We start from the raw sequence: 144,179 nt of genomic DNA, 5'->3' as shown, positions 1-144,179 counted from the left end.
TAGATTACTAATGACAAGGCATCATGTTAACTCAGAACTACCTGAAGCTTTCTGCATTCACAGAGGAGAGAGATACCAAAAAAGTAAGCTGACTGTTTTAGGACATCTTAGACTGACATTTCTCAATTTAAAATCTTCACAAAAGAACAAAACTGAAAGGTAAGCACAGTTAGAAAATAAGGGAATTACACAGCAGCTATGTGAAATGGACATTCTGCTTCTCCCGCATAAACATATGTAATAGCTGTCAACAGTTTATTTCAGGAGGTCTTTGTGTTACCATTATAACAACATGCAGCCCAGCAATGGAGGTTTGTTTCTCCAGATGTGTGTGGGTGCTCTTTTATACAAAAGTGTGATACAGCACCCAGTACAATGAAAAATATTAGTATTAGAAGTTTGATGTCTTTGAAGGTTTCTCTCTCCCTCTCTCTCTCTCTACTGTATCTCTCTCTCTCTCTCTCGAAATTTTGCCGCAGGGCTCACCCAGTACAATGACAAATATTAACAAAATGCATGAGGGTCTTTAGCTTTGTAAATTGATACACAAAATGGAAAGAGACACAGACAGAATATGAAGAAAAGGTAATGGAAAAAAAAGGGACACATTTGACTATAATCTCTCTTTTTGGCAGAGGGGTTGTTCACTATTTAATAACACAGTTGCTTTAAAATTCACAAAATAGCTATTTTTTTTTCCCAATACTTGTGCATTCACAATCTCCTGTGTGTAAACATATGTAAATACACTATTTTATTATTCATAGCAGTAGAATCTGGCCTGCCAAGCATAAACTGTTAGAAATAAAAGTAGGCTGTGCAATCACCTGCCTTAGCGTCATATTCTGCATTAGGCTCACACATGACATTCTTTAATTATTTTTTCCATAAGCAGTCATTCACAAACAAAACAATGAGAAGCTCAGTCATAAATATCAAAATATCTATGTGGCAGCGGGGGCGTGGTCAAGCGCCCGTCCGGGAGAGAAAAGCGGTAAGGGCACTCACACCTGGGCTAAATTATGTCTAACACCTGTCTCTAATTGCAGTAGAGCGAGGAGAGCGGATAAAAAGCCAGCAGCCGCAGAGCAGGGGGAGAGAGAGCTCGACACCAAGCCCAGCGAAACGAACTGTGCAATATTATTGTGTGAAAGTGGAAAAACGATTAAAAAAAGCCTTACTTTTGATGCTGTTTCCTGTCCCTTCCTTAGTGGAAAGCCGTACACTGGTGCCGAAACCCGGGAAGATTATTAGGAACACCTGTCTTCCAAAGGATGGAACAGAATCGCCCCGTAGAGTCCTCCCAGCTGGCGGAAGTCCTCCAGTCCCTCGCTACACTCCATCAGAGCCACCAACAATCCCTGCTTGAGCTCCGGCAAGACCAGGATCGTCGCTTCTTCGAAATCATGCGGGCTCAAGCAGAGGACCGGCACGCCATCCGGAGCCTCCTCAGCCAGGAGGCCGCTCCAGCCGCAGCCGCACCCCGGACACCACGCCACATTGCCCCCACCCGCGTTACAGAAGATGGGGCCGGCAGATGACCCAGAAGCGTTCATCGACTTGTTTGAACGAACGGCGGAAATTTGGGGGTGGCCCCAAGACCAGTGGGCAGCCCGTCTAGTCCCTCTCCTGTCCGGGGAAGCACAACTCGCGGCGCAACAGCTGCCGGCAACAAGCCTCCTGGCTTACCCCGATCTGAGGAAAGCCATCTTGCAACGGGTTGGTCGGAGCCCGGAAGAAAGTCGCCAGCTCTTCCGGGCCTTGAAGCTCGATAAATCCGACCGCCCGTTTGCGTTCGCCCAGCGGCTCCGTGATGCCTGTCAGAGGTGGCTGCTCGCGCGGGACCGCGACGTCGAGGAGCTAGTCGACCAGGTGGTACTGGAGCAGTTTGTCCAGCGCTTGCCCCGAAGACGGCCGAGTGGGTCCAGTGCCACCGCCCGGCGCCGCTGGAGGAAGCCGTCCGACTCGCGGAGGACCACATGGCGGCGATTCCCAGGGCGGATGAGCCCTCTCTCTCTGTCTCCCCTTCCCCTGTGTCTTCCCCTGTTTTTTTCCCTCCCCTCTTCCCTCTCGCTCTGCTCTCTCCCCAGGGTCCGTTCCTGCCCCGCAGGCGCTGAGCGCTTGTGAGACCAGCTTCCCGGCCTTGGGAACACCCACCTAGCCCTTCCCCGCCCTTCAGCCGCTCTCCTCCTCAGGTGGGGGCACCCGCCAGCACGGGTGCGGCCGCAGCGCCTGGGCCGGTCTGCTGGAGGTGCGGAGACCCGGACCACTTCCGGGATCAGTGTCCGCTGATGGAAATAGGGGCAGTGGTGCGGGTCTCTGATGTTCCGCAGGCTGCCCCCGATCGGGCTGGAGCGCACGGATTCGGTAAGAATCCAGGGGTACGTACCAAGCTTTGTTGGATACCGGCTGTAACCAGACCACCATCCACCAACGCTTGGTTCAACCCGGGGCTCTGGGCTCAGCTAAACTGGTGAGGGTGAGGTGTGTGCATGGGGATATTCACAAGTATCCCGTGGTGACTCTGGCGATCAAATTCGGGAGAAAAACATAGTGTGGAGGCAGCGGTTAGTTCCCGCCTCACCCATCCGCTAATTTTGGGTACGGATTGGCCGAATTTTAGAAAGTTATTGGAGGGAGTTTGTGCGGATGGGTCCTGCGTGAAAGTGAAGGGGTGTGTGATGTGCGATGCTTTGGCGGGGGAGGCGGAGCCAGGGCCGTCCTCTGCTGCTCTGAGTGACGTGGGAAGGGGCGAGGTGGACGCTCCTCCTCTCCGGAATTCTCGGAGGGGACTTCCCTTGGAGCAGTCGCGGGATGAAACCCTTAAGCACGCCTTTGACCAAGTGAGAGTAATCGATGGTCAACATCTCCGACCGGGTGTCGCCGTTTCATATCCGTATTTTTCGCTTATTAAAGATCGGTTATACAGGGTGACGCAGGACACCCAAACAAAGGAGGAAGTAACACAATTATTGATTCCACGGAGCCGCCGGGAAATGGTTTTCCAGGCGGCTCACTATAATCCCATGGCCGGTCACCTAGGGGAACGGAAAACACTTCTCCGTCTAATAGCCCGTTTCTGTTGGCCGGGCATTGGCGGTGACGTCCGCAGGTGGTGTGCGGCGTGCCGTGAATGTCAGCTGGTAAACCCACCGGCCACCCCAAAAGCGCCGTTGCGCCCTCTACCATTAATCGAGGTCCCCTTCGAAAGAATTGGAATGGACCTCGCCGGGCCATTAGAACGGTCAGCACGCGGACATCGCTTCGTGTTAGTCCTGGTGGATTACGCGACGCGATATCCGGAAGCAGTGCCTCTGAGCAACATCTCCGCACGTAGTGTTGCAGGGGCACTCTTCAAGATAATCTCCCGGTGGGGATTCGAAAGAAATCCTCACCGATCAAGGCACGACTTTTATGTCACGGACACTTCGCGAACTTTACGAGCTCTTGGGCATCAAATCGATTCAGCACTAGCGTTTACCATCCTCAGACAGATGGCCTAGTGGAACGATTTAATAAAACGCTCAAGAACATGATTCAGTAAATTGCGTACACGATGACGCTTAGAAATTGGGATAAGTGGCTAGACCCCTGTTGTTTGCAGTACGAGAGGTCCCGCAAGCCTCCACCGGGTTCTCCCCGTTTGAGCTGCTGTACGGGCGACGCCCCGCGGTGTCCTTGACGTCATCCGCGGCGTGGGAGGAGGACCTTCTAATAGTAAAAATGAAATTCAGTTCGTTCTCGATCTTAGAGCAAAACTCCACACACTGGGGCTGACTAACACAGGAGAATTTGCTCCAAGCTCAAGAACGCCAACGCCGGCTGTATAACAGGGGTGCTCGGCTACGGGAATTTGCACCGGAGACAAGGTACTCGTGATTACTCCCAACATCGAGCTCTAAATTACTCGCCAAGTGGCAAGGACCCTTTGAGGTCACACGACGCAGTGGGGATCTCGATTATGAGGTTAAACGTACCGATAGAGGGGCGCGTCAAATTTATCACCTCAACCTCCTGAAATTATGGAGGGAGGAGGCGGCCTCTGTGACGTTGGCCACGGTAGTTCCGAGAGGGCGGAGCTCGGACCGGAGATAAACAAAAACTACAATCCCAACACTCCGGTTACTTGTGGGGACCAACTCTGCCGCGGCAGCTCACAGAGGTTTCTGAATTACAGGAGGAATTTGCGGACGTATTTTCCCTCTACCGGGCCGTACAAACCTCATACAGCACCACATCGAGACCGAGCCGGGCGCGGTGGTGCGTTGTCGCCTCTATCGCTATCCGAACATAAAAAGAAAATCGTACGGGAAGAATTAGATGCGATGCTTGATATGGGCGTAATAGAGGAATCCCACAGTGATTGGTCCAGCCCGGTTGTTCTTGTTCCCAAGAGTGATGGGTCTGTTCGATTCTGTGTGGATTACAGAAAAGTCAACGCGGTGTCTAAATTTGACGCGTACCCAATGCCCCGGGTTGATGAACTGCTCGATCGGTTAGGTACTGCTCGATTTTATTCGACCTTGGATTTAACAAAGGGTTATTGGCAGATCCCCTTGACACCAATGTCCCGTGAGAAAACAGCCTTCACCACGCCGTTTGGATTACACCAATTTGTGACGCTTCCTTTCGGTTTGTTTGGGGCACCAGCCACGTTTCAGCGACTCATGGATCGGATCCTCAGACCGCACACCGCGTACGCCGCTGCCTATTTAGATGACATTATCATTTATAGCAATGATTGGCAGCGGCACATGCAACATCTGAGGGCCGTCCTGAGATCGCTGCGGCGGGCGGGCTCACAGCAAACCCCAAGAAGTGCGCGGTTGGGCGTGTGGAGGTACGGTATCTGGGGTTCCACTTGGGTCATGGCCAGGTGCGTCCCCAAATTGATAAGACCGCGGCGATTGCGACTTGCCCTAGACCTAAGACCAAAAAGGGGTGAGGCAGTTCCTGGGGCTGGCTGGCTATTACAGAAGATTTGTGCCTAATTATTCGGACGTCACCAGCCCGCTGACTGACCTCACTAAAAAGGGGGCTCCAGATCCGGTCCAATGGTCAGAGCAGTGCCAACAGGCGTTTACGCAGATCAAAGCTGCACTTTGTGGGGGGCCGCTTTTGCATGCACCTGACTTCTCTCTCCTTTTGTATTGCAGACGGACGCTTCAGACAGAGGGCTGGGGGCCGTACTCTCGCAGCTGGTGGAGGGAGAGGAGCCCGGTGCTGTACATTAGCCAAAGCTCTCCTTAAGGGAGACTAAGTACAGCACCGTGGAGAAGGAGTGTCTGGCCATCAAATGGGCGGTCCTCACCCTCCGGTACTACCTGCTGGGGCGGGCCTTCACCCTCTGCTCGGATCATGCCCCACTGCAGTGGCTCCACCGCATGAAAGATACTAACGCCCGGATCACCCGTTGGTATCTGGCCCTCCAGCCTTTTAAGTTCAAGGTGGTCCACAGACCGGGGTGCAGATGGCTGCCGCCGACTTCCTCTCCAGAAATGGGGGAGTGGTAGGCAGGTCGGATGACGCCCGGCCTGAGTCGGGCGGTGGGGGTATGTGGCAGCGGGGCGTGGTCAAGCGCCCGTCCGAGAGAAAAGCGGTAAGGCGCTCACACCTGGGCTAAATTATGTCTAACACCTGTCTCTAATTGCAGTAGAGCGAGGAGAGCGGATAAAAAGCCAGCAGCCGCAGAGCAGGGGGAGAGAGAGCCCGACACCAAGCCCAGCGAAACGAACTGTGCAATATTATTGTGTGAAAGTGGAAAAACGATTAAAAAAAGCCTTACTTTTGATGCTGTTTCCTGTCCCTTCCTTAGTGGAAAGCCGTACAATCTACTTTCTAGAAATTTAAAAGGCATCACTTATGTTGTAAGAGAGGGGGTGTATTTTGGGGTGGAAAATGTCTCCTTTTATCGTAGAATTGCAAAATTTAAGTCAGCAATGTTGTACCATTTGTTATGACTTGGACCTATTGAAAACAGGAAACCCACTAAAAACACATTGCATCAATGTGTATATTAAAGCTTTGTATTCTGCAAACCCCTCTCTGCCAATTTTTTTTATTATAAAACAAAATACAATAATGAATAACAAATGAATGAATTAATGAGTCCTTTTGATCACCTGCGAAATCTTAGATTTGGGTTGCCTTCCAGCTCCCTGTTAAACACCAAGTGACACAGCAAGGTCCCTATATACAGTATATATACACTCACCTAAAGGATTATTAGGAACACCATACTAATACTGTGTTTGACCCCCTTTCGCCTTCAGAACTGCCTTAATTCTACGTGGCATTGATTCAACAAGGTGCTGATAGCATTCTTTAGAAATGTTGGCCCATATTGATAGGATAGCATCTTGCAGTTGATGGAGATTTGTGGGATGCACATCCAGGGCACAACGCTCCCGTTCCACCACATCCCAAAGATGCTCTATTGGGTTGAGATCTGGTGACTGTGGGGGCCATTTTAGTACAGTGAACTCATTGTCATGTTCAAGAAACCAATTTGAAATGATTCGAGCTTTGTGACATGGTGCATTATCCTGCTGGAAGTAGCCATCAGAGGATGGGTACATGGTGGCCATAAAGGGATGGACATGGTCAGAAACAATGCTCAGGTAGGCCGTGGCATTTAAACGATGCCCAATTGGCACTAAGGGGCCTAAAGTGTGCCAAGAAAACATCCCCCACACCATTACACCACCACCACCAGCCTGCACAGTGGTAACAAGGCATGATGGATCCATGTTCTCATTCTGTTTACGCCAAATTCTGACTCTACCATCTGAATGTCTCAACAGAAATCGAGACTCATCAGACCAGGCAACATTTTTCCAGTCTTCAACTGTCCAATTTTGGTGAGCTCTTGCAAATTGTAGCCTCTTTTTCCTATTTGTAGTGGAGATGACATCTGCCTCAAGGTTGTGCGTGTTGTGGCTTCACAAATGCTTTGCTGCATACCTCTGTTGTAACGAGTGGTTATTTCAGGCAAAGTTGCTCTTCTATCAGCTTGAATCAGTCGGCCCATTCTCCTCTGACCTCTAGCATCAACAAGGCATTTTCGCCCACAGGACTGCCGCATACTGGATGTTTTTCCCTTTTCACACCATTCTTTGTAAACCCTAGAAATGGTTGTGCGTGAAAATCCCAGTAACTGAGCAGATTGTGAAATACTCAGACCGGCCCGTCTGGCACCAACAACCATGCCATGCTCAAAATTGCTTAAATCACCTTTCTTTCCCATTCTGACATTCAGTTTGGAGTTCAGGAGATTGTCTTGACCAGGACCACACCCTAAATGCATTGAAGCAACTGCCATGTGATTGGTTGCTTAGATAATTGCATTAATGAGAAATTGAACAGGTGTTCCTAATAATCCTTTAGGTGAGTGTGTGTATATATATATATATATATATATATATATATATATATATATATATATACATACAAGGTCATGTAACTCCTGAGATGATTTATTTATCCATAATATTATTAGACCCCATGATACGAGTGTTTTATGATGATTTCTCAAGTCTGCCTTGTGCTGGTTACACTGGAGGGTTTTAATGGGGTTATTTATAGTATTATGGAACAGAAAGTGATGGCCATCAGCACAGGTAGGACCTGCCACCACGCCACTTCCAAGTGTGGCATGACAACCCATATGACGTATTGGCAACATGTTACCTCCCCCCTGTCTGGGCAAGATGTGGTTTCCGCAGAGTCTTCCCCTGAGAGAATAGGAATGGAAAAGATCACCTTCCCCGATGCATTTCATAGCGTTAAGATAGCCCCAGCCACTTGAAACATATAGAGAGAAATATAGCCTTAGGGGTACTGGGAATCTAAGGTCTGTATATGACACCTTTTCCTGGGGATGTTGGGGAGGGTTACATGCGGCCGATACAGTTGCTTCTAGCACGTAGTAGCTTGCTTGCACCTGTGTCAGCAGTTCACGTGACACGGTCTGGTGCATGGCATTTTTAAATGGGACCACTTGTTTCACTACATTCAGGGAACGGAGGTTACAACTGTAACCATGACGTTTTCTTTTATTTATTTATTTATTTTGTATATAGACAGTAGCGAGACACATAATAGAGAGGGAACCTTCGGATTAGAGGATTACAACCTGTTTCTGATTTATTTTATTTACAGTAAACAGGAGAGAGAGAGAGAGCATAGAGAGGGAATGGTGTTGGGAATCAGGACTCGTTGCAGGCATGATTCAAACCTGTGTCACCTAAATAAGCATCACAGCTAAATGCATTTCCAGTGTGTGCCAACCACTGCTCCAAAACTCCAAACTCAACCCTTTCTTATTCTGCACTAAGTCTCAATGATCTGAACCAGAGCAATACCCTGATACCACACGTTTGGTCTATTCCATAGACATAATCCATAGACAAAGAGCCTAATGCAGTTAACGGTACTACAGATGAGAATGAGAAGAAAAAGTGCACACAAAATGAAAGCGAGAGATACAGGAAAATTAAAGAATATATTATATTATTTGTATTCTTTTTTTTTGCATGGAAACTGTCCGAAAAGCGACATCCATTTTTTAGCACAGACATCCCTTGAATATCTCTGCGCACTCTGAAGCCTCTAATAAAACAGTTTATATTGCTTCCCCTGTGTCTTACACAGGAAGGATCTAAAAAAATTCAACCCACCAAAAAAACTACAGAAAGTTTAAAAAAAGCAATAAAATATACAGAGAGAGAGGGTCAGAGCATACCTTGTGTAAATATTTGAGTCTCTGTAAATCTAGGACAGTCATTTTGTCAGAGAAATGATTTAGTGCTTCCTGTGATAAGCCTTACGCCTCACCTCTTTCTGCTCTCTTGAAGGGACCATACACCTCTACATCTAAACAAGAATAAAATACTCGAATGACCTTTTGCTAGTGTCATGCACTGAAGAGCAAAGACATCATTTAGAATTTGTCTGCAATTTCAAACACCACTCAGTAACACATTTTTCACAGTCAAGAATTCAGGAAGTTTTTTTTTCCTAAAGACTTTTATTGTTCAGGAAGTGTTTAATCTAGACATTATTAGAAGGGAAACTCTCAGTGGAAAAACTGTTTAATTTAACTCAGAGAGACAATTTGATTCAAAAAGCTGGCAAGATTAAAGACTATTTAAGTATGACTGCCTGAAACTTTTGGTGATTTTATTATTCCGTTTTGATTTATAAAATGCTTTTAAATATCCTGTCCTTGAAAAAGGGAAATACGATAGTACACTTATGATGAAATGCATTTAGTGGGTTATCTGATTCCAGGCACGTCAAACCAAAATAAAACCAATGTCCAGTGGACAAATAAATGGTCCAGACAATTAATTAATGTAAAAGTTTCTCTTAAGAATTACAACTAGATGTCAGAAGGTTGCCGGTTTTTCCAAAGCTTTTTGAGTGACTGACCTATGATCATTTGGAAATATTAGAATGAATAAGATGACTGACAAATGGAGACACAGACATAAAAAGTGGAAAGATAAAGACAGAGAGAAGAGCGGGATGACAAAAGGGAGAAGAAGTGATCTGGACTGATAGGGAGAGATAGGGAAAGAGAGAGCGACTCCTCTAGGCCACCTGCTGTCCCTTAGTGAGCCCTGCGGCAAAATATCTGTAACACGCTTGAGAGAGAGAGATACAGTAGAGAGAGGGAGAGAGAAACCTTCAAAGACATCAAACTTCTCTCATCATCGCATACACGTGCACAAACATGCATATATGAGTGTTTGATGGCTTAGAGAGTCTTATGTAAGCTGCATCAATGAATTAATATTTATGCTTTGTTTTGAGAGAACAGTATTTATTTATTCATTTGACAGTGGGCCGTGGTTATGAATCTGTATGAAGAGACATGTTACATCATCCAGACTACCTAAATTTAGAAGGCTGACACATTTTTTTGCAAAACTTGTAGATTTAAAGTTGAGAAGTTGTACAGTAAATATTTTTACTTCTGAGTTGAAATGTACACTCACAACCCTGATGTGAAAAGTAAAATACAAATCTGAAGTTGAATGTTGCAATCTACACTCTACAAATCTACAAGCTCTCAAATGTTTCTACTTTTTTATCTTTATAAATACCTATGAAAATGGGGTGGCATGTCTATGGTATAATATAGTTTAGTGATTCTATGAGACCAGGTTTGTTTCTGTTTGTCTTTAAGAACGTTTTGTCCAATGATTAAATGTTGACTAGATTTTAATAAAATGGTCTGAAATTTACTAGCTAAGATTTTTTTTTTCAAAAATCGAATAAAACACCATATGTACTGTAAGACTAGCACTATTGCCTTCGATACAAACTGCCGCATACACACACACACACACACACACACACGTTTTGTTTGATATAATTTTGGGGACTTTCCATAGACTTCTATGAATTTTATACAGATTTAATGATAATTTCTATCCCCTAACTCTACCCCTAAACCTAACCCTTACAGTTAACTTTTTGCATTTTTACATGTTGCAAACATACATAATTTAGTATGTTTACTGAGCCATTTCCCTCATGGGGACTGCTGGGCCGTCCCCACAATGTAGGTGATCTCAGGTTTCACTATCCTTGTGGGTACATTTGGTCCCTAAAATGGAGGTTAAACCTGTACACACACACACACACACGTTGGGTTTCCATGTTTTATGGGGACTTTCCATAGACATAATGGTTTTTATACTGTACAAAATTTATATTCTATCCCCTACTCCTAAACCTAACCCTCACAGAAAACTTTCTGCATTTTTTAATTAAAAAAAAAAACATAATTTAGTATGATTTATAAGCTGTTTTCCTCATGGGGACCGACAAATTGTCCCCAAAATGTCAAATATTTGGGTTTTATGATCGTTAAGGGGACATTTGGTCCTCACAAGGTGATAAATGTATGCTCTCTCTCTCTCTCTCTCTCTCTCTCTCTCTCTCTCTCTCTCTCACACACACACACACACACACACACACACACACACTAAGATTATGTCACAGTTCATTGAATGCCAGCAGCTGGAGAACTCAAGAATACATTGCCATGGTTACACAACCTTACTTAAAAATGGTTTGAGAGCCAGGTAGAGAGCTCTCATATACATATATTATGAGTATTAATGCATACAAGCAAAGACCCTGATCCTCCTTTTGGATCTTTCTAGCAGAGATGTATAGATCCCCATGAGGATTCCAATATGTGTTATTATGAACTGCATCAGTTGTACCATTCATTTTCTGTGTTGTCTGCATTTCCTCTGATGTGGTCATGTGCTCTGTATGCTAAAGGACTGAGAACATCCTTTGTTTATAGATTATGATTTACAAATAAACAATATGCACATAATGACCCTTATTACGGTAATACACAGTCACTCCTGTCGTTGCATGGTTGTTTTTCTTGCTTGAGTATTTTCCCACTGTGCAAGCTGTTGTGCAACAATTAGAAAACAATCAAACCCCCCCTTTAGGAAGCCACACCCACAACTATGAAAATTACGTGCATTTTGTGATCAGTAACAGCGATTCATTGCTGCTGTAACTGTATTATGTGTAAGATGTTAAATAATTGATGAAGGAGAGTTGAAATTACCTTCTCGTACTGTAAGCATTGGTGAGTCAGTCATTTTAAATTTTATTTCACTACAAATTTTACATGCTGTAAAATTTTACTTGTAATGTATTCTGTTAGATATCTCAAGGTCAGTAACGTAATCTAAATACTTTGTATAACTTCCCCAGCACACATTTTTCACTTGTTTTGACTGTTAACAGGTTAATTACAAGTGAAAAATAATATACCAGAGATGTCAAACAAAATACCTGTCTTACGCAGTTGCAGAGCGGAGGGCGGGCTGGGTGGTGATTCTAGTCCCTTATCAGGCTAATCAAGCCTCCGAGAGGGATACAGGCCGACTGCGGAAGATGGTGCGGGAGAGAGAGTTTGTTTACAGGCATGTCCGTCATGTGTGTTTGTATCTTTTGTTTAAGTTTTTCATTAAAACTATTATTTATATTATCAAGCCGGTTCTCACCTCCTCCTTGCCCATCTAAATCCCGTTACAAAGATAAAGTAAATGTATTTTATTTTAAGGATTTTTAGAGCTTTTTTTTTTTTTTACCAGAAAACAATACAAAAAATCTCTGCAAGAATACGATTTTTGCTGTACAGTACATATTTGTCCTATTATCAAAGGTCAAACTAGAGGGGAAAAAACAGATGTGTGGATTTTCTTAATATAATTTTTTTTATTGTGCCTGATAACAGGTGAATTTATAAGGGATATGAACATAATTTTGGCTTATCATAAAGCTAAATGTTCACATGGCAATTTACACAAGATTAACTATTTCTGCTGAACAGTATGAATACAACACATTCATACAGCAGTTTCACTGCTGTGCAAACACTCCTCGGATTGCATCATTTATATGTATAAATGTTTTCCAATTGAATAGATTCAATATTTAATGAAACAAATGACAATAAAATACAAAGTAATCTCTTCAGTAATCAAAATACTTTTTGAATGTAACTGTATTCTGATTACCAGCTATTTAAAATGTAACTGTAGTGGAATACAGTTACTAATATATAAATACATAATCCTGTTACATGTATTCTGTTACTCCCCAACCCTGCCCGCCCCTCACTCACTTCATTGGTTGAGCCATTGTTGCTGTGTCGGGTTGGTTGGTATGCTCAAACAAATAGAGTATTGTTTTGATAACACCACAGAGCCACAATGTTTACACTTTTGGGGAATAATCAGTACAGTACACAAATGCTGTCTTATAGTTGTCTCAACATATTAAGATGGGATCATAGAAAGAACTTTGAATGCCTAGGTAAATAATCTTGTCCTTGTTCATGTTCCAAGTTAAGCTCCAAGCACTTAAGTGTATCTATGTGGTAATACATGGGCATGAACATGGCAGAAGATGAAAGTATGTTTGCTTGTGTGTATATGCATGATTGTGTGTGTGTGTGTGTGTGTGTGTGTGTGTGTGTGTGTGTGTGTGTGTGTGTGTGTGTGTGTGTGTGTGTGTGCAGGTGGGCGGGTGGGTAGATGGGTGAGTGGTTGTTGACAGTTTGTCAGTAATGGACCAGAATTGAAAGCGTAGCTGAGGAATCAGTGGACGCCTGAGGGAATGCCGGGAATAAACCGCCATCAGTGACGCACTTTCTTACGCATCACAAAGACACAGAGGGAGGGAAATGTGTGTGTGTGTGTGTGTGTGTGGGGATGAATGAAATGGGCAAACTGTAGGGATGATATAAGAGAGGCAAGGATGGAAATGTCAAGTAAAGGAGAGATGTGGGTATGAGAGACATGGGAAGGAATGAATGGATGGATAGATTTACAGAGAGATAGGCAGAGGTTTCTCTCTCTCCAGAGCATGAGGTACACTCTGATAAGATCAATTATTGACCATACATCAGGCTTTTAGCTGTCAGATGCAAACTTTGCCCAGTGCACTCTAAAAGAGACCGAGAGAGGGTAAAAAAACAAAAAACAAAAGAGGAATCACAGTCATCTTGTGCTATTTTCTTCCATTAATGGATATGAGGAATGAGTACTTAGACTAAATTCATAGAGTTCAGTTAAGGGCCTTATACCCCACTAACATCTTACATCACCGAGCTAGATGACACACGCAGTCTTCAGTCTAATCAAGTCCAAATTTTACACAATCATCCACCAGCCTTTTCTAAATATTCTTATACCCTGCTATCGGTCTCACACTGAGAAACCAGAAATGACTAGTAATGCCTAAGGCACAAAACACATCTGAGTTTGACTGGACTGACAATGCACAATTATTGACGCAGAGCTTAATAGACTCACCTGAGTACCAGTGATATCTCTTCGTCTTCTCCTCTATTGTTGCCCTTCTCATCCCTCTCTATAATAGTTTAAAAGGCTTTTTACACACAATTAAATTAATCACATAAACTACTGCTCTGTCTGCCCCGAATCAAGCACTTTATCTTAGCAGAACCATTAAAATATATCAGAGACCTCCCTCAAACTTTTTCATATATAACATCTATTTAAAAAAGACATTTTAATCTTCATCTTATGGATGTCTGGTGTCAGAAATTCTCAGCTGTAAATCAGAAAAACCAAAGAAAGATGTCTTGAAGAGAAGAACAATCTCTCCTCACTTCGGTGTCCCTCAGGGGTAAACACGAGCTATGCGTGTGCTATAGTGTTTCATTATTCCCACAATGCAGAGCTATCTGGTCTTTTCAGGTATGCAGATCTATGCTGGTACTGTCAAAATAGAGATAGAATAGAATAGAATGGCTACAAAAATATGCACGGATGAGAGCGAGGTCATACAAAGAATTTGTGCCATTCATATTTAGCTTAAGACAAGAGTAAAATTCTCACCATTTATAATGTCATTAAAAGAACATTTGGAAGTTTAAATGACTAATGCACAGACCAAATGTAGCTAAACAACATAAAATATTTGTTCATAGAAAATATTCATAAAACTAATCACATTAAGCATTTTAAAGAAATAATTAGTCATTTGTAATGGATTCATTTTGAGTAATTTACCTGACACTTTTATGGAGCAGGTGATGCCAGTTTGTCCAGATAATGCATTATGAACATGAATCACATCAATGTCTAAGACTTTACAGTAAGATTTTATTCATTAATATTAGTAAATGTATTAGGTATCATGAACTTACAATGTTAGTATTAATTTACAGCATTTATAAGTATTAATTAATTTCTGAAAATACAAATCACTCATTGATAGTTCATGTTAGTTCATAATGCATTAAATAATGTTAACATAAAAAAATATTTAGTATGTTATGTTGATATTAACATTAACCAAGATTAACAAAGGCTGCAAATGTATTCAGTGTTTTTCATGTTAACTTATGTAGTTAATTAATGTTAGCAAATTGTAATTGTATTAATTAATGTTAATGTTAGCAAATTGTAAAGTGTTACCCAATTCTCCAGATTATTATTAGTTTTCTCTTCTTATTTATTATAACAATTTAACAGTTATGGACAATCAGTACTATCTGGGCATAAAGTGACTGAAGGGAACGTGCATTTGGAATGCCACAGCTAGAAATAAGAGGTGTCACAGTTGTTCAAGGGTAGATGTAAGATAAGAAGTTGCATATTTGAATTCTGGAGTTGTTTAGAAGCTTCCACCTGGCCTATTGAGCGATAAGAAACTGTTCCTCACCAAGCAACTGATAATGATGCTTGACTGGAGATGACGAATATTTCAGTGCCACACCATTTCACAACTTTTAAGACCATAAAGTTACAGTATTAATCTCATATCAAACAACATTACAATATAACTGTCTGGAATAAATAAATAGCCTACACAAATTCAGATGACTTCGGCATTCATAGCATACACACAATAAAACGTATATTTACAATGCAGGACACTTATTCCCTCTTTAATCTAACTCACATCAACATTGTACCCTGTTATCTCTCTACTGGCATGTTTGTGTTTGTGTGTGTGTATGGGCATGTTTATGTGGTTTACAATGGCAATTTTTTTAGGTTACAACTGGTAATTACAAGGGTATAAATGTGGTTTATGAGGACATTTCTAGTGTCCCCATAATTTAAATGGCTTAAAAAACACATTAAATGATGTTTTATTGAAATATATAAATGCAGAATATTTTTGTGAGGGTTAGGTTTAGGGGTTGTGTTAGGTTTAGGGGATAGAATATTTAGTTTGTACAGTATAAAAATCATTATGTCTATGGAAAGTCCTCATAATGATAGGTAGACCAACATGTGTGTGTGTGTGTGTGTGTGTGTGTGTGTGTGTGTGTGTGTGTGTGTGTGTGTGTGTGTGTGTGTGTGTGTGTGTGTGTGTGTGTGTGCATCCACGGCCAGACAGAGCACATAAATCCTGTGGGCTATCTGGAGCAACTGACCCTTTTACACATTCTGGCTTAGTGTTTCAGAGTCAAACTGTGAGGAACATTGTGACCTTAAGGAGGTTATAAAACTACCAATGCATATTTAATAAGTCCGTTGGTTGTGTCTCTGTTTGTGAATGTACCAAAATTCAATCTATATAATAAAACTGGCTATATACTTGGGCAACATTTTTTCAAAATTTTTGTCCTTACTAATAAAGTGAAACATGATGAAAACGGGTCATTTTCAGGTTTAACCCTAGTTCAAAATGCTCATAGATCATATAATACCTTCATAAAAACAACTGCGTATGTGAGATGTCCTTACTGATATAATGAATTGTGTTCATGTCTAGTTTTGCCTAGATTATTCAGCTTAATAAACATACAAATTAATCAAGAAAGTTTGTGTGATTGTTAGGGGCAGGGGTAGTGTATAGAAGAAATCATGAACTCAGTATAAAACAACAGAAGACAATGGTAAGTTTTCTGAGGATAGAAGAACAAATAAGTGTGTGTTGCCTTATAGTGTTCCATTCTTGACTACATGTCCTGCTGGTTAGCACAAGCAACCCCAGCTGAGGTCAATATAGAAGTGTATCAAGACACCAGGGCCAACATCAGGTTTTATGGAAAACATTTTCCAAATTGGGCCCTCCCATCCCAAACTGTGTGGAGTGCTTATACGTGCTCATTGCCAACCTGGATACAAAAAACTAATATTCTAATAAAGAACATTGTCTTGCTCTTTAAGATTTTAAATTTTTTTGTACTAAATAATTGCAAAAAATATATGTTTTTTTTTAAAGAATGTTGTTTCTAGAGTAGCAAAGTCACTATATAAACTCAATATCTCACTGGAAACAAATCTAAAATGTCAATTAAATAATTGTATCCAATGAATGTGAAGAAAGCTGGGAAGGCTGTCGTCAAGGGGCTGTGTTAAATGTCAATCAAACTATGCATACGTGGGTCAAGTGCAGGTGGACCTGTCACCGTATTTGCTGCCTAATAGGTATGTAACGTATGATAACCATCACAAATATTACCATGTTATTTTGGTTTCACTGTATATAGGTGCATTGATAATATTAAAAGCAGTTCAAAATTTGGTTATAAAATAGGCTATTTCTGATAAACACACAGATTAATATTTCGGTTATAACCAATTTTTGAACTTTATTTTGGATTTCTTCAAATTTAATCCTTTAAATTTTGATCTTGAACATCAGGACACTCTTTTAATCTGACAAGATAAAAAAAGAAAAAGAAACGTGTAGTAGTCAGATGATTATAACAAAAAATATTTTGTTATTGTTATTTTATTATTTATTAAATTGAATTGTAATCATTTGTAATGATTATTGTCCAGGTTACACTTCAAATATGCATTTGCATGCATTCAGTAATTTGTTGCATTTGTGATTTAGTTACAATACCTACTGAAAATATATTATTCATGTGCAGTTTATTTATTGCCATTTTGTCCAATACTGACAATTTCTGCCACAGTTTCACTGTCAATTTCTTGCATGAATATTGTCAATGTGAATTTCCTGAACACCAAAAGCCATGCATTTTGTAAACCCTATTTATCACAATGTTTTACAAATGAAACATATTATTAGCATTATTAGCATCAAACACATCTTTAAATCCATTTGCTGCATTTGTGAATGTGACAGAAAGCATAAAGATAACTTTAGCCTAACATTTTATTTTATTATCAGTCTGACAGTGCTGATAAAAACTACAGCACAAACCAAACCTTCAGAGGACTATTTCTGTTCTATACAAACATGCACACACTCACACACCTACTAGAGGCCAAGCAGGGGTATTATGAACCTATGTTTTTTAGGGGACACTAATGGCGGTCCTGCCTTTGTTTGTGCAATAAGTGAGATAGGATACGGTAAAAGAAAAAAACATATATATGTATATTTTATAACACTTGTAATACTTCCCTATTTAAGTCAATCACTTTGACCCTGCGTCAGTAGCTGATGCTATGGAAGCCCCTTTCAGGAGTAGCCTACCGATCTCTGAAACCCTATAAAATCGTGGAAATTATATTTTGGCAGGTGACGCTTGTTGCTTCGCCCCTGTGCACGCATATATGGCACAACGCCACATCATCACAATTTTCCTCATCGTCTCTTGTTCTCTGTAACCCAAATCAATGGTTATCCTTGTTTGGATCTGCACCCTTTCAGGAGAGTGAATTATCTTTCTTCTCCCTGTGTGTTACATCGGAGAGCGTATCCTTTGAACGCTTCCATATTTGATATTGATTGTATTGTGTTGCTTTGTGTCTGTGTTCCTTTTTAGTGAAAAGAAACTAAAAGAGTTTTTTGCTTGCTGACATCTTTTTAAAGACTGTGTTTTGCAAATGTTTCCACAAGCAATATATCCCTCTGTTTGATGGGCAGACTGATTGTTGAGTCTGATTGTGTTTACTGTTCAATGCATGCAAATGAAGACACTTCCCTCTCCTTCTGCGGCTCCAGAGGGATCACACAAGGGAGGTGTGCGAGAATGAGATATAGATTGTGGAGATTTTTGGAGGATTTGTCACTGGCCCAAGCCTTGAGTCCCTCCTTTCATCCATATAAAGCGCTGTTTACTGCCTGGGGTGAGCCCATACTGATACAGCACTCGCTGAGATTGACTGCCTTCACTGTGAGCACATTAAACTCAAGATGCTTTGCTCTCGGCTCATTTGGTTCTGAAGGCCGAAGCCTATCCCTTTCCTCCTGACATATTCCTTCTGCAGCAAACAAGGACAGGATATAGAGAACTGAGAGTTTGAGGATGATTTACTGCCAGCTTGAACCTTGTGTCTTTTCTCTTCTTCATTTTCCAATTCCGCTATAACAATCTGCACCCCACTTGAAATGCATGATCCGACCACATTCGTCAGAGATTATAATGAGGGGGATGCAAAACATTTGGAGGAAAGGGGACCGGTGTCAGCTTTCCCAGAAAGCAGGCCAAGAGCAAGTGTTTTGAGTGTCATGTGCTAGCAATTAAACACAATTAATCTCTGTAAGCGCTGTGTCAATGTGGATTCCATTTTGTAAGACAAGTATGGGGTCAGGTGAGGCTCTTACTATAATCTTTCCACCACAAGCATGAAACGGGACAAAGTAGCCTCTGAGATTTTCTCTGGCGCTACTGCCTTTGTTGTCTTTTTAAACATGCCACACCACAAATTGCCACTCCGTCTCAATTGGCAGCTCTATGGACAGCCCGGTGTCTCTGGTTAAATATGTCAGGAAATTTGCTTCTTGCTTTCCCTGATGTTCCAGCCAGGAACAAGAGTGTGACATCTCAAACAAGATGGTTTTGCCGTTTTTACTATTGCTGACGGCATTCCAGAAGACTGCCATGTCAAAACACAGAGATTTTAGATGCCTTCATGTTGAATAACATCCCTCTCACTTTACCTGCTGTCACAAGCCTGGCATGAATTTGCGGCATGATTTGGGTCACTTCGTTGCCTGTATTGCTATTGTAAGCGACGTGCCAGAAGACTTCCATGTCGCAACACAACTTATGCATTGTTTTTCCCCACCCTTTTCAGGACCTGGGCAGAGAAAAACACCTGTGTCCCCAATGCAGCCCTTTTGCTTTCCCCGCTGTCGCGAGCCAGGACCAGGTTGGCTGCATGACCCAGGTCACCTTCAGTGCCTGTTTGACTGTTGTTGGCATCGTGTCAGAACACTGCTATGTCGCAACATGGATATTAAAGGCATACACAGTGCTTTCTTTAGGCCTCAAGATGGCCCGGTAAAGTGTCCCTCTCGCTTTCCTGCCATCAATTGAGCCGGAAACAAGAACACGGTCACAGTGTGTTGCAGTTGGCTCCATGTCATGATTGTCATGTTCCAACAAAGTTTTGTGCTTGGAGGTACAATATCTCCAAAGATGTGATAGATACTATTTTCTGCTAGCACCAAGAAAGATTGTGGGTTGTGACCTATACTAGACATCAGAGGCTGGAATCGGACTCTCAGGAAGTCTCTGTTCAAGATCATTACACAGAGAAATATTTTTTCTCACGTCCATCCTTTGGACTGGTTTGAGTCAATTGATCTGAAAGAGGAATTCTTTCTTGTGCAGACAGCCCCACGTCACAGGCCATTCTTGAGATTCACTTTGAGGGGACTGCATAACAGTTCAATGTCCTGCCTTTTGACTTGTCCCTGGCTCACAGCACATGTATGAAATGTGTCGCTGTGGCACTCTCTCTGCTGAGACTGAGCAGTGTCTGTGTATTACCTTGACAATAGGTTTCTTTTAGAACTATCCGAGGAACAAGCATGCAAGCACAGGTGTCTGCTGCTTACACATCTGGAGCATTTGGGCCTCAAATTAAATTTGGCAAAAAGTTTGGTCTTGGACGTTTTAGCTCACAAATGGCCAGCAAAACACAAATATACATTCACTACCATCTGCTTGCTATATAAAGTGCTGTCCAATGTTCAGGAAGACAGGGAAACTGTGTTGCTGGTTGTGCCACAGTGGCCCAACTGTATTTGATTCCTGGAGCTGAAAGAGATATTGGATGCTCTCCCATGGGAAATTGCTGTGAGGAACGATCTGCTCTTGCAAGCCAGAGACAAGATCTATCATCCCCTGCAGGCACAACAGTGTTGTCACAGCCGGTACTCAACACATTACTACAGGCTAGGGCCACCTCAATGAGGTGCCTATATGCCTAAAAAAAAGCAACTTTTTGCTGACCTGTGTTCTTCCCATGATGTTGGCTCAATGTGTTGTCCTGTGCAGATGATATTCTAATACTTGCAAGAGTGCTTGGATGCAGGACTTACTCCACCTATGATTTAAGCATACATCACTGCCATAGCGGCCAGCCAGGACCCTTTGTGTGGTTTTTCTGTGAGCAAACACCCTTTGGGCTGCATTTCCCAAAAGCATTGCAAGCTTAAGTTGATCACAGAGACCACTGGTGCTAATGGTTTCTATGATCTAATTAGGCTTATGATACTTTTGAGAAGTGCAGCCCTGGTCAGTACATTTTTGCATGGTGTGAGAAGGCTAAGACCCTATCGTCCTACTACCGTCCTGGTCAGGGACTTAGCGCTGGATATTAAATGTGCACATGAGTTCCCTGTTTGAGCCATTAGAGGTGGTAAGCTTACGCATATTCTCTTTGAAGACTACTACTCTGTTTGGAATCAGTCTAACATGTTGGGGGTCTTCAAGCCTTTTTGGTCAAAGGCTCTTATTTAGAGATGGGACCTGGCCTATCAAAAGTCATTATTAGCCCAGAGAGGTTTATGTGCCCAAAGTGCTGGCCACCCCCTTTAGGGCTCAGGTTGTTACTCTGCAATAGTTCTCACCTCCTCCTTTTGAGTCAAATGAGGCTAAGAGACTGCAGATGCTTTACCCTGTGAGGGCATTAAGTAAATACATTGACAGAATGAGTCAATTCAGGCTGTCTGAACAGCTCTTTGTATGCTTTTGAGGCTATTCAAAGGGTTTGGCTGTCTCCAAGCAAAGAATTTACCACAGGATTGTGGAGGCCATTGGGCTCGCTAATGTGTCGCAAGGCATACAGTGTCGCATTGGTGTTAGGGCTCATTCTACCAGGAACATGGCCTCCTTCTGGGCATGGGCAGTAGTTTGAATTTCGGTTCAAGTTTAGAAGAACTTTTGACCTACTATCACTAAATTCACCGTGAGATCAGTCTAGCCAGTGATCACCATGCACTTTTATTGCATGGACAAGAGCAGTCTTGACATTTTAATAAAAAACACATTTTGTGTTTCATATGGAAATTAATGAGTTTTAAATGGCAGTTTTAGTCAAACTATCCTTTAAAGCAAATGCACCACAGAAGGTGCGACTTGCTGTGTCTGATTTAGACGTGGTATTTGTATTTATGTTTTTTTTATTTTTGCTATAGTGTTTTAGACAAAAGCTTAAAAAAACTTGTGCAACTAAATTATCTTTGTTATTAAGTTAAAATGTATTATTTTGTTTTCGGGAATTTGCGCTCAAGATCATCTTTGATTATGAAAGGGTATGATGCTTCTGATGGCATGAGTCAGGCATGTTTTTACTGGTCAGAAACTAAATTCCAGTAATTTGTATATATGGTGTACATGTTTATGTGTCTTTTTAGCATTATTGTATGATAATAGACTGTGTCTAGACTCTGTGTACATGACTGTAATTGGTATTCTCTTGATGACTGCTAAACCTTGCTGTCAGCTTGTCACCAATTAAGGCCATCATTATTCAAGTAAGACAACTAACAACCCCACAAACTCTCACTTTGCATAGCGCTGTGCTAATACTGAATGCCACACAGCCCAGTGGACTGAAACAGAGGCTCAATAAACCAGATCCCATGGAAACAATGCCATGCTAGCAGGGATATTGCTGTTCATATCTGTCTTTTATTAGTTGTAATGCTGGCTGCCTGTCGTCACTGAGCCTACTGTAGCCATGTGTTTAACGATACACAGTAGGGCAGGCTGTGGTAAATGCCACAGACTTATATGTTAATACAAGACAAAAGTTTAATGAGGCATACAGGTCATTACTGATCATTCAATGTTAAGTTACATTGTTGTGCAGTGCAGTGGGAACAGTATATATGAGTTATCCCTGAGGTGAAATGCCATTGTAACAGTTTGATTAGAGAGTGATTCAGAGCACTGATGCTAGAGGGGAGACTCCCAGCTCCTTTTCTCATAGTGAAAGTGGCAGTAGGTTATTGAAAATGTGTCAGGCTGTTCTCTCTGTACATGATGGTAATCTAATACACACTTTTGTCTTTTCATGTAGACCTTTACATCATAGGCATGTGAGTGACTGATGGTAGGAGACAGAAGCCACATTCACACATGAAACCCATTAATTTGAAGTACCATGTCTACAATTCAATTCTGCTACGTCAGACACATACATGCTTAAACAGTTATCTTACGGCTCTGATCACTCATTGCACCAATATGCCAGTTTATAAGAAAGGTTATAGCTTCTTATGATGGCAAATTGCTGGTGCTGATTTGCTATCAATTCAACAGCAAGTCCTGTTCACACATGATCTATAAATGGACAAATGAAGTTTCATTTATGGAAAAGGCTGTACTTGTAACGGTTACCTTGTCTTGTTTTTTCCGTTGCCCTTTGTTTTTCATTTTTGTCACTTTTGTAGTTCCTTAGTTTTCACTTTTGGCACCCTTGTAGCTCCTTAGTCTTGTTTTCCCTCGTGTTCACTGTTCATTGTTTTCACCTGCCCTTGTTAATTTGCCTTTGGTTTCTGTTAATCATCTTGTCATCTAGTTTGTGTTCTGTTTGTTCATTGGCCCCTTTGTCCCATGTTTTTGTATTTATATCCTTGTTTTTGGTTCAGTCCTTGTCTGTCGTTGAATGTTGTTGTTAGCCTGGAATGTTTCCCCTGCCCGTGGTTTTCCTCAGTCTTGTGTTTATTTCCCCATTGAGGGTTTTTCCTTTGTTCCCGTATTTTCCGTGTACCTGCCTTGTTTGTTTTGTTATCAATAAAAGTTGAACTGCATTTGGAACCGCATATCCTCGTCTGCCTTCGCTGCCTCATTCATAACAGTACGTATGTGTGAATGTGACTAGACAAAGAGAAACAGAAAGGGCTGTATCAGTCCTGTTTACAAATTTCAGATTTTCAGTATAGTTTGTTTGTTAACTGTTGTTCCTCCCAAGTATATAGTGAAATTAAACATTGTTTCTTTCCATCTCTCATTATTTTAATTATCCATTCTTTAAGCCCTCAAGTTATAGTTTTTACCATTTTGGTCTGTCCTATCCATTATGACTAGGGTTTTCAACTTCATAAAAGCACTGCAATGGGTTTGTCGACTGATACAGTATATAGTATATTTAAAAATGGATTTAAATTGATCTTTATTTAAAATCCACATACGAGCCATTATATTGTCTTTGTTTAATTGTGTTGATTCTATAGAATGTAAAACCATTATTAAACTATTGTAAATGTCCATCTAACTAGCAAAGTGTGTAAAAGTAGTTGAGAAGCTAGATTAGTACTTTTTTGCCATATTTGCTTTTGTTATTAATTAAGTGTTCCTAAGAAAAATTAAGCATTTTATAACAGGGGGTCTAACCTAGGTTTTCAACCCCAGCTCTTTGGTATAATGACAGATGATTGAAACTCAAAGCCAGTTCTCTCTCTCTCTCTCTCTCTCAGTATTGAAAATTTTTATGCAACACTACACAAATGACATTTCAATCATTGATCAATGCCCTTTCCCACAGATAAGACCAGTAATTGTCTGGAAAATGTATTATTTTTGAAATAAATATTAAAGACTTAGCCTCATGTTATCTGACACTTTCAATTTTGAATCCCACTGAGGACACATGCTCCCTGCCCCGTTGTGCACTGCTCTGGCCATGTTTGTGTTAAAAGGGGAATAATGACAGCATGGTCCCTAGAGACCCATCACTGCTGTCAGTGGAGAGCAACAGGAAATGCTCTGGCTTTAGACCTACCAATGGAGCCTTTCAGAGTGAACAGAGCCACACTGTTGGTAAAGAAGACTGAAAGTGATCCATGCACAAATCTACACACGCACACACTCAAACAAACATTAAGTATTTGCTTCAACCACCTTGCATGTTCACGACAGCTTAATGAGGCTAGATTTATGAGTATAGTTTAAGGGAAGGAGCTCACATATTTCAACAAGTTTATTTGGTCCAAGTGGGGAAGGTCTGCAGAATGATAGATTTTCCATAGACTTCAATGAAAACTCGCATGGACAAGAAGAGAATATAAATCTGATCCAAGATCATTATACCCCTCAAGTCCAGTATAGTCTAACTACAGGAAAATCACTCCACTAGTTTAACTGTACAATCTAACTAAAAGAAAACACTACTCCAGTCTACCTGTGCATGCTCTTGTCTAGTTTCACTGTACAAGCTAAAACTACAAGTAAAGCACTCATTTATTCTCCTGATACAAGCTATAGGTTTTGTCAGTATGAATCTTGAGGTAATAATACAAGTAAAACATTTAGCACTTTGCATACTGGTATACACTGATGAGCCAAAATATTATGAACACCTGTTGATCCTCTGCGTGCCACCAAAACAGCATGGACTCTACAAGACCCCTGAAGGTGTTCTGTGGCATCTGGCAACAAGACATTACTTAGCAGATCCTTCAAGTCATGTAAGTTGCGAGGTGGAGCCGCTGTGGATCGGACTTGTTGGTCCAGCACAAAACACAGACACCCAATCAGATTGAGATCTGTGGAATATGGAGACCAGGAAAACACTTTGAATAATTCATTATGTTCCTCAAACCATTCCCGAACAATGTGTGCACTGTTGCATTATCCTGCTGAAAAAGGCCACTGTTATCGGAATACCATTGCCATGAAGGGGTGTACCTGGGCTGCAATGATGTTTAGGTAGGTGGCCCGTGTCAAATTGACGTCCACATGAATAGCTGGACCCAGAGTCTCCTAGAAGAAGATTGCACAAGCATCAAACTCCCTCCACCAGCTTGTCACAAGGTGTGATGCACTGTGTGACAAGCCTTGTCGTTCAAGATATACTGTCCCAGTCATCTGGCCATAATAATCTGGCCCTTATCAAAGTCGCTCAGGTCTTTACTCCTGCCAAGTTCTCCTACTGATTATTGCTTACCATCTAATCTACCTAGACCTTGACATGTGACCTTGTTAGGAGCTGGTCAATGCTATTCGTTTCACCTGTGGGTGGTCATAGTTTTTGGCTCATCAGTGTTTATTCACACAGGTAAGACATAATTATTGCAAAGGTGTACAAATAAGGCTTTTGTTTTTTGTTAAAATATGTGCCACTGTCTAAAACAATGTTGTTTTTAACTATTTGAAACATTATAAAGATACTTTATTAGAATGCTAATTAGAATTAGTACCAGATAATGCCACTCTATGGTACGGTTCTTCACATAATGTTCCATGTCTTCCGCACTGTCTGACTTCCTGCCCCCACCCCTCGTAAGAAGGTGAAAGACAAAGCGCCCTGCAGGAGTAGCAACCATCGATAGCCTGTGGGGAAACAGGTATTAGCACACTGTGGCAGAGAGTGGGGGGATAAAATAAAGGTAAGAGGAGGAACAGTAAGGAATTGTAAGATTGAGCATATTTTTAAACATACAACACATTCATAGGGTGAGTAAATAATGACAGAATTTTCATTTTTCGGTGAACTATCCCTTTAAATGTTGCACTAGTTTCCTTAACTCTGCAATGTGTAAAAATGACAATAATGCTGAATTTGAAACTGCGTAAATAAACTGTTAATTCTGTATTTTGTTTCTCATGAAAGTTAGTTTGACATTTGCATGGACTAACTTTAGTTGCCTCAGTAACAGCGATTTTATGAAATCACCAAGCGCTTAAATGCCCACTGCATACTCTCAGACATGTCTATTTTGCTCTGCCTCACACCAACTATGATGACTCATGCAGCCACATAAAAAAAACTAATGCTTTGACACCAAACCTTTGCTCGCAATCATTTTGCCGTGAATCATGTAAAAATTGCGGAGCACTTAGGGGGTCTTTAAAATAGCTCTGAATGAGAGGGGGCAGGACACAAACACTTAACAAGTGGATGATGAGCTCTGAAATCACTCAGCCTTTCCTCTTGTGATTAGTGGCTAATTAGCAATAATATATTGCAGTGTGCTAAACTACTTTACGGGCACAGAGTAATGAGTCCTCTTGTACCGTATGCTAATTTAATCTCTATCAATTATGGAGTTATGAAACCCTTGAAAATACGGTGCTAAGTTAACATGATCACAGCCTCGTTTTCATTCTCGTAAAAGATTAAGGATGGCGTTTCTGTGAATAAGGTTCATATGGAAAAAGGTTTGGAAACCACCTTCTAATTAACAGGATTGGCTATTCCAATAATTCAAGACAACCCTTAATGAGAAGGGGTCCTGGGGCATGCTTCCCTGTGACTTTGTAATATACAGTATAAAGTGTCACTGATTAATTGCCCTCTGCTTCTTTATCTGTCTGAGTTTGTATTTACATTGGGAAATATTGTAAGTTTCATTTATCCTAATGCTATAATAATAACAACACTGCATCATTAACATCTATAGGCCAATACCCTGTCAGCCATAAACACATTCTTGTACTACATTTAGATTGCCCAAGCTTTTATGATCAAAAGTGCATAATAACAGTTCAAATGAATGCACAGATACACAGAAATTCATATTCATAGCATACTCTCAAATAATTGTACACTGTGTATAAGGTCAATTTCAGAAAATTACAATTCTATAATTTCTATGGATGCCTTAACATCTCAACAGAACACACGACTTGTATTACTCATGCTATATAGCTAAATTATATTGGCACATGTACATGGAGGCTTTAAGACGTTCTGAAAAGTTGCTTTTGAAATGTGTAGGCCTACTGTTAAAGGCACTGTACAAATAAAAATGACTTGACTTGATCAATGGTCTTTTCAATAGTGTTTGTTTGCCTTGTATTTTATTTCTTTAATGACATCTTTTCCTGATCAACTGTTCCGCTTCTCCCTCTTCTTACTGGACTACCCTGTGGCTACATTCACCTCGGATCTGATATAGAAAGAACATGCCCAATGCATATACACTTAAGATGTACACTTTCTACAGTAAAAGTGTAAAAATATTCTAAATAAAAATTAAAGTGTTTGGCATCACGTCTACCTGAGGATGTTCACATTGAAAGCTACATAAACAGCAGTACAGTGGTATCTAAAATAGATTCGGGTGACCGTCAACCAAAGGCGCAATGCGGTGTGATGCAACGCAAAGGACGCTTCCAGTGCGAACAAACTTGTTGATTGTAATGAGAGCTATTTCGTTAAAATACAGTGAAAAGTGTTTACTCTAACTTTTATGTTTTATTGATAGTTGTGGGACTGAATTGAAGTAGTTAACTAGTTATAGTTTAGCTGAAGTGTTGTTAGTTAGATTACAGTACTATCATACCTTATTTTTTTACGATCCCTGGGCAGCACTTCTTTTCATCTTGTCGTCTCTCAAAAAAAGATTTTTGCTGCTTGTTCAATTTACCAAATTAAGATAAACTAAAGCAACACAATTCTAGAAAAAATTTTCACAACTTGATTTCATTGCTATGTATCTATTTCAATTTGTAAAATGGAAGTTTACTTAATCCATTTGACTTGGGACTATATTAATTCTTTTTGTCATGTTAATGTAGCACTGATGAAAATGGGCAGGTGATTTCCATTTTCCAGCATGCTTTGCATGTTTTGCATGAGACTGGATATGGAGAGTAAATGTTAAAAATTAAGTCTTATTTTATGTGTTTCTGTACAAGGTGAACATAAAGGGCGATATCAGTGTTACTGTTTTCTTATTTTGAGATTTAGAAGAGTTTCTAATATGTTGCTATGATATGCTAATAAACGACTCCATATTAATTCTAACAAGCATTTATTAAGCATGCTTATTGTAAAGCAGTCAGTGGAAAGGAGGAGGCGAGAACCGGCTTGACGATACAAATAATAGTTTTATTTCAAACTCAAACAAAAGACAAACACACACATGACAGACATGTCCGTAAACTATCTCTCTTTCCCTCACAATCCTCCGCAGTCGACCTTTATCCCTCTCGAAGGCTTGATTAGCCTGATAAGGGACCGGGTGTATATGATCACGACCCGGCCCCGCCCTCCACCCTGCCACACTAACATTCACTTTCACTAGTTAGTACATTAAGAAATAAAAGAGATTTATTTGAGATATAGTGACACATCAAATGTAGTTGGGTTTACCAAATTACTAGATTATTTCTATACAAATATTTTGTGTTGAAATTACAATAATTTTAAGTTAAGAAAACTACATTCAAACACATGGAACCACTGTCCTTGATTGAATCAAGTTCAGTCAAAGAGCAATTTTTTTTTGAGTGTGTGCAGTGAAACAGCAGTAATGATGCATGTTGTTAGAGGAGATTGCGTGACACTAGCTGGGCATTACCAACTGGTACAACGGAGGGGGGACTTCAATTTTTGTTTGATTATGACAGACGCACAGTCACGCCATTGCCTTAGACTCCATTACTATATGGAGTCTAAGGCAATGATTAAAAATATTTAAACAAGGACCGACGCATGATTTGGGGAAAATTCACCACCTTCGAAGCATTCTATTCCAATGGGTATAGTGCTCGGGTGTCATACATTTGACCATGTAGTGTAACTACACAGTTCCTTTAACTAATGCTCACATACTTTTAGTAAAACATAAGACTATTCTCTGGAATCTAAGGAACCTCCTTCTCAACATAAATTTACTGTAAAGGGGATGTCAAAACACAGACTAAATCTCTTAGATCTAGTTTTCTCTACCCATCTCTCTGCAGATCTCTCTACAGAAGTTTATGATGTGACTCAGGCACAAAATCGTCAAGGTCAAGGGTCAAGTGCATGTTAACAAGATGACAGTATGCAGAAACATACCCTCTGTCTGCAATGAGGAAAATTCCTGAACTCTGACCCTGACTTTGTGCCATGCTGTGGTTGGCTTGCCTTGTTATCCGATCCAACAGTGCCACATATGCATTCAAACACACTACATATTGATATGCACATTTTCTTATAAAATCTAGCAGAATATTTTTTAATTGCCTTTTAACATGCCATACTACTTGCAAATCTCCATTTGCACTTTTCTTTCTGTTTATGCGTGACGAGATTTCCAAAACCTCCAGACAGAGGGAAACGTGAGAATGCCAACTGAGGAGTCTAGGTCCAAATCCCTGGATTAAGTAGGAACCATTGCTAAGCAACAATGGCCATGTTAGATGACTCATTATGGCTGAGGGTCTGCTTGTGTATGTGGTCTGTGTATCAATTGAGACTTTGTGTACGTGTGTATAGACACAATGTGTAACATGCACAAATGCATATCCGTCAAATGTGGTATTGACTTTTTGAAAAGCAAAGTCTTATTTAGATGATTGGACTGATTACTTTAATATCAAAATTTGTATATTTGTTTATCTATGAGGATATTGCTGAACTTCACCTAACACACAGATGAATGCTAAGTTCTTTCTAAATTAGTTTTGTATAGATTTATGATATATTTCTCAGACAAATAGATTTGTTGATCTCACTTCCATTATCGTGCAATTCTTGTTGAAATTACTGAAATAGATTCCCGATTTCACATCCACTAAAGTTCAATTCTGCTGTAAAATGAAGCACTGCTACATTTTCACAAAAATACGTTCATGACTAGTCTCTTCTTTGGAGCTGAAATATATCAGTAGAACGTGGAAGCACAAATGTCAGCATGCTAATGGCACATAAAATCTGTAGGTGTCAATTACAAAAAGATTTATGTGTGAATGTAAAAATGTGTATTTGGGGTTTTTAGAGAGTAAAACAATACTTGAGCCACTTTATATAAGGTGTCTTTAAGTACGATGTACCAAATTTAAAATACATTCAATACAATGTTCTTACTGTTTAACTACATGTTCTGCAAAATTCTCACAAGATTCACATTTGCAGCTACTGAGGTTGAGGTACAGGTAGGTTTAGGGGTAGGGTTGGGGTTTAGATTAGGGTTAGGGTTTTGGGTAAGATTTGGGGTAGGGTTAGGTTTAGGATTAGGAGTAAGGAAAGGATTAGGAGTAAGGAGTAAAATGCAGGAACTTTAAATGTAAGTAAAATGCAACATGTATGTACATAGTAAGTACATTGTATCAAATGAAGTATATTGTAGTTAAAGACACCTAATATAATGTGGGTCATCACAGTGTACAATATAATGTATTCTTTTTATAATAATTAAAATAATATTGCACTCTAATCTCTGTCTTGGATAGTATTTTTCTGATGCAACTGAAACTTTGTAATGCAGCACATTTCGTTCTGTCTCCTTAAGATGAATCGCTTATGCTGTATTCTTCCTTATTTTGTAAGTCGTTTTGGACAAAAGTGAATATATGTAAATGTAAATATATGGGCTTGTAATTGTGATATAATTATTTTTATCACATACAGTATAGCCTCCAAAGTGTTTTATATATCTCAGACATAAAGTTTGACAACAACACGGGTGCAAGATATGCTAAGTATGAACCTGCTGCCACTTATTTCTCTGTTTTAATCATCCAATCACAGTGCATGTCTCATGTGCATCAGTGACATCACAGCTCTTTAATCTTCAAAGAAAGTTTTGACACAAAGTCCTTCTCTTTTTGACTTTTGAGATATACACACATATGCACAAATTCAAACACATAGACACAAACAGTGCTGCACTGTTATGTAACCTACAGAGGAAAGGTTGCACCATCATGGTGAACAATAAGCCCTTGATCAGCAGGAGAGCAGTTAAAGATCTCTCAATGGACATGCAGATAATCAGTGAGAGGAAGCCAAGAGCCCAAAGTGGGTGGTTTACCATATTAAGAAGGTGACTCTGTTAATGAGGTGTCTGGATCCAGTCCTATCAGAGTGAAAAGTTTGCTTTCAATTTAGGATACTAATGGGGCTTTTCCACTGCACGGTACAACTCGACCAGTTGACCAGCTACTGGAAAGCTTGCTTCTAAAACAGCCAGGTTAATTTAAATGTTACACTTGTGTAAAATCACCATGCAACAATTGCTTTATGCAGCACAATGAGCTAGTAGCTAACAGCTAGCGGTTGTTATTGTTTTGGTGTTTGTGTCATGTTTAAGATGATGTCACGACAGTGGAGGCAGCGCAACTATGACGATCAGCCTATAATCCCACCCACATTGAGGCGGTGCTAAACTGCAATGGAAACGCAAGCATTCATTATAAAATGCTCAGTCTGACAACCAATTCACGTAGTAACAATAGAATGATCACTTATTCTCTCAATGAATGTCAGAAGTGTAACAAACATAAAAAAAATTGTCTGAATGATCGCTTTGACATTGATTCTTTCTGTTGTTGAATGTATTGAATGATTGAAACAATAGTTGCATTCACACATACAGCCTTTTCCAGATAACTACTTTCAATTTCCAGATTAGAAGACATGTGTGAACAAAACCCTTTTGAAAATTCTGGTAAATTTTGCTTTGGCAATTTTCCCTAATGCGAAGTTGTATCAATACCAAAAAATTTCCTTATTTGCGAACTGCACATTTGGTGCATTTACCAGTAAAGGCAACCCAACGATTGTGCTGTAATTTACCAGGCTGCATGATGTTATATGGATTCCAAGCCACGAAGGAACCCAACATCATTTTTGTAAATCTACACAAACTGTAGCTGTTCCAGACTTATCAGAATGATGGAAACCAAACTGAAATTCCATGGCAAAAAAAGAAACCAGCAGCAACAACAACATCCAAATGCTTTAAACCATTTACAACCACCCTCATTCAAGAACACAAGAATGGACGAATTTCTGACATCACTGTTTGGCCATTCGGAGTGTTGAGGTAAATATGAATCAGACTGGATACCCATGAGACTTTAGGAAATACGTCAGAAGAACCAGAGCTGATGGTTTGATATCTGGGTATGTCATTATTTGAGGTAGAGATTGCAAGTGCATAGGAGATGATTCAGCCAATAGGAGGTTGGAACAGTCCCACATGGGACAGAGAGAGAGAGAGAGAGAGAGAGAGAGAGAGAGAGATGTGTGTGTTACTAAATGGGAAAAAGCTTTTAGTAGACATAACTACAAGACCTCTCTTGATGCATTTCCTGTTTTCTTGTTGTGTGGATGTGCTTATAAATAACCAGATAAGACTCTCTCAGTTTCGCACAAGCTTTCCTTTAAGCTCTTTTGCTGATATCAAATTATCAGATAAATATGATACCGATTTGTGACTTATACGTGTAGTACTAGAATCAAATATTGCTTCTCAACACTTGTACTACTTCACATCGTCTATAATCTGAAAATTCATCAAACATTGCCTATGCCATTCAGCTGTCTGTAGTCTCAATCTATGATTTACCTTTCTGTCACAATAACACTCACAACCTATTCTGATTTTTTCACCAATGTCTGCAGGCTTACAAAAGTGGTTGTAAACCCAATACGTATCTGATATCTGATGGCCAAGGGGAAGCGCATGTGACCGCAATACCCCATCCCTACCTGGACCAATCAGCACTACATTTTACTTGTCTTCACTCACCCTGCATGGTAATCAATCTGACGTGTGACACAACTATTCAAGAAAATATGAGACCCCTTAAGATATTTAAAAGCAATGACATGCAAAATAATGCAAATTTGGTGGCTAAGCACTATGAGAAGTACAACTAAAAGCTAACGGACGACACAAGATGACTAGAGTGCTGTCAGCCTGCTCTTTCTTGGCTGGGTATTAATGTAAACCTAGTTGATTATGTCTAAATGTAAATAGGCAGGACAAAAAATTGGATGTGTCAAAATATACGATCTGTGTATTAGGCCTTGTAGTGTAAAATGTGACCTTGGAGACTCACAGAGTAAAAGAGGGGAAGCTTGAAATGGAAAGATAGAGAAAAAGGTGACTGGAGGCAATAACATGTTTTTTGAAGTTATTGTTTGTATTTATAGCCACAGACAACAACTATGTGCTCATTAAAAGGGGATAAAGTGGTGAACAGTATGGACATTTGGGGCCGGCGCCAATGGAGAGACACACAAAAGGGGATGATCAACATTTTCAAACATTTTCAACTGTGCAGTCAAGATCTAACATACACTCAGACATCTCTCAGGGGTTCAGGAGGTTAAGGTTAATGTTGAGGGTCACATATGTGGACTGACCCTACTTTCTGACAGCTTTGAAGACACATCATACATCAAGCAGAATCCTTTTTCAGACAAGATCCATCTTTTTAGTGTGCTTGTGCGTGATAGAGAGTTTCTCACAGCATGTAGACACCACTCAGAGGCTAAGCCTTATCTTGGTATATATACAATACATAAACACAGACTTGTTCTTTTGAAAAATTATTTTTACGTGGCTCGTTGTTCATATCACAGAAGGTTCCTGGTGAAATAAACACCAGGGGCCTGGTGTAGTAATGATGTGTGCTTGGGACATTGCATATGCACATTTCAATGCCCATTTTGTGCATATGCATTTATAAAAAACATATTTATCGTAAATATGTGTGCACCGTCCGCACACTCTTGACTGTTTTTGAGATGGCGACTCCAACTGGTCAAGTGATGAACTGAAAATACTGATTATAAATGCATTTAATTTAATAACCCACACATAGAATAAAATGTATAGAGTTATGCACTCAAATCAGAAGTAGCTGTTATGCAGCTGGTTGGGGGATGGCAGGTTCGTGATTGGGTGGGCCAGGCCCCCCAGTGGAGCCGGGCCTGATGGATGTGGTGCTATTGGAAGACTGTCCAGTGGGCACCATTCGGAGTGAAAGTAGCCCACTTTTACTGTCTACTATTGTTTCTCGTGCAGTTAACGCGGTATTTTCACGTGTCTGGATGGCAACATGCATATGGTAATTTTATGTAGATGAGTTTTATGCATAGTAAAAACAGGTATTACAAGCTCCATATATGGTTATTTTGTGACAGGGTGAGACAGGGTGGGGAATAAATAACGTGCTTGAACACACAATCTTCCGCTAAATTATATTTATAAAGGAAAACCTGTGCAGCTTCTGGCATATGTATGGTTTTATAAGCCTAAAAAGTTTTGTGCACTTTGAGAATTTAATCTTTGACAACGTACATGAGGACCCCAGAGGCACTACAACAATGACTTTTATTCACTTTCACACAAATAACAACTAAAATGGCAGATTAACTGTTCATACACACAGACGTTTTGCCATGTTCCTGACACAGTGCTGTCTTATGACTTTAAAATTGTTCACTGTAATGCATGAAACGTAAGGCAATGCATTTTAACGTTGCAATACATAATCAACTACATTTACAGTACAAGCTTATTCGAACAACACCAAGGTGTGCGTATAGACCAAGTGCAATGTGAAAGACCAGTGTAAGAGTCTAGATGAGTACGCAAGTCGACATGACCTGAAAGTGTCGTGGAAACCCCATAAAATGAGAGTAGGGACAGGACGATATGGTTATCTCACAATTCAGTTTGATACACGATATGAGGTTCATAATTTGATATAACCTTATTCTAAATAATACTTTCTAAAACTTTCTAAGGAAAGTTTTATTTTTTTTAGCAAAATACACATAATAATTTCTCATCAAAATAAAGTTCTATAATGTACAATAGTTCTGGTTCAGCATCAACGAGAATCTCTCTGTTTCTTTAGCGTATCCATGCTGTGTGAGATTACATATTTATTTTTACTTTTTAATCTTTCTTTAAAGAACAGAAAGTATATTAAGAGGAGTTGCCTCATCTTTGATAGACACACATTACACAGAGGAAACTATTTGTTTTTATCTCAAGCACTTTTCATTAAAACAAGGTGATTTTCCAGGTATTCTAGTACTTCAATTTATAAAAGCTAAATTCAAGCACTTTAAGCATATCAAGGACCTTGTTTGAACCCTGTAAACAGTGTAGAAAAAGCGCAGAAGTGGTAAAATCAAGCGATATAGAGATTATGATGTTTGACAGGTCATTTTATTTATGATTACATGGACAGAAAACAAAGTTGCAAATTTCAAAATATTTAGTTATGCCACGATAAGGTTCATAATCTTTTTGGTTCTCGATATATCGGAATTCGACATATTGTCCCATACCTAGTAGGAGGTAGGTTTTGTTGATTTAAAACTCGATCGAGCCTTAAAAATTGTATTTGTTCGGAAAATAATTAAATTTTATAAAAGAAATATCAGTTTCTGGATAAGAGTTCAAGAATTAAAGCCACTTTTTGGTGAATAAACTGAATCAGAGCAAATCAGTCACCTTCTCTCTGCAAGCCCTGCACTTTCTTTCTCTCTCTCTGCATCTCTGCTTTATCTGTTTCCTGGATGTCTGTGTTCCTCTCTTTATTCAGCTCTTTTTTCTTTTATTCCACTTGTACACATTCCTGATAAGTTTCCCTTTTATCTCTTATAGTCTTATCCTCTCTCACAACTTTTTCAACAATGTCTTATTCCCTACCTTCTGTTACCTTTTTTCCTCCCTTGCTAAAGGAAGAAAAATATGAGTTATTTTAGTTGCAGTGTGTAAGTGTGTGTGCATGTTTTACGTAATGTTGCTGAGGAAAAATGTTTCTGTCTGTCAGAGTTGTCTCAAGAGACACATCCAAAATGCCACTAGCTCCCCTCACTGTTCCCTTCGGTGTCTCTTCAGTATTCTTCAGTCCCTGACATTTACACTACATACTAGAGCCTTTACCACACCTCACATGGGACACACACACAGAAAAAAGGGAGAAGGTGAGGACTGAGGAGATGGAATCAGGTAAAAGAAGCAAACATCAGAGAATAAAAGATGCTTCCAAAAAAGCAGGCAGCAGAGGAGAGGAAACCTAAATAAAGAAAACACACATTCAACTGATCAAAAAAGAAGTAAAACCAGGATGGAAAGAAAAATGTATGTAGGGGCAGAAAAGAGGAGTTATAGAAAACCATCCCTTCTCCCCCATGGGCTCTCACTCGCTCTCTTTGATTCATCCATTACAAACATCACAACAAAAATAGTATAATTTATGCTGTGCCATCATCCTAAGGAAATACATAAAACTAAAGAGCACCTTTGTGAGTAACAGAAAATATATAAAGACAGATTTAGTTACAGATCTAATGAAAAGTCAAACAATTCTTAGATCAGTTACACTGCACCCCCACGCATATATACATACTTGATGAGCGAGTTCTCTATAAGCAGATCTTATATGATCTATTTGGTAGATGGAAGGTCAAAGCCTGCTGCTGTGCATATTATTCTGCTTTAGGCAATCATGCCTATCAGTCCCAAAGGCTCCTTTAAAATAGATATGTATTTAAGAGACCAACACAAAAAGCATGATAGAGGAGGAGAAATAGAGAAGATGAGCAGTGACTTCTCAGTATGAAACATGGTCTCATATTGTGAAAGTACTATAACTATTAGTTACAAAGTGAACATCATTGAGCTGCACCATCAGGAAAGCCAGTTTTAGCTTTTACTTAGGTCAGTCTTACTCAGTGAACTCATCACTCCATAAATATTTATTAATTTATGGAACTATTAGTACAGCGTTTCCCATCCTTCAGTGTTATGGGCTCAGCCCCATCATAAGGCTACACAATGTGTGCATTTGTTTGTGTGTTTGTTCATCTTTATTGATTTGGTGAGATAAAATTATGAAAAACAAAATCTATACAGTATTTAATTGATTGAACAGTCTATGAGAGTGTTCTGCAGACAGCTTTGCATTTTTCCTAGTGTTATGCTAATAATAGCATGCTAGCTTCCTCCATATGCATCAATGTTCAAATGCTCAGTATAGTTAAAGCCTTCTGTTTTTTATCTTAAAGCAGCTTGTTCTCCGTTTCAAATTTGCACTTCTTAAGGAAGAGCAGAAGAGTGTACAGAACAAGCAAGAGAAAAAGGTAAAGAGAGTGAGAGAGAGAGATAATTAAATGTAGCTATTTCATCATTAAACCTCTTGTAGACATTTTGGTTATAATGATGAACTGGGAAGTGGGAAGCAAAATGGAAATGGTTGGTAGCTGGCTTCCAACATGTCTGATTAATAGTACAAGGCATGTACTATATTATACCTAATACAAATATTCCAAGCTGTCTAGCATACAAGCACAATTTAATATAGCATTAGTTAATCTACCCTTTACAAATGTAAAAGACCTGACTGTGAAGGTAAGTCTCTCAGTGTAATCATAAACATATGCTGGAACATGTGTGTTTGTGTCTATCAGCTTTACAAATAGGGTTGTAAACTTTTAGCATGTAAAAATATGGTTGAACATGGAGCAAAAATATTGTAATACCATGGCACTTTACATGTTTTCATGTAGGTACTATTTTGCTACTCGTTGTAAATGAATGTAAAATATCTTTACCTATAGTACAGAGTTGTTCACATGATGCACACACAGGTGTTGAAGACCTTCATTGCTGACAAATGATACAATGCATGTGCATGTTTTGTTTCAACAGACTGTAGGTAAATATCCACTTAATAGAGCACTCTTTTCGATCTTTGTGTTCTAAAGTGTCTCGTTACTTATTTAGTGATCACCACTCCAAACGATTCAGAGCATCAGTAAACTGGCCGAATGATTCGTACTGATTAGCGAACCGATATAGAGCCTTTGGCCAATTCATTTAAAAGAACCGATTCAAAGAATACTTAATTTGCAAATCGGATTTCCCTAGTTCTGTTTCTAAACAATCGACAGAAAATCCCTATGCCCTACTCACTCTGAAGGACAGCTCTTGATTTAGGCACTCTGTATTTACATTTATGCATTTGGCAGACGCTTTTATCCAAAGCTACTTACAGTGCACTCATTACAGGGACAATTCCCCCGGAGTAACCTGGAGTTAATTGTCTTGCTCAAGGATACAATGGTGTTGGCAGTGGGAATCGAACCAGCGACCTTCTGATTAACAGTTATGTGCTCTATCCCACTACGCCACCACCACTCACTGCCGAATGGGCCGCGATAAGCAAAAATGAGCTGCCGCGTTATACAGCACGGACCACAAAACGCCACTGCGATATGCCGAAAAGGATAGTGAACACCCCGCTTGACAGTTGGGCCAGTTGACATGTAAAATCCCGGGCCGATTTCTCTTCCCAGTCCAGCCCTGATTGTCAGGGAAAGTTAGCTTTTGTCTTCACTTGTCATTAGTAATTTTTTTTGTCATTGCTTTCTGGAGTACCACTGGTTTGGTTTTATTCAATATTATCATGTTATTTGCCTCACAGTGAAAACCTAACATATTAACCTAATGTACAAAAGAACAAATCGTGTCCTGGATTGATTCAATATGGGACACAGCATTTCACATTTCAGTATGAAACTGCCCCGTGTTATAATGATAGCAACCTTAAACTATTTAGAAAATAGAGTTTATGTACTATCTGTTTATGTAGTAACAGTCATGTTAATACTAGTGAATTTGTTTATAAGCATTACTCAGAAGGTTTGCACCTGTAAAATTATGTTGATGTAGTTTTTTTCCTCTTAGTCAGAGAGCTGTCTACATGCATACCTGCTCCACCTCAACACCTGTTTCTGTTTGTCTCAATCAGAAGTGCTCACACTCCACCCTGTCAGTGCAGAGGTTGATTTTAAAGAGACTTTTAACAAAGGAACATTAAAGCAACAAACATAGGATGATTATTAACCTTTACAAATTGCTCTCTCTCTCTCTTCATACAAAAGAAGTTCTAGCGAAATATCCATTGTTCAAAACAAATAGAATGAAAAGACTTTCTAATGGCTGCTTGTGCTATTCTACTCTCCTTCCCTCAACTATCTCTCTCTCTCTCTCTCTCTCTCTCTCTCTCTCACTCACACACAAATATCTCACAAATATCTAGTTTGAGTATTTCATGAATAATGTATTTAATCAATGCATTGTCCATGCATGGTGCTGCTCAGTGTTAAATTGCAGAATGCTAGATTGAAAATTATTTGTCTCAAAGAAGGTTAAGAACCAGCTGTGTGGTGCAGATGAAACATTCGAGTACAAGTTTCTGGGCTAGCATCAAAATCTCTGCCCTTGCATCTAATCTCTGTAAAAATATCCCAGAGCAATGTTTTAAACTGGAAAGCTCTTAAGTTTAACCTAAACATGCCTTATCTGTCTCTCTTCACTAAGAGACTTTTGAACCTACAGCATGTTGTTTGCATACAAAACCATTGTAGATTACTGTCAAATTAGCAGGTACACTGACTTTGCAAAGCTGACTCAAAGTGCTGTTGAGAGAGCTCTGACTTAAACATCACTCTTCATGTGGAGAAATTAGTATTAATTAAAAAAATTACAGCTACAATATGCTGGACAGCTTAAGATCCGAAAAAGGGAGAGAGATTACAGATAAAGGGAGAGAAACAGTTAGCTAGGTTTGAAAATTGTATATGTTGAATCATCTCAAACATAAATATATACACTCACTGAGCAATTTCTTAGAAATACCTGAACACTATTAATGAGATTATCTAATCAGCCAATCGTGTGGCAGCAGTGCAATGCATAAAATCAGGTCAGGAGCTTCAGTTAATGTTCACATCAACCATCAGAATGGGGAAAAATGTGATCTCAGTGATTTCGACTCTGGAATGATTGTTGGTGCCAGACAGGCTGGTTTGAGTATTTCTGTAACTGCTGATCTCCTGGGATTTTCACACTCAACAGCCTCTAGAATTTACTATGAATGGTGCTAAAAACAAAAAACATCCAGTGAGTGGCAGTTCTGTGGATGGAAACACCTTGTTGATAAGAGAGGTCAACAGAGAATGGCAAGACTGGTTCGAGCTGACAGAAAGGCTACGGTAAGTCAGATAACCCCTCTGTACAATTGTAGTGAGCAGAATAGCATAATCTGTATGATATTCTCTCATGGGAATTATTTGTGTCTGTTTTGTGTGTTCTGATGAGTCTGGTTCACATGCTGTTGTGAAAGATGTACAATGTGAGTTGGGAGGGAGGGTGGGTGTCTGTTTGTTTATGAAACTGATGGCAACTGGCTCATCCCTCACTGCAAGTCTCTGAGCAATGCCGGTAATTACCCAGCATTCCAGAGTGATTGCGCTCTCTAAATTGCTTACTGAATAAGATGCTCATTTACAACTCACACAAGACATTCTGGGTATTTATTATGAATGTGTGTGTTAGTGTGTGTGTGTGTGTGTGTGAGTGTTATAGAACATGATTGGCTGTGTATACTAAATAAAGATCTTAATCATATGTGTAATTAATCAGCCTGGCTGAGTTTAGATTTGGAAATGCAGAAATTATATTACCACTGTATATAGTATATAGGCTACACACTCACACAGTTGATGCACATCATTAAAGTGCATGAGACTGTGCTCACTGTCATGGCACACCAGTTTTATAGCATATCTCAAATGGAAGTGATGCAACACATTCTTATATTATGATATTAAGAGTGATCATGTTCACCCAAAAATGAAAATTCTGTCTTCATTTACCCTCATGCCATCCCAGACTCATATGACTTTTTTCTTCTGCAGGACACAAAAGAAGATATTTAAATAAATATCTGTTTTGTCCTTTTAAAGTCAATGGTCTTCTAAACAGTCAAGCTCCAAAAAGACATAGAGGCAGCATAAAAGTAATCCATCCTTGAATGTGCATAGAAGTTCTAGGCAGAAGTGAAGATTTATAGTGAATGAGGATTGAAATTTTGTCTCTCACCCAGAACTATTATGCTGCTTCAGAAGACATTGATTAAACCAATCAAGTCGTATGAATTTCTCTATGGCCTTGTAGGAGCTTTACATTTTTGAACCCATAGAGTTGCATTATATGGACAAAAACAGCTGAGATATTCTTCAAAATATCTTTTGTGTTCCACAGAAGACAGGAAGTCAAACAAGTTTGAGATGGCATAAAGGTGTGCAAATGACATCATAATTTTCATTTTGGGGTGAACTATTCCTTTAAACACATGCCTGCCAATGTTGTTTTGTTAGGACACTCAAAGACAACGATACATTTTGAAAGTGCCACTGAGCGACAGCGTTTTCACTCTTCAGTGATATCAACCAGCAAATGGCTTACTTATAGTTGGCTGTACACATTAAGCTGGGAATTGAAAAAAAAACAAATTTAGCTCATCACAAACAACTCCAAACAAATCCTACAAGAGTGAGCAAGAAACTAGTACAGTGAAATGTCCTCATCATTTTCTCCTCCATAAATCAATCAATGTCTGATAAGCTGAAAAAAAACTTTTCTGATTATCTTATTCAATTTTCTTAACTGTTTGTTTGTTGCTGTGCCCCTCATGTTTCATCTAGCAGTGTAGCGCAGGAGATATATGTTGAGATACCTCAGCTGATGGTTAGAGACAGTCGCCACACTCCACTGCTGAAATGGGTTATTTTAATGGGGACTATTTCACATCTGCCACAGAGCCGTTCATCACACATCAGCTGGGAATTACACTGCAAAGAGATCCTTTTCTCTCAATTTCACTCACACCTTCCCTCTCTCTCTCTCTCTCTCCCCAACTCTCCCTTTGTAGGCACAAGATGAAATTGGAATTCAGAAAGAGTTTTATCGCCATGACAATAAGCATATTGAACCCTTGCTGCATTCAGTTTCAGTCTGAGTAGGAAAAACATTTCCTCTCTCGTATTCACCTGCCTGAATGTATTCACTCCTTGCTTTTATATGGCAGCTCCCTTAAGCTGGTGCTTGAGAAAAATTCTCAGAGGGGTAGATGAGAGAGAAGCAGAAAAAGAGAGAAGAGCGGGGGAGTGTGAGCAGTGCGGGGGAGTGTGGGCTTCTCTGTGTCGCGTTCAGAGAAGGCAGTAACCCCTTTGTCATTTTTAATTAAAGCTCATTTAGCATATGGCTAATGAGGAATAGTTTTAATCAGTGGGGCTGTGAAAATAACAAAGGGAAAGAATTAAATTTATTCAATAGATGATTTAAGCTCTCCTGCAGTCTAATTGCTCTAGTGAGTTCTGTAGTTCCAAATATCAAAAGTTTCCTAAGGACACGGGGGAATGTGTATAAAATAAGGCTATTCTTGGATATATATGGAACCCTATCCATAATTTCATTTCTATCAGGAAGACTCGCAGACTTGAGTGAAATTGAAGATGACATTTATTTGATGAATATAAAACAGAAAAGTAATGTCTCTCTTTGGCGTAGGCCCCGTCTGGTGGTCCAAAGTTGTAGTACTCGGAACCGTCATATCCTGCCGGAGATAGGAGGCAGGGGTGAGGTGCCTACCCCCAAAAGAGAGAGAATGTAGAATACTACCCCAAATCGGGTACGAGCCAGGTCTTGTGTTCATTCTTTGCAATAGAAAAAGTCGTGCAATAGGGAAAGCCACATTGTTTTCTTCTTCTTCCCCCCCTTCTCCTTGAGTTTGATTTTGTCCTTGTGCGTTTTCTCTTTTTCTCCTTGAGTTTGATTTTGTCCTTGTGCGTTTTCTCTTTTTCTCCTTGAGTTTGATTTTGTCCTTGTGCGTCGAGGGCCCCTGGTTGTGTAGAATCTTTGCCAAAGACAAACAATGTGGTACGCGGCCCTAAGTTAGGCCGGCGTTGCTGTGCAGTGTCTTTGTTGAAAGATAAACAACATTTGATTATGAAAACCCTCAGACGAGGGAAAAGTTGTTTGAGCTATCTATGCCGAAAGGTGAACAACATGTGTAAAGCCATACGATTATGGTGACGTTGCGTGCAATCCCTTCGTTGAAATGTCTGTGTGCACAATAATTTCGTTCTCAGCTTATGCCGAGTTTACACTACACGATTATAAGGCTGATTTTCACTCAGCGACAGTTTTGTGCAGATTGTCGACAAAAGCCTGAAATCGTACGCAAATCACTCCTGTGAGCAACGATCACAATGTATGAACATCAAAGACACGATTTGATCTAGAAATCACGCAATGTGAAATATGTTTTGACTGAATACAACTGCAGCGTTGACCTTCAGCCAATGAGAGAGCCAGATGTACCAGCAACAGAACATCAACTAGCATGGCTGCAGTATCAAGAAAGTCTCATTGGACAAAAGAAATGGAGGAAAAATGTATGGAACATTGGCAGGAGCACTAGCGCCTATATGATGTTTCATCTGAACTGTACCACAACTGGGTGGAAAAAGAGAAGATTTTGAGAGAAATTGCCTTTTCTCTTAGACAGTCAGGTAAGCAAATAGGTAGATTATTCAGTAGGAGGTACTTTTTAATATTGTAACCAATAAAATATCTGATTAATAACATACACATCATATTCTGAAATGCATAACATATGATCATACATTTGTTTTCGTATCTTGTATCAATTCTCGCGTGTACTCTGTTGTGAAATGTAATTTGGAGTCCAGGCAGAGTCATCGTGGATTCGTCAATAGTGAAATGTCTTGTAATGTGTTCACCCATGTTGCCGATTCGTTGTGTAATTTGAAAATGCTACAACTTCCATGACAAGACAGACAGTTGTGTAATATGAACGGTACCACGATCCGACGTCTTTGAAAGTTGTGTAGTGTGTAGGAGGCATTAGTTTATCACATAAACTGACAATCTTTTGTAGAACTTGGTTTATGTGTCTCACAGTGCCTTGAGGCCAACCTCTGGAAGACAACATGGCTTCAATGACGTCACTCCTGTTTTTTGTAAAGAGCCGCTTTAGCAGGTTTGCTTCCTCGTTTCACTGCATTCACACTAGGCTTTGAGCACGTGCATTTTTTTTCAGACAACAGAACGGACTAGAATATAAGTCACATGGGAGAACTTTTGGTTTTAATAAATAATACATCACAAATAACTAATTATATAATATTTAAAATGTCAAAATATATTGTCTACTTATTTTTGTTCAACAATAAATCACACAGCTTTGAAATATGTATTCTTTGCAATGAGTCAAGATGTCAATTGTGACATTTCAATCTTCTATTGGTTATGGGTCTTCTCGTCATATGGATTCCCAGGTCAGTATTCGCCAAACGTACAACAAAGTACATATATTCTTCGTATGAGCTTGCATTTCCAATCTCCTGCATTTGGATGCTTATAATTGGGAGTAAATGGAGTAAATAAGTGTAGTGTATTTTTGATCTTGCTGTATTTTTAGCATCTCGTGCTATCAGTGCAGTATTTAAGGCAACGTGTCAAAGACCCAGTACCGCCGTTCCCTACACGCATACTAGACAGTCTGCATACGGCACCAACTCCCTAGGGGGGCACTATTTTACCCTAGTAGGGCACCTGTAAGTCCACTGGCTGCCCTTACTCGCACATTATACGTTATTCAAGGACCCGAAAGCAGTTGCTTAACACAGACGATCGCTTCACACTCATATCATGTGAACCCTGTCCACCTTGAACTCTGACATCAATTTGGTCAGCGGTGGCCCTGCAAAGACCTTTAACCTTTTAAAACACATCTCAAGACACTTGCGTTTTGTTTCATGCGTTGTGCTGCATATAGCTTTTTTAAAACAAGAATGTGTTCTGTGTGACTGGCCCCACATCTTTATCTGCATTCTCCTCTGTTTTTCCCTCATTCTCATGCAGTCTGTTCTATTATGTGGTTGCGCTTGGCTGCAGACTGAGCTGTGATTGTCTCTGTGGTGTGCTGCTAGTGTAGCGAAAGCAGGTATTACCCTAACATAGTGCTGTCAGGAAAAAAAAATCTACACATATTAAGTAGAGAGTAGAAAAAGGAAAGAGAAACCTGCCAGCCCAGAAAATGGATTTTTGAAAGGGCAGATGCACACTGCTGTACTGAGTTACATGACAAACCATGTCATTTAAATTTCTCCCTCAGCTCTGTGCTCACTACACTTCAGTACAAGTAATTTAATAAAGGAAATCAGGTGTTGTCATGATTATATTTGTGAAGTGAAAAATTATTTAAAAATGCTCTTCCATTTTCATGGATATGAATCGGCTTATTTGTATAAACAAATACACATAATCTATACAACTCTTATTGTGTAAAGGTGGATGACACTGTGAGTCTGGAACTCAAATGCTGTGTCATAACTGCAGATAACATGAAACAGAGATCGTATTATGTGTGTACTGTATGTGCGGCGCTGTCTTTGTTACTTTGTGTATTTGTGTACCTTTGTTTCTGTGTGCCTGTGCAAGGGGAGACTGAGACGTCACTCATGACACTCATCACATTGTCCCTTTAATGAAGGTTTCGTTTGAACTTTTAACACTTTTCAATTAAATTTTCAATTAAAAGTTATCAGTACCATGCAATATACTTATTTCATAATGTATGAGAAGCAAATGCTATTCTATGAAAAGCATAATTTTGGTAACGCTTTAGATTACAGCTCGCAATTTACAACGTGAGTACACCGAATACCTTTTTGTAATAGTGTACCTATAAATTACTTCCGTGTAGGTATAAGGGAACAATATGCAAAGTTTAGGGAATATAGGGGTAACAACCTGGAAAATTACAAATAATTTATACTGTAAGTATTTTATAACTATGGTGTAACTGTTCTAATATTACGTGGTATGTATAACCAACAATGCTAAACAACAATCTTATGTTTGAAAGCTGATTTCAGAAGAACATTTGCAATAATACATAGGTATTATATTATAATGTATATATATATATATATATATATATATATATATATATATATATATATATTAGCGTAGGTATTTTCTTTAACCACAGGGGACATATTTTATTATTACAGGACACATTATGGACATTATTGAACAACAAAACTTGAAATCTAGGGAAATTATTTTATTTAGAATTTTCAGTGTAGGCTACTTACCTTATGAAAATGTATTGCATACTGTCCATCTCAGCTGCAAGTCATGCCAGCATAGCCCCCCAACAACAACATAAATCTAGGCAACTAGGGGAAAACAAGGCAAACTAAATTTGAACTATTGCAAATCATTTTTCTGTACTGTGTACTTACACTATTAATACAAAAAGGTACACTGTAAATTGCAGGCTGTAATCTAAAGCATTACTTAATATTATTTTAAACACTTTACCTTTTCAGTGTACAGTGCTTGTTTTTATCTCATATTGTATTCTTTTGAATGTATAACACTTAAGTGTTTTGAAAAAATCATTATAGTACATTTTTGTTTTAAATATATATATATATATATATATATATATATATATATATATATATATATACTGTATATACAAATATAATGCTTATAATAGCAATCTTTTGTTAGACTGCTGCATACTGAAAGTGCAAAACACACCCACCCACCAAAGTGAGTAGTATAATCCATTAAGCACATCATAGCTGGTTCTTAGTAAGATCTCTTCATATAGAGAATGTATCATTGTGATGCAAAGCTACAATTCTGAGAAGAGATTGCATATGTTTGGTTGCAGCACTTTCATTTATTTCTTAAGTTATTTTTATTCCTCAGAGAATTTAAGCATTTAGTTTGTATATTTTTATAGTCTGTATTTAAAGTATTAGTTTAAAAGTTTCATAAATGTGGTGTAGTTAAATAAAAAATTCAGTTTTAATGTTTTTTAATTTATAAACAAAAAAAAATTAAATTTATAAAAGCAGTGCTATGTTTTTGAAGTGTGATTGTCTAAATGAAAAATGTTTAAAATATATTTTGTCTGGCACAGAAATTATTATTTATTTTTTATACTCTTTTTCTGTTTTACCGTTCAGGTTGCAGTTTTAGCAAGTAAACAACTTCAAACAGCTCTCTCTCTCTCTTCACATTCACAGAAAACGATCAAATGACAATGAACATTCTCATCATCATTGCTTGCTGCCTCCATCCCTCTCTCACTCTCATTCCCTACCTCTCTGAGATTGCAAACTAAAAGTCCCTGAGAGAAAGAGAAGAACAGGAGGTGTCCTGAATATTTATGAATAGCAATATTTTCTAAACTCTGAATACATACTCTGAATGCCAAACTTTGTATGGTTAAGGAAACTGTATTCAGACAGGTGCATTAAAAGTGCAGAACACTGTAGTATGTGCATGCATGTAATTTACTTTACACGTGCAACCTTTGGGTTTTGAGTGACGTTACAGACTAATGGGCCATATTCTGCTGTATGTGCAACCTATGGGCTGTAATTCTCTTTGTATGTACAGTATGTGTACATTTTTGTAGTTCATTGTGAGAAAGTAAATTGTTGGAATAATTCTGGATTATAGAAAACTTGCATTCAGACAACTACATGCAACACAAATACATACAGAAAAAACATCCTTTTCTATAAACTTTTCACAGCAAGCAGATGTTAATATCAATGCAAAGAAACGGCACACTAATGCACTAAACAAACGTCTGAAGCCACATTTAATATCTGGGATTTAAAGTTGAATATAAACCTGGAACTAAACAGAAAGTTTTAGGGTTTACAAAAAATGTAAAACAAAAAAAATTTATGACATCAAATGAATCTAAAGATTTATGATTCTGCACTATTTTCTCATCACTAATCTATAAATAGATTTGTGACATTGAGTATTTTTGTTCATAAACGGTCAGATTTCCTTGATTGTAAATTCATTTAGATGTTTCAGTTCAATTGTCACAACATAATGTCACGATTCCCTTGTTGTCTGCCCTGTGTTTCACTTGTCTTTGTCTAAAACTACACTTCCCACAATTCCCGGCCCACATCACTGCCAGCTTTCATCATTGTTTTCACCTGTTTGTCATTTGATCCTCATTACCTTGTGTATTTAAATCCTGTTTGTTTTCCTTTCCCCTGTCGATCGTTGTTTGTGCATGTCATGATAGTCTGTATGTTTAAAAACTGCCCGTACTCTCCTTTGATGGTTTTTCATGTTTATGTTGTGTTTTCCCCTCATGGTTGTTTTGTTTGTTCCTGGTGTTATTTTATTTTAGTTATCCTGTTCACCCTTTTTGCTCATCTCATTAAAAAGAACTGCACGTAGATCCTCACTCCTCGTCTGCCTCTCTCTGCCAAACGTAACAGAACGATCGACCACCTATGGATCTAGCGGTTCTTCAGGCAAACTGCCGCCTCCTGAATTTGAGGCAAGGAAGCCGCCCGGTGGAGGACCATGTTAGAGACTTCGTGGACCTAGCGAAGGCCACTGACTTCCCTGAATCCTCCCTGGTGGTGTTCTTCCGAGATAACCTGACCGGTTCGCTCAAGGAGCGGTCGCCACCGGCGACGCGCGGCTGGACGCTACCGTGATTTTGTGGAGGAGACGCTGCTGGCATGCGGCTCGCCATTCACTGTGGATGTTGTGGAGGAGGATCCTGCCTCCTCCCACAGTGGTGACCCTCCAGTCGTCCATGGCTAGTCCTGTTTCGCCTGCCCCACCTGCCAGCAAGCCAACCCCCACACCTGCCTTGATTAACGAGCCAGCGCTGCCAACTTCGTCCGCTCGGAGGAGGAGGAGAGAAAAAAGGCTTCCACTTCCCAGCTCACGGCAGCCACGGTCAGCGAGCCAGCGTCTACGCCAGTCACGGTCAGCGAGCCAGCGCCCACGCCTGCCATGGTCTGCAAGCCAGCGCCCACCCCTGTCACGGTCTGCGAGCCAGCGCCCATGCCTGCCACTGTCTGTGAGCCTGAGCCAGCGCCCCTCGAGCCTTCCAAGGCTCTGCCTCTCGAGCCTCCCGAGTCTTCCAGGGCTCCTCCACCCGAGCCTTCCAGGGCTCCGCCTCTCAAGTCTCTTGAGTCTTCCAGGGCTCCTCCTCCCGAGCCTCCCAGGGCTCCGCCTCTCAAGTCTCTCGAGTCTTCCAGGGCTCCTCCTCCTGAGCCTCCCAGGGCTCCGCCTCTCAAGTCTCTCGAGCCTCCCAGGGCTCTTCCTCTCGAGCCTCCCAGGGCTCCTCCTCTCAAGTCTCTCGAGCCTCCCAGGGCTCCTCCTCTCGAGCCTCCCGAGCCTTCTAGGGCTCCGCCTCTCGAGCCTCCCAGGGCTCTGCCTCTCGAGCCTCCCAGGGCTCCGCCTCTCGAGCCTCCCAGGGCCACGCCTCTCAAGCCTCTCGAGCCTTCCAGGGCCCCGCCTCTCGGGCCTCTCGAGCCTTCCAGGGCCCCGCCTCTCGAGCCTTCCAGGGCCCCGCCTCTCGAGCCTTCCAGGGCTCCGCCTCTGCCTCTCGAGCCTCCCAGGGCTCCACCTCCCGAGCCTCCCTCAGCTCCACCTCCTGAGCCTCCAGAGCTTTCCATGGTTCTGCCTCCCACAGCTCCGCCTCCTGAGGCCCCTGGGCCTCCCGAGCCTCCCTCAGCTCTGCCTCCTGAGCCTCCAGAGCCTACCTCAGCTCCGCCTCCTGAACCTGTCCCTGTCCTGTGGCCGCCTCCTGAACCTGTTCCTGTCTGGTGGCTGCCTCCCAGGCCTCCTGAACCTGTCCCTGCCCTGTGGCCGCCTACCAGGCCTCCTAAACCTATCCCTGTCATGTGGCCGCCTCCCAGGCCTCCTGAACCTGTCCCTGTCCTGTGGCCGCCTCCCAGGCCTCCTGAACCTGTCCCTGCCCCTTGGACTGCCTTTTTGCCCTCTGTGCCCCCTTGGACTGCCTTCTTGCCCTCTGTGCCCCCTGGACTTCCTGTCTTCCCCATGTGCTCCCCTTGGACTGCCTTCTTGCCCTCTGTGCCCCCTTGGACTGCCTGTCTGCCCCTTGTGCCCCCTTGGTCTGTCTGTTTGCCCCTTGTGTACCTTCTTTTGTCTGCTAGCCCCCCTTCACTCCTTGGAGGATTTAGTTTTTTTTTTTTTTTTTGGATCGTCTGGAATCCGATCCTTTTGAGTCTAAACACATAGACTCTGCTTTATTATGCCACTCAGGTGTTTCTTATTGTTGCCTACTTCCACTGTTTTTACATCATACACTGGCTGTGTCTCGTTTGGAAATGCAACCTCCTCCAGAGGTTGCATTTGTCAGCCACATACTTCATCGAGCCTAGTGTCCATTTGGTCGAACCACTTCCACTTTCTTCTGTTTAAACAACTCTGGCTGTTGTGGTCCTTGATGGTTCTGTAGTTACTTAACATAATTTTTTTTACTTTTCCCTACATTATTGGTAGGTCCGGTGGTAGCCATGTGCGGCCAACAGCTGAGACACTTCCTGAAATACTTTTTTGTTTTGCATCGTATTGTTCGGCGCTAACGAGAGGAACGTCTGCACCTCATTTATTGACCACAGTGTGGGTTTGCGCACAGCCATTTATTTTTGCAATTCGTAAGTCGCGTTAACAAACGATACTGCTATCGCTGTTGCTAAATTTAAAACTAGCGGTTTGATGTCCCATGTCGCAAATCCAGTGACACAAATAGTCGCGATTCTCTCAGACCAATCAGTGATCTGCATGGTTTTGATATCACATTAAGTATCGGCTTGGCTCGCTTGGAACCTCGACCGAGGTGATGCTAAAAAAAATCACCAGGTACCAGGTACTAACCCCCAAAAAGTGAGCAGAGATTATATTATATTAGATTGAACTTTATTGTCATTGTGCAGAGTACAAGTACAAAGACAACGAAATGCAGTTTGCATCCAACCAGAAGTGCAAAAAAAGCAGAAAGGTGCAATGTGATATTCAAGTGTAGACAGGTGGTGCAAAGGCAGGACAATAAATATATTGCAGTGCTATAAGAGAAGAATAAATATGGCTATGTAATATGAACAGTGAAGAGAGTGAACAAAGTCGAGTCGAGTCAAGTGGAAACCCTCATTAGTCTCTTTGTCTGTCAGAATAATCACGTAAATAAGGACACGTGAACACGAACACTGGTGCGAAGTATCAAATACACAGAATGTATGAGACCTAACTGCACGTCAATATGAAGAAAGCCAAATCCCGGACATTTACAGCCAATTTTTAAATCCCGGCCTGATGATTTTTTCCGGTGTAAAAAAGAGGACATGTCCAGGAAAAAGAGGACCTATGGTCACCCTACTTATACTGCATCAACATAGCTTTTTAAGTGGCAATATTTAATTTTACTACAGTACTCGGTTCTCACCGATCATGCTAGGCCGGGCACGCGGGTAATCAATCCCTGGTTATTCTCCCATTCGGGAGTCAGGCTCCAATATTCATGCAAAACATCATGCAAGTACTTCAATATATGGGGTCTGATTACATCCATTAAGACGCTGCTTCTCACGTTCTGTCAGCACTCCTATCGCATGTTAAATCACGGAGAGTTTCTTGACTTCTACTGTATGTCTACATCCCCGTTTCTCTTAAAGGGGAAGTATAATCCATAGCCGTAGGCCTTCTGACACCTATTGGTAGGCATTGCTAAGTACATTCCTATATCATTAAAGCACAATGCATTTGCTGCTCAAATATAATACATAAACCAAACAAGGAGGTACCAGTTCCTATTTACAGTTATGCTACATGTTCTGTTTTATTAGAGTCATTATAACATCTTTCAGTGTAGAGATTTGAAATATTATGGGTTACTGTAACCTTTGAATTATTTTAATAAGTAATAGGACTTGAAGCTTCCCAACAATGGGGCTTTATCGCAAACGTTTGAAATTACAAGGCATCTTAGCTCAAGTTTCCTCATGTATAAAAATTGTTTTCATCTGCTGATCAACAAAAAATCCTATTAATGGCCCACCACTTTAGCTAACAACATTATAATTGAAGTTACATATGCAATTTGGTCATATTGCTCCATTCAATATATGCTTGTGGTCGGGGCAGTAACATTTAGTAGCAGGTAAGTATTTGTATTGCTTATTGGGATTAAGTCTGTGCTGGATTAACGCTACTTTTGAAGCATACAGAATATTTAATCGATTGAAGCTTCACACATCATAGATTATGCATAGGTGTTGTTGGTTTGATGCAGGCTTCAACAGAAGCTTCTGTGTCTAACATCAAATCATTATTTGCAATTAAATATTTGCCTTTTGATCTGCATTTTATGGCATTCACCAGTCCTTGACCTTTTAGTCGTCTAAGATTTCAAAAAGTAAGAACATTTCAAATGGTAAGAAACATTTAAAGGAATTTTCCATGTCTTAATTAATTATGGATATGCACTGGCCTATTGTTTACTTTTCATAATATATTTTAGTAATTTCCTGGAACTAACTTGTTTCCCCTGCTTCTGGTACAGCATTCTATATTACAGTGCATATGTTATTTCCATTTGTTTCTCTGGTAATTGCATCCATGCTCGCCCTTTTTGCAAGGGCCATATGCAATGCAATCATACAGCTTGTTGTTTATGCTTCACCGCAACCGCGGTGTAGGATTATCCATGAACAAAGCCATCAAATGAACAGAACAACACATTCCACAGATCAGAGAGATCACCCACCGAGCCATTAGAGAGCAATAAAAACTCATCCATGACACATAAATTGCTGAAGGAGGCCATCTCTCCCATGTCTACTTAATCTCAAATTAGGGTTTGTAATGACAGAGCTGACCAATAAAGAAGATCCTTCTTTGTTTTTTAAACTTAAACCCTCAGTAAGACCAAATGGCCAATTAACACCTTGTGACCTTAAATGTATAAATCCGAGGCCATATCAGTAAACGGAGACTCGTGAAGAAAGTCCCAAGGCCCGAAATCAACATAAACCTAAAACAGGGACTTCTGTTTCTCACCCTCTGCACATTCCAAGGACATTCTCTCTTAGCTCAGCAGAGACCGCATTAAACAGAATGTGCACCATCTAGCCTTGCTATATAATTCTGAAAATGACTCTATGGCCTGTGATCAATTTTATAATTTAGGAATGAGTGATTATAGCCTGATGTGTAGTGATTTTAAATCACTTCTAACTAACAAATCGATGATTATAATCTTTAATCTTGTGCGATAACTTCAAGGTTCAACTGGATATTATACCCCGACAATCAGGTTGCTCATAACGTGTAATGTTTTATCCATATTGTAAAACTAATTAATTAACCAGTATGATTTTGAACCAGGGATTTTTATGGTTTATTACTTACATGTATAATATTCATGAAAGAATGTCATATTTAGTATGCAAATGCTTGCTTTTTTATGTAGAGAATGTTGATGACAACAAATGTCATGTCTCTTGTATCATTTTCAAGATATAAAAGTTCATTATTGAACATGCACTATTTTTGAGTGGGAGTTTGTAAGAATCCTCCACAAAGGATAATAAATCATCTTTTGAAAAGGACAACCCAGTCGACCATGTGACTCTGGAAAGTCACTTCTGATTGGCTCAGGACACCTTTGGAGTGCGGCCAATTTCAGTTCAAAACTGTCCTACCCATGGAAGGTCCATCTCTCTCTCTCTCTCACTCTCTTCTTCTGCTGAACTTCTCTCTCGCAATGCTCTATTCGGAACCGTCGCTTGCTGCTACCAGATCCTCCGTGCCATGTAGAGTCCAAGGAATACTCAGGACACACAAAATCCCGATGAAGCCTCTCACTCTGTGCTCTATGGTTCACACACCCAATGGGATTTATAGAAATTGTGAGCAGATACAACATTTGCATCGTTGCATTAGTATTTATACTATTGCAATTTTATTCAGACAAATAATCTTGTTATTTTTCATTTATTAATGGTTGTCGAACGTATCTAATTCCATTATACAATTCTTTACATAATAAAGTAGAATAAGGACAGATTAATTTAATCCCTAGCTCACACATACTGTTCCTACATATAATGGTGGAGGCACGTGGGCACTTTAATTCGTACTGTGTACATTTATACTACAAAATTTCCTACATATGATTGTGGAAATATGCGGGCACTTTAATCCGTACTGTGTACATTTATACTACAAAATTTCCTACATATAATTGTGGAAATACGTGGGCACTTTAATCCGTACTGTGTACATTTATACTACAAAATTTCCTACAGTGGTGCTCCTTCCATTTTTTTAATAATTCTCCTAAGCAATGCAAATGTGCTGTCCAGGTGCAGAAAATTTGGCGTGTTTTCTGCTATCGGCTCAGTCTATCTCCTAAGCAGCACAAATGTGTTGTCCAGGTGCTGCAACTGCGTCATGTCTTTGGGTCATGCTTCGAAGCATTCCATGACATCACAGACATATTTGATAAAGCATTTATTCTCCCTTCACGTGGTAAAGCATTGTTTATCTTTGCAGGGGTACTGCACAAACAATGCTCAACCTTAACACAATACTCACCCTTATCATAGGGCTCAAACGCAAAATGTTGTTTCCTTGCAATGGTATGCACAAGCAACGTTGCCATAATCGTAGGGCTCGAATGCAAAACGTTGTTTGCTTCTGCAGGGGTATTGCATAAACAACATCGCCCTTATCGTAGGGCTCAACACAAAAGTTGTTTGTATATTTTGCAGTGGTATTACTTACAATATGCCTGCATTTTTTGCAAGTGTTCAATCATAAAGCATGGGCTCACTCACAAGCATTGTTTACCCTTTGGCAAAGATATTGCACAAACAAGGCTCACCCATTTAGCAGGGGATAATAATGAATTATTATAAACTAGCCTACCTTTCTGCAGGGTATGGCACAATAGTGTTTTTTTTAAACATTCATATACAGGCTTATGTTTGCATCATTTATTTTTCCTCTTTTTCAGATTTGTCTCCCACCCTCGGAAGACCTGGTCGTTATCCTGAATCCATTGGTATTATATTTTCTTTGTGGGGGCATAGGTTTTAATTTAGATTATTTTCCTTTTGGGGTAAGCTCCATTCGCTGCCGTCATTGCTTCCGGCAGGATCCGACTGTTCAAGCAAGTATCAGAGCACTGAACCATAGGACGGGGCTTACGCCAAATGATATAAGCATTTCTGCGTTCTATTAATTCCAATGGTCCTGAGTCTTTCTAATATAACTCTTTATCCTACTGAGAAAATTCTCCTTATGATATACAGGGACATCTGAGTGTTATGTCCGATTTAACTTTTTTATCATAACTATCATCTTTTTCTTGAGGATAGTGTGTTTTAAAGAAATATTCCAGGTTCAAAACAAGTTAAGCTCATGTTGATTACAACAAAAAAATATTTCAACTCATCTATCCTTTTCTTTAAAAAATAAAATAAATAATATATATAACATTCTCATCACTCATTCATAACAATATTTCCAGCATCTCAAAACAAGCCAATTTTACCACCATGACACATAAGGAAAGCCTTTGGGCAAATTGACTGACTGGGTTAGTAATCAGTGAAATGAGGCAGGGATTTTGACAGACAGGCATGGCTGAAATGTTGGAACTGCCTTGGAGAGGTCAGACCAGATATTGACTGGCCACCTGTTTAAAGCACAACCCCATCACAGAAAAACCCAAACAGTCTGCTGATTTCTGGGTGAAGTGTTTGACGGACTTGCAAATTAAAGTGCAGCCCTGTCAGGAATGTGAGGAACAAGAACTGTTACTATAGGCCTGTTAGCTTTTTAGGCTGCAGTACTCCTCATAAGGCTAAATGTATTTGCTTAGGTTGTTCTATTTTTTTTCCACCTTTCTTAATGCTGGAGGCAAAGAGGGCCAATTCTCTACTTGAGTATCCACTTTATTTTGCCAATGTAAAAGTAAGCAAGTGGCTTCATTTCCGGCAAATGTGACAAAGTTCCGCTCTCATTGACCGCAATGTAAAAAACTAGAAGGATAATAAAACCAGAATTTAGTGATATGGGCTTATAAACTATCACACAACCTGATGCAGAGCAGAGTAATATGCCAATGCCAGTTCACTGGTTGTCCTTCATTGGACCAATTTTGGTAGGTACTAACCACTGCACCCCACAAGACCTGCCGTTTTGGAAATCCTCTGACCCAGTCCTCTAGCCATAACAATTTGGCCCTTGTCAAAGTCGCTCAGATTCTTACTCTTGCCCATTAATCCAGATACCACATGAAATTCAAGAACTGATTGTTCACTTGCTGCCTAATGAGATTGTAATGAGATTTACTTCACCTGTCAGTAGTTTTAATGTTGTGGCTGATCAGTGTATATATATATATATATATATATATATATATATATATATATATATATAAAATGTATGTAGGCCTTCGAAATGGAACCAATTTTCCTAGTTACACCTGGACACAGTTTTTCTTGGTTGTTGGCAGATAGGATATTCCAAGCCTCTTAGAGAATTCGTCACAGATCTTCTATCTATTAAAGCTGTCTCAATTGCTTCTGTCTCTTCATGTAATCCCAGACATACTAGATGATATTTTGAAGAACAGACGAAAGAAAAGCTGTCAGTGTGCATGTCTGATTTGCTGTGTATTCAGAGTGTCATTGGCATTTAAATTAAATAAATGAATTACCCACATTTGGCGGGTGGCGTGAACTAATTTCATACCCTGAATGTAACCCTGTCAGTGATAACATAAAGCACAAATACAAGTTGGAACACACATATGATGAGTCCTTACTATTGTATTTCTATATACATCCCCAATTCCAAAAAAGTTGGGATATTATGAAAAATGCTAATAAATACAAAATTGAGTGATTTGTAAAGGATATTCACCCTTTGCTATATTGAATGCTCTACAACTACACATTATATGATGTTTTACCTTGTCAATAAAATAGTTTTTATGTACAGTCATTTCAAATCAGATGATTGCAACACGCTCCAAAAAAGTTGAGCCATGGCAGTTTAAGACTAACAACATGACATAACAATTTGACAAGTTAAAATAACAAGGCGATATGAAACGGGAGATGTTAAACTGTTGAGGCAATCATGTCATAGTATATAGGGAGCCTCCATAAACAGCCTAGACCTTCAAGAGCAAGGATCAATCGAGACTTGTCAATTTTCCAACAGATGCTTTGGCAAATAATCCATTACGTTGAGAACAATGTTCCCCCAAAGACAAATTGGAAGGATTTTGGGCATTACAACATCTACAGTGCACAATATAGTTAAAAGATTCAAGGAATCTGGTCAAATCTCAGTTCTTAAAGGGCAAGACGAACACCACTTCTGAATGCACGTGATCTCTGATACCTCAGACGTCACTGTCTTAAAAAACAGCATTCATCTGTAATGGATATCATGAACATGGGCTTGGGATAACTTTAGTAAACCTTTGTTTTTCAACATTATTCACCGCTGTATCCACAGATGCAAGTTAAAACTTTATTATGCAAAGCAGAAGCCCTGCATCAACACTGTCCAGAAGCACTGCCGACTTCTCTGGGCTCAGTTTCATCTGAGATGGAAAGTAGGACAGTGGAAATGTGTTTTTTTTTCATCTGAAGAGTCCAAAATTCAAATAGCTTTTGAAAAACACAGCCGTCATGTTATCTGGACCAAAGAGGGAAAGGGCCATCCAAGCTGTTCTCATTGTCAGGTCCATAAGCCAGTGTCTGTATGGGCCAGGGGCATGTCAGTGCCCATGGAATGGTATCTTGCATATCTGTGAGAACACCACGAATGCCAACAGATATGGGCGGCTGATATCAGTTGGTAGAGCAGGTCAGCCACTAATCACAGGGTTGATGGTTCGAATCCCGGCCCACACGACTCCACATGCCGAAGTGTCCTTGGGCAAGACACTGAACCCCAAGTTGCTCCCAATGGCAGGCAAGCACCTTGCATGGCAGCTCTGCCGCCATTGGTGCTGCCATTGGTGTTTGAATGTGTGTGTGAATCGGTGAATGAGTCACAGTGTAAAGCGCTTTGAATACCATTAATGTTAAAAAGGTGATATATAAGTGCAGACCATTTACCATATGTACAAACATTGGAGCAACATATACTGCCATCCAGCACTGTCTTTTCCAGGGACGTCCAGCAGAACAACTTCAAACCACATATTGCCCAGATTACAGAGAATGTGGGTGCTAGATTGACCTGCCTGCAGTCCTGACATGTCTCTAATTGAGAATGTGTATATGTGGCACATTATAAAGCACACCATACAGCAATGAAGACCCCGTACAGTTGTGCAGCTAAGTCCTACATAATGGATGAATGAAATCCCAATTTTAAACTTAACAAACTTGTGTCTTCAGTGCCCAAATGCCTAATAAGTTTTATTAGAAAATAACTCGATTGTCTCAACGTATCAGCGTGTTTCAATCATCTGATTTGAAATTACTGTACATAAAAAACAATTACATTTACAATTGTCTGCACTTATATGGTCTGCACTTATATGGTCTGCACTTATATAGCGCCTTTTTAACCTTAATGGCATATAATGTGTAGTTGTAGTGGTTTCAATATAGTAAAGGGTGAATATCATTTAGAAATCACTCCTTTTTGTTTTTATTGGCATATTTCATACTGTTCCAACTTTTTTGGAATTGGGGCTGTAATATTAAAATGGCTGGTAAAATTGGGTATTCACCCGCCACTGTGGCTCGTAGCCAAAAAACGTTAATGTCATACCCTGGTTGCATTACATAAATCCATTCGTCTTCATTTTCTGCTCTCTGCCGTGCTACATTGATACCTGTCTATGTGGAAACACTTCACTGATTTTAAAAACCGAACAAGCAAGGCACAACTGCCCAACTCACACACGTTCTTGTTCTTTTGTTAAACATTTTTTTTTATTCTTTCTGTGTTCTACTTTCCTCATGCCACACTATTTTTCTCCATCACTCATATTTGCTTTTTCCTGTCTTTTGTATAAATTGCCTTTTTTTCAGAATCCCCCAGCGGTCCATATCTCTTTTAATGTTTGCTTTCCATTTTCCACTTTTGCTCTAATTTCTCACTCTCGAGTTCTCTTTATCCATTTTCCTTCTCTCACTTTTCATAAAACCTCCATCTGCTGTCTCTTTCTTGATTTGTGTCTTTACTCATGCTGTCATATGCTGAAGTGTGTATATGAATCACATATTCAGGTTTATGGCTGTAGCTCAGTCTGAGCACAGTTCACTGAGAGCAGAAACATTGATTAGCCAGAGCCTCTTGCTCTCTCTCTCACCCTCTCTCTCTCTCTCTCTACTCTAGGCAAACAAATAAACATCTCAGTCATTACTTTCTCTCTTTCTTCTGCTAATGTGTTATTGAATATGTCATTATTAGTTCACATTCATTTCTTCTGAAAAATGAGAATTTATTATTTTCTCTAGTTGTCTCCTCTGCTGTCCCTACTGAAAAGACCAGCATGAATTTCCATTTTGGTCCAGGCTGGTTAATGTTGGTCAGTGCTGGTTTGCTAGTCTAGCTAACCAGCATACAGTAGCTTAATTTAGTTGGTGTTGCTAATGTCGAAATGGCAACTCTCATTGAAAATTAATGACTTCCGGTCGCTTCATCACTGCAAGAGAAAGAGAGGTCAAAGATGAGAAAAAATGTGTAATAAGAATTGAGAAATATATGCATATGCAATCATTCCTCATTGCATCACAAAATGCATCAGGGCCATTCTTGTGCGTGCTCTAAGAATGTGAATCTATTTGTAAGCGTGTGTGTTTGATTCAGTATGAGTGGTTGAAGCCCACACACCATTACTCTAAGAGGTGAGAGCAAAGAGCCATGAACCTCCACTCTGACTCATATGCCACTTCTCATTAAACCTAGTCACACAAACACAGACAGGAAGATAGTCTCAAACATTTTTCCTTTCAAATGAAGGTAGATAATGGGTATTTTCCAATATCTTGTGTGCTCTCTCTCTGTTTACTATCTAGATTGCTGTATTCCAAGGTATCTATGGCATTCTGAGGTGGAACCTAGTAAGTGACCATTTTGGAAAGTTATTACACAGGCAGCAACTTCACATACCACACAAATAGTACTTTGGAATGTTGCAATGCAATTTGACTTTAGCATGATGCTAAGCTAATGATCATCTTTCTGGAGCCAGCATGATGCCCTAATAAATATACACATTCTTAGCACACACATATGTGGCATGGGGGGTGTGTTCATGTGTCGGTCTCAAATTCACCTTGTGTCAGCAACCTATGCAAATGTACAGTGGTGCCAAAAACCCGGGTTTGGAAGAAAGCGCCGCTATGGAGTCTTCACCGCTGGCCGAAGTCATCAACGCCCTCACCAGCATCCAGCAGACACAACACCATGCCCTCTTGGAGGTTCGCCAGGAGCAAGAACAACGCTTCCAAGCCTTGCTCCAGGCACAAGCCGAGGACCGGCAAACGCTGCGGAGCCTGATCGCTGGAGAGGGGGCTGGTGCTGCGTCCTCCTCGGTTCCCACCCTACCGCTTGCCCTCGCGAAAATGGGGCCAAGCGATGATCCGGAGGCCTTCCTCGACCTGTTCGAGAAAAAGGCGGAGGTATGGAGGTGGCCTCCTGAGCAGTGGGCGGCCCGCCTATTGCCCCTACTTTCCGGGGAGGCGCAGCTGGCGGCGCAACAACTTCCTGCCGCCAGCCTCCTGGACTATAGTCTCCTAAAGAAAGCCATCCAGCAACGGGTCGGTCGCACCCCGGAGCAGAGCCGACAGCTATTCCGCTCATTAAGCTTCGGGAAGGACGGCCTCCCGTTCACGTTTGCGCAACAGCTCTGTGACGCTTGCCGGAAATGGCTGATGGTGGGGGGATCCCACGACGTCGTGGAAGTGGTCGATATGGTCGTACTGGAACAGTTCGTCTCACAGCTCCCCCGAGGCATGTCGGAGTGGGTCCAGTGCCACCGCCCGGTGTCGTTGGATGGAGCCGTCCAGCTGGCAGAGGACTACATGGCGGCGTTCCCAGGAGATGGCGAGGCAGTATCCTCTCTCTCTCTCTCTCTCTCCACCCCCTGTGCCTGCTGTTCCCTCCCCTTCTCCCCGTTCCCCTCACTCCCGCCCAGTTCCGGCTCCTCGTAGGTGGGGAGGCCCACCCAGACCCCGACCCCGGTCCAGAGGACCCTTCCTCTTTTCTGCCCCTTCAAACCCCCCTGTCTCTCTCCGTTATTCTACCCAGGTTGGCGAGGCTGCCCCCACGAGTGCGGAAGGAAGACCTGGGCCGGTCTGTTGGAGCTGCGGGGAAGCCGGACATAGCCAGGAGCGGTGTCCGGTGATGGAGGTGGGGACACTGGTTCGGATCCCCGACGCTCCGCAGGCCGCCCCCGATCGGGCAGGGATGTATCGCATACCGGTAAGGGTGAAGGGGGATACACATCAAGCTTTGGTGGATACAGATTGTTCTCAAACCTCAATCCATCAATGCTTGGTGCAAGGCGGGGCATTGGATAAAGATAAATTGGTGAGGGTGAGGTGTGTGCATGGGGACATTCACAAATACCCAGTGGTTACCGTGGAGATACGATTCAGGGGAAAAAGGCATAGAATCGAGGCTGCGGTTAATTTCCGCCTCACCCATCCACTAATCTTGGGAACCAATTGGCCCGGCTTTAAAAATTTACTGAGGGTAATGTGTGTGGATGGGTCCTGCAGAGTGACGGCGGGGGGTGTGGTGTGTGATACTATGGCTGGGGAAGCGATGCCGGGCCCGTCAACGTCGGCTCTGCGTAAAGATGACGCAGATAGAGGTGTTTCCTTCCCTGAGGGGGACTTCCCTCTGGAGCAGTCGCGTGACGAGTCCCTTAGGCATGCCTTCGACCAAGTGAAAGTAATTGATGGTCAACAGCTCCAGTCTGGTGTTGCACTCACATACCCGTACTTTGCTATTATTAAAGAGCGGTTGTATCGAGTGACGCAGGACACTCAAACCAAAGAGGTTACAACACAGCTATTAGTACCGAAGAGCCGTTGGGAAACACTCTTCCAGGCGGCTCACTATAATCCAATGGCCGGCCACTTAGGTCACGAAAAGTCTGTGAAACGTATAATGGCCCGTTTCTTTAGGCCGGTCATTCACGGGGATGTTCGCAAGTGGTGTGCGGCGTGCCGGGAATGTCAGTTGGTGAACCCACCGGCCACCCCAAAAGCGCCATTGCACCCGCTGCCGTTGACCGAGATCCCCTTCGACAGAATTGGAATGGATCTCGTCGGGCCATTAGAAAATACTGCACGCGGGCATCGCTTTGTATTAGTTCTGGTGGACTATGCAACGCGATATCCGGAAGCAGTGCCTCTACGCAACATCTCAGCACGCAGTGTTGCGGAGGCACTCTTCAGAATTATCTCCCGAGTGGGGATTCCAAAGGAAATCCTCACAGATCAAGGCACAACATTTATGTCACGTACACTTCGCGAACTATATGAATTATTAGGCATTAAGTCGATTCGTACCAGCGTCTACCACCCGCAGACCGATGGACTGGTGGAACGATTTAATAAAACCTTGAAAAACATGATTCGTAAGTTCGTACACGAAGATGCTAAAAACTGGGATAAGTGGCTCGAACCCCTGCTGTTTGCAGTACGAGAGGTCCCACAAGCCTCCACCGGCTTTTCTCCGTTTGAACTACTGTATGGGCACCAGCCACGGGGCGTGCTCGACGTCATATGGGAAGCTTGGGAGGAGGGACCTTCGGATAGCAAAAACCAAATTCAATACGTTCTTGACCTTCGAGCAAAACTCCACATTTTGGGACAGGTAACACAGGAGAATTTGCTCCAAGTGCAAGAACGCCAACGCCGACTGTATGACAGGGGCACTCGGCTAAGGGAATTTTCACAGGGAGATAAAGTACTTGTTTTACTGCCCACCTCGAGCTCCAAATTACTCGCCAAGTGGCAAGGACCCTTCGAGGTCACGCGACGAGTTGGAGATCTCGATTATGAGGTTAAGCGGACAGATAGGAGAGGGGCACATCAAACGTACCACCTCAACCTCCTCAAACCATGGAGGGAGGCGGTACCTGTAGCCTTGGCGACGGCGGTTCCGGAAAAGGCGGAGCTCGGACCGGAGATATCGCTCAAAGCAAATTAATTTACCCCGGTCCCTTGCGGAGACCACCTCTCGCTGTCGCAGCTGACAGATGTTGCGAGACTGCAAGCGGAGTTCGCAGACGTGTTTTCTCTCCTGCCCAGTTGCACGAACCTCATAGAACACCATATCGAGACCACCCCAGGCGTGGTGGTTCGTAGCCGGCCCTATCGCCTACCGGAGCACAAGAAAAAGGTCATTAGGGAGGAATTAGAGGCAATGCTCGACATGGGCGTAATACAAGAGTCGCACAGTGATTGGGCCAGTCTGGTAGTCCTGGTACCGAAGAGCGATGGCTCGGTCCATTTCTGTGTTGACTATCGGAAAGTGAACGCGGTGTCCAAATTTGACGCATATCCAATGCCGCGTATTGACGAGTTACTCGATCGGTTGGGCGCGGCTCAATTTTACTCGACACTGGACTTAACGAAGGGGTATTGGCAGATCCCTTTAACTCCAATGTCCCGAGAAAAAAACGCTTTTTCAACACCGTTCGGATTACACCAATTTGTAACACTTCCGTTCGGCTTGTTTGGGGCCCCGGCCATGTTTCAGCGCCTTATGGATAAGATCCTCAGACCGCACACGGCATATGCCGCCGCATATCTAGATGACATTATAATTTACAGTAATGGCTGGCGGCGGCATATGCAACATCTGAGGGCTGTCCTGAGAGCGCTGAGGTGGGCGGGACTCACGGCAAACCCGGGGAAGTGTGCAATTGGACGGGTGGAAGTATCTGGGGTTCCACTTGGGTCACGGGCAGGTGCGTCCACAGGTTGACAAAACCGCAGCGATCGCAGCCTGCCCGGCACCCAAGACCAAAAAGGGGGTAAGGCAGTTTCTGGGGCTGGCTGGCTACTACCGAAGGTTTGTGCCTAGTTATGCTGATGTCACCAGCCCACTGACTGACCTTACTAAAAAGGGGGCTCCCGATCCGGTCCAGTGGACAGAGTCGTGCCAACAGGCCTTCCTTAAGGTAAAATCTGCACTGTGTGGGGGGCCGCTTTTACATGCACCTGATTTCTCTCTCCCCTTTATTTTGCAGACTGATGCATCTGACAGGGGGCTGGGTGCAGTGCTCTCGCAGGTGGTCGGAAGGGAGGAACGACTGGTACTGTTTATTAGTCGCAAGCTCTCCTTCAGGGAGACGAAATATAGCACCATCGAAAAGGAGTGTCTTGCGATTAAGTGGGCGGTTCTGACGCTCCGTTACTACCTGCTGGGGCGGGCCTTCGCCCTCTGTTCTGATCTCGCCCCTCTGCAGTGGCTCCACCGCATGAAGGATACTAACGCGCGGATCACCCGTTGGTATCTGGCTCTTCAGCCCTTTAAGTTCAAGGTGGTCCACAGGCCGGGGGCGCAGATGGTTGTGGCTGACTTTCTCTCCAGAAATGGGGGGGGAGTGGGCAGGCCGGATGTTGCCCCGGCCTGAGTCAGCGGTGGGGGCATGTGGCATGGGGGGTGTGTTCATGTGTCGGACTGCGGGAGAGAGAGCGGTAAGGCTTGTCACCTGGTTTGTAATTACCTCTAACACCTGTGTCTTGTTATAGTGATACGGAGAGAGACATTTAAGGAACGCCAAATGTCGAGAGAGGGGGAGAGAGAGTGCGTGAAGCACAACAGATACAGTGGAAGCCTGTGCCCGGCTAAGGGAAATATAATTGTAACGACGGTTTTGTCGTGTGTGTGCGTGTGAAAGTACATTATTAAAAGTACTAAACTGAACCTACCTCTTGGTCTCCTGACTCCTTCATCAATCCAACCAATCAGTCTACAACATATTTTTGGTAAAATAATATTTTTTAATTTATCAGATAGTTCTCACAAAAATGCCATGCCATCCTAGATGTGTATCACATTATTTCTTCAGCAGAACACAAACAAAGATTTTTAGAAGAATATCTCAACTGTAATCCATGTATTTAGAAGCAATATGATAGGTGTGGGTGAGAAACAAATCAATATTTAAGACCATTTTTACCATATCTCCACATTCACTTTCAAAATGTGAAAGTATGTGTAAATGAAAGAAGAGATTGATAGTAAAAAAGGATTGATTTGTTTCTCACCCACACCTATTATATCACTTGTGAAGACATAGATTAAACCACTGTATTATGATTAATTTTGTGTGGCGTTTATTTGATTTTTGATGCTTCAAATATCTAGTCACCATTTACTTGCATTGGCATGATAGGGTAAGTAAATGATGAGAGGATTTTCATTTTTGGGTGAACTGTCCCTTTAAATTCAGCTATTTGTAGTTTTTAGTATTTGATTAAATTTATTTATTGAAAATTTCTCTGGCTTTGGCACATTGGATTTAGTTTTGACTTATTTTTTAACTGCGACTTGTACGTCATATTCCATGCTTTTTGAAGGCCAATAATATAGCACAAATGCAAGCTGTATGCCCACAAAGATATTTGTGTACGCTCACCTAAAATGTGTAGAGATACGTATCAAAGCCCTCCAGAATAGCGAGCTGGCTTTTGATGCTTTGGTAATGTTGAGTGAATTGTAATTTTTTGTGTGTGTGTTCTTTCTAAAAAAGTAAAAGAAAAGAAAAAGGCACGGAGTGGCAGGAATCTAATTTTTATTTGTATATTGCTTTTCACAATACACATAATTTCACAGCAGCTTTACAGAAAATTACAGTTTATTGTTTATAATGATTTAAAGTCCTCATTAAGCAGTTTCGTTAAAAAGTGTCATTGAAAATCATGCCTTTTAAACTATGCCCCCAGTGAGAAAGCAAGAGGCAACTGTGGCAGGAACCCAAAACATCATAAGATGTTAGTTAGGGGAGAAAAAATCTTTGAGAGTAACCAGGCTCAGCTGTGGGAGCCAGTTCCCCTTTGGAACGGAGCACTGAATTGAAGGCACAACTTAGCTGTCTGACTCAGCTAAACCACCAATCAAAACATTTGTTTCAGCCGAGAGGGTATATTTGCTCATCAGTCATACTTTCCGTTTCAGTAGGAGGCGGGATATTTCTATTGTGAATGCATACAATATTTTAATAGCTGTATTTGAAAGCAAAAATAGAGTCATCGTTATTTTCGCTGTAATTAATTAACTGTAATTAACTTCTCTGCAAAACATGAACATATTTGTGCATTCAAATACAGATATTAAATTATATGTTGACTGCAACCTTTCTAGTTTTTAATGCTCTTCGTAGATGCTGGCCAAGTTCACTTGAGTTGTCCTGTATTTACATCAAATGTCTTTTTTTATCTGCCTTTAACTTCTGTCATTGGGGCCTTTATCAAATCATTTCAAATGCACTACTAAACACAGATAATCACATTATTGTACATAAATATAACAAATATCCATTAATTCTAATAGTTGTATAATGTTTTTTTACATCATTTTCATTTTTGAGCGAACTATTCCTTTAAAATGCTGCCTCCATTGGCAGTTCACTAGGTTGTGGATCAGATTATATATCTTCTCACATGTTATTGAATTATTACCTCAGTGAAGAGTGTCTGGAATAAATATGCATCTTAAGCTCTCCATCGGCAGTCCGCAGTGCTAGCAGATGTCCTGTATTACAAACTCCTAACCATCATACCAAGGGTACATCATTAATATCATTATATATGGCTGCCTAGAGCTGCAAGAGACTCTATAAAAAGCCTGGATAAATGTGTTCACTTAATAATAGAATAATTACAGCTTCTTCACAGTACAGTGTATAATGTGCAGTACATTAAACACAGGCCATGTACTGCAGAGATGTGTGGGTGTGGGGAGTACTTACAGGAGCACATGTCTGCATACGTGAGGCTGAATCTTTTGATGCTGGTTGAGGGACGTCAGCTCTGTGATAATGTGAGGGGGATAGGAAGGGTTCCCTGCCCTGATTACATCAGTTAACACCTCCGCACACCACCAAATGTGTGTGAAAACCACATTTCAGCTTGTCAGTCTCCATGACAGTCTGTGTGAATGTGTATATGGGGGTTGGAGTGAATGAAAGAGACTTTCATAGAGGGAAAGAAAGAAAGAGAGAGATATTAGATACCTCACTACTTACTTTTAAAGAGCAGTCACACTAAGCTTTGAACATGCAAAACATTTTTGGCAAAGCAACAGACCTGGATATGATGCCAAATGGGAGGGTGTGTCGTTTTAGTAAACCACACTTCCCAAATAATCCATAATATAATATTAAAAATGTTAGAAAATATTGTCTACTCACTTTCCAGCAACAATAAAAACATGCAGCTTTGAAATACGTATCCTTTGAATTGAGCCAAGGGGTCAGCGTGTGACATTTCCCTTTTCTCTTGTTTGTGCGTCCTCTCTTCATCCAGACTCATAGTTCAGAGTTCACCAAACTGAACTTTGGAACACAGCCTCATACGAAACATCTACCTATTATCTTAAGTTACTGCTCCAGTGTTCTAATGTGTTTAAATGGTAGTGAATAGAGTGTGGAGTGTAATGTGACCTCCCCTTTAGGCAGCAGCCTAAAGGTCATGGAACCTCAAAAGTGACTGATTTAGAACACTTAACAAAGGCAGCAACAACATGCGCCATAAAAATAGCGAACCTCAGGTGAAGTGCACAGAAGACTTGACTCACAATTGATTTCAACATAGACGACACAAAAGGAACAATACTCTAATAGAGCAATAATCTGATAACAATATATAAATAGAAATTGCACTCATATTTTATCAATGCTTTTCATTATTAAATTAATTAATTTAAAGTACATTTATATTCAACATTTCTCTTGCTTCGTCCTCCATCTTGGATAACATTTTTCAAAGAGCTTGTCACAATTCTTTTCACAGAGCTTATCACAATTCTTGGATTTGTACATGTGATGGTGCCTTATTTAGTTTAAAGAAAGTATCTTAGGAGACTGGATAATTTAATTGGAAATTGAGTGTGCCTATGATGCCTTAAAATTCTGCCTACATTCGATAGGCAGCTCACTAGGTTTTGGAATAGAGCAATAGAACAGTCAAGAACAGTCTGGATGTAAAAATGTCAAACTACTTATTTATTTGTACATATCTGGATATTTTCCAATACAATGTATTGTATGTATTGTTTCTATACTAATCAACAACTTAAAATTAATAGTTTTATATATTTCTATAGTTTTTAATAAGATTTCTCAATGATTCATGGGATTTTAGTCTATTCCCTCCTTAAACTACATTAAGTACACAGTCTTGAATGTTTGTCTTTATGTCCTTTATTTTTTTTTAATTGAAATTCACATTAGAACTGGTTGGTTTGGTGCATGGCTTAGAATTCTTTTATGAAGGATTTTATTTAATTCCTATGGGGGGAAAACATTTACGAGAAAACATTCCTGGAACCAAGACAGCTGAAAAAGTGTCTGGTTACTGATTTGCTCTATCGTTCCAGCTTTTGAATTCCCATTAACATCTGTTCCATTTCCATAAGGCACCTCTGGTACCCCGTGGTCAGTCTTACTGTTATAGCTTTTCTGCTTAGTTGATGGACTGCTAGATTGTTGAATGCATGGCCATGCACCATCTGATGGATTGTGGTGTACTGTGTTCCCTTGGGCTTTAAGACAGCACAGACTTTCCCTTTTCTTCAATCTGAATGCTGAAGTTCCAATAGGACTAGAAGCTGATTGGTGGAGGTGGAAATTGATATGATTTTTGATTGGATGTTCTTGAAGCATGAAAAGATACAGTTGCGTAAAAGGTTGTGTTCATTGTTCTGGAAACTTCTTAGGACAAAGATCATGGAAAGTCTTGGGTTATGCTGAGGTAACAGGCTTATTATCTTAAAATGATTCTAGCAAGACCCATTTGAAAATTCAAGCAGAGCATAACCTACTCCCAGTCAAAGCAGAGTAGTTCCCATTCCTCCTGTTTCATGAGAAGTTTTCTCTCAAACATACAAACAAAGAGACAAACCCACATTTTGATGCTATATTTCTCCATTTCATGAGTGGCTTGTCTCACGGCCATGCAGTTTGTTCGATGACCTTCTTCCCAAAGTCTTTCTTTTGCATATTCATATGCACAACGTCATTAGGATTGCAACTATGAAATATGTATGCTGTATAAAGCGCAATGGCTGCCCTTTCACATCTAGAGTCGCTGGGGAGGGAGGTGAGGGAGAGTATTGTTGAAAAATCTGGAGACAATTTATAAGGCATTTATGTCAGAATCTTGTGGGACAGCCAAATAGTTCCAGACTTCGTAATAGAAAAAGTGGTAGAGAAGGAGGGTGGGTAGTTAAGGGCAGACTGCACTCTCTCTGTCCCTGGTAAGAATTTAAAAAGAAGTTCCAAACTTGAACTTGGACTGAATTTGACTGAAATAGCATTCGATCTAGCCAGATCTATTTAGAGTTTGATATGAATCATATTTGGAATCTGATCTTCGTCCAACCCGTTCAAACTGATTAGTGGATACCAACTTCCTTCAAATGTAGTGATATAGACATTGATCTAAATCAAATCTGTTTATATTGGCACAGATAATAATTAGAAAAGGACTCTCTTAAAGGGATAGTTCACCCAAAAAATGAAAAATCTCTCATCATTTACGGAACCTCATGCCATCCCAAACTAAGATTTTTAGAAGAATATCTCAACTCTGTGGTTCCATATAATGCAAGTGAATGGTGGCCAGAACTTTAAAGGTCCAGAAAGCACACAAAGGCAGCATAAAAGTAATCCACATGACTCTAGTGGTTAAATTAATGTCATCATAAGTGATATAATAGGTGTGGATGAGAAACAGATCAATATTTAACTCCTTTTTTATCAATTCTCCTCCTTAATAAGTTGTGATATGCACAAAGAATGTGAATCGCCAAAAACAAAAGAAGAAGAATGTGAATTAGGAAAATTGATTTAAAAAAAGGACTTAAATATTGATGTTTCTCACCTAAACCTATCATATAAATTCTGAAGATATGGTTTTAACCCCTGGAGTTTTATGGATTACGTTTATGCTGCCCAAATGTGGTTTGACCTTCAAAGTTCTGGCCATCATTCATTTGCATTGTATGGACCTAGAGAGTTGAGATATTTTTCTAAAAATCTTAATCTGTGTTCAGCAGAATAAAGAAATCGGTGATGGCTTGAGGGTGAGTAAATTATGAGAGAATGTTAACTCACCCTCATATTATTCCAGGCCTGTGTGGCTTTCCATGGAACTCAACAGTAGAAATGTTGTATCATTTACTTGCCGCTCTTGCCCTTAAAATTCCAATGAATAGAAGATTGCAAACTTTTTAAAGCTAAAGCCACAGAATAAAAAAGGATGTAGAAGAGAATGAAGAGAGGGTTAGGAAAATAAAGAGATTGTCAGTGAGTAAAACATATAAAGAACAACAGAATTAATGCGTGAGAGATAAAAGTGGGATAAAATTAAATGAGTGAATTAAAACTAGCAAAGGCTTGGGTGGTTTACGAGGACATTTTTTTAGGTTACAAACTGGTAATTACAAGGGTATTATGCTATAAATGTGGTTGTTTCAAGTGTCCCCATAATTCAAATCAGTTTCTAAACAATGTTTTTGGAAAATGTAAAAATGCAGAAAGTTTTTTGTGAGGATAGGTTTATCTATTGTTCATATAGTATAAAAATCATTATGTCTCTGGAGACTCATAATGATAGCCGCGCCACATGTGTGTGCGTGTGTGTGCATGCGCGCGTGTGAGTGATTCTCTACGTGGGGGGGGGGACCAAAATGCATCATGGGAAGTGGGGTGCTTTTCATTAAGCTACCACATAAAGTCACCTTAATTGTGTGTGAATATGTGTGTGTGTCCTACAGTTAAAATCAGCTGTATAATATTTCACCATCAGAATATACTAATACATACAGTCAGGCACACAGCAATGCATGACCAGGTTGGTGTCAATAACACACCCATGCATGAAAACGCACAGCTGGTGTCAATAACCACAGCATCACATAATGCTTTGAGAGTTAGAGGATAAACTGATACTCAGAAGTCTTATCTAACTGCTTTTGTTGATTTAGAATCAGACAGTGTAGTTTACCACTAAAGAACACAGAAAACCTTCATCGGTTTATCCTTAAAAGCGGATTCAATGACAGACACACACACACATATTTTAATGGGATATAATAACATACAAAGCATGAGGGTGAAGTGGGTCTGGATTTACTGTCAAACGTGTGTGTGTATGTGTGTGTGTGTGTGTGTGTGTGTGTGTGTGTGTGTGTTTGTTGATGCAGGATTAGGCATTGGCATGTTGTAATAAACTGGGTTTCTGTGGCAGTCATTTCCATCTTGCACTCACTTATGATCTAATAACCCAATAATTTCCATTTTCAGACAAATACAAAACAAAAACAGTCACATTTACACACCATGAAATAAGCACTCTGTTTGAGCAAAATACAAATGAGGTGTACATACAAGCTAAATCAAAATAATGACAAAACACAGAATTAAATTTTATAATGAACAGATATAAGTACTAACTTTATAAGGTATTATTTCACATTAATCACACCAGACAGCTCTGTACAACCTTTTTTTTTTTTACATCTAGTCAGTCATATCTTCCAGTACAATTGTCAATGTTGATTTATTGCTTGCTTTTTCTAAAACCTCTTGTACTTTTCTGTAGCACCTATTATTAGAATCAGCTGTTTCCATTTTATTTTAGTGCATTATTTGGTGTATGTGGAATAACCACAATCCTTCCCATCCTTTGATTCTCCCTCTGCTTTCTCTGGTGACAAAGAGCATAAAATAAATAAACAAGCAAACAAAAATGTACATTAGAATTTACAGTTTAAGCAAACATTTAGCAACACATATCTTCAAATATTTTCAACACAAACATGTCCATCTTTGAAACTTGAAACCATAACATGTAATTGCATAAGAAAGTGCAGTGTGTATTTCTGGCAACTATAAACATTGCACTGTGATTTTATGATGTTCTAGAATTAATGTAAGTCTGTATCGGAACTTGCAATGGCTAAGGAAGAGCTTTCCTTCTCTACTATTGAATCCCACCAAATACTGTATACCAGAGATTGTAGCTAGAAGTGTATTGTGAAGACTTCATTAAGTAAGTGAACCTGAAACTGGGTTTGAATTTTTAGGACACCAGGTAACATGATGGACTGTCCCAGCTAAACCGGGACATGCACAGAGACACACTCACAGAGAAATCGTATTGATTTGTACAAGTTGGCAATGAGTTGGCTTAATCATGTGAGATCGTACGAGTTGGGTTATATAAATTCATATGGCTTTTGCAACAGCCAATCAGGCGACCTGTCCATTGTCTTCTTTTAAAACGCAACAATTGTTTTCTTCAGTCATACAAAACATACTCTTTACAATTCAAATCATACTTACAGACTCTACTCTATGGTTAAGTTTAGATATGGAGTTCAGTTTATGGCATAAAATTAATAAGCATGTGCACAAAGTATGACACATGGAACTTTTGCTTACTTCAGCTTTACACATACGGGTACATCTCATTTGTAATAATTCATTCGAAAAAACGTTTGAGCCAACGTTTACAAATTCGTATGACTTCTCTTGAGATCGGGTTGGGACATCTGGTCACCTAGCAGTTGTACAGTGATGCTATTGGTATGATGTGATTATTCAAAATGTAACCAGCATGCCAGTGATTGAACAACATTTTTTTCACTTGTGAACTCCCTTATGATTCAGACATCTGTAAGCATCAAAATATTCACATGACACAAAAATAAAAATGACCTATATAAAGTTTAGGAACAAACAACTGATTCATGTTTATTCATTTGTTACATGTCTGAATCAGTTGTTGAGTGTTTGATGATCTATATACCTGCAGTTCAGGCTGATCTGTTACACTAATAGCATTGTCTCTGGGAACAGTGAGCTGATTTCAGATTAATTTGACTTGTTTACAGCACTCAGTATTTAGCAAAGTCATTGGAGAGCTGAAAGCTGGTTTCATGTTGGAAGATTAGCAGAGCTGGCTAAAAACAAACATTGTTAGCACTGAGCTTCTTTCAAAGAGAAAAATTTCCATTGGAAATTCTTGAGGGTCTTAACAAACACATCTCAACTGTATAATTTAATGATATGTTTACTAATTTACTGTTTTTTTAAAGGACATTAAGAGTGTGCTTGGCATTAGCATTTCTTCTGATGCTAACTTTTCCATCAGAAAAGGTAGAAATGAGGTTTAGAAATGTTTATGAAATGAGGTTTACTATTTGCATCTTGCAAACTACTGCTTTTCATCATTTTGATTGCCTCTGTAAACCAATATTTGAGGTCAAACTAAAGTGGAAAAAAGTTTGGTTTTGGAGATAAAGTGCTGCGCAAGTTCTTCCAGCATCCCTCCATAAACCCAATGCCCCCTCTACTTGTATTCATTTTCATTATGTATTATATATAATCTTTATTTATGAAGCAAATGATTCAGGTCGGAATTAAGAGATTGACTCGATTCTCATGCACTCTACCTCATTCAAGGATTATATGAAAATGTGAACTCAGAAGAATTTCAAAGAATTACAGTTATAGGAATCTACTGTTCAACCTACTGTTGACCATACCGGACCATCAAACTAGTGAAACAGGGGGTGCATGAATATTTGCAAAGTAAATGAACAAGACATGTGATTAAGAAACATTGGTGACTATTATTTTGAAATTCTCCACCATCAAATGGTTCCTATGGTGCACACACTCAAGGAAATATGCAATGCACATGGACCTGATCATTAACGTACGCATCGCAATGACGGTGCAAACTAAAAACATAATTTTACATATTAAATGAGCTCTGAATAATCACAAAAAGACAAATAACTGAAAGTTACAATAAATAAAATAAAAGCAGTGTATCCAAAATCAGCAAGAAGTAAAGCTAGCAGTACACACTAATCTGCATATTTTATTCAGAATGCAAAGCTGGGATTACTGGGAACTGCAGCGAGGCATTTATACCAGTATTATTAGACACAGATCACACACCTTGCTGACTAATGCACATGCCTGACAGAAACGCAGGAAATGAGCTATGAAAAATATTGATTTGTGGCTTTTTGAGTCTTTGAGGCTTATTTTGTCTAAAGGATAACAGATCAGTGCTTGTCAAATTATTAAGGCTTTTTATTAAGAATAATCTGCTTGGGAAGGACACTGTTGATATAAAGATGCAAAAAACCCACATAGAGTGAACATATGAATAAAAAAAGCGATGTTCAGGTTCATTTGTCAACTGAATGATTCTGTAAATCAAGTTGTTGTGGTGCTGGTGAATGTTAGGTACAGTGCCACACGCTGCATGTCTCAGTTTTGGGAACACTGGTATAAGTGTCTTTTAAAAACGAGTTATTTGTAACTTTTTGTTGTGTATTTGTATTTGTATTTGTATTATTGTTTTTATTTTATTTGTATGAATGGACCATGAGTCTGAATAAAAGGATAAATAAATAAATAAATAAATAAATAAATAAATAAAAAATATGAGCAATAAAACTGGAAAATAACCAAAACATCCTATCTGCAAAGATTTCTGCTCTCTAAGTGGCATTTGTTTATTCTTTACATTTGTTTACAAAAAATATATTTTGAAGTGTACATACTGTAATTATGCATTATACATTTATTTATACACAATACATTTGGTTAATTTCTACATAGAATAGAATTGTTTTTACATAAAACATTTTATAAGTTAACATTAGTTAATACAATATTAACTAACATGTACAAACAATAAACAATTGTATTTTTATAAATTTAATTTAGCCAAGATTGATAAATGCTGGAAAATGTATTACACATTGTTATGATATCTAATGCAAACATTGTTGTAAAATGTAACCCAGTAAGTATCATAGTTGTATTTTCCATTACCTCATATTAATTGAGACACTAGTTTATTTCTACTTCTAGAAAAAAGTTTTAAGGTGATAAAATATTCCCTTATGCATGCATGTACATTTTAACCTAACATCTTCATTTTGAGTCAAAAAGCTATGGGATATTTATTTGTCATCTACCGAGCTATACATAATATTGCTTCTTTTTTAGTGCTTTCTATTTAAAAAAAAAATAATCAGTTTTATGGATGTTTTAAAGTTATGACAATTTTCATGATTTTCATATTTTCATGAGTTCGCCTAGTGCCCCACAAATCCATGGGCCAGCCCTGCTTGAAACCTTTATGATGCATTATGATGACTTCATGACACACTCTTGTTGGTTGAGAAAGACCAAAACATGTGGCAACACAACTTGCAGTGTCCCCATAATTCAAATGGCTTATACATGTGCGTGTGAGACCAATCATTGCAAGGAACCGACACAAAGTTCTGATTCAAAACTGCCATTAGTAAACACCGGGTACAAGGCATGGTGTAGTGGCATAGCCTGCGTTCGGCTAAGGAATGTCGCCTTGTCGTACCAAAACAAAGAGGCACCAAAACACTTTCCCGGACTTTCAGTTTCATCATACCACAGTGGTGGAATGACCTTCCCAATTCAATCCGGGAAGCTAACTCACTCTCTATCTTCAAAAAAAGGCTAAAAACACATCTTTTCCAAAAGCACTTAACCGGTCACTAAAAAAAATAAAAAAATAAAAATATATATATATTTTTCTTTATTTACATTTCTTGTTGCAATTAAATCTGTTTTGTATACTATTCTGATGATAGTGAAACTTTGTAGTATGGCACATTTCGTGCACTGTCTCGCTTATGTTTTCCTCTTTTGTAAGTTGCTTTGGATAAAAGCGTCTGCCAAATGAATAAATGTAATGTAAAATGTAAAAATGTAATGCACAGCTTTTGTCAAAGCTATGCCACTACCTTGTCAAAAATATAGCTTCGCTACTGAAATGCTACTTGATTTAAAAACGAATGAAGCTACCATCTAGCTATTCAGAAATGTAGTTAAGCTAATAGCTTCACTATTTGTAGTGAAGCTACTCCCATCACTGCCCCCCTCCCTATCAGGTGTTTTTGGATGGGTGTTGGCTTCTGGATAGTGAAAATAGACATCAGTGGAGGATTTATGGTTCTTAGGGCACTTTGTTCAGGGCTATGTACAGGGATTTTACAAGGGCATGTCATAGCTTGCAAGAAGCAAGTGAATATTTTCCTGTTGGTACAACTGTTTTGGCATGTGGTCGAGTCTATGTTTGTGTGTACACACATACACGCATAATTGTTTCCATATTGACTGAAATTCCTTTAAAAATGCATTGTGTGTTAATAGACTGTAGCACTTAAGTAAAGTAAAGTGACTGCTGTTCTCCTCACTGCCATTCTCTCTGTGTGTGTATGTGTGTGTGTGTGTGTGTGTGTGTGCAAACCAGTACCTGGCCCTGCCAGAGCAGGTTGGGGCAGTTCTTGTATTTACCTGACTACTGCTTTAGCTCTGCCTCTTTTCTGTCATTTCCTGTATCAGGTTTGTGTGTTTGTGCATCAGGAGCTGGCATCCCAGAGCATGTAGGGATTGCCGGGGGGGCCTCTGGACTAAAATATTCACTTGGCGACTACCAGGACAACTCTAACTCCTAACTGGACCCTCCTTAATAGCACACATCAAGCAATTTTTAACAAGTGGCCCCTGGGACAAAGTCCTCTTTCTTTTACTTTCTCTCACTTTCCCTCCCTCTTCCCATCTCATTTTTCATCTGCCGTAGCTGTTGGATTACCTGTACAGGTAAGTGAGAGGAATTAACTAGTCTGAGAATATTTACTGAAACAACTTTCACCTCAGTAGGAAAATACTGACCTTTGTTTGATAGCCCTTTTACTTGTTGACTCAGCACAGCTGTGGATAAATGTTATTTGTGTAGACAGCAACATGAGCTCTTTTCAGTAATAATGCCAGTGAAAATGTGTGTGTTTGCACACATGGATACACGTGCGTGTATAACTGGTGGTGTATCTGTTCAGATATTTACAGCATAAACAGTGAAAGCACAGATTAATCTATGTCATCATTAGATGTTACCAGTTTTGGCCATTACTGTCTGTTTAGCTGGAAAACCCAACAGCCAGTCACCTGTCAGTGTGCAGAATTGTGTGTGTGTGTGTGTGTGTGTGTGTGTGTGTGTGTGTGTGTGTGTATGTGTGCGCTTGCGTGCGTGCGGGTATTATGCTATAAATGTGTTTTATCAGGACATTTCTAGTGTCCCCATAATTCAAATAACTTAAAAACATATTAAACAATGTTTAATTGAAAATGTAAAAATGCAGAAAGTTTTTTGTGAGGGTTAGGTTTAGGGGTAGGGTTAGGGGATAGAATCTATAGTTCGTACAGTATACAAATCATTATGTCTATAGAGGGTCCCCATAAGGATAGCCACACTAACGTGTGTGTGTGTGTGTGTGCTGTATTTGCTGTTATCTCATATCTTTATTGAATTGTGCCGCATATTTGGCATGTCTTATTGTTATCAGTGAATCTATCAGTGATATGACTTTATTGAGAGTGTCAAACATAATGAGTCTTTACAACATGCCAGTTATCAAAAGAAGAGAAGTTTTAATATAATGAAATGATGTAACAAATAGATGATCTGATTCACTAGAACACCTGTGTGAACTTGTAGGGAGCTGACATTTTACCTCATAACAGATGCCACTTGATTGTATAATTGTTATGTATGAAATTCATACATTTTAAGTGTGGTTTAAGTGTTCAGTTGTGTCCAAATACATGTTTGGACCATTGTATGTCATTTAGATGTAGAATCAGTGGAATAAATAGATGACAAAAAGAGAGGGAGTAAGAGAGGGTGATGGAGAGCCTGAAGGAACAGGGAATACAAAGGGGTTGAGGAGGAAGACGTTGCAGAGAAAAATAATGTAAATAAGAGGTGGTAAGTGGTAAGGAGAGGGGTTGGTAGAGAAAAAGGGCAAAATATGTGTGTAGGGTGGTGCTATATACATTTACATATGAGCACTTATGTAATTCTCTACATGCTATACTGGAGACTCATGTAAAGTTGTGATGTGCAGTTCAGTTTCCTTCTACAACATAGCAGAAATATACTGCCTCATTTCACACATTGGTGTTTGTCTAAAAGTCTCTTAAGAGATACAATATACACTATGTTTCAATGTTTGTTATTATTGGCCCTTTTTTTTGTCTGAAATTATCTCACGCTCTGAAATGCACAAAACAACCTCGCACACTTTCACTCCTGTCATATCTTTGTGTTTTTCTTGTGTGTAACTATGCTCATTAATAACCATAGTTTCCATTGTATAGTCATTATATGTGCATTAATCATAAGCATTAATCATTATTGTAGGGCATTATTAATTAGCTATAGGACTCAACAGTTGAATAGTTTAAACAAAAGCGAACCCCAAGGCTTCTTGTTAGGTCCGATTCTTTGTTCTAATGTCACGCTGTAAACAGTGGGCATCCAGAGACTCAGGAATGCTGTGGAACATACTACTAAAACATGTCTGAACAAAGTCAAAGACAGATCCACAGCAGGACTGAGAGCGAAAGATCCACCCTGGGCTTTTTTCTCCAACTGTTGTCTTTTTAAAGAAAGCCTTAATTTTTTTCGAAAAACACCGGTGGTATATGGAGGCCCAAACCTGCAAAATAATAAATAAATAAATGTAATAATAAAAAAATAAATAAAGGAATAAATGTCTTGATAAAACAAATATATATTTTGTTTTTAATTAAATGTATTCCTGAATTTATTATTGTATGACTTTATTCCTTTATTATTTTCTATATTTATTTGTAACTTTTGTTTTATTTTATTTATTTATTTTGCATTGTTTTTTAGTTTTTTATTTATGTGTTCATTTATTTTTATATATTTATTTTTTCCCACATATATTTATTTCCGTATTTATATATTCCCATGTATATTTATTTATTTATACATGTATTTATTTGTACTTTTCTGTGTGCAACATGGAAATGAGGGAGACAGTCCTTGTGTAGCTGACAGTCCAGTGCATTTGAGAGCTCAATAGAACTTATCGAAAGCAAATAAGGGCGTCCCACCTTAGCACCCTCTGACTCGCACAGATTTAGAATATGCAGGGAAACGTTTTGCACAGAGTTTAACAATCCTGGGGTGCGTTTCCCGTACAACGACGTAACTTGCTGCTCCACTACCGTAGTACGATGCACTGTTGAAGAAATCAACTTGCTAGTCACGACTGTTTCCCGAAACCGTATTGTCGCAAATTGGTTGTTCAACCACGTTGGTTAATGATGTCACACATGTGGTGGAGTAAAAACTACTTTTAATGAATCTGTTTGCGATCGAATTAATGCTAGATGTTTTGCTATAAATTACGGATATGTCATATGAGGACTCTCTCATATTTTTCTCAGTTATTTGCTTTATTTCCAGATTCAATCATAGGCTCGTTCTTACGCACTAGAGCACGTTCACACATGCGCACTCTTCAAAAACGGTGCTTTAAATCTATTGACAAACTAAAAGACATAAAGTACATTTGTATGTCTTCTAAATAAAATATACTGATTGTACTGAATGTCATCTTGCTTATTTGGCTCAAGATAATAATTTATTAAGCCCACATGTTATAATAACAAGAAACTCTGCTTCTAACCACAGGTCGAGAGCTGTCGTTCCAACCACACAACTCTGCGATGCTGTTTGCGAATGTTCGTTGGAACGATGGTTCCGGGAAACACCGACTCGTTGAACTACGATGATAACGACGGAACTTGCGACCATAGTTGGCTAACGATGCTTTTGGGAAACACACCCCAGGATGTGCTTTGACATTCATACCGGCCTACAGCTCTCCTAAACCATCATTAAGCACCTCTACTCTAAATGAAACAGTCATTTGATGTGTGGTTATCGACTTCATTCGGCTTACATATACATACATACATAAACGATCAGGAAAATTAAGCATGGTTGTATCTTTTACAATTAAAAATAATAACAACAGAAAACAATATTATGGATTTGCGGACATCAAAATATGAAGTTATATACACAGAAAAAAAATCATAAGGTAAAATCATTTCATTTATGAAACTTGCTCATTTTGTGGTTTTGTTGAAGAAACAGCTCCCCATTTATTTTGTGATTGTAGTATAACCAATAAATCTTGGATTGACTTACGTTCTTATGTTTTTAGCCCCACAAATAGCTATAGTTTACACGATATGGCTATGACCTAACGTCACATCAAAACATGTCAAGAGTAATCAGCACATGCTTCAATCTACAATAAGCCAATAGTAAGCAGGACCAGCCCACATAATTATCATACAAGAGACAGAAATGTAAGAATAAATATAAAAATAAATACATTTGGGATTTAAATATGGAAATAAATACATGTGGGAATAAACAAATATAAAATTAAATGAATGCATAAATAAATAATAATACAAAAATTGAAAAATGAAAGAATATTTTTTTTTTAAGAATACAAATAAAAAGAGAAAATTATAAAATAAAGGAAAAAAGTCTACAAAACAAAATTTCATGTATAACTTTCATTAAAAACGAATTATATTTGTTTTATCAAGAAATGCATTCCTTTATTTATTTTCATATTATTACATTTATTTATTTATGTATTTATTTATTATTTTTGCAGGTTTTGTCCTCCATAGTGGTACCTCAAGACAGAAATATCTTATATAATTACTGAATATAGTTACTTACTCTAACGTATAAATCAGAACTTGAATAATGATTGTTTTTGTTTGTTTTAAGTAATACAGAAATGGTGTCAGAACAATATACCAAGGAGGTCAATACCTGAAGAAAACTAACCATTAGCATTCCCACCTCAATGGCAGTTCCACCCTTTGTTGCAGACAGTTAATGTATAAAAGTATATGTCCATTTCACGCTGAAACTCAGTCACTGGCAAAACAATGTTATTTTGTCAGAATACACAGTTACTTTTGAATGGCTCTCAATGGAAAAATAACTTTTTGCATCTACTAGCAGAGACAAACTTCCCATGCTAACCGGCCAAACTGTGACCCATTGGTATATACACGTGTGGAATTTGCTTGGATGTTAGATGCCAGGTACTAGTTATCACAGTGACACTGTGGAAAAATAATTAAATACAGGAACAACAAAATGTGCTCACAGTTTAAGTGTTGTAAGGTGTAAATGCGGTTGAATCCTAAACATCTACCTGTAGTTTGAGAGCAAAAAGAGGGAGAAATAGATATATTGTGTTTGAGTTTGCATTAATTTCTTCATTATTGCATTGCTGTGCACTTTGTTTGATGGGAAAGATATAAAAGTGCTGACCCATACACACACACAGAAGACAATTTTTAACCGAAGCTGTTAAAGAAGGGGCTGATTAGGCAGAGAGTTATACCATTATAAAACTGTTAACACACACTACATTCCATTACTTATACACATGCAAAGTCAATAAAGCCATTTATTTTCAGTATTTCTTATTATGTCATTAAACATTGATTCCAATTGATCTGAGATCAAAAAAGCTGAACTCTGTGCATGGTGTGTGTGTGCGCGATTGTGTGAAGCTTTCCTTTGATTGTGCAGTTGAATTTCATTAACACTTTCTATGATTAAGGCCCCAGAATACTCACTGGGAAGTTCTTCTTTGTTCTTCGCTCAGTGCCAGAAAGAAGTTTGAAACACCTGAGCAACAGTATACTGTTTGCGTACATTCGGACACACCGCATGGGAAGGCTTATAGAGGAGCATTTAAATAGACTTCATGTAAAACATCGACTAATACAACATTAAAATGTGTTATCAATGGGTTCATGCCTCATTCTTTGAGTAGAATTCACATGAGATCAGTAAAAAAAGTTGTTATAACCTCTTGATGATGATTTAAAGTAATATATATGCACTAAATTATTATATATTACTATATTATATGCACCAGTTACACTCTGTTATTGTAATTTATGATGACACTGATACTACAGCAAATAGGTAGAATACAGAAAAAAGAATGATAAGAGTCAAAACTCATTATGTGAATGGCTTTGTGCTGCAGATGACACATGAATGAAGCAGCATATCAAACAACAGAGTGAATGTGAATTTAAGAGTATTTAAGTATATTTAATTTATTTTATAGACTAATTAATAAAAAAATCGCATGACATATTCTTGAAAAAAATGTTTACGCGAACGATCATACAGAGGTGGGCAAGTCTGCACAAGCTTGCTTACTCTGCATGGTGGTGTGTTCCTGGTGACTGAGCACCAGGTCACACCAGTGGCAGTAAGAAGGTGGTCAGCTAGTGTTACTGAAATTTTGTGCTGGTGAACTGTTACAAACCAATGAAATTAACTAAAAAACATCATTGTTTTGGCCAGATTTTGTTCAAAATTATGTCACACCCATTTATTTTTTAATTTCTTATTAAGTATACCGGAGCTATTAGCACATACTTACCACCATTTTCCTCTGGGCTAATGGTTACTTAACAAGCAATATTATCTCCCCAGTGAGAGTATGAGGAAAAGAGAGAGAGAGAGAGAGAGAGAGAGAGAGAGAGAGAGAGAGAGAGAGAGAGAGAGAGAGAGAGAGATAGTTGAGGGAAGAAGAGTAAAATGGCACAAGCAGCCATTAGAGAGTCCTGTCATTCTGTTTGTTTTGAACAATGGATTTTTCGCTAGAACTGCATATGGGAAGACAAAAGAAAATGGAATATTTAAATTAAATGAGAGCCTCGGGGTAAAAGTGTTTGTGTGTGTGTGTGTGTGTGTTTGTGTGTGTGTTTGTGTGGAAAAACATGTCCCCACAAGGATAGTAAAACCTGAGATCACCTACCTTAATGGCTTATTAAACATACAAAACAATGTTGTTTTTTCTTTAGTTAAAAATGCAAAATGGTTTCTGTGAGGGTTAGGTTTAGGGTTGGGGATAGAAATTATCGTTAGATCTGCATAAAATCCATAAAATGCATGAAAGTCTATGGAAAGTCCACACAATGATATAAATAAAGTGGTGTGTGTGTGTCGTGTGTGTGTGTGTGTGTGTGTATGTGTGTGTGTGTGTGTGTGTGTGTGTGTGTGTGTGTGTGTGTGTGTGTGCAGGCTCTTCAAACTCAGCTCAGATTACAAATTGGGGGTCAGTAAAACTATTCTTATTAATTCACCGTCAATACACTGTGATTCAAGGGTTCTCTATTTAAATTAACAACAAAAATGGAGGTCTTATTTAAACACAATACACAGAAATGGATAGAGACAGTGTGTACATATTGTGTGTTCAGTGGTTTTGAAAGTGATTGTCCTTGGTGAGAAAACGCAGAGAGATGTTTATGGCTGTAATAACACAATGCTCCCATTGTGTCTGTACACGCTCATACTCGCATGTCATTTTTCTATGTGTAATACAACAGGTGTGGTGATTCACTCTGGTCTTATGTAAGAGCACCATGACCAATGGACTTCATTGACTAGATAAACTTTAAGCTTGTCTATAAGGAGTGCACATTAACTCAGCCACTCATAATTACACAATCACATTTCTTTTTTCTGTAATTTGACTTATTTTGCTTTTATACCAAGATATATATGATATTAGATAAAAGATGTCTTATCCCATAACCCTCAACCCACAATGCCTTTTGTTTTTTTACATTTTCATTAATAGATTATTCAATATGTTTATTAAATTTACATTATATCATGGGGCTGTTGGCTAGTCCATACAATGCAGGTGATTTCAGGCTTTACCAGTCCCAACTTTGATGTCACACACATTTTACTTGACTATATGTGACCATCTATGTGGACTTCTAGTTGTTTTTATATAAAGCTAATTATAAATATTACAGACTAACCCTAACCATACCCCTAAAAGAAAACTCAAAAGAAAAGAGAGCCTTGAATGAAGCCAAGCAGAATCGTCTGACTGAGGTTGTTATAGACAAAACTTCATAGTTTAATTTTCTGAAGAAAATGTAAATGTTGCTTGCCGTGGCAAAACTCGGTACCACAATGTCCCACCAAGGGCTTCAGGACAATGCACCAAGTCAAAGGAGCCCACCCCCATTTGCCTATATGTTGTTCTGGAGCTGAGATATTGCAGTGCCCCCCTGGGCTGCCAAGGTTGTCATTTGTTCCATTAAGTGCCTTAGTACAACGTTCTGAGTCATATGAGTCCACCACCATGTCTCTACAATGTTCTGGTGCTGAGATATGATGTTTTGGGTTGTTGCTAGGGTAGTACTTGGTAGTTGCTAGGGTGTTGTGGGTTGTAACTAGCTAGAGTGTCACTAAACTTGCCTTACTGCCCCAAGTATAAAGATGCCACCCTACTTGTCTATGATTTTCTGCTCCAGAAAAATAAGCCCTCTGATCCTTTTTCAATGTTAAGACTATGGGCTTTTTCATCCGCTGGGGAATATAATTTATTTATTTATACACACAAAATGATTGCATGTATTTTAATTATACATAAACAGCTACTGATCCCCAACCTGAGCCTCTGAAAAACTTCTAGAAAAATACTAAATAGATGTTGTTAGGATAGGATGTTGTCTGTGACCATGCTAAAAAAAATTCCACAGAATGGTAGGATCAAATTCCAATCTGCCACTATATTAAACGACTGATCTATTTTTTTTCTCTCCAACTGTCTTTATTGAAACTCAATGTTATGTGAATATGTTTTCAGTGGAATTTAAAAAGCGTTTTGAATCAGTCTGATTCATCCTTCTGCTAACTCTTTCTAAAAATAGAATAAAAGTAATGATTAATGGGCATAAAATAAAAATGTCCACTGCCATCATTTTTCTAAACTGTGTATGTGTCTTTGTGTGTGTGCGGCTCGCCTTTCCAGTGAACACAGTAAACAAGATTATGATGTGAACACACCTATTGGCCATAAATGACTCTCATATCCTTTTCTTTTTTGTGTGCTCCTCCCATGCAGGTGGATGGTTTAAAACGCTACCTGATCCAACAAAGCCCTCCAACCACAAAGAATCACCACCTCTGTAGTTGCACTACAACCATCTTCACCATATCTTCATTTAACAATGAGTGATCAGGAAGAGCCGGGCACCGTGGCATTGCCCGTTTGTGGTGCCACAGGAGGCACTCCTACCTCACCTCCTTCTGACCTATGTCACATCTGTGGACAGCGGCACCTACAAGAGGAGAACCATGAATACACCTATAAGGATGAGGTGGATGATGACCTCATGTGCCACATCTGCCTTCAGCCATTGATCCAACCCCTAGACACACCCTGCGGACACACCTACTGCCAAGAGTGTCTGACAAACTTCCTACTGGAGAGTGACTTCTGCCCTGTGGACCGCATCCCACTGATGCTGCAGACCTGCCGTAAGTCCAGTCTACTGGTCCACAAACTGTTGGACAAGCTGACGGTGTCCTGCCCATTTACTGAGCACTGCACTGAAGAGCTTTCCCGTGGAGAACTGGAGGGACACATCAGGAGCAGGTGAAGAAATCACTCTCAAAGCTGTCTTTGATGTCAAATATCTTAACAAGATTTGAGCTTCTGTTAATGACATTTGGGCTGGTATCAAATAAGTTTAGAGGATAACCGCTTGAGACGCATAATATGATTTAGCCAAGTATAAAATATTCTTGGATCAGCCTCCTGTGTTGGTCATGGAACAACATTCCATGCTGAAAAGATCAGCTTAGGCCAGCATTAATTACCAGTCTGTTTTTATGCTGGTTAGTGCTGCATTGGTACAGGTCTAGCAGGTGGACCACCATCACCATGCTTTTAACCATCAAAACTTGGCTGGTGGATGTGGTTCTCCAAGGATGTCTTGCTGGTTAATGTAGTTAACAAGTCTAGTGGGGACACCAGTACACTATCATCCCATATTGGGGTTCAGAATCCACAGCACAATATATGCTGGTGACAAGCAATTTTCCCTAAACCAATTGTAACCTACTCCTACAATCAGTGGGAAATAATAAGTTGATAAAATTGTTGTTCAAACCTCTAAGCCCAGCTCTAAGCCTATCCCTAACATCAACCAAACCCTAAAATCTGATTGGTTGATAGGAATGTTGTTTTCAGGACCGACAAATAGGTTGATTCAGATCACACTACGCAGCTTGCCGCACAATAATGTAACAGTTGCCAGAGGACTGTACCAGAGTCACCTAATGTTTTCCAGACAATGGATTTGATTTGAATAACATTTTCAGTAAATAGTGATCTTCAGACCCTGTTGAAAAGGCCACCATAGCTGGTGACCAGATATTGGGTTTTGGATTCTCATTCTACAAAATGAGATGCTGGTGTGCTGGTTGCCCCACCAAGCTTTTTTAACTCTGTTAACCAGCTAGATCAACAAGCTTAATCAGCTAAGTTTTACTTGTAAACACCCTGGTACAGCACAGTTTAAGATATTGAATTGAATAAGCAAGTTTGATTTGTCTGCTTGCATAGTAAATGTTTAATATAACTGTTATACTGATAAATTGAATACAGACTTCGGTATCTCATTGGCATTCATAAGACGCTCTTTATTCATTGTCATTCATAAAAGACTCTTGTCATTTATTCTCCACAAAAGAAGACATGTGTCAAGCACATTTATTGCTGTGTGTACTTGTTTGTTTGTTTATTTCAGAATATTCTTGTTCTTCGCTCCTCAGAGGTGGAAACCTCAAAGTGACCTCTATTTAACAAATAAAGATATCTTCCACCTCAGTGCCTTTGGGGACAATATGCTAACTAATGCTTTTCATTGGACCACTCTCTCACTCTTTCCATTTTCAGGATGGTAGAGTCTCTCTCGTTTCAATGGACTGTGTCTGAGTCATTAGCGTGCCACAGGCCTGAGGGCCTCAGTTGAAATTAATTGCATTTTGTAACTTGCTTTAATGGAAAGTTTCCCTCTCATTTAAAATTCCACTTATGGAAACATAATCAACTTGCCCTTTTCTACACTCAACCAAAAAAAAACACACTTGCTTCTTTCCATTCTATTCCTCCTTTCCCCTCCCATATCACTTCTTTCTCCTTTTAAAGCTGGGCTCTTGGGTTGTCAGTTCATCTTCATTTGTCTTTCTCTTCCGCTCCCTTCTTTCTCCAATGTGGTTTGGAATCTGGTTGTTGTAGTTGGTCCAGGACTTTAAAGTGGGACATCGTTCAGAATGGGATGGGAATTAAGAGGAACAAGCACTTATGAGGACTAGCCAAAGACTCTATCTATGTAAGAATGGCCTAATTTGCTTGTTTTTTCTTTTTTTGAGGACTGTTTGCTTGTGTCATCTGACTTTTTACTACATACAAAGTTCCACTTGAATTCATGCATATTAATTTCATAACTAAAAAGCATCTTTCAGGGCCAGCTGCTACTGATTTTGTTTGTTTCACAGCATTTGTGGTCATGTGATGTAAAAGCGTGAGGTTTCCTTCATTCTGGTGACTCATAACAGTGTGTTGAGAGGATCTAGTGTGTTTAGTAAGCTTTTGATGGTTGCTTGTGGATGCTTTGATGTTTTATAGTTCTGCTTGATATTTGTGTGTGCTTTGGAGCTATTTGTGACTTAGTTTTATATAATATGTAGAGGTTTGTGTCTTGCTTGTTGTCTGTGCCAGATTACATTTATGTTTGCATTCAAGCATGTCAAGATGCACTTTGTCAGTGTATGATTGTGTTTGCATGTTTTTGGTGGTGCATGGACTTTCCTGGAATCATTGTTTAAATAAGGGTGGAGAGGAGACTGTATTGCCTCAGGCTGTTCTTGGGTTCTCTTACAAGCACATTCAGTATTTATGGTAAAACGCTCTTTATTGTCGCTAGATCATATTGTTTGATTGAATTGCTGTAAAATTTGGGGCCTATGAACCATTTTTGTTTGATTATGTAATCATGTAATTTATTATCTGTTTTGAGAATGATTGGAATATTTAGTAGGAACAATAATAAGACTGTAGCTGGGAAGTAGAGTGTGGTTGTTCAAAAAGGATTATCTTTACTAAGTTAATATCCATCCATCCATCCATCCCATCAACCAACTCACCATCCATCCATACCACCAACCAACTTATAATTTATCCCACCAACCAACTAACCTTTTATCCTGTCAACCAACTCGTCATCCATCCATACATCCATCCATACATCCATCTATCCATCCATCCATTGTCTACCCCCCACCCAAGCACACACATAAACACACTCACACCCCTCTTTATGACTGAATGAACTGTTAATCTGCCAAGGGGGTGGTCTTCAACACATGCTCTACCTTGAGGCATAAGGACAACGATAGATGGACCATCCAAGCCTGTATCTCCCCCTATCTCCAGTCTCTGATGGTTTGCCCCAGCTCTCTCTCTCTCTCTCTCTCTTTCTGTAGAGCATGCTGCAGTATAAGTCAGTGGCTGTGTTGCTGTACTCACATATATTCTCCCTCTATCTATCTCTCCCTCACATTCACAGCAGCGTGTGGGATCGTGAGCGTAAATCCTCTTACACTTGGATGATGCCCAGAACAGATTAGACGGCAACGCAACCATTGCATCCGACCAGTGTGCCAGTGAATGCTGCTCTCTGTCTCCTCTCCTCCCTCTACCTCACCCCTCTCATTTCTTCTCCGCCTTGGCTGCCGTCACTCCAGTGCACCTGCCTCCTCTTCTTCTAGAGTCTTTCTTCATCCTGCGCTCTGCTCTCCTCTGTTGGCAGCGCTCCCAGTCCTACCTCTCTACACTATCTCTGCTGCTGCTGTTCTTTCTGTCTACTGCTGAGATGACCGGGCTAAAAGACTGAGGGAGGCATAAACAGAAAGACAACAAAAGAAAGGAAAGGAAAGTGGAGGGACAGAGGAACAAGAAGAAGAGGAAGAATCGATTCTATACTTGAAGATAAGGAGGAAGGGGGGTCAGTACGGTCTAGAAGTGGAGGAGGAAAGGACAAAGAGGAAGGGGATAGGGAAAAACTGCATTCAGAACAGAGAAAGAGAGTGAAATCAAAAGAAAGAGAGAAGGAACAGGAGGAGCCCTGGAGAGAGGGGGTCATGAAGGCCCTGCTACTGTTGGTTCTCCCCTGGCTAAGTCCAGCAAACTACACTGACAATGTGGGCAACCTGCACATCCTCTACTCAGAACTGTGAGTAACACACACATCAGCTCACTACAGTATGAGTGTGTGTTTGTCCTATGTGAGTTAGAACCATATGTACAATCTGATCTCCTAGTTCTATCCAGGACAGTCGCACTGTACACCATCCCGTCCAGCACTGCAATGTGTGCAGCTGGTTGGTTGTGTGTGTGTGGCGGGTTTGGGTGGTTTACGAGGACATAGTTTTTGGTTACAAACTGGTAATTACAAGGGTATTATGCTATAAATGTGGACATTTCTATTGTCTCAATAATTCAAATAGTTTAAATGTCCTGCATTAATCCCGTATTATGCATCTTAATCCCATATTTTTTTTTCTTTATCTAAACATAGCTGTGTTTGATTGTGCATGCAAAACTGTAGCCATTTGTGTGTATGTTTTTGTTTTTTAGAAGTTTCTAGATGTATTATCGCTGTCTAGTGTATTATTTTGGAAGGAAAGATGCTTTCACCACTGTTCTTTTTAGTGGTTGTGAAGCTTTAGACATAGGATAGGTGGTTATGGATGTGTTGTATAATAAAGCAGGTTTTGTTTTGATGCGACCAAGCAGTGAGGGACACTGCAGCATGGCTGAGACGACCTAGTGTGTGTGTGTGTGTGTGTGTGTGCATGTTTATGTGGTTTACGAGGACATTTTTTTAGGTTACAAACTGGTAATTACAAGGGTATTATACTATAAATGTGGTTTATGACAAAATTTCATTTTTATTGAAATGCCTAAAGTTTTTTGTGAGGGTTAGGTTTAGGGGTTGTGTTAGGTTTAGGGGATAGAATCTATAGTTTATGCAGTATAAAAATCATTATGTCTATAGAAAGTCCTCATAATGATAGGTAGACCAACATGTGTGTGTGCGTGCACGCGTGCAGGTGTGTTTTCGCAGCAAATATTCAGAGAAAACTGGAATTTGTGTAATTTTGTATTTTGTTTCTTATCATCACATGTTATATAGCTATGGAATTTTCTCTATCATTGCACACTTATTTCACACTTGCCAAAAGGACTGAATGGACAGAAACATACACACACACACACACACACACACACAGACACACACATCTTTATTGCTGCTAGCCACACCATTCAGAAAATCAAAGCACAGAAACTCAAACATTAACACATATACATGCACTCTTATCAATCGCAGAGCTTCATGCTACAGTGTTCAATCTATACTTCTTTGGTCGAAATCACAACATACTCTTTAAAAGAGAAATATACACTCTTATTTAGCAAAAAACACATTGAACTTCTCACATGCTCACTTTATTGTGCATTGCACTGATTAGAAGAGCCTTCTGCACTCATTGTGAATCTGCTGCACGTGTGTTTGGGTGGAAGCTAGTTATATTGATCCTGGGTCCTTTGGCTGAAACACCATTGTGCCTTGTAAGTGTGAGTGTGTGAAAGCCTGAGCATAGTACAACAGACTACATCAAAAATTCCTTCTCTTCTTAGAGTCCAAACTATACACACACAACACAAACACACACATATATTAGTGTAGACAGAATGGAATTGGAGGATTGGAGAGGAAAAAGACAGTGAGGTGTTTTCAGATGTGAAAAACGAGGGATGAATGGTGAGGAGACAGGGAAAGATAAGGTAATTTCCTGGACCATCTGTCCATGTGTTTGTTTGGCTGTGATCTCAGAAGATGAGGTCTTTCTCTCGCCTTTTGCCCTCTGTGTATGTGGGTCACTATGTGAGCCATGTTGTGTGATTTTTGTCCATGTGTTTGTGTATCTGTGTGCAATCGGTAGCCATTCCATCTCTGATGCATTGAAAAAGAGAAAAAGAGAGGGAATGGATAGGAAAGTCTGCTTTTTAGTTGGCTGGCAGAAGAATGGTAGCATGGTCATTCATCTTCATCCTGTGTAATGACAGAAACCTTCTATTCTTATCTCTCCCTCACACTCACAGGCTTTTTTGTTTTTTGACCAGTTGTCTGTTGCTTTGCCCAGAATGTCTCTCTTAATTTTTATATATATCAGTTTCTATTCTCTGTCTCTGTCTCTCTGTCACAAGCAGTGGTCTTCCTTGTTCTCTGCAGTGCAAGGTTGGACATTCACAGGGGGATTCAGCCCCTCATCTTTGAGCTTTACATGTTTAATTTCAGTTTAATTAAAGCAATAAATAGTCTTTTTAAAATGTCATGGAAAGGCTTTATTCCGACTGAAGTACCAGATCGATTTTTGCGAAATGAACAAACAGACTTAGATATTGCGGTTGTACAATAGCTCGGCTTCGTTGTGTTTACACGTTAATCGGAACACAATCAGTCTCTGTGTTTTGTGCATGCTCCAAAAGGTGCCGTGAGGCGTGTATTTAACCTGAATGTAGAACGCAACACAAAGCAGAGAAGAAGAACAGTCATTCAAATGGGATAAATCAGCCTCCAAAGGGCACTTAGAAAGGAAATGATAGTCATGCAGCGAGATCACGATATTCATGCTGTGGATGGTAAAGTCTGTGATGGGAATAGGGCATAGGGATGATCACTTCTGAATGGAACGCACTCCATATTTAGTGAATTTTAAAAATTATAATTTTTGGATAGATCAGCAGTCTATAAGCCATTCACACCTGTGACACATTGATGTGCCTCTAATTATTATTCTCTATTCTGCCCATTGGCTAATCCTCTTATCTGTCTGCCTAACACTCATATCACCCAACACCCATCTTCGCAGTAGCATCCAATATCTATCTTTAAAAACAAGAATAAAAAACTTTTTCAGTATCTTACATGCACTAAGATCACAAATTTCATCATAAAAATCAATAAAAGAGGGTAACAGGTGCATACCATGGCCAAGGTTAACATGCTAGCATTAGTACCAAGAATGCAGAATGTAAACATTACAAATGACACATTATACTGCATTTTACGTTCAGTAATCATCAAGTAGATATAACAGCTTCTTTTTTTAATGGATATTAAATTCATAGAATGAGGCAGAAAGCATGATATATATTAAATATAAAGCCTGAAGCAAATTACAGGTCCAGGGACAACAAGTGACACACAGACAACAAACCTAAAAAAAATACCAATGATCACTGGAAAAATATAGACAATCCAAATGTTTCTTAAACGTCTATTTATTCACAACATCTTTCCTCAGTCTAAACGTTATTATTCCTCTTTACACTGAGTTTAAAAGGATAATAGCCTAATGAAAGAGAAGAAAAGCAGAGCTCTGATAGTTAAAGTATCCAGGAGCAAATTGCGTCGTATTCTGCCTTCAGACATTACCATAGCACAACATACACCTAATCTGCACCAAAGCAGCCAATAAAGAATTTAATGCACACGACTGTAAAGTTCTCCATGTTGTTGTGTCGTTTGTGTCTCGCTGTTGAGAAGCTAGTTAGCTCAATTCTTCGCCACACTACTTTGACACAAAAGGGCAACTAGCACTGCCAGCACTGATCTCCCAATTGATTATTCTTAGCTGAGGCTGCCTGTTCTCCCTTTAAATACAGTATGTACACACATGCACTTACAAATGCCCCTGGAGTTGGAATCACTTGGTTGGATGCCATTTGACATGATTAGCTTACTGGTCAACACCTCAACCTGTCTGAAAGAGAAAAGTCTGTTTGTTTATGTCTGCTTCAATCAAAGAAGTGATCTTGTTCTCTTTCTCTCATGCTTTATCATTCCCTTTCTTTCTTATGCTTTGGGATGGTTAGTAAGACTTTGACTTAAACACTAATTCTATCCTTGCACTGTTGCAGATTTTCTCATACAGGGTCAAAATACCTGATAAACATTATTGCTAAAACTGCAGGTAGTTTAAATTCAGCCAACTTCACTCGCTACCTATCAGATAACATTTGCTACTCTACCCCTTCAAAAGTGTTTTCCCTTAAATGCTTTTATGCAGTGATGTGTAGATGTATCTTGTGCTTTACAAGTGTGTGCAGGTATGTGGAGATTTGCCTTTGCATGTTTGCGTGCTGTTGGATAGGTCTGTACATGCTTCATCAGGTGGTATGTCAGGAAAATACACTCCATTTCCACATGCAGGGTGAAGCGCTGTTTAACTCTATTAAACATCTCACCCTGACTTTTTAGTGTGTGTGATTGTTAAGAGGTTAAATTATGTTCTCAAAACTCATTAGACTTAATGTGACATGTTTATTTGTGGGCATGTTATGCTGTAGCATAGTCAAAGTACTGACTCGTTTGAAAATGAAAATGAAGGACAGCTTGTTGAATTCTTTGTGTTCTGAATCATGTGAATATTAATGAGTGATGCTGGAAGGTTGATCGCCGTCAGCTCTAGAGGATTATGATTTGTTTACTTCTGTCAGGTTCATATTCTATTTTTAACAATGCATTTGTGTATATTTGTGTGCAGAGGATGCCTCTGGTAAGACAGCAGCATGTCATCATCAGTGTGACGTATACATAGTGAGAAAACAGGGCTATTGTTGAGGGCCTGCGTGTTGCCGTGGTGACCTTATTTTCACGCATAGTGAGCGGATGACCGATGAACCTGCACATCAGTGGTTTGTCCTGCGGCATTCACTGGTTCATTCAGTGACCGCATAACCCATCTACTCATCTATGCCAAGGCACACAAATACAACACGCTGCACAGAGAGAAGCATTGTCATTGGAAGTGAAAAAATTCAGAAATAATAAAAATTCAACCTTCATGTTGTTCCAAACTCGTACGGCTTTCTTTTTTCCATATAACACAAAATGAGCTCTTTATAGCACAATATCCAAGCTGTGCTTTTACATACATTGAAAGTAAATGGTGACTACAGCTGCCAAGCAAGGATTTCAGAGAATTTCAGAGAACTTAAATTAAGTCTGTTCCTTACACAAAGCTATCATATGGCTTCAGAAAACTCTGAATACAGTGCACGAGTGATATGGACTACATTTATAATGATTTTAAAGTGCTTTTTTGTCCTTTCTGGACTTGATAGCACCTGGTCCCCATCCACTATCATTGTATGGAAGAGAGTAGTATGAACATTCTTCAAAACTTCTCCTTTTGTGCTCCATAGAATAAAGAAAGTCCTATGGGTTTGTAATGACACAAGGGTGACGAAACGACTACAGAAAATAAAGTTTTGGGAAAACTAACCCTTTAATATCAGCTCTCACATGCGTACACATTTAACTGGTGCAAGACTGCAAAATCAAAGTTGTTTTCAGACAAATGAAAAGAATTAACAAAATTTGACTGCCACATTTTAATATCATCTCTCACATGTGTACACATTTAACTGGTGCAAGACCGCAAAATCAAAGTTGTTTTCAGACAAATGAAAAGAATTAACAAAATTTGACTGCCTCCTCTGTAGAGCCAGATGCCGCCTCTTAGCATTTTCCCCAGAGAGCAAGAGTTCAACAGATCGTTGTACACTCCCACCTAATGCCCGTTTCATATCGTAAGCATGATTGGCGCGTGAGCAGAACATATTTTTTATTTTTCCCCTTTTTCAGGCCAATTTGGAATGCCCAATTCCCAATGCACTCTAACTCCTTGTGGTGGTGTAGTGACTCACTTCAATCCGGGTGGCGGTCTCAGTTGACTCCGCGTCTGAGATTGTCATCCTGCACATCTTATCCCGTGGCTTGTTGAGCACGTTACTGCGGAGACATAGTGCTTGTGGAGACTTTTTATGTACTATTAAACATAGAACAAGTCTATTGCCTTCAGCAATACCCGATCACAGCTGAGTTTGCTTTAACTTGTAAACACAAGCACGTGACAGACCATGATGTCGGTAAATTCAGAACTTACCTCATTTGTGTTCAACAATGTACGAGACAAGACTGATTGTGGAGGTGGAGAAGCACAAAGTGCTCTATTGTTTACCTTTTACATGTAAATGTGGTCCTCCTACTCAAGCAAATATGATTTCATGACGATCAAGTGTGTAATACTTATCAATGACCCACTCCAGAAAACCATTTTATAAATTGTGGACTTTATTAGAATAAATACTCACCATAACATAGAAATCACAGTATTTTTCTGTATAGAGCCGCTGCTGTGATGCTATAAAAATGGTTCCAGTGTGAAAGCCCTGTCGAGTCTGCAGCTGCAGTTATGCTGTAGTTGAGCTGACGCTATGCTCATGTCTCGCTCAAGCTTGCGATGTGAAACGGGTGTAAGAATCAGTACTGCAGTTGCGCTGCAGTTGCTCTGTGTCCTCTTCTTCCTCATCAGGTTAATGATGATGAGGAGCTGGGAGTGCAAAAACAGTGTTGCTAATTTGACACTTCAGCTACATCTGAAAAAGAAAGTTGGCAGAGTCCTTTTCCCTGCTCAGCACCTGAGCTCATGACCGGATCTGCTCCTGGGCTGGATGCTCAATTGCTGCTGTGCACACTGAAAGAGTTTTTCTTTCCTGAATGGCCAAGAACAATATGTGCTGTCTTCAAATTCACATACTTTCAGAGTGCTGTATGTGCTGAATTCTGCCTTCACGTCCATCGGAATTATCGTAAATACGAGTTTCCATCTTGGAAGTATGACCCCCCCCCAAGTCCTAATTATGACAGGAAACTCTAAGATACATTTTTAGGGATGCACCAATATTGGAATCAAGTCCGATACTGTGCTCATATACTTGTACTCATACTCGTAAAAATGCTCAGATTTCGAAAACCAATACCATCCGACATGCGAATGTCATTATGTAAACATTCAGTGCACAGATTAAAATCACGTCATGTCCTAGTGAGATTATTTAACACTAAAAGCTGTGATATAATTAGATAAAAAGATTGTTTGCACGTGCAGCGTTTTATATGTGAATGCTTGTGAATATGTGGAGCCGGTGTTGTGCAGGCATAGAGACACAAACTACTCATACCTTTAAGAGATCCTTGGCTCATACACGGAAAACACTATTTTGAGCATCGCAAACTCTGTTTGTAGCAGATGTCAGCAGGCAGAGCATTAATTGACTTTTTAGCATGAATCATATACAGACTACATATTTATTTATTTATATAGTAGCCTTTTGCGGTTTAATAATTACTGTGATTCACGTAGCGACTGGTTTTTCCAGATTGGGAATCTGCCATCATTATATCAGAGCTCCTTGGTCTATCAACACAGAAAAACCTAAAAATAAAATCTCAATTTAAATGAAAAAAGTATGACAGAAATAGATCACTACTGTATAGTTATTTATTATTCACTGTTCTACTACTACGTCTAATAATAATAATACATCAATAGTAACTGCATTATATTTAAGCAATATCTCATATCTGTGATGCTCTATTATGCAGCACTTTATTTGACAAAAATAACTCCAATGTTGAATTTAGCATTTTGCTGTAAGGTTCTGTATTAAATCACTTCATTTGATAAAAAAAGAATAAAATTTCATGTTGAAAATGAATTGTTATACTTTCATTTGATTAAAGTTTTAATCAATGTATTTATTTAAATACAGTTCTGATGATAAAATGTAAATAAACTGCTGATATTGAGTACACTGAGATATTGAGATATTGAGGCAAGTACTAAAAAAAAAGTAGCGGTACTCGTACTGGTTCTCAAAAAAATGGTATCGGAACATCCCTATAAATTTTATACCCAAGGTTTTTGAGTTGGGAGGAGGCATATATTTTCAACATGGCAGAGGAGAGAGCAGTTTCTGTGGTAAATGATATAGTAAATGTAATACAGTTTAAAATAACCATGCAATTAAAATGTAGTAAGTTTTTCTAAATGCAGTTACCTTGTTATGTTTTGCCCTTATGGTAATATACTGTACTTTTACGTAGACAATAACTATTTGATGAATATTGTAAATTTTCTGCATAGAAATAATAAATCAAATAGCATGTATTTTACCAAAATTCCATTATCGCCAGTTGGCTGACTAACATTACAATGTCAAAATAAGAGTTACCCCAAAAAAAATTAGTCGGAGCATTACTTCTCAAATCCTTTACTATAGGTATGCCAATGTGTTGCATAAATACATTCCCAGACATACTACATCGGCCATGTTGGCATTGTCCTTTGATCTGTTTTCTATTCGACCAATTACATAATAACAATGTCTCCAAAAATAAGCAAAATTAAACCACGAGGAACAACATTCTTGGTACCTATAGTGCACTTACACTTAAAAAGACCAACCCTTTTCACAGTTCTCCAGCCTTTCTATTTTTTCAACTTTTTGAATGTGATAGCTCCTCTGCTCTGTGGCCTTAAGGGATAGCTAAGTGTCCACTGGTTTCAGAATCTCCGTAGATTCAATATGTCATCTTAGTATTGCTAGCCTACTGTATCATGATACTGAATGTAGGAACCTAGTTGAGAGTATAGGGTTTTAGCCCTCTAATGACCAAATTGCTAAAAGAAGCAGCACCATTTGATAATGTGACTCATCTTGGCCAATATCATTTTTTTAATATAGGAGTTTTTGGTTAAAGTGTCACTTAATTTTTATTCCTGATAATTTTAATGATTTCATATGGAATATTAGGACATTATACTCATTTGACATTTTACATACTGTGTAGCAGGGAAGTAAGCATATTTAGACATAGGAATAGAGGTTGGAAGTAAAGCTGAATTGTGAATAAACAGGAGATTACAATTCACACGAAGAAACACACATAAGCCAAAAGTGACCTGCAGCTTTAAAGCATCATTTGCACTCTTTGGGTACATAGACTTATGTCTATTTTAAAACCCTCACTCATGAACACACTCATACACCAGCAGAAGTGCACACCACCACACACACCTGACACACATTCACTGGGGAACAAAGTTGGGGTGTCAGTGTTATCCTTTGCTAGTTTTGACTGAATGTGTGCATGCAAAGAGCACACTCTCAACCCGTGTTTGAATATGCCTACTTCCAGGGTATGAAATTTACTTTGTTGCCCACTTGCAGTTAGCCCACTTCCATTGTTAACAGATTTACTTGCACTGAGCCTCATGACGTACTTCCACTTTAAAATAAATGTGTTTATATGTGTTTACAATGTGCAATAGTTGTGTGAGGGATGAGTGAGAGACCTGATTACCTGTATTTGACCTGTATTTGTTTCATTGTTAAGTATAAGAATATATGTTCAAATTTTAATGCAATTAGAAGAGTCTGGGACATTTAACCAAAGTAAAGTCTTTTGCAGTCATTCTATAGTGGAATGTATCATTGAAGCTCAACAGGTATGAAATATAATCAATGATTAAAAATGCATTAATGAGATGGCCAGACTGCTGCAGGTTATGTCTGTTTGATTTATTATTCAGGAGCTGAGTGTAGCTATATTTGGAAAGGAAAAAATTAATTTAGAGACAAATTTCAGCAAATTATAAATGACAAAAACAAGATTTATTGTTTTAATCAACTGACAGTCCTAAAAGGTACACATAGAAGTAATCTGCATTTCCATGAATAAACCTCTACATGTAGGTGTGTGAACACTGTAACTGGAACTAGCTGGTGCTAATTTCATACCCTGCCCTTCCCTGCTTCACAGTATCCAAAAAGCATCATGTCAAATGAGTAGGATGTCCGAAAACTCCTTATAGTAGAAGTCATAGGACAATGAACATAAATCGGAATGCCAACATAGTTGATGCAGTACAGTACAGTGATTCTCAACCTATTTTGAAGCCAAGGCCCCCAATGTCCAGGACATCTCTCTATCTATTGGTGGACTGACAATTTTTTTTTAAATATTAGTGAATTGTGGATTGTGAAAAAAATATAAAATAAAATGATGTGATTAATCGCATAACGTTGCATATCAGAAATATTATACCAGTTTACATGTTCTAATCTAGGCCTTATTTTAATATACATTAAATATTATTTTAATAAATAATATTTTTTAATATTTAAAATAGTCTTTCAGCTCACTTGAAGAATTTTAGAAATGATTTACACATGTTTATGCTACACATCTGCAAACCTACAGAACGTACTTCATCAATTGTGAAGAAGTAAGTTCTTTATAGAATTCAGTACAAACTCTGAAAGTACGAGAATTACGATGCAATCTCAGTCTCTACGTTTCTTTTTTTTTCTTTTCATAAAATGCATGCTCTGTGCACACCAGAGATTGGGTCAGGTGTATCTTACGATTCAGACTGAGCACAGGTCTCAGTATAAACTGCTCAGAACACAACACAATCCAGCACTACTGTATATCTCCTCTGCCTTACACACATTATAGAACGTGAGATATAAAGTCAATGGGGGGAGGGGTGTAGAGGGATGCAGAGGGATGAACATAAATCTGCTGCTGTCTTCATCCTGCTATTCCAATCAGAGAGAAGAAGAGAGAGATGGGAGGGGGAGGGGGAGGGAGGAGTGTTAAATTTACTGTATAGAAAGAAGGTATAGAAAAGACAGGATGAGAAGGGGACACACCACAGCAAATAAACAAAGTAAGAGAGAGAGTGAGAGAGAGACAGAAAAAGAGAGACGATGGAGAGATAGGGAGGTCTCCATAACTGCCCTTGCAGGCTTCTGGTGTGATGTCATTGGTTTGCTGAGTGGGTCACATGATACAGTTAGGACATGGGGAGAGGGAACCTGTTCACAGTGTGTGTTGATGTGTGTTTAGTATCCAAACAAGTGATTTCAGTGTTCACATAAATGGGCTTAAATGAGCGTTTTTTTGGGGGGTTTGGCAGATGATATTTGCACCCTGCTGCAAATAAAGTTAGTTGCTATTTACACCTCAGTGCGAATATTATTTGCACCCCAACACTGGTACAAATAATGGTAGATGCTTTTTGAACCCCGGTGGAAATAGTAGCAGATTATATTTGCACCCCTAATTAAACACTAACAGTTTAAGGGCATCACTGCAGCATCTGTAATGTGTTTATTTAGAGTCCCGCAAACACATAACATTAAACCCTAAACCTTACCCTAACCTTCCTTTACAAAAATGAACAAAGGTTTTACTACAGTATCTATGGTATCAATAAAATTTAATAAAATCATAAAATCAAAATCTTGAATTACACTGTAATGTAGACTAAGAGTGAAGATTTATAGACAGGTTTAATTGTCAGAGGGTTAAAGCCACTGAGTTCACAAAAGGATAAAAGAAAAAAAAACAGGTTGTGTACTTTGAGACATTCGAAGGGATTTAAAAATGCTTTTCAATAATGAGTATTCCAGCAGTTCATTCGTCTCCCTGTCTCTCCCCTCTTCTGGTCTCGAGAGTTTCCATGAGTGTGTAATCCCCCAGACCATGAATTACTTGACAAGAGTTCTTCACCACTCCAAAAGATCCCAAGAAAAAGATTTGTGTCTCCTTCTCCCTCCTCCTTCCAGTCTTTTGCGTCTAGAGATTATTACTTTTCTTAATCCAGCCATATCTTCCTTCTGCTGTACTGATGCTCTGATCTTCAGGCCCATCAGAGATTAAGTAAAGATAAGAAGGGAAGACACCTCCTTTGATAAACCTCACAAAGACTGATTAAACTGTATATATGTCTATGTGGATCTGTGTGAGCATGGCTCTCAAGTTAAGTATGCCAGAGTAATTAGAGATCAGACAGACCCAATACCATCACTTTCCCATGCGCCAGCTGAGTAATTGGGATAAGTGAGAATGCTAATGTATAGCTTTCTCTATGTATTGCAGTATACACTTCATCTATCACATCCACTATGTCAAATGCAAGCTGGGTGCAGGGACACATGCAATATCCAACAGTCTGAGATTTCAGAAGTCAATCGGAACTGAATGTGCTGTAGATTTGTCAGGAAAGGATTTTGTGCTGGTGCAGCGTTGCGTTGCAATGCTGTCTGTCAGACAACAACACTCTATACCTGGAAAAACCTCTACCTCTATACACTGCTGCAGTGAACGTGTTTGTGTGTGTGTGTGTGTGTGTGTGTGTGGTGTAGATACTTAAAAGAGCACCGATTGCATGCGTTGATGGCGTGATTTAGTATCTCTCTTGCTCCTTCTCCAGGGCTCCAACAATTAGCTTTGATGATGGCATTTCAGTTCTCCTCTCCTCTGTGGCATGTTTGTATGTGGCAGTCGAACACTGAGCTCTGATTATCCTGCTTCTTGGGTCTGGATTAGCAGGCAAGCTGTAGAGGAAGCCAAGGGGGAAGGGAAGGAGTACTACACATTTTTATGTCCCTTAAAATATAACAGACGTGAATAAGTATGAATGAATTAGAGCAATGATTCTCAAACTGTGATATGCGGAGTGCCCTCAGGTGGTATGCAGCACTACCCAAGATATTAACATTAAAACAATAAAAATATAAATTTTATTCAAATGTTTTACATGTTTTATTTCTAATGGATTACATTAGTGTTGCAATCGGGATTACCGACCAGGCCAATAGGGCCAGTGCCCAGGGGCCCTTGATTGCCTGGGGGGGACCCTGGGCTTTAAGTCACACTATCCAGTTTGGCGATCCCCCCTCGAAAATCCATCAACCTTTGGAGGGGGGCCCTTGGAGATAATTGGCCCCAGGGCCTTTGCAAGTCATAATCTGTCCATGGTTACAATTGTAATATATTTTTAAGATTCTTTTTATTTTTTTTATTTTTTTACATCGGCAGTACAAGATGTGAATATGTAGGAACTAACGTTCTCGTTGCGCACGGCTGCTCTGATATCTCTGTGCACACACCACAATATGCAGAAAACAGAACAGCAAGTACTGATGCGAAAGAGGCAAGATATAATTCCGTTTATTTTACACATTCCCAGACTTCCTTGAAGTCTTTCATCTTAAATAGTGCTTTTGACTCAAAAACACTGGGTTGTATTTGGCTGTAATTTGTTTTTGATTTCACTGGAAGATTGCTCGGATGAGGGACAGAGAAATTGTGCGCAAGTCAGCGCTATGTGAGAACATTGCTGCTATGTCACCTATGGCCGAGTCCTCCTATGACTAGAAGAAAGAAAATACGTAGTTTGACCAGTTTTAAAGTTAACGACTGGTAAGGGCATGGTTCAGAGTAAAATGAGCTTACTGCAGCCGCTGTTTTCATAGATCACAGGCACAATATCACATATTTTTATGGGTGATGCTAGCTGTATAATTTTAGGGTGGCTGAGATGAAAAACAGGGTCTAGTAATGCCTAAGCTCCAAATTTCTATATAGGCCCTATATATATTAGTTTGTATGAACTGGATTGCAAAACTTCTAAATGTTAATATTGTATGTTTGATTTTAGATTCACACTCTTGCTGAATGTGTAAACTACAGGAATATTGATGTTAATCAAATATGGCATTGTGTAAGTTGCTCACAATGCTCACAAAACATTGTGTAAGTTGGTACTTGAATGTTCTGATTTGATCGAAGTTGGTTCTTGGCCTAAAATTTTGAGAAGCACTGGATTAGTGTATTTAGCATGACATGCTTTTTAAAGTATCCAGAGTGTTGTGTATAGATGCAGGACTCGAGCAGAGATGGGATGGAAAGGGATGGCACCCCCCTTGATGCAAGAAATACAAAAAAGCCTCCTCCTTGTAAAACCACCATCCCCCCTTACCATCCCCTTTAGATTAATTGTATCATGTATAACTTAGAACTAATCATGCAAGTAAAATATTAACTTTTCTATGACAAGAAAGTGTTTGATAAAAAACAGACTTTAAATAACAGTGATTTTCCGGTCAGAATTACATTTCAACATGTATAAGTTTGTCAGATGTCTATAGGTTAAAACCCTCCCCATTGTACAGTTTGTATATATGCTGCCAGGGTGACGCTTTAGTCCTGCAATCTGGCAACCTTGAGCGCGCGAGTTCTGTCTTCACAGCGAAAAGACACCAGTTTTTCTCAAAACACTGGCAGACAGGTATATCGAAGCTTTATTGGTCCTTCCTAGTGTTTGCTTGAAACGTACGCCACTGAAGGTAATGCAATTTTTCAAAAGTTTCTCGCACTTTCTTCAAAAATGTGAAGATTGAAATTGCGCATAAGAAATCATGAATGAAAACGACTCGGTTATTAACGTAACCTCGGTTCCCTGAGAGGAGGGAACGAGTATTGCGTAAGTAGCTTACGCTATGGGAAAACTCAGTTTCTCGAGAAATATTGAAGTCTTTATGTAAAACGCATTGCAGCTGCACAGCAGACAGCAATGAGTGAGGCAGCTCGGTCATTGGCTGTGCTGCGACAACTTGCTCGAACCAATGACGGGCGACTCTGAACGCGCGACCAATGAGCACGCGCTTCGCGCCCGCGCGCTCAGAGCCCGCCAAGATTACCGTGGCTAAGGGTATATATTAGGCGCCCCGTCATGAGAGTTCTTTAGGTTCAATCGACTGAAGCGAACTGACCAAGCACAAGCACGGCAGCTTACGCAATACTCGTTCCCTCCTCTCAGGGAACCGAGGTTACGTTAGTAACCGAGTCGTTCCCTCTCGAGAGGTCTCTGCTATTGCGTAAGTAGCTTACGCTATGGGAACACCATGCAAAACGCCGTGCGTGCTGACTTCGCTCTATAAAGCCAGAGGCGGATGCCTGAGCCTTAAAGCAAAGTGATTATCCAATAAGCCGGCCAATGGCGAGCTATATAATGGGAAAATACAGAGCGCCTTTGCCCCATGGAGGTCCATGGTGGGGCGCTCATTGTAAAAACACAAGCACATAACTTATGTACTGATTTTTCTATGTATTGATATGCATAAAAAATCCTCTAAGTCAGTCAGAGACGGACCTATAAGGGAGGAGATAATGCTCAGCATATACATACTCCAGTCCATTCTACAGTCAGGCTGATAGAATGTTGGAATGCAATGAGGGGACCTGTAGGTTATAAAACCTGATAAATGTCGAAGGCGAGGCCCAGCCTGCCGCCGCACAAATATCTTCTATGGGTATCCCACTTGACCACGCCCACGAGGAGGCCATGCTCCTGGTAGAGTGAGCTCTGACGCCTAAGGGGCATTGAAGGCCCTTGGCTTCATAAGCCAGCACTATAGCATCCACTATCCAGCGCGATATTCTTTGCTTTGAAACTGCGAGACCTTTAGTGCGGCCGCCAAAGCATACGAATAATTGTTCCGTCTGTCTGAACGGGGCAGAACGTTCCAAATATACTCTGAGCGCCCTGACCGGGCAGAGTACATTAGCGTCGCTTTCGTCCGCTGGGGACGATAGCGCTGCCAGAGATATCACCTGTATTCTGAAAGGTGTGGAGAGCACTTTAGGAATATAACCGTGCTTTGGCCTAAGGACAACTCTGCAGTCGTTAGGTCCAAATTCCAGGCAAGCAGCGCTTGATGACAGCGCGTGCAGGTCGCCCACTCTCTTGAATGAGGCGAGCGCCAGCAAGAGCGCAGTTTTGAGCGAGAGCTGTTTAAGGTGCACGGTTCAGAGAGGTTTGAACGGGGCACTCTTGAGTGCGTCCAGGACCGTGGCCAGGTCCCAGATCGGCACCGAGGGGGGGCGAGGGGGGTTCATCCTCCTAGCGCCTCTTAGGAAACGAATGATTAGGTTGTTTTTCCCTAATGAACGTCCTTTATCAGGATTGTGTGACGCCGCTATGGCAGCCACATAGACTTTGAGCGTGGAGGGTGTGCGGCCCGCCTCCAGCAGCTCTTGCAAAAAGGTACACTTGGTATCTCGCACGATTTGGGGTTCAAGCTCTTGGTATCACACCAGTCACTGAACACTTTCCACTTTTGGGCATATAAGCGTCTCATAGAGGGTGCTCGCGCCTCCGTGATGGTTCTCAAAACTCCACTGGGGAGGTTCTCGGGAGCCCGTTGAGGGGCCATGCATGGAGGGCCCACAGATCGGGGCGGGGATGAAGAATCATCCCGTTGGCCTGCCTGAGGAGGTCTAGCCTCAGCGGAATCGGCCATGGGGCAGATTGCATCATCTGCATCAGTTCTGGAAACCACGTCTGGTTTTTCCAGAGAGGGGCTACCAGGAGCACTGCACATTTCACTTCCCTGATCCGACTGATGACCTGAGGTAGCATCGCGATCGGGGGAAAAGCATACAAGGGGCGGCTAGGCCAGACTTGGGCGAGCGTCCGTGCTCTTTGAGAAGAAAAGGGGCAGTGCGCATTTTCCCTGGAGGCGAAGAGGTCGACCTCCGCCTTGCCAAAGGTTTGCCATAACCACTGAACCGTCAGGGGTGGAGAGACCATTCTCCTGGGAGAACCTTGTCTCTGGACAGCATGTCCGCTCCCTGGTTCAGGGCGCCTGGCACATGCGCTGCTCTCAGCGGCGCAAGTGGTGCTGTGACCATGAGATGAGCTCCTGGCCATAGAGTGCAGGAGCTCGACCTGAGTCCACCCTGGCGATTTATATACGATACTACCATCATGTTGTCCGTTCGGACCAGGACGTGTTCGTTTTTCAGGTACGGAAGCAGGGCTCTGAGAGCCAAGGCGACCGATTTCATTTCCAGACAGTTTATATGTAGGCGCTTTTCCGGGTTTGACCAAAAGCCGGAGACAGGTCTGTCCTCGTAAAGAGCCCCCCATCCTATTTTGGAGGCATCTGTCGTGATCATTTTTCTACGTGTGTTCACGCCCAGACTCATGCCGGTTCGATACCAGTCGATGGCTTTCCAGGGCGTCAGGGCTTTTATACAGCCGTGATTTGCTCTGATTAAAAAGTGGCCCGAGTGCCACGCGTGAGTGGGGACACGGCTCTTGAGCCAGCGTTGGAGAGGACGCATGTGCAACAATCCTAGCTGGAGTACAGCTGATGCCGAGGCCATGAGACCGAGCATCCTTTGAAATCGTTTGACGGGGCGCGCGCGCCCGGTCTGAATGATGTTGCAAGGCGTCGAATAGAGAGGCGCGCCGTCATCTGCACTGAGTCTAGCACTATTCCCAGAAAAGAGATATTCTGGCTGGGGGATAGCACGCGCTTTGCAAAATTGATTCTCAGACCCAGGCATTCTAGATGGCTGATAATCCAAGATCTGTGCGTCGTTAACTGACTCTCTGATTGTGCTATGATTAGCCAATCGTCGAGGTAATTCAGTATTCGCACTCCCCGCTGTCTCAAGGGGGAAAGTGCTGCGTCCATACATTTCAGTGAATGTACGGGGGTCAATGATAGGCCGAATGGTAGTACTGTGTACTAGTATGACTGTCCCTCAAAGCAAATCTCAGAAAAGGCCTGTGATGAGGCGCTATCGAATGTGAAAGTAAGCGTCTTTCAAATCCACTGATAGAAACCAATCCCGGGCGAACTTGCGCGAGGATATGTTTGGTCGTTAACATTCTGAACGAGCGAATCATTAAAGCTTTGTTCAGATGTCTGAGATCTAGGATGGGGCGGAGGCCACCGTCCTTTTCGGACGAGAAAATAGCGGCTGTAAAAACCTGCCTCGCTCATAGAGGGAGGAACAGTTTCTATAGCCCTTCTCTATTAGTTTGAGCACCTCGGTGCGTAGAACATGTGACACATCTCTCCTCACTTTCATCTCGACCACCGCTGAAAAGCGGGGTGGTCTCGTAGCGAATTGAAGCGAGTAACCGTGTTTTATTATGTTCAAAACCCATTTCGGCATGTCGGGATTTTTTCCCAGGCTTTTGCTCGCACAGATATGGGCTGAATGCTGGCTGGGGGCGTGTCGCAGTGACGTATGGGCCCCACCGACAAATTGCCTTGTGCTAACACTGAGCTTACAGCTGTCAGAGGCGCGGACGCGCTGAGCAGCCTTGTTGAGTGCCGAGTGCAGGGGTGCGTGTGAGATTACAGGCACGCACGCTATCTCCGAAATGCTCGCAGCATGAGCTGGAGAAATGTTTGAAACTGTATGGACAGTGTTTTCGGGTGGGGGTGCATACATCGTAATAGGCACGCGCGCCACTGTCATAAAGCTTCCCGCTCTTAGCGGGAGTTTCTTAGCTCGCAGCGTCGCATCCGTGATGCTTCCGGCATGAGACAGAGAAATGTTTGAAACTGTATCGACAGTGTTTACGGGTGGGGGTGCATACATTGTAATAGGCACGCGCGCCACTTTCATAAAGCTTCCCGCTCTTAGCGGGAGTTTCTTAGCTCATGGCGTCGCATCTGTGATGCTTGCGGCATGAGACAGAGAACTGTTTGAAACTGTATGGGCAGTGCTTATGGGTGGGGGTGCATATACCGTAGTAGGCACGCGCGCCACTTTCATAAAGCCTCCCGCTCGCGGCGGGGGTTTTTGGCTATGCATACAGTGTTTGTGTGTAGGGGTGCATGCAGGACAGCAGGCATGCACGCTACCTTTATAGTATTTCCCGCTTTTTACTGGGGAAGTGTTTATAATTGTGGGAACAGTGCTTGCGTGTAGTGGTGCATACATGACAATAGGCACACGATCTACATATATGGTGCATCCAGCTGGAGCTGGGGAAGTATTCGGCACTGTTTGGACAGTATTGATACGTGGGAATGCGCACTTTAGTGTTGACACGTGACCCCTTAGTGACACAGGCAGAAAATGACTCTTTTTGTGATTTCTGTGTGTTGCCGTTAAAACGGCGTTTGATTGCAGGTGAGCGAGTTCTGTGACTGGCCCATTGACTGCTGTACAGACATTTCCAGTCGCCTGTAAGGGGTCCGGCTTTTGCGAGACACGCACTCTCTCTTTTTCTTCCTATTGCTAGGAAGACTTACGAGGCTCCGGGTTCAGCACGATCTTGGGCCGAGGACCCCGTTGCTCAGGCGGCTTCCTTCGGTTAGCGGAATGCAACTGGCGTCGAGCGTCCGTTTCAGGTCTGCTCTTTGGCTGGGAGACGGGAGGAGCCGCCCTGGCTCGCTGCTGCTGCTGAGGCAGTCTCTGGCGGCTCTGAGACGAGCTGGAGCGTTTGGGCAGGAAGTGACGCATAGCCTGCGAATCCTTCCGAGCTTCAGTGAAGCGTTCAGCAAACTCTTTTACCGCCGGTCCGAACAGGCCGCTTGGAGCGATAGGTGCGTCAAGAAATGGCGCCTTATCCGCATCCTTCATCTCTGTTAGCGTCAGCCACAGATGGCGCTCAAGGACAGTCAGGTTAGCCATGGCCCGGCCGATGGATTGGGCGGTGGCCTTTGTGGCTCGCAGGGCTACGTCAGTGGTGCTGCGCAGGTCCTTGAAAGCCTCAGGTTCAGGTCCCGACTCGTCCATGGTGCGGAGAAGTTTGGCCTGATAAACTTGTAGAACAGCCATGGAATGAAGCGCTGACGCAGCTTGGCCGGCAGCGGCGTATGCACGGCCGGCGAGAGCTGAGGTAGATCGGCAGGGCTTCGAGGGATGAGAAGCTTTGGCTTTCCATCCAGCGGTGGAGGGTGGGCACAGATGGTTGGCCACAGCCTCCTCGAGGGGCGGGGTTCCCTCATAGCCTCTTTCTCTCGTGCCGTCCACCGAGGAGAGCGAGGAAGAGAAAGAAGGCTTCAGGCGAGCAGAGTGCGGGGCTTTCCATGACTTTGTGAGCTCGTCGTGAACTTCGGGGAAGAAAGGGGAGGGTCCTGTCGAGGGGCCTGCCGGCGCCCCTGCAGGAACCACTCGTCCAGCCGGCTGCGGGCGGGTTCTTCCGGAGGAGACCAGTCGAGCCCGAGGTCTTCCACGGCTTTGGACAGGATGCGGACGATCTCAGAGTCCATGCTGGTGCTTGTGCTCGTGTCCGCTAATGTCGACGGCCAGTCGTCGGATGCAGCGTCAATAGAAAGGCTGTCATCCTTTTCACCGTCGTCCCCTGATGCGCTGAACGAGACGAGACCCACCGCTTTGTTGGAGGGGTGCTGGTCCGCCTGCGTGAAATGGACTGGCGGCGGGGAGATCTTGGGTAGTGGTGAAGCACGCGGGGACTGGCCCGGCGTGACGTCACTGAATTCCACGTGCTCTGGCAGCCTCTGTGAGCGGCACTTTTTCTTGCGCGGCTCGAACAGAGGAGACGGCAGCATGGTGGAAGCAGCTTGGCGAGGCCCAGGGAGTCACATTCGGGGCATCCGCCCTGAATGAGAGCAGCTTCTGCGTGATCAGGTCCCAGACAGCGAGTGCAGATAACGTGACGGTCCCCGAGGGCCTCTGCACGAGGCGCAGGTTAAAGGCATTTGGAACAACGCCTCGAAAATTGCTCTTTTACTTAAATCAAAAGCGTCGCAGAGGCGAACACTTGTAAGTAAAAAAGGATATCAGTGATGCGCGCCGGATGGCGTAGCAGAAGGCTTCGAAGGCGGCTGAAGGCGTCGGCGTCCTCTTAGCAGTCCTGCTGTAGGCTTGTCAATGGCAGGCGAAAAGACTCCAACAATCCGGAGGATCCAGCGAAGAGAAGGTCTTTGCTGAAGGAGATTAAATCTAAAGAACTCTCATGACGGGGCGCCTAATATATAGCCTTAGCCACGCTAATCTTGGCGGGCTCTGAGCGCTGGTAGCTGGCAGCTCATTGGTCACGCGTTCAGAGTCGCCCCATCATTGGTTCGAGCAAATTGCCACAGCACAGCCAATGACCGAGCTGCCTCGCTCATTGCTGTCTGCTTTGCAGCTGCAATGCGTTTTACATAAAGACTTCAATATTTCTACTTACGCAATAGGAGAGACCTCTCGTTATGCGAATAAACTTTCAAAATTGGCTTAAAATTGCATGTCATGAGGAAGTGGAGTTTTGCATTAATTCAATTGCGCATTAAGGTGATGGAAACAGTTTATTCGTAAAACGATGACGTGTTATGAGTGTGCAATAAATTGATATGACTGTCCCAAAAAAAGGTTGAGAAGGTTATAGCTGCAGGCAGAGCTCCAAACCACCAGCAAAGATATAGGTAGCCCCTAACCTACCTAACCCTTTCCCGTATCTTAACTGTGAGAAGAAGTGACGCCCCCTTTTTTGTGTGTAACCCCAAAGGCTTCTCATTACCATGGTTAGGTCAGTGTATCTAGTCTAATAATAGTGATAATAATAACAAATTATAGTATTTATGAAAAAATACAACTTCCACTGTTAATATAAAAAGAGGTCTAATAGATTCTACCTTTAGATTATTTCATATGAAACTATAACATTTTGTCAAAATATAACAGTTACTTTTACTCAAGTAAAATAAAATAGTTCATAGCACAGTTTTGCTCTTTTCCTCGGTTCTGTTTGACATGTCAGGGCTGCCTACTGTTTGGGAGGTTCGACTTGACTTCCTCCATAATGCTTTAAACTAGAAAAGTCTCACTAGAATTCAAACTGGTCACATCAGTTTTGAGATCTGTACTCCACAATATTGAGGGAAGCCCGGTTGTTGCAGGCGCCAGAGAGCATAGTATGTCATGATTGCAAGCTGGTTCTGTTACACTCGTGCAAAAGTGCAGATGAGAAGCCTTTAGCTGATTGTGAGATTATCATTAAATCTGCCTCAGCAGTCCTAAATAGGCTATCACTTGTGTGGCCGCCAAAATATCTTCAATGGGAGAACCATGGCATTGTTCTTTCCCTGCTGTGATGGATGACAGAAATCTCTGACTGATTGTTGAACATGAAATCCAAACATATCAGTTAAAACATAGTTACCCCTTTGCAACATTACTAGTCTGGAAATGTGATTGACACATGATGTGTTACACATACACAAACATAAGTTTATAAATGTCTCACTAAATATGTGCAGATCTGCAGTTCAACAATTGTGTCTGCTTCTTGTGCTGATGAAAATATGTTTGTATGCGTGCATGTGTATCTAAGACAAGTACATCTCAGTCTTAGAGCTGTTATTTGGATTGGTTCAAGATAATCCATTCACTCAAAAGAGGTTTGGAACTTCGATCTGGTTTTGATGAGTTGGATGTAGACATTGTGTTTTTATGTCTGTAGATGAAGATGTGTACTGTAGAGATCTTCATTGGTCCACCCTAACCCGAGGACCTGAGACGGTACCCGTACAGGTTCGGATCCACGTTTTATACGGTCTGCCAGGTCCGGGTCGGGCCTTATTCTATTGCTGCTAGGTTCCGAGTCTGTTAAACATTATGTTTAATACCTGAGTCGATCCGAGAAGACCCGGCTGTGATTAGACAGCGCTGATGATGATGGACGTCAGAGGCAGAGTGGAGTTAAAGCACACAATAGCAAATTAGCAAAAATGAGCCTAAATACCTAAATACAAACTTTTTTGGCAAGGAGGATGGATTATATGCATCATGGCCAAGCACAGGGGAGAAGGCTACTATCGTTGTATTAGGTAAGACACAAAGTTTTATTTTTCACAACTTGCAAATTAACTTGTTAATAGCAATCAGCTGTGAAATCGGTGTCGATCAGGTCTGTGTCTCCCAGCCAGGTCAGGGTCCCAGCTTTCAAATAAGGCTATGTTCAGACTGCAGGAAAATCAGATTTTTTCTCAAATCACATCTTTTCAGGCAGACTGTAGGCACTATTAATTGCAAGTGATCAAATCAAATTTGCGTGTTCAGACATAACCAACCTATCTGCATGGCTTACTTTGGTAATGACGTAGGTGTACCCACGTGACGATGCTTTCAAAACAGATGCGGGAAAAATGGAGGTACATCATCTCGCTCTCCAAATAAGCACCCTGTCCAGTTGCAGTGCACAAGAAAAACTCAGAGTTCTCCGGAGGTCGCATTTTTCGGCCGCATACGTCATCTGTTTCCATTTGTCGTACGAAGGCCGTCTCATTTAAATTAGATTTGTTTAAAGGAGGACACTCGGTATACTATAGCCTTCCTACATAGCACGCAGCCTTCGAAACGAGACACAGCCATTATCATTGTGTGTCGCACTAAGAGTGATGCCAAAGACCATTTGAAATCCGATTTGAGCAGCCAGAGCATCCGGACTGAGACGCATTTAAATAAATCTGATTTCAATTGCATTTGAAACCACCTCCTGATGTGGTTTGAATCAGATTCGGAAAAATCTGATTTCATGTGTTTTTTTGCTGTCCAGACTATCAAAAACTCATCTGGATACAATCTGGATATGCAAAAAATCAGATTTTTAGTGGCAGTGTGAACAAGGCCTAATAGAGGGGTCCTGCATTGGTATGGGTCCAAGCTTTCAAATAATTGGCGGGTCCGGTTCAGGTAGTACATTTGCGGGTCTCTTTGGGTTCGAGCACACATTTTTGGAACCGTGAAGACCTCTTGTGTACTGGATTTAGTGTGTGTGACACCTGTAAGTAGCCAGTGGAATATTCTAGAGATTAATTACATAATTTTTTAAGAGTGGAGCACAATATAATTTTTCTCTGGCCATTATGAGGTCTAGATGGGCAGTGGCTTACATCTTCAATGACAGAAATGATTATAATTTTTTTTATATAACATTTTTGCAAAATTACAGTCTTTTGTTGTATAGAAAAGACACGCTTTTAACATTTTTGTTAGTGTACACATTTTATGTTCCAAAGAGAAAAAATAATACAAGTTTCATTTGTTTTGTTTTTTATTACTATTATTAATGTTTACAAATATTTTTTTTTTAATAAAGGTTGCTTTCAAAATCCAATTGGCAACAGCTTAAATGGGCATCATGATTATTTTAGATAAAATGAGGGTATCATAGAGATGCAATAGAGGAAAAGTTACGAATCAGTGAGGAAGAAAATAATTAACAGAAAGAATGGCAGATAGATGGCAGAAACTGAATGTTGGACAACAGAGAAGGGAAGTGGGCTCATTAGAGGAGGAAGTTAAGAGTAGGAGTCAGGGGTCAATTCCAGGAAAGATCAAAAGGAAGAGGGAAGTGTTTAAGTGAAAGAAGGATTGAAACATGGGGAGAAAGTGATGGAAAAGTGCATGAGAGTTAATCTCTCTCTGTGTGATGCTGTGTGCCATGTTGACCATCCATATGGCTGTGTGTATGTGTGTGAGAGAGAAAGAGTGAAAGAAAATGAAAGAGGAAATTGGGAGCAAGGTGAATGACACATGCCAACATTCAGAAACAGGATGGTTTGATTAAACAAAAACCTCTGCATTGCTGTTAGAGCAGCTGGATGTTTTATGTGTGGTTTCAGATTCAGAGTGTGATGGCAGCACTGTCAGGAAGACAAAAACATGACTTTAAACCACAGATTTCTGCTTTATCTCTACCTATTTTAATTAGCATCGGCCTAAGCCCTTTAACAAAGTAACAGACAAGACCATTGTGTCTCCCTCTTTCTCGCTACACATATATACACACTGCACAGCACTGTTGTTGTGATAGTTGACCCAACAATGAAAATTCTGTCATTATTTACTCACCCTCATGTTGTTTCAAGCCCATATGACACATTATCTATCAGAATGTCCAAGCTGGTCTATACAGTAAAAGTAAATAGGCACTAGGTATATTCATGAACACATTTCATTTTTATTGTATGGAAATGAGGAGATCTTGGACATTTTGCTACACTGTAAAAAATGTCTGTAATCGTAATGGTAAAAGACTGTAAAAATGCTAGTTTTAAAAACAATAATTAGTTAACAGGTAGTTACCTTAAAATACATGGTGAAAAATTATAATATGTTTAAAAATAAAACATGTAATTTTACTGTAAAGTGTTGTAAAAAAAAAAGTATGATTTTACCGTATAATAAAAACAATTAAAATGAATATTGAAAAAAAAAAAATTATATTATGTTGAACAAGAGAGTGCATGTACTTTTTACAGTAAATTATTGTTAAAAATGGGAACAAGGGCTTAAATATACAAGGAACAAACAAGGGAACAAGAACACCTGTGGAAACAATCAGGGGAAAACCAATCATAAAATGAAACTACAAAGGACTACAAAAACAGGAAACAGGAAATAAACAATATTTTCAATATATAAGCACAAAAACAAAAGACAACAGGGAATATGTAACAATAGTTATGTTTACTTTTTAATATCAGTTATGTACATTGGGGTGTTCTCTGTTATATTTGATGTAGTTTAGTTAATGTTTATCATTATTTTAATTTTACACATGTTACTCTGATGGTGTTTAGTGTTTGTGTGAATGACACTGAGCACTGTCTCTACATGTTTATCTCTTGGAAAGGCCACTATTGATATAACTTCACATTATCATGTGCCTTTCTGTAATTACTACAGTGAGTAACAATACATTATAAAGTGAAAGCTGATTTTACAGTTTCAGAAGGTTTAAGTATTAAGTTTATATAATTTAATAATATAAACAGTAATGCACCGTAAAATATACAGGCATCAAAATTACATCCCGTAAAGCCTGAAGCGTGGTTACGATATTTTACAGGGAATATCTGGTAACCACAGCTGCCAGTTTTTTTTTACCATAAATGTATCTTGATTTTTTTTTTTTACAGTGTAGAAAAAGAGTCATGCAGTTTTGGAACAATGTGAGGGAGAGTAAACAATGACAGAATTTTCTTTTTTGGGTGAACTATCCATTTAACACAAATATTATAATACAGAATTCAGAGTTGAGTGAGGATTTGTATCTTGTTTGTATAATTTTTTTCTATAAGGATTCATAGAACCCTTCTCTCAGAGTGTTTTCTCTCTGCTGGAGATTGGTGACACTACTGCATAATTCAGTTCTATGCTGATAGCACAGCTTGTGGGGGGACCAGTCCAAACAGATGCCCCTCAACTCTACCAACTTATTGCATTTAAGCAGAGATATAAGCTTAGGTTCTAAATTCAAATAATGGAATTTGAATATTGAAAAATACCTAAAAACAAGAAATACAAAGGATATTTTTGACAGTTTGTACTTTGGAGGAATGAGTGAATTTGTTTCACTTGCAAAATAGATTTTGAAGATTTTGAACAGCTGCCATGGATGAACCCAGATGCATCAAGAAATAAAGGAAAACAAAAACCCCTACCTGGAAAAAGCAAATTAAATATAAAATGTAAATGAATATAAACCACCTAGGAGGCTCTCTCTCAAGACTTTATGTAAGCTTTTCAGCCTTGCAGACAATAATCAAGGGGGAAAGATGCATTTGAAAGTATGCCAACACTCTCTTTTGTCAGCTGGTTAAGGGGATGATGCTTCCCTATCAGGTATTGTAATTGAGGCCTGAAATTAAAAAAAAAACAACAAACAAGCAAAAAAAATCTATCTATCTATCTATCTATCTATCTATCTATCTATCTATCTATCTATCTATCTGTCTGTCTGTCTGTCTGTCTGTCCGTCCGTCCGTCCGTCCGTCCGTCCGTCCGTCCGTCCGTCCATCTCTCTCTCTCTGTCTGTCTGTCTGTCTGTCTGTCTGTCTACTAACCATCTATCCATCCATCCATACTGTACATCCATCCATCCCACCAACCATCCATCTACCACATGAACCAACTGTTCAATCAATATTTCCATTCATCCAAACAACTAACCATCCATTTATCCCACCAATCAACTAGTCCATCTATACATTTATTCAATCAACTAACCATCCATCCAATATCCTTAATGTTGTTTATTTTCTCAGTACAGTCTTGTTATGTAGTTGTATTATCTAGTTGTATTATCATGTCTAATGAAGGTGGATTGTAAATGTTTTAAATTGTCTAATATACTGTCTTTGTATCTAAAACTAAAATTAATTCAATGTAATTTTAAATGTCATTTTAGTTATAAGTTACATTTTATTTGGAGTTATGAAAAATAATTTTTGTTTATTTTCAGCTACCATCTTAGTTTCTATTTTTATTTCAGCTAATGAAAATGTTTTCATTTAGTTTTAGTTTTTGTTAATGAAAATGACTGGTTCCCAACAGGATTTTGTGTGTGTCACCAGCCCTGTAACAGAACCAGAGTGTAGGTTGCCCTTGTTCCTCTATGGTGGTTATTGAGTTAAACACCTGAGACACTCCAGTCAGTGGTCAGTAGTAAGTGAGATATACGACCATTGTCAAACTGAAGCTCTCTTACTGTCTCTTTGATATGGTTTGTAAGGGTGTAGGCAGGCATGAATACTGAGACAAAATGCTTTATTTTAAACCAGGTCCCAAAGGCATGGCATAAATCTGGTGTTGTACATATTTTTGTCTGTATGTGTCCATCCAGTGATTTATCTTTTCACAGCTGTCCCTCAGAGACAACTCTGCTGTAATAGTTGCTGTAATGGTAGAATAATTCAGATTAAAATCAATTAAGCTGAGTTTAACTTTTCTTGCAACCAAATTACCACTTTATTGACTGATGTACTGTGTACCGCTATGTTTCTAGAGCTCAGACATTCAAAAATGGAGATTGCATCTGTGACCATGTATGAGGGTTTGCTCATGTGGGACTTATCATGAACTGATGGTTTATTGGTTTGTCAATATGTCTCTCTGTGTGCACATAGTGGCTTTTGAGGAATGCTCTTGAGTACAGATATAAGCTACCAACCTATTTCTGGTGATTTTCATGCTGTATTTAATCTACACTAGCTCCTGCCTGTATATTTGTGTATGTATGAGTGCAGTAAGGTCATAAAGAGATATGATTTATAAGCATGATTAGTTTTATAAGGCAAGGTATCTGATTTCAAAGTTGAGTTGTTTTATATTCTTGTCTTTTATGTTTGATTTCCATGCTTCCTGGGGTGAAATGTGTTTGTTTGTTTATTGGCTTTCAAATCTGGTCTCCTCTGCGACAATGCAGCATAATATATCAGCACCACATCAGTGTACACATGCACAGAGAAGTATCAGCAGATGCAATTCTGAATGAAAAGACAATAGGGCCTCGGTCCAAATACACTCTTCTATCATTGCGATTGTTCAGTCTCCTCTACTTGACTTTGCTTTCCTAATTGGCATGCAGATAATGACACATTTATAGTCATGTATCTTGCTGATGTAGTTGTTGGTATGTGTGTGTGTGCTCTCACAGGTGTAAAGGAGCATCACACTACGGCCTCTCCGCTGAGAGAAAGCGGCGCTCTCAAGAGGAAGATTGCACAGACAGCACCTCAGAGCTCTCAGTGGCAGCACTGCCAAGGGAGGGCTGTCCCTCCTCTGCCATTGCCCTCCTATCAGATGAGCCAGGCCTGGTTAACCCCGCATATGAGCCCAGTGTGGAAGACATCAGCCAATCAGGAAGCACCACCAGCCTGGCAGCACGCAGTGGTTCAAGGAAGAGTGAGTGTGAGTGTGCATATTGCGTATGTGACTGGGTGTATATGTGTGTTTTGTATGCCAGAATTAAAATACTATGGTAATAAAAAATATGCACACACATTTACTTAGCAAATGCAGACACAGTATCTTAATGAGGACATAGTATGATAGATTTGATTGTTTTAAAGTAAAGCTAATTATGATTATGACAAATTAAAACTACCCCTAAAGGAAAACCTTTAGCATTTTTTTTTTTATAAAATAACACTATTTCTTTATTTCTGAATAATTTTACATTTAAGGATGTCTGCAAAGGGAGGTTTTGTCAGATTTAGCAAATGTTACAATTTTGCCCCATAAATATAGCGAAGTAAACCCACTCACATATACACATTCGCACACACATATGCACTTTAATTAGTTATCAATCTTTCTCTTTCTCACACTACTGGAACAATTAATCAGACAAATGTCAGTTGTGCAGAGTCACCCTCTGTGCACCATTTATGTCATTTATGCAAAAATCAATTCAAATTGCTTGTCTGAAAAGTCTCAGATGAGATGCTTAATTGGCATTGCAGTTAAAGAAACAAAGAGGGGTAGAGAGTGATATATATATATATATATATATATATATATATATATATATATATATATATATATACAGAGAGAGAGAGCGAGAGAAAGAGAAGTTCAAATATGCTTTATGAATACTTTATGAGGCCTGTTCCTGACCTCCACAAAGTAGTTCAGTTGCGTTTCATTGACTTACGTCCCCTCGAAACTTGAAGCCTGGAGAATGGGGACAATAAATGCAGCTGCACAAGCATTTCTGGCTTTGGAACTAGAAACAGTATGACACTCTCGCTGAACAAGCTGTCTGCCTCCAGCCCAGGCAATGCTACTGTCAGAGCTTTGTTCATCAGAGATAGAGAGAGTGAAAAAATAGTGAGAGATATACAGAAAAAGAAGTATTGTCATGTTAAAGAGGGCAAAATAATGCATAACATTTAGGCAATCATCACTGTTATTGATTGACTAATGTATTAAACTTCAACATGTATGTTTTCTAGGAATGATACCTCAAATCGTATGGCTCATTGAGGCAGACTGATCTCACGAAAAATTGGTGACAGGATTTCAAATGTTTTTTCTGCCAAAATATCTTAACTACCCCTTTCAGTGGCCAGAGCTGGAACTACAGTTCTTGACGCACTGCACAAACACAAGAACTTAAGTCTTTGAATAAATGTGACGTGAAAGGCACAGTGCATCCTTTTTTTGGCATTCTTTGAGTAGTAAATACATTAATACACTCCTGATCTTAACCCTAACCATAACAGTGCTGAGACCAAAACAGCGTTTTATCACTTGGATGTGAGGTGAAAGGCGTACACATCTGTTTTTTAGCAACATTTGAGTCGTAATTACATGCATATTATCATAATGCTAATCAAAGTACCATTCAAGGCAAGTGAGTCCATTTGTTGGCCACTTTGGGAACTACGGATACAAGTGGCATACAAGTACATCTCCTATCTAAATGAATGGGAAAAGACTGAAATCTCCAAAATGGTTAATCTAGAGTACTATTACATAACATATTTCAACTCAGCAGTAAAATCTGACAACAATGGTATCATGAATTGTGATTTTTTTTTTTAGCTCAGATCGCACAAAAAAAAAACAATTGTGATAAAATGTGCATGTGCGTTCTCGAGTAAAGTAAACTGACAGGTAATGTCTCTATCAAAAAAGTGACTAGCTTTTTACCTGTGAGGCAGGACTACCTTTTCTACACCAGCCATTTATAGTGTTCCAATTTGTGACATTCATTGTAATACAAGTGATCTGTCTCTGTTTAAAACTCTCTGCCCTAACCCAGACCTTAAGGGTTAGGTTTAAAACATAAACCTAATCATAAAAGTTCAGTCACCAAAACAGCATTTTTTTCATGTACTTCTTTGCAATGTATTATCTCGGATGTGATGTCATAATGGTGTTATTCTATCACGATACGGTACACGTTTCAGGTTTCAATGTTGCGCACAGTCTCTGCGTTTATATCATATCTCCCTCTAAACGCTTTTACATGCACTCCTCCCGCGAATGCCACGGGGGAGAAATAGGTGATGTATCCTGCGAATCTGCCCTTGAGTTGTGGGCCCCCCTGCAGCTTATGGGCCCCAGGGCTTAAGCCCTGGTGAGCCCATGCATTAATGTGGCCCTGCCCACGCCCGAGTATTGTGGCTGCAAGGTTTGCATGTGCAAGCACCACTTACAGTACATTTTCTAGTTCCATTTAGTTGTCTTAAACTTTATTCTGCAATATTTGAAGTTACATAGACCTGCAGAAAAAAGTGCCCCACACTCTTCTATGCTGATTCAGGTCTGACCTAAAGGAAAGAGCATAGGTGAAATAAGTTTTGATCTTACTGCAGTGTCCACAGTACAGCACAGCTGCCTGTGACACCAGCAGGTGTTGCTTATTTCTCAGGTTTATCACTTGGCTGCACTGCAATATATTTTGATCCTCAACAACAACCATTAAAATAAAGGGGACAATTTGATTGGCTAATATATTGTGACTGGCTGAACAGTGTGTGTTTAGAAACCTGATTGGTTGTTGAGGGACCTGCCAGACATGTTTAGGCAGAGACGTGTGCCTACACTTCTTTCTCTCTCAGTTCCTTCATCACTCTCTTTCTTTCACTCACAGATCGTAACTTTGACCGAACATCGGTGCGCAGTCGCTCTTTCCGCCGCTTGAATCGAGCATTTAGTGTCCTGAGGAGGACCAAGAGTGGGACAGCAGTGGCCAATGAGACCACAGAGGAAAGAGACAACCTCAGAAATGCCAACATACCACCAGAGGGTGAGTGTGTGTTTAGCAAACATCTAAGCATCTGCTAAATGAATAAATGTAAAAAAATGAATCTAAATGTTGCTTGTGTACCTTTTTCCATTGTAGAAATGGCATGACATTGTATTTTGTAGATATTTACTGCAAATGTAACTCAACTGTATGAGCAGCATGGTGCCAGCAATGTCTAGATTATGGGTTCTATTCCCAGGGAAACACATACTGATAAAACATGCAAAGTATACTGAAACTTGGATAACTGTAAGTACAGTATAAATGCAAATGTATTTTAGTAGGCATGATTATAGATAATAAACAAATGATTATAACATTATTATTGGGCTGTTAAAAAGCAACATCAAATACAGGCACATGATATCTTACTTAGGGATGCGCGATACCACTTTTTCTCTTCCGAACCAATTCCGATATCGGAAATCACAATATCAGCCGATTCCGATCCCAAGCCGACACCAGTGTTGTTTTTTTTTTGCATAATCAGTTCAGAATATCTTTACATTATTGTGTGGAACTAATTGGTAGTACTCTTTAATATGTAAAGAAACACAAACCTCCAACTACACATTATATCAATATAAATGTATAGTTTATTAAAAACACTTTATTATTAACTAGTATACTGGATAATGCAGCAGCAAAATTAACAGTAATTCCAGTCTTCAAGTCTTCAGTAGAAAAGAAACCAGTGATTAATTTTTGCCTTTTTTTTCTTTCTTTTTTTTAATGTTTCAACTTGCATCTGTATTTTAAAGGATTCTGATCTCTTTTTTGTTCAATTTAGTTGTAAGACATCAGTCAATTTTTCATTCACTCAGTTATTTTTTGGAAACCATTCAACATAAATATTGTTATAAATTAACAATAATAATAACAATAATAATGATAATGATAAATTGTTATTAATATTATTATTATTGACTTTTAATTTTATATGCAACAGTAATATATTTAAATCGTGCACTTTTTAAACCCTCGTACTTTTATTTTGACATTCTCAACTCTCCAGGAAGTCCTGTATGTGTCTGTTTATAGGCAAGTTCATAGTAGTTTAATTCACTTCTCATTCAAATTCTGGTAAAATACACTTCCGGTACCATTTTAAATGCATATTATAAGTGAACCGAACTATTGAGCATCTACATTTGAGATGCTTTTCTTGAGTAGCGCTCAAAAAATTCATCCCTATCATTTCAGTCACACATAAATAATGTTAGCCGGTCTGCATACTTCCACCTACGCAACATTAACCGCCTCCGACCCTCACTTACCACTCACACTGCCTCCATCCTTATCCACAGCCTCATCACCTCCCGCCTTGATTACTGCAACTCCCTTCTTTTTGGTCTCCCCCAGAAATCTCTTCATAAACTTCAACTTCTCCAGAACTCAGCAGCTCGTGTCATCACCAGAACCCCCTCTTTTCATCATATAACCCCTGTCCTTCAGCAGCTCCATTGGCTCCCGGTTCAATTCAGAATACAATTTAAAATCCTTCTGCATACTTTCAAAGCTATCCATAACATTGCTCCTCCATATCTATCTGCTCTCCTTCACATCGCCACCTCCTCCCGCTCCCTCAGATCCTCCTCCTCTATTCACCTCTCTGTATCCCCTGCTCGACTTGTCACTATGGGTAGCAGAGCCTTTAGCCGCTCTGCTCCCCAGCTCTGGAACTCACTCCCACCTGAACTCCGCAGTATCGACTCTCTCCCCCTGTTTAAAACCAGACTCAAAACCCACCTGTTCCAGCTTGCTTATTTGTAAATGCACTGTTCTTGTCCTTTTTTAATAATTTAATCATTGTTTGTTTATACTTTCAAGTTCCTTGTTCCTGTTTTATTATCTGTAAAGTGACCTTGAGTGTTTAGAAAGGCGCTGTTAAATAAATAAATTTATTAAATATTGTGCAAAGCTGTGAAAATAGAATAGAAAGTAAAAATAGCCGCTAGTGCATCACCAGCCTGTGCGTGAGTTTGTGTCAACAGAACAGCACCATTCACTAATGCACGGGCGCTGCGCATACTATATATTTACTTATAAAACACAGCCTTTTGTGATTCACAGAGCTATCATACATTTTCAAGTGGCTTTGAATAAAATGCACGAGTCATATGAACTACTTTAATTTAGTTTTTCTGGTTCTTTTATGTCATTTTTGGAGCTTGACAGTAACAAACAAAACTAACACACAGTATTGGATTTGGATTGGGCTTGTCAGACCAATACCGATCTGTCTAAAAGCTTCAATATTGGTGCATCGGTACATCCCTAATCTTATTGTGTTATAATTACGAGCATACAGACCTAAAATGACTCATAAATAGTTTAAAAAAATAACACTAGTAGTGTTATATTGCATAAAACACAAAATCAAAGCATGTTCTCTGCCTCTGGGAATGGACTTTATCTGTGTATAATAAAGGAGAAAGGGAGCGTGTCAGAAGGTGACAGTCTGGATTGGGCCCGCTCAGTGCCACAGTAGCATATGGTCCTTTAATAATGCAGATGGAGCCTGAGGAGACTTGACAGAGAGAGAGAAAAAGACAGAGAGGAAATGAAGCAGTGTGTTGGGACAGAGGGATTGGACAGAGGAACTCAGAGATGAAGAAAAAGGAGTGAGAGGGATGCTTGCTGAATGAAAAAGTATTTTACAGAAGGTTTCAGTTTCTTTTCAATATAACTGTAGCGAATACAAGTTGAGACAGTCACAATGTCGGTGTAAAAACTGCTTTATTAAAATAAAAGCAGGCAACAGTACAAAACAAGGGCAAATCCAGAGAAGAATGGTCAGGGTGAGCGTTAGGTCAAAAGCCGGGGAATCAAGATATAAACAAGGGGGCAAATCCGGGAGAGAGTAGTCAAAGGGAGCGTGAGGTCGAAGCCGGGGAATCAATATACAAACAAGACAAGCAAGAGGAAAAGACAGGGGAACAAGGGGGGCTGGCAAGCTAAGGGGTAAACGAGAGGAGTATAAAACTAGACGAGACTAGCGGGGGGCGAAGATGCGGGGTAAACTAGAACAATAACCAACCAACCCGTGAAACGGATGTGCTGTGGTATTTATAGGGGAAGGTGCAGGTGTAAACAGTGAAAGGTGATGAGACGAGTGCAGGTGAAACGATTAAAGGGGTGATTGAGACGAGTGCAGGTGGTCATAATGTTCTGGCCATAGGAGTGTGCATGTGAGCCCGAGGAGAGAGACCTGCTAACGAGCAGGAGATCTCGAGGGAGCAAAACGAGCGTGAGCTCGAGGGGGGCGGAACGAGCGTGCGAGCTCGAGGGGGCGGAAGGAGCGTGCGAGCTTGAGGAGTGAGTGTGTGTGCGACGAAGCGGGGATGGGGCAGAGGAGCGGGGTTCGTGACAATAACCTTAAAAAATAAGATAATGGGGTGAATTCACTAAACACTTGCGCCACTTTTGCATGTGGTATTTAAGCACAAAAACTTGCTTCTTATTTACTAACCACCCACAATCTAGTTTAAGCAGGTGCAATGAAATAGCTTTATTCACAAAACTCAGTGCTATTTACCCAGCACGCTTTTACCACCTGAGGAAAGCAGGCAGTTATCTCAATTTTACTGTAAAATAAATGTTTGTGTACATTTTCTATCGATCATGGCTGTAGTACTACATCAAATAATGATCAAGTGATGAAGAAGAGTGTTATATCCTGGTATACATCCTTATACGCTGTGTAGTCTACTGTGTTGCTTAAGTTATTTAAAAAAAGTGATCCATTATAGATTTCTAAGTACTTCTCTGAAGTTGCAATCAAATTAAATCGAAATTGATCACATTACTGATTAGTTTACTTTTAAGATTACTTTGTAATCAGATTACACCCAGCACTGGTAGTCTAGCATGAAATAATTCAGGTGTCAGGATCACAGTAATGGAGTGATGTGTTACAGTTGTGGCACAGTGCTAGATCGCGGTGATCTGATGCATCCTCTGCTATAAAGTGCTCAGAACCATCCCGCAAGATCAGATTGCCATTTACACAGATTTGAAGCGTACATATCTGAAGGATACTGTATACAATACAAATTTTATATCCTTTCTTATGCAAAAATGATTTTTTTTATTTATATATAAAAATATATGTATTTTTATGTTATTTATTTACACATTTTTGTTTGTTTAGAATTTGTCAATCGATTAACATTTTTAATCGAATTAATTACATGGTGTCCCAGTAAATTAATCGCATTTAATTGCATATACAAATATTTGCTGAGAAAGCCCCTCATATAACAATAATTCAATATATAATGATGAAATAATGATACATAGTTATCTTTAAATATAAAAATTATATATATATATATATATATATATATATATATATATATATATATATATATATATATATATATATATATATATATATTCAGATAATTACAATGCTTTACATTCTTGTGGCAGAAGAGTTGATCATTGATAAGACAATACAAAAAGCAGGTTTAGAATACAATGTATTGTTTACTACCATATTATTGAACATAAACCAATCATTGGCACACAGTTCACAGCAATCCATTACACAAGAGAATTTGTCAATCAGTTGGAGATTTATTATGAGGGCTTGTTTAAGGACCCGTCAATTTACAACTGTAAATCACTGTTGTTATTCGCAATAATTATTATTCTTCCACACAAAAGTTCGGCACGTAACTTGTCCCGCAGCTTTTGTCACACACCCCTGAGTGAGGCGTCAAATTATGCGGCCTATTGAGGAGAGGTGTGCTATGACTTTTATAAGCGATCGGGGGTACGGTATTTGCCCCAGGGGCAAAAAAGCGGCCGAAAAAATCCCATAGACTTAACATTGCGACAAACTTTGACGAGTCACAGCTCCGAGCGAGAATTTCGCAGAAACGTGTCATTTGCCACATTTGAAGAGGCTGGCAGGCTCTGTAAGAGCATACCTCAATATGGGGTAAAAGTTGCACCACTGGGGGGCAGGAGCTGCCCAAAGTTGCCCCATTGACTTACAATGGTGTAGGACGGCCCATGAAATGAAATTGCATAGGGATTTTGTATTGAACATAGCTCTGAATCACAGTGTCATAGAGACAAGGGGGCAGGCTCATTTTACTCAGATGACCAATCAGTCTCTCAGGATAATTGTGAAGCTATCAAGCCACGCCCTAGCAACCATTTAGAGCACCTTAGCAACAAGTCCCATAGACTTCTAATGAAAGAGTTCAAAGGGATATCTCCGGATAGAAGTGTCATTGAAACACAAGGGTGGTCTCGTTTGACTCTGGGTAGCAAACAGCCAATCATGAACCACCTCAACACTTCCTAGCCCCTCCCTAGCAACCATTGTCCAGCACTTTAGCAACCAAAATCCATAGAGGGATATCTTCCGTTCTGAATGTCACAGAGGCATGGGAGTTGGTTTATATCATTCATACTGACAAGCAGACTTTGGAGATTCATGATTGGCAGCTACCAAGCCACTCCCTAGCAACTAAACAGAGTACCCTAGCAACCGTTTAGCAATAACTATATCTCTGCACCAGAAAATCATAGAGACTTCTGGGTTGATTTATTTCAATCAGGATGGCAAGGAAACTTGATAAGTATCACTATGGTAACTGCCTAGCAACCACATGGGGGTACCCTAGCAACCGGGTAACAAATCACATATCTCTGCACCAGAAAATCGTAGAGACTTCTGGGTTGATTCATGTCAATCCGGATGGCAAGGAGACTTGATAAGTATCACTATGGTAACTGCCTAGCAACCAGATGGGGGTACCCTAGCAACCGGGTAACAAATCACATATCTCTGCACCAGAAAATCGTAGAGACTTCTGGGTTGATTTATTTCAATCAGGATGGCAAGGAGACTTGATAAGTATCAATATGGTAACTTCCTAGCAACCAGATGGGGTTACCCTAGCAACCGAGTAACAAATCACATATCTCTGCACCAGAAAATCGTAGAGACTTCTGGGTTGATTTCTTTCAATCTGGATGGCAAGGAGACTTGATAAGAATCACTATGTTAACTGCCTAGCAACCAGATGGGGTTACCCTAGCAACCGAGTAACAAATCACATATCTCTGCATCAGAAAAACGTAGAGACTTCTAGGTTGGTTTATTTCAATCAGGATGGCAAAGACACTTGATTAGAATCACTATGGTAACTGCCTAGCAACAAGGAGGGGTTAACCTAGCAACCAAGTAACAAATCACATATCTCTGGATCAGAACATCGTAGACACTTCCGGGTTGACTGATTTTACTCAGGATAGCAAGGAGACTTGATAAATATCACTATGGTAACTGCCTAGCAACCAGATGGGGGTACCCTAGCAACCGAGTAAAAAAACACATATCTCAGCAGTTATAAAATGCTATTTGATGAGTTTTGCCACGGCAAGCACCACTCACATTTTCTTCAGGAAATGTACATTCTAGTTACATAGTGCAATGCTTTTCAATGCTTTGGAGTTGTTGGAGGTACAAAATAATAATATTTCAAGTCTTTACAAAAAAGTGCAAATAGGGGCTTTATAGACATACATTTACACTTATGTATAAAAAACTTGTTGGATCTAATAAGAATGTGCATGAGGAAAATAATGTTGCAAATATCTTTGCAGATTCACTCCTTAGCAAAGGTAAATGAACAGTGAGTCCCTTACAAGACTTTACTGAAGAAGGTGACATTACAGTGCTACAGTGTTTCTGCAGTTAAACACATCAAGGTCATGGGTACAATTACCAGGAAATACAAACACTGATAAAATGTATAACATGAATGTATCTTCCTTTGAATAAAAAAGTCTGCCAAATGTATAAATGTAAACACTGCTGTTCCAACTTCACAATCTGTTTAAAGGTGCAGAAATACAAGTATGTATAGGCTATTCTATTATCTATATCTATTTGAGCCCACATAATAGTATAACAGAATAACTGAAATTCACCAGAACCTTTGTTAAGCCAATTCGAAATTTTAGATGCATCCAGTCACTAAACGTCTTCTTAGTATGTGTGTTCATTATGTAACACCCCCAGGTTGCTGTTAAATGAGCTGCACCTGCTCTCTCCCTGCAAGCAATCAGATGAGATAAGGAGAAAATATTGACTTTGAAAGGGAGAAACTGCAGATTGTGGAGAATAGGGGATATGAGAGAGTGTGTGTAATGGAGAAAGAAGGGAAAGATAAAGATAAGGAGAGACACATCACATAGTTCGTTAGCAAATCCAGCTGTAGTTCACAGTCTTTAGCACATGGAGCAGAGGCACTGGTGCAGTACAATTCTCTCACCAAGAGTAAATACAGTACTAACATTTATAAGCATTACATTTCCATAACTCTGCCTCTTTGGATGCATTTCCTCAGGCACAGATTAAAACCAGTCTGACATTTTATTTCATCCTTACAAGTCATTTCTTTGCTGAAAACCCTCTTTAGTTAAATACTGCACAGTCTCTACATGTAAGAAATGAGCCCTCTGTGTTTTATTTGTCAGGCTTTGTTTTCATCTGTACAGATGCCCTGTTTACCACCCACTCAGAAAATTATGATGATAGATACTGATCGTAGATTCTCTCTCTCTCTTTCTCTCTCTCTCTCTTTTAGTATTTGCATTACCTCAGCTGCATCATCTAATCCCAGATGGAGCGGTCACCAGTATTAAGGTCACCAGGGTGGATCCTTGTGAACCACTGGCTATCAGCGTTGTCGGGGGCAATGAGACCCCTTTGGTTCGTATTCTCATTCAGGACATCTACAGAGAGGGTGTCATTGCTCGAGATGGAAGACTGCTGCCTGGAGATATGATCCTCAAGGTGTGTGTGTGTGCTAGCTTGACATTGTATATAGATGTGGCTTTTTTTTTAAATGCCTTTAATTAATAGCCTGTAATTTGGCAGTGATAAATACAAAATATTTTAAAAAGACAATTTAATTCACTCAGAGCTAATCAGAAATGAGATTAACTTACCTGTTAGAAGAAAAGATCTCCTTTTACTGGAGACTGGTTCATAACTAAAAGTTTTATAATTGATTATGATAGATTCTAGAAAAAAAAAAAAGACTGTAAACTACAACTCACCACGTTTAAATGCCAAATTTGTGGTATTTTTTATTTTTATTTTTTCCTCCACCTCTCTCTCACTCTATTTCCTTATCGCTCATCTCATCCCATCTCCACTTCCACCCCTTTCTCTCTTAGGTGAATGGTATAGACATCAGTAATGTGCCTCATTGTTATGCAGTGGCAGCTCTAAAGCAGCCCTGCACGCTGTTGCGGTTGACTGTACTGCGGGAGCAGCACCACCGTTACCGTTCCCACCACCACTCTCCCACCGCCTTCCCTGCCCATCCTGCCACCATCCGAGATGACAGCCTACATGTGGTCCTCATTAAGAGGGTCCCAGATGAACAGCTGGGTATCAAGCTGGTGCGCAGGCCCGACGAGCATGGTGTCTTCATCTTCCATCTACTTGAGGGTGGGCTAGCTGCCAGTGACGGAAGACTGAGGGTGGATGATCGCGTGCTTGCCATCAACGGGCACGACCTGAGATATGGCGCCCCTGAGCATGCTGCACTACTTATTCAGGTGAATAGCATTGTTGGAGAGGTTAAAGATAATATCAAACAGTTCACACTGAACGCTGAATAAAACTGAAATGCAAACGGGTCGTTCATGCTTAATGCAAGATTTTACCAACAAATTTAATTAATGTCATCACTTACTCAAACTCATGTTCTTTCTTTCACAAAACACAAATTTTAGATTTCAGAATATTAGCCTTAGTCACCCTTCACTCTCATTTAATCTTTGATTCATACATAAAAGAGAATGGTGACTAAAGGGTCCGGCATACTCAGGGAAAAGTTTTCTTTGTTATTCGCTCAGAGCTAAAAAGTAGGTTGAACCAGCTGAGCAAAACTGTTTGCAAACATTCAAACACCGGCCACTCACCGCTGGGGTTCCTTACAGGAACATTTAAATATGAGGATGCATAAGACCACATGTCAAACATCAACTAATGTGACATTAAAATGTGTTATCCATGCTGTCATGCCTCCTTCTATGAGCAGGGCCGGTTCTAGACATTTGGAGGCCCTAGGCAAAATGTATGTTGGAGGCCCCCCGCCATGCCCTCTTCCCCTCCACCTTTCAGAATTCACGAGTTCACACTTACATCAAATTAAATAGAGTAAAGATTATGCGTATTTGGCATGCTGTCCAGGGGAGGGCTCCAGGCTCTGAATTTTGGCCAGATTTACACAGTATTACATTAGATTGCATTGTATTTTGGATTGTGTTGTTTACATCCAATAAGAGATTATTAAAAATCAAAGTGAGGAGATGGGGGCGGTGGAGGGATGCTGATAAACTGTCAATGAACAGAGCTAAGTCTGCAGTATATATACCTATTATCTTGTTGATTATCTGAATGTGCTCCTCCCGAACTTTGTTAATAAAACATCATTTAATAAAAAAGACTTGAAAACAAATATTATTCCTAACCATTTTATTTATACAACACCTGTTATCAGTATTTTTATATTTTTACTTAAATGTGCATATTAAAGTAACTTTAATTAACGTAAACAAAACTAACCCACTATTTGGGATAATGAACAGTTTTGTTTTTGATAGACTAAATATAGTCATATTAGGTATGTATTGTAGAGAAATACCTTATGATACACAAATCAGCTGCTAGTGGAAGTGAAAAGACAAGTTAATTTCGTCAACTGTAATTGAGTGCTTATTCATATGCTTAAGATTGCATACTTATTTTCAATAAATATTGCAACAGTAGGCCTATTTATGATTGGAAAACGAAAAAAATGAAGTCTATTATGGTCTATAGTCTATTATGATAGACTAGAGCAGTTAATGTAGGCTAAACATCTGCGTTTTAGAAGATATACAGACTGTTTTAAAACATAATAAACAATGCTTTAGTATAGTGCGTTTGCTCTTTGACTGACAAACTTGACTTTTCTGTAGTGTTTTCTTGAGTCAGCTCCTGACTAGGGCTGGAAATCGATTGTAGCTACATACGCTTCGGATTCAAAGTGTCAGAAGTGAATTCAGTCCATCAACGGTGCTCGCGCTCTTTTGAACTGGAAATAACCGTCAAATGATCTATCTCAAAATGACGCTGATCGTTAGAATCAGTTTATTTTTACAATACATTACAATCACTCAAATATAGATGATACCTGAATCACGAGCTGCACTTTCTTTGCGTGCCTGCTTAGCCTTACGCTTAGCAGCCCCTGAAGGATGAGTTAAGCCGCGCCATCAGATAAATTTGCAGAAAAGTTGGATTTTATTCATCTACAATCTCTTCATTCATAAATTCAGAGGTTGGGAGTGACTCGCATGTAAACGGTGATATTAATTGGTTTAACTACAGGTGAATGACAATTGTTATATCCAATGGACAAACAGCATAGTATTTTGCTGCTCTTGATTGGTGGATAAGCATGTGTATATTTTGGAGGCCCCGCCTCCAAGGCCGAGGACCTAGGCAACTGCCTAGTTCGCCTATAGGTAGCGCCGGCCCTGTCTATGAGTAGAATTCACATGCGATCAGTCAAAGGTTTATAACCACTCAATGATTATTTAAAGTAATATACAGTATATGCAGTAAATAATGTTTAATTTGTCATGTTTACATTCTGCATTCATGGTGCTAAAATGCTATACACAACCATAATATCCCACTATTATTGTGATTTATGATGACACTGATACTACTGCAAAGATTGTGTATAAAATAGAGTTAATAGTCAGAATATAGACAAAAGAATGATTATAAGAGAGGCTGCCATATAAAAATTTGAGAGATCATTGCAAAGCAATCTTGCCACAAATTTGCCTAAGATCATTTTCACGTGCAAAAGAGCTTTGCGTCAAACTTGCGGCAAATTGTACATTGTTGCCAAATGTTTGATGCAGGCTAACCCCTACTGGTGAAGAGCTGCAAATTTCTGGAAAACATTTGAGGTGAATCATAAGCTCATTTGCATGGGAAAATAGTGAGTGGCAAATTTTCCGAGAATTTTTGGCAAGTTTGCTGCTAGTTTTCCAGATCTCTAGATATTTTTGTATGGGATATCTCACTTTGGGCGGATGTGTGAATGGCTTTCAGCTGCAGATGGCACATGAGTGAAGCAGCATATCAAACAACAGAGTATATAGGTACTTAGAGTAGGTTTGATTTTGTTGATTCATTAAACAAAAAACTGCATGACATATTCTTGAAAAATGTCTGTAAACGAACGATCATACAGATGTTGGCAAGTTTGCACCAGCTAATGAGGTCTCACCCGTTCATTCTTCAATTTCTTTTGGAAGTATACTGGGGCCCTAGAGGTTACCCACAAAAGAAAAAAAGTTAGAATTGGTCTTAGAAGAACATGAATAAGAGTATAAGCAGAATGTTCATTTTGTAGGTGAACTATATCATTAAACTTTATTTGATTGTGGTTTCATGTGTGAGAGAGTACAGTAAGTGCATGGTTTGATATATATATTTGTTATATATATATATCATTGCTGTGGGTCTTGCTGGTCTGGTAGTTGTTATTCAGCCTGTTGCTTCCTGTCTGGTTCAGACTGGTCTCGAAGGAGCCAAGATGGCCACTCGCAGCAAGCAGTTTCTGACATAGATTTACTACTGGCAGGAAACTGATTAAATTAGCACAATTATGGCGATAAAAAGCTAGGCCCACTCATTTAAATGGCAGCTACAGAGAGAGCACTGTACTCCATGGGCCCACAATGTGAGTGTGTGTGTGTGTGTGTGTGTGTGTGTGTGTGTGTGTGTGTGTGTGTGTGTGTGTGTGTGTGTGTGTGTGTGTGTGTGTGTGTGTGTGTGTGTGTGTGTGTGTGTGTGTGTGTGTGTGTGTCCTGGAGAGCTACACAAGCTGCAGAGTTGTCAGAAGAAAGGGTTAATGAAGAAAAAAGCTGTGATGCTGTCAGATAGAATGACAGGAATGGATGTGAAAGAAGAGGAAAATAAAAATAAATCTGAAAGAGAAAAACTAGAGACCATGCCCTATTTCAACACACAGTTCCCAAATCTCCTTATATATTGTTTCCCTTTCATAAGTACACACTTCTTGGACATAATCACCCTGAATTGGAGCTATAGGGCATTAGCAGTCATCAGAACATCTGGTAATTGTGGTCCCTAGACTTCCAGAGAGCAATGAGACATTACTCACACACACACATTTCTCTTGGGTATGAACAAATTATTTAGAATTTTAAATGTTTTTGCGCTGCTCACTCCTTAGGGAAGTTGTTGTTGCTCTCTGGTGGAGTTTGAAAGGTTCATGCAGTAGACGGCTAATATTAGCCTAGCTTTCACCTACCATAGCATTACGCCAGTGTTGAAAAAACACATGAAATTGCTTGACGAGTGCAGTTTTCTGTCCTGTGTTGCTGTATTTTCTGTTGAAAAATAATTTTTGGATGGGAATTTTGAAGGGCTCGTCCATTTTTTTTTACACAGCCAAAAGGCTTCAGTTACATCACTGCCACGAACCATGACTTGTTACTTTTCGCTTGCAGGTAGTATTTGGGGAGGGACATTCTCATTTTAGAAAGCATTGGATTGGATGTGTAGTGCAGGATAGGTCAGTATTTTAGGGTAATTTCCATCTGTGCTTTTTCAATTGTTTTACTATATAAACATTCAATGGAATGCTGGTGTGCCACAGTTTTTAGACTCTGTAAAATAAGAACATAAGCTGTTTAAAAACCAGTCTCAAGATGCATTCGTTGTGAACAGCCCTAAAAAATGTACATTTTAAATGTGTGTATATATACATAAATATATACATATATATACATTAAAATATACATTTTAATTTTAATTAGTATTATTACTAATTTCAGCTTTAAAAATATGGACTCTAATCGTACATGCAATGTATTCTGTAGGCAAGTGAGGACCGAGTCCACTTCATTGTGTCCCGTCAGACTCACATCCCCACTCCAGACATCCTACAGGAGGCACCGTGGAACATGGAGGGACCACCACCCTACTCACCTGTGGATATTGAGCAGTCATTACTGGTAGGTTTCAAACACACATGCATAAATATAAGCAGCACACTCTCTTTATTTCCCATCCCTCTACACCACTTTACTAAAGATTCTTTTGTTGGGGAAAAAATATATCTGAAAGCCTATTACTTCTACATCAAAGACTTGAGCAATCAGCCAGCTTACACACACACTCACACACTCCACTGAGACAGCCGTCTCCAAACCTATTAACGGAAGAAAACCCAGCAGGAGAAAACCCAGCCGTGGCAGGATGGATTTCAGTATGCCTTCATAAATGAATTTTCTTCTGCTCAATATCTGTGCTAACAACTTCCCCTGTTCTAACAAAACTCAAATTCACAGCTATTCATTTCTGTTTTCTCCCTTCCTTTTTCTTTCTTCTTCATTATCTCTCCACCACTCTCTCTATCACTTTTTTTCTCTCAGATAGTCTTGATAATTCTCTTTTACACATTTTGAGAGGTAAAAGCATACTGTTTTTCACTCCTTTGAATTAGACATGGCCTAACACACACTTTCCCCAGCGATAAGCACTGTGCAGTTACTACAGATCTGATTTGCTGTAGCCAACTTTATTAGCGCCCTTTATTAAGTTAGAGCTTAGGGACAGTGTCCGTTGTTTTTTTGGAGGGGATCCAAGGTCGAATTTGGCCATGGTCAGCAATATCACGGCGTCCTGCAAGCTCAACAGTTAGTACACACACATACACACACACAAAGACACACAAACACACACAGACGCTTCGAGCAGCCATGTGGTCAGATGTTTTCCTCTTAGTTGGAGCATCAGGAAAAGTGTGAATCCAACAGATCAGAACATAACTACAGGTCACAGATAACCAAATTTACAAATACACACATATACACACTCTATTTCGTTTCGTGTCTCCACTTCAGGACTCATGCCAAAAGCCTGCATGTTACGAGAAGACAGTGACTCTGTTGAAGGATCCGCATGATTCGCTGGGTATGACAGTTGCTGGTGGGATGAGCAGCAGGGGGTGGGACCTGCCTGTTTACGTCACCAATGTTGACCCCAACGGAGTGGTGGGACAGGAGGGCTCAATCTGCAAAGGTAAAATCTCAAAGAGTGTGTTAAACCTATTCATACACAGCTAAAGGGGCATTTCCACATACAGTACACCAGTCTGCAGTGACAAAATGTAGGAAGTTGTTGGTTTTTAACGAGTTGGCAATTTCCTGCCACATGAGTGACAGCGTCTATTGCTGATGCAATCTGGGTGTGTCTAGCGATTGAACAAAGTTGAGAAAAGTTTTATATTTTGCTAATGACCAACAATGCAATGCAGCTACTACCATTTATTATTTGTCTCCTGAGAGAGTTGAGTCAGAGACTATTTAGTAGAGTTGGGCCACTTCTATAGAAATGAATGGGAGAAACTGGAATGCCCAATGGTCAACAGATGTAGAAAGGAAGTCACGCCTTACAGGTAAAAGAGCCAATCACCTTATGTATCACCTGTCAATCAACTCGAGAATGCGCATGTGCATTAGCTATACTTTTTTTTTTTTTTTTGCGTAATCTGAGGTAAAGAAGCATTATTTATGATTCCAGTGTTGTCAGATTGTACTGATTTTTCGAAATATGTGATCGTAACCTTGATCTACTGTTTTTGAGATTTAGTTGCTTTTCCCCATTTAAATAGATAGACGCTGCACTGTCCTGACTGGAAATAGCTTTCCAGGAGCATTCCAAAGATAGACACCAATACACTGACTTGCTAGAAAGACTTTGGTTGAGTGCAGGCAAGATGGAGGAAAAGTTCATGTGAATGAGTGATTTTACTGTTTTATCTAATTTGTCTCTGCCCACATGCAGGTATGTAATAATAATAATACAAAAATTCTCCAGTATTTGTTGGCGTTCCAAGTGAGTTTGATACACACATTGATAGATCGTTCATCTTGTTCTTGATATGATGCATTGAAGCTGCAATTTACATACAAATGTTGTCCCCCACCCAAAATGTAAATGTTTAGCAGCAATAAAATATATTTCTTGTCAAGTTAGAATGACTTAGAGATCATTCACACTGAATATGTTTGCACAGTTTTGGATAGATATGTAAGTTTTCACAAGACAGATGTCTTTGACCATTGCGCTGGGTCTCATTGTGTTACTCGGGAGCTCTGAGTACATTGACTTGCAGGCTGAGAAAAACTGCACTAGATGGACGGATTTGACCGTTGCACTGCATCTCCCAGTTTTTTCAGTCTCACAACACTTTTTAAAGATGCCCTGTAAAGTCAAAATAACTTTTAAAATACATCTCAAAACACCTGCATTGTGTTCCATTCATTGCACTGTGTGTAGCTTTTTTTAAATGCAGGAACACATTTGATCTAAAGGCCCCATAGAATGTAATTACAATGCAAATAGAATTATATTTTTTACCGGCAATACATCCATTAAAAATGTGTGATTTATAAAATGTATGGCAAGTTGTGCAGCCCACTAATAACATTAGAGTGATCAGCAGTTGGAACGTTTACTAGCAAACCACAATACTTTGACATGGTGAACTCCAGCAATAAAATAGTTTTATTTTTAAAGTGGGCACAACAAAGCCACACACACCTGTTTCAAAGGCGCCCCTCTGATCTTTTCTCTTTTACACACTTTGAAATCGAGTACAAACACAAACAAAGACACACCTGCTAATGCATATGTATAACTGTCATCAGCTCTGCAAGAATATGCATATAACACTAGAAAATAACACACTTGTACAACAACACACTCCTACTCATACACCTGCCATACTGACAAATCTGTCTCTCTATCATTCACACTTGAAATCAGCTCCCTGTTTAGCATATGGAAGTTTCACCAGGTTTATTTCTGTCATATGTGACATGTATGTAGGCGTGTGAAGGCACAGGTGTGATCATGTGCAGGCAAGGTTGGGAGGGTTACATTTTAAATGTATTCCACTACAGATTACTGAATACATGCTGTAAAATGTCATTTGTAAAGTATCCTGTTAGATTACTCAAGGTCATTAACGTATTCTAAATACTTTGGATTACTTCTTCAGCACTGGTAGATTTTTTCACTTGTTTTGACTATAAAAACTCAAAATACACATGTTAAAAATACATTCTCTGAAAAACCTAAATATCTTACGCAGTCTTGTTTCTAAAACAAAATAAATCAAACTGATCTTGTTTTAAGGATTTATAGAAATTTTTACAGGAAAACAATAAAAATATTATTATCAAGAATATGATTTTTGCCCTAATATCAAAGGTATTACCAGAAAAAAGTATGCATAAACATAAATAATTATGTTCCAACGTGAATTTTCTTGATAAAAAGATATGATTGTGTCTGGTAAGAAATAGAATTTTAGCATAGCGTAAAACTGACAATTTACACAAGATTTATTTATATTTCTTCTGCTCCAAACTTACTTCTCTGTCACTCATATGAATGTAACACATCATAAGAACGTTTTTCACCGCTGTTCAAATGCACTTTGGATCTAATTCTTTATATGTATAAATGTTTTCCATCTGAAAGGACTAAATATTAAACAGTACTCTGTGGTACATATTAAATATATCCCAAAAAATATTTCAAATATACATCTGGCCATCTAAAATCAGATAATAGCCAAGTTTCTCTTTCCTGCATACATGTAGGTTTGGATTAAATGTAATTTTATGTAAATTCTTTTATTTTAATTATTTGTTTTAATAAAAGATCTGCTTCACAGTAACAACCATAAGCCATCAAATCTGTGTTATTGCATCATGTCTAACAATAATTCAGTGAAGACTTGTAAACAACTAAGAAATGTACTTTTTACCTCAATGTTTTTCCTTGAATCTGGATTATGTATAATCCTTAAATCATGCATGTTTATGTAGTAATTATACAAAGTTGCCAAAAAGGTCTTCAGTATGTCTCGGAAGTACAATTAGGCAAAGAATTGTGTGATGTATTGGTTTCCTTCAGGATCAAAGCACATTATTAATATGTTCTACTAAAAGAGTGAAGCCCCATTTTTGGCCAAAACATTTCTGCACTCAAGTTCAGCCATTAAAATGGCTGAACTTGATTCAGTTGTGGAGAGATGTGTTTAAAATGAGTATTATTAATTTAAAATTACCATGTAATCTCAACAAAAACACAATATAGAAAGAACCTAGTTGAATTAGGGAAACCCAACAAGATTAGATATTGTCAATGTAACTCCAATAAATCTCTTATATTTCTTTATATACTAACTAGTGAAGATGAATATTAGCATGCTAAATACACGATGGTTGTAGAGTGTAGTTTAGTAACTATGCTATGTTCTTACCCTTCTCTCATATAGTTAATCTTATTTCAACACACCTTTGCAGTGCAACAACCAATCAGCAGCAAACTTTTGATCTTTCTATAGTAACGTCACTTTCCCATTCTCCTAGGTGACATCCTGCTTAATGTGAATGGTGTTGACCTGACGGGTGTGACTCGGAGTGAGGCTGTGGCTAACCTGAAGAATACCTCATCCCCAGTGGTTCTGCAGGTGCTGGAAATGAGACCCCCAAATGAGAGCTCCTTGGACTGCATGCCCCCCCTGCATTCCCCCTGTGCTCTCTTGCCCTCATCTCCCGGAGATATTAAACTACCCCCGCCAAATGATGATTACGCCCCCTCTGGGTGTCTTGGCTCCAGCTGCCCAGGTAAAATGAGAGGAATACACATACTCTCCAGCATAAAATGAAACATTCATAGATTACCCATATTTACAGAGGGAGTGATGCAATTTACTTTGTTATAGACTTTAGAGTAGTCATTATATTCATACAAAAATAACTATTTGACACAAATGTAAACAAAACTTTGAGGGATAGAAGTACAGGCTGTTTGATATGTAAGGGATTAGCCAGTCAGAAGTGCAGAATAGCTAAACCCCAACAGTATAAGACCTGTGGCGTCATGACATTTTTTATTTTTGCAATAATGACCAGCTGACTGTACATTATCTCACTTATTACATGGCAACTTACCTAATTAGTAAATAAAGGGACTGGAAATATTGTTTTGAGATATTAATTTTAATTAAGTTAATAATCATTATACAATTATACTGTCTTTGACCACAGAATGCCACAACTGACCAATCACAATCAAGTATTCCAGAGAGTCCTGTAATAAGGTCATTTTCCCTACAAAGCCAATGTTTTCCACATTTAGTACCACTGATGATAATTTGCAGAAAGGCACCCAGTTAGACAACAGTATGACATATTGAATGGACTATACTTTTCTCCCTTACAGCCTTGTTTTATTAATGTCAAACTAAATGTATCTCAACTTGTAGTTTTCCACTCATGTCCTCTTTCCCTTCTCTAATTTAGTTAATTAATCTTATTTCAACACACCTTTGCAGTGCAACAATCAATCAGCAACAACCTTTTAATCTTTCTATAATAATGTTGCTCCTAGGTGACATCCTGCTTAATGTGAATGGGGTTGACCTCTTTCCCTTCTCTCATTTAGTATTTTCTTTTTCTTCCCATGTATATAATACATTTGTGGGAATTTGTGCGGACTCATTTTCTCTAATTGAGTGTGACAGTTTTTAACAACTTCTTAAATTATTTCATATGCATAATAATTCAGAAAGTTTTGGGTAGGGGAAAAAAGAAGGGTTAAGAAAAGAGAGGTCCTCTCTCTCTCTTCTGTAAGAGGTTTAGACATTTGAAGGCATAAAGGCTTTAAAAAGACCCTTTAAGCAGTCCAATGCACATTCCTTCCCCCCCATTCCCTGAACCTTTCCTTCTATTTCTGCATTTCTATCCATTTCTTTCATGTTCCATCTCCCATTCTACATCACATAATTTCTCCATCTCAAGTCCACTCTCAAACTGAGCTCTGAGCTTTCATGCTGTTAGCTGTCAGACATAGTTGATGTGCAGCCTTCAATATTTTAAATATCCATACATTTTAATCTGGATATTCAGTGATGCTCACCATATGAAAGTCACTTTTTCCCCACAGGATATCCATAGTCTCCTTAAAATTTTATTTATTGGGAATTCTCTGTCCATTCCAGGCATCTATACTGCTGTAAAGACATTGTCCTACGCAGGAGCACTTCTGGCAGCCTGGGTTTCAGTATTGTGGGTGGACAGGAAGAAATCAACTGTAACCAGTCCTTCTTCATACGCTCCATCGTAGAGGGCACGCCCGCTTACAATGATGGCAGGATACGGTATAGAAACCTAGAATGTCTAGTTACTACTTTTTAAAGGGAAACTTTACCCCCAAATGAAAATTCTATCAGTATTTATTCACCCTCATATCGTTCCTAACCCATATGACTTTCTTCTTTGTACACAAAAGGACAAATTAAGTTGCAGTGAATGAGGACTGGAGCCTTCAAGTTAAAAAATTATACGAAATCAGCATAAAACTATAAAAAAGTAGTCCATATGACTTGCACTATATTCCAAGTTTTCTGAGGCCTTACAACAATAAACAGACCGAATTTCATCATAGCGGCAGTGAGAGAGAGAGAGGAGAGAGAGATGAAAAAAAAAAACACTTACCAGTTCTCCGATACGTCGTAGCTTGTTCCTCGGCCACTCCACCCTCTAACGGACGACATCCGCGCCTCTCCGGGCGGATCGGAGGCAGTCCTCCAGCCCCTGGTGGACAGAACGCCCCGCCGTTCTCGGGGAATAGAAGGGGTCTCCCCCGCCCCTGGCAGTGGTTCTCCCGCTCCAGGGAGATATACATACATCTCAACAACAGCAGTTTGCAGTAATGCAAAGATATTATTTAATTTTGTAAAAATATTTTAATTTGAAAACGCTGCATTTATAGTTGTTGTTGTTACTAGTTTGTATGTTTGAATTGAAAATACACATTTCAGCATTATCAGTAATCTATTTGTGCATTTTCTTTGATAACCAAGCAAGTTGACTGATACCATTTGTTTATTATATCGCAATCGCATATATCAATAATCGCAATATGACTTTTTTCCCAAATCGTGCAGCCCTACTGTGTATTAAGGATAGGTTTTAGGTCAACTCTGTGGGGCTATGGGCCTGATTGTGGGAATACAAATTGATTTGGGTCTCGCTGCTATTGGCTATTTGCCCTGGCTCGCACTGGCCTGACAGTGGAAAAGGAGCCATTTATACTGTATGGAAAACCGCAACCAGACTTTAACATTTTTCCATGGTAGAAAGAAAATCATAAGGGTTCAGAAAAACATGAGGCTGAGTAAATGTTGACAGAATTTTCCTTTTTGGTGAACTATACCTTTAATGATGAAACAAACACTTTATAAAGAACACCTATAGCCTAATGCATAGCTAGTACAGTTTATTAAATGCTCTCTTTTCTTTTCCCTTCATTCTTATCATATAATGAAACTTCATCCTTCTGGCTCTTTCCTCTCTCTTATTAGTTGTGGGGATATTCTGCTGGAGGTGAACGGGAAGAGTACCTGGGGAATGACACACACGTCTCTGGTGCGCTTGCTCAAAGAGTTGAGGGGCCGGATTACTCTCACCATCGTTTCATGGCCTGGCAGCCTGTTATAGGACTACTCTGCATGAGGGAGGGGTGTAGCAAACTGACCATGCACTTGGGGGTAGAGCTTATAATTCTGACCTCATAATGACAACAAATGGTGGATTTTAGTATATAAGACTTCCTTAATAGTTGGGCTAATGTAACGGACTGCCCCAGGAAGTAAGACATGACACATGGACCTCAACCAGGTACTAAGAGCTTTCACAGACTCTATACATGAAGGCAGGGCTAATGATATGACTCCGCCCCAAGAGGCATATCAAACAGACTCCAACATCAGGAGATGCTTTCACGATTGCCCAAGGCATAGAGATGATAGCTGCCAATGAGAAAAGTTAATAAGAAGAACAACCTGTGTAGTATTTGTGGAGGTGGAGCTACTAAAAGAATGGGAGGATCTAAAAACACAAAATTCAGGAAAACGGAGTTGGAGAATCACTTCGATGAAGAAATGAGGAGCTCATCTGTCAAGAAATAGTTGTATAAACATTATGGATACTGTGCTATATGTAGTCATATTGTGTGACTCTGAAATTGTTTCATAAAGGCAGAGAGAGGAGTGTGTGAGGAGTTTCTGTTGGATGAGGTGTGTGGGATATATATAGGGTCTGGGTGGGGGACACACACGTTGCCAATTCCATTCGTTTTACCTGTTAGAAAATGCATTAATGTGGATGCACATTTCTTTAATATAAATGTTGGTGTCTGAAAAAAGATAATGAAACAAACTCAAGCACTTGTTCTATGACTAATATTACTTTGGTTTCTTTCTCTCTCCGTTCCTATGGCTTTCGGATATCAGCTTTGTTTCGTTCATTCTGACTGTGGTTCGTTCTCTCCATTCGCTGGCATGGAGACATATTGCCAAGTAGTTCTATCTATGTTGGTACATTTCAAATGCTGCTGCAAATGAAAATAAACAATAGTGAGTAATAATAAAAAAGAATAGCAACTAAAATGAGAAAAAAGAAAAAGCAATTTTAAAAATGGAAGATAACTTATTATGCTTATAATAACATGATATTTTGGCGGCCTTGCTATTTTTTTTTACTTTGAGTAGAAAGTGAACGAGAGAGTGACATGTGAATGGCTCACTGTGTGTGTGTGTGTGTGTGTGTGTGTGTGTGTGTGTGTGTGTGAGAGTGAGAGAGAGAAAGAGAGAGAGTGTGTGTGTGTGTGTGTGTGTGTGTGTGTGTGTGTGTGTGTGTGTGTGTGTGTGTGTGTGTGTGTGTGTGTGTGTGTGTGTGTGTGTGTGTGTGTGTGTGTGTAGGGATCCTTGTGGGTAAGGTGTGTGCTTTGGTATCTCATATGCTTTGGCTTGTGCAGTATACTGTATCTGTTGGTATCTTTGGTTTAATGATCAATAAAGTAATTCTTCAAGGAGACTGTTAGTGTGAGAGTTCTCTGCATGCAATGTGTATCTGTTTTAAATATGAGTGCAAGCTGTTCTTGACTGAAGGTCAGTACTGTTTCAAGCGTTCTACACAGTGAATTATGGTTCACACACATTTATCTTCTCTTAATGATGTTTATCATGTTTTTGCATCAACAAAATTAACATTTGGCACAACAAATATAACATAGATTGGCTTATCAAAGTGTTTGGCATCTGACTGATTCACAGTTGGTCACTCTTCTGACTCTGACTGGTGAATGGACTGATTGGTCAATAAACAGGTTCACCAGCTGGTCAGAGAGTTTTTCTGTCACCTCTAACTGGTTCTCCTGATCCGAACTGCACTCCTCGCTGGGCTCCCTGCTCTCTCGGTTATGTCTGTAGCATTTGTGCCTCTGTCTCCTGTGGCTATCTGCGTCATTACTATCATGACGCCTCCTACTGTTGCCACTAATGAGAAAGAGAGAGGGAAGGAGGTGGGGGCACAGTCACATGATATATAATGATTATACACTGATGAGCCACAACATTAAAACCACTACAGGTGAAGTGAATAACATTGAATATCTCGATACAGTGGCACCTGTTAAGGTGTGGGTTATATTAGGCAGCAAGTGAACAGTCAGTTTTTGAATTTCATGTGATGGAAGTGTTCCAAGGAAGGACAACCAGTGAACCGGCAACTGGGTCATGGGTGCCCAAGGCTCACTGATGCGCATGGGGAGTGAAGGCTAACCCGTCTGGTCCAATCCCACAGAAGAGCTACTGTAGCACAAACTGCTTAAAGACTTAACGCTGAGCATGATAGAAAGGTGTCAGAACACAAAGTGCATTGCAGCGTATGGGGCTGCTTAACCGCAGATAGTTCAGAGTGCCCATGCTGACCCCTGTCCACCACCGAAAGTGTCTACAATGGTCACGTGAGCATCAGAACTGGACCATGGAGCAATGGAAGAAGGTGGCCTGGTCTGATGAATCACGTTTTCTTTTAGATCATGTGGACGGTTGGGTGTGTTTGAAAATACTAGTTTGAGTATTTGAGTATGAAAATACTCAAACCAGCCCATCTGGCACCAATAATCATCCCTGCGATTATCTAATCAGTGGCAGTGCATAATATTATGAAGATATGGGTTAGGAGCTTCAGTAAATGTTCACATCAACTATCAAAATGAGGAAGAAAAATGGGATCTCACTGATTTGGACCATGGTATGACTGTTGGTGCCAAATGGGCTGGTTTGATTATTTCTGTAACTGCTAATCTCCTGGGATTTTCACCCACAAAAGTCTCTGCCAATTTAGTGGCAATTCTGTGGATGGAAATGCCTTGTTGATGAGAGAGGTCAACAGAGAATGGACAGACTGGTTCAAGCTAACAATGTCTACTTTAACTCAGATAACCGCTCTGTACAATTGTGGTGAGAAGAATATCATCTCAGAATGCTTTTCTGAGATGCGGGTTGGCGCTGTTTCGGCAGCACGACAGGAACCTACACAATATTAAGCAGGTGGTTTTAATGTTGTGGCTAATCTGTGTATTATATTACTAAATATCAACACTCTTGGAATGGCACTTGTCTAATCAGATTAGAGAACCAGAACTGTAATATAACATGAAAAAATGCACATGTAAGTTAACACTTATTTCACTATATATACAGTGGCAAGAAAAAGATTGTAAACCCTTTGGAATTACCTGCATTTATATATAAATTTGTCTTAAAATCTGGTTTGATCTTCATCTAAGTAACAATAATGGTAAATGGTCTGCACTTATATAGCACTTTTTTTAACCTTAGAGGTTACCAAAGCGATAACGAATAATGAACAAACACAATCTGTTTTAGCTGATTATTCACAAAT

The 144,179-nt window shown here is 39.9% G+C and overlaps 1 protein-coding gene across 1 annotated transcript; it reads left to right on the top strand.

Moving 5' to 3' along the window:
• Positions 1-76,732: 76,732 nt before the first annotated feature.
• On the top strand, positions 76,733-142,322 carry LOC127622340 (E3 ubiquitin-protein ligase LNX-like). The gene is given in 12 exon segments (XM_052096416.1): positions 76,733-77,041; positions 85,252-85,785; positions 117,171-117,418; positions 120,117-120,272; positions 127,886-128,094; positions 128,481-128,867; positions 133,224-133,358; positions 134,250-134,427; positions 137,793-138,014; positions 138,017-138,050; positions 139,427-139,585; positions 140,792-142,322. Coding segments are annotated over 11 exon segments (2,292 nt in total). The 5' UTR covers positions 76,733-77,041; positions 85,252-85,357; the 3' UTR covers positions 140,928-142,322.
• Positions 142,323-144,179: the final 1,857 nt, after the last annotated feature.

The sequence above is a fragment of the Xyrauchen texanus genome, chromosome 28 (assembly GCF_025860055.1).
Source record: "Xyrauchen texanus isolate HMW12.3.18 chromosome 28, RBS_HiC_50CHRs, whole genome shotgun sequence".
In the NCBI taxonomy this organism is placed as follows: Eukaryota; Metazoa; Chordata; class Actinopteri; order Cypriniformes; family Catostomidae; genus Xyrauchen; species Xyrauchen texanus.
The sequence above is the reverse complement of the archived record's forward strand: the minus strand, read 5'-3'. Positions and strand labels throughout refer to the sequence as shown.